Source organism: Ctenopharyngodon idella, chromosome 2 (genome assembly GCF_019924925.1).
Source record: "Ctenopharyngodon idella isolate HZGC_01 chromosome 2, HZGC01, whole genome shotgun sequence".
Lineage (NCBI taxonomy): Eukaryota > Metazoa > Chordata > Actinopteri > Cypriniformes > Xenocyprididae > Ctenopharyngodon > Ctenopharyngodon idella.
Window position 1 is genome coordinate 12,876,241 of NC_067221.1, and position 144,179 is coordinate 13,020,419.

Sequence of the window (144,179 nt, forward strand, 5' to 3'; positions counted from 1 at the left end):
CGGATTTCAACAAAAATATCTCAATTTGTGTTCCGAAGATTAACAAAGGTCTTACAGGTGTGGAACGGCATGAGGGTGAGTAATAAATGACACTATTTTCATTTTTGGGTGAACTAACCCTTTAATTAAAAAAAAAAAAAAGTGCTATTTTAAAGCAAATTAGCTTTTTGTGTAGTAACTAGGGCTGGGTATTGACACAATTTTCACGATTCGATTCGATTTCTATTCACATGCTTGCGATTCAATTACAATTTCGATTCGATTCGATATCGATTATTTTGGATGTAGTATATCAGTTACAGTACATGGCAAATTTTCTATAGGAAAAAAATCTCTCAACTACTGCTGTAAACAACACATGGGAGTCAGTTGGTACTATAATATTGAAGGTTAAAATTAACTTATTTATGTACAAACACTTAAATTACACTCAATTATGTTTTTTTTATATAATAAATAAAGTTTAGAATTACATAATCATATTTCTACTCCAATTCGTCAAAAAAAAAAAAATTTAATATAAACATTTAAATCGTGGCTGTCATAACTGATTTATATAAACATGCATTAAATATTGAAAAACATGATAATGAATATGTAACGTGCATAGCTATATTTATCAGAATGCTGCTCTCTAGAGTTCACTTTTCTAGCTGACTAAGAGTTTATGGTCACTGAATATGGTTTTTCTGAGGTAAATGTGACGTTACGTGACATTGTTTACAAGCTGTTTTACTGACGTCTTTCCGAGGGTGAAACACTGATTGAGCTATTACACAAGACATGATACGGATTTCGGTAAGTTGTACTGTATATTTTGACATACCTTCAGATGTTTAGTCATGTTTATTTCGCGCTGTAACTGGTATTAAAGCGGAGGAGAGGATGTTCACATGCGCTCCGTGCTGCCGCTTCTCTTTAACTGAGGCGCTACAGCGATCTGTCACGACACATATAACGAGCGCCAACACGGTATTTATTTTTTGAATCTCATAATAAGATGGACGTCATTTGAAATCGGAGACAAAAAGTAACAAAGCACAAAGATTATTGCGATTTATTGGATGGGTGGCGCGCTACATGTTCTGTTCATTCATCAACTGAAAACAGACTAGACTAATCGATTCTCGGGATTTAAGAATCGATACTGGTTTGTAAAAATGAGAATCGATTAAAATCGACAAATCGATATTTTTTATCCAGCCCTAGTAGTAACCCTGAGGCAACTTCTTGACTTTATCCTAAATATTTTTTTTTACCTTGGAAAATATGTTACGTTTTTGAAAATAATGACTGCATTGTGTGTACTCACATGTATTCAAGATACAGTTATACCTTGTGAATTAAATTAAATCAAATAAGTTTGTAGAATGGATACAAGAGTAGCCTACATATCTCCTTCATCTTTATCTCCTATACTGTATGTCCTCATATTTCTCCTTTTCATCATGTCACTAACATACTAAGGTTTTTTACTGTAGAATTTTTACATTCATTGTGTGTTAAAAATCCGTACAGACTGATTCATGATGAAATAGTTTGCTGTAACGTGCTCTGTCAGTAAGCAGTCACATGAGAGGGAAAATGGATCTTTGTGTCCTCACTAAACCTAACCCTCTGTCTACTTCACTATTGTCTCCTAAAAGCAAAATATAAAGAAAGTGCATTTTACCCCATCTGTTTCTGACAGCTCATATGTTTGGGCGGATGTGTGAAGAAGGGGCATAGCTAGAGGAAGAGGTTGATTGAGAGGGATTTAGTGCTGCTGATGTTCCATCACTTGCCCACAAACTTCCTGAACCAAACACCCCCCTCGAAAGACACTAAGTTAATCCACTCTAAACAAGGATGAGTGTGCTTGCCAGTAAACTAAGAGAATGCTCTGAGGATATTTCATGTCTTGCTCCATCCAGTGTTTCGTTTGGCACAGGAGGATAAGCAGAAAAGGCTTTTGAAGAAAAGGATGCCTGCTACGGCTCTGCATCGAAGATGAAACACAAAGCACCCGAGAACTTTTGTTGCTAAGTGTCTCAGTGATTTCTGCAGCACAGTCGATATCTTACGAGACTTTTTTAACGAAGACCAACTTGGCGCTGGTTAAACCCTGTTCCGCATGAAAAGAATATGCCTCATATTCCTATTAAATTAAAAGTGACTTCATTTACTTTAATACACATTCGTATTTTAAATGATTCATCTGTGCATGTTATAAATACAAAAATAGTTTTTTTGTAATATTTAATCCAAAAGAAATACCTTGCTTTTCCTCTAAAATGACTTTCACATTACAGGCACATTACGAAAGTAAAATGGTGTGTGGCCAATGAAAATTCACGTTGACTTTAATATCCCAAACATGTCTGCTCAAGAATCTCTCAAATATTTTGTAGACATTCTGTCAGTCCATTAGTTGTGATCCTCCATCAAATTTACAGTACCCTGGAATCTATACATCTAAAATTCATTTTATGAAATATTCCCTCTTTTCTCACATGCCCTTTTCAGTCACAGCAGCTACACAGAAGAAAAATGATTCATGTAACAGCCCTTATGGTAGCATAGTAATAGCAGTCCAAAAAGTGCACAATGGACCATAATTGATTTAACTGCATTAATGCTCATGCTTATCTGTATTGTTCTCATGTAAACCACAGCCAACTGTGGTCAGATCATAATTTTATAGAAAAACAATGTAAGCTGGACTGAAGCCATGCACTAAATAGGAAGATGGGACAACGCTTTCTCACGAATCAATGCTCTCAAACACTGGCATGATCTGATGTGGAGCTCAGATTAGTGAATATTTGTTGCGGAGCTTCATTCTTTGTTTGTGTTGCGAGTCAAACTGTCACAAGCCAACAAACATTCAGAATCTATAGTATGCCGGCATGCTTATGCGAAACAATAGAATATATTCACTCACAAAGGCAAATAAAAGCCTGAATGCCATCACATATTTTACTTCAAAGGATGAAAGGTAACAGTTGAAATTTTCAAGTGTAACTTACAGCAGCAAACTAATTTCAGCATATACAGGGTCTTTTGAATGAGATTGCTGGAAAGAAAGGCATAATAGAGCCCATTCAACCTCTCAACTTTCTTTTTCAAAAGAACCAAAAGGATAAGTCTAATTAATTAAATCATTTACATATCAAAACATTCATTTCTCCATGATAATAGAAGAAAACTTGAGTCGTTTGAAGGGGGGGAGGGGTACCTGGCTGCACATAAAGGCTGGACTGATGACACTTTTGTGCGGATAAAAAAAAAATATAGTAGAAAGATCAGACTAACCTTTCTCTTTATCTGATGAAGCGGGTCTTAAGTATGGCTTTTTTAATGAGCATCATTACTAGGGCATAATACTAGAGTCTATAGGGACCAGGCATGTCAATGACAGGCAAAAGGGAACAATGAGATAAACACACAATGTTTGGACATATTTGGCCTATCTGCTTACCTCACACAAATATTGCTGCATTTAAATGGGAAACAAAGAAGATGAAGTGTGACCTGTGCACAAGATAAAGGACCGTATGGCACTTTTCACTAATTTGGTTATATTGCAGATAACCTTGGCAGCGGTTAATGTCTGTTTAGTTTCTGTATAAAACAGATGTTCAATCATTTACCTTGCCCCTTCTCGGTCACTAAGCAGAATAATGTTACGCTAATGGGCACCTGAATATTGGTTAGTTAATCTGGAAATCGATGCTACACTCAAAAAAAAAAAACAAATGTATGATTTGTGTATTTAATATAAAATTTCCATCATTTTGGATTACGTAGTTTTACCATAAACTAATAAACTTAAAGCTGCAATTTGTAAAACTTTTGCAGTAAAATATCCAAAAACCACTAGGCCGGTGTTATATATTTTGTTCAGTTTGGAGTACAATATTCCAAATGTTTCCAACTATTTGTAAATCATAAGAAACTGTTTTTTTATCCAAGGATCTGGGATGTGTGAGGAGTCGCCTGTTAATTGCGTCATACCCACGTTAACCCTCAGTCTGCCTTGGTTTCTGGTTTTATTTTGTAGAAACCATGGAAACACCAAAGACGCTTTAATATATTACATGTTTTATTATACAATGGACCAACTGTTTGGTTACATTTATAGACAGAAAACTAATTATTGTGATATAGCTCAACACGTTTAGTCTTATTGTTTAAAATAAATCTAATTTTCTTGATTTTTTGCGAGAGAAAAACACTATTTTGTCAAGTAGCTAACATAGCATAATCAGATGCAGCTTTATTTTTAGTAACAGTAATACAGAATTTTCTCTATCATACAATACGTTTTAAAATTAATTGCAGGCCATTTATCAACTCAAGCCATCCAGCATATTAATGTATCTTAAATCGATCTAGCTTACCGCAGTGTGCAACAAGTGTCTCATAGCAGCTGCCGAGCGAACGCACAGAGTAACGTCATAACATAATTTTCAACACACTCAAATGTATCTAATATGATAAACAGAGCTGCGTTACCTCATACGCTTGACTCCGTTACAGTTACAAATTACTTCATAAAAAAAGTATTCAGTAACGTAATCCAAATACCACAATATGAAAGTAATGTAATCTGATTACTTTTGGATTACTTCAAGGTCACATATATGTACATATAAATATAAAGAAAGAAAGAAAGAAAGAAAGAAAGAAAGAGAAATTTGGGGGGGATCAACTTTACTATAAATAAATTGCATTTTTAAATTTAATTTTAATTATTTCTTCTTAATTTCTGCAAATTTTTAAATGTTACACGTTCCATACTTTTGAATGGGTCTCAACAATAAAAATATTTTACAAATCTGATAAATTATCTATTGCAATATTATTATCGTTGTTGTTGTTTAGAGCTTAAAAATATAAAAGTCACATCAGATCCTAAACAAACTGAACAAGCTTGGATCAAACATTTCTGTTTATGTTTGTTCTGCTTTAATTTTAATGTTTAGCATTTTGGTTACTTTAAAACCTAAGCAATCATGTCTCATTTCCACAACTTGGGAATACACAGCCCTGAATATATATATATGTAAAGGTCTATTCAGACATCTAGTGGCTACAGTATGGTATTACAGATTATTTTTTAGTCCTTTGATAAAGAAAGTGTTTTTGTAGCTGGAAGGCAGAGTTTGCCTGTACAACCATGTTGTTTGCATTTTCTTCTTTGAAAACAAAATAGCAGCGGAATTTCCATGAATTGAAAGCGTTGTTCCCAGCGTGAAGCATCCTTTCCACTAGCAGCAGTGATTCAAAATGCGTCTGAGGAGATTGTAGACGGGTGTTATTTGCGCATGCACCAGCGGGTGGCTCACGTGAGTCATCACTGGCAACAGAACCAGGAAATACTGTATAATCAAGCAGCGCTTAATATGTGTTATTATGGCAAATAATGATTTATTTAGTTTTAAATGAAACGATTGTAATCCTGATAGTATCCCCCCTTTTTTCAAAATGTAACTGTAATCTGATTACTACGTTTTTTGACGTCACTGTAACGAATTACAGTTACTGGATTTTTGTATCCTGATTACGTAACGCCATTACATGTATACCGTTACTCCCCAACCCTGTGCTTGACCGGAAAAGTTAATAATCTCATCCATGAACATGAACATGAACATGATTTCTGCCCGAGTCCTATCCAGATTTTTTTCCACCGGCTGTGAGGTGAAGACGACAACTCCCAAGATTCCGCGCTCAAACTTGGCGTCATCAAGCTACGCCTTTGTTTTGAATAGGCGACCTCTAGCGGACGAAAAACTATATACTGTAACTACACCTTTAATGTCGTGCATGTGTATCATATACAAAAATTAAACAGGTAAAGAAAACAGTAGGCTACTAATAAACTGAAATGTATTCAATAACAAGGTTTATAGCCTAAATTTATTATCAATATCCAATTTGTTCCAATATCATACATTTCAACTTATTGAATATTGCTTGTTCTACAGCTAGCCATATTTTAACAGCAAGCCAGTATTCACAATGAACAGATTTATTTAAGCTTAAGCTATTTGAATAAATGCATTTTGAAAATATGATTATTTAAATAAAATCAAATAGATGCAAATCTTACCCATTTCATTTAGCCAATGACTGGCAAATATGCTTCACATTAAGTTTTATATATTTTATATACAATTCAAATGCATTGAACTTAAAATTAGGTCAAAATATTTTTGAGTGTAGATGTTCCGCATCTCTCTCGATCACATTCAATAACCACGATCCTCAAGTATAGTTAACATTACATAATTCAATTGATTTGCTTTCCTTCTAGCAAATGATTTGAAATAATGTATCTACTGTTCTGCACAGCAAAATAAAGAAAGCATGCATTGAAGCAGACCCAGTTATTCATATCATGAAACCGTGTGATATAAAAGTGCACATGGGCTTCTGCATGAATGTGTCAAAAGACTTCACGCGGGCACTGTGCTATAGGTGAGAAATCTACAGTACGCTCTGTTGTGCAAATCAAAGCGATGGCTGATGGTGAAAGATGGAAAGGCCTCTGATGCAGTACCCAAACCTGCTGATATCAAAGCGCGGAGATAATTCAGATTCATGCCCCTGTAGAAGCTCCTCTCTGAATGTTTTCCTGAAGCCCAGCTTGCACGACGAGAGACAGAGCTGGATGTCCAAATGTTACTTTAATCTAAAATAGTTCAAGAAACCTGTCAATATCAGCCCGCAGGTGCTGTTTCATCACCAAAAACAAGAACATAGGGCACATCGTACGCGTAGATTTGAAGCAAGAGAACGCGTCCCCAGACTCCCCACTATTGCGTTTTCGTTTAAAATCAATGTGTAAAAGAGTTTATTAGGAGATGATGGTAAATTACGCAATGACTGATACCTGCAGTGTTTCAATTTGATGAATGAGCGGTGTTCCAAAAGTGCAATATTTCCTACAGCCCAACACTGACTTTGTCAGTGTATCACTCCGCTTGTCTGTGTTTGCACGTAGTCCGCTTGACTTTGGGCTTGTTTATTAAGAAGTCGCTTATAGATTTGGAAGACGGGTTATGACTTTCCAGGATGTTTGCGTATTTGGGCTTGTTATTGGTTGGCACTTTTCAGGATATTATTCTATCATAATACAGGGCTATTGAATACTTGAATCTGATTGGTTGATGAACGTTCAGGGAAACGCAAGCCTAAAGTAGTTCCAGTCTTGACCGCATCATATTTCCATATCACTTTGCTAAACGATTTCAGTTTTTTCAAAGGTCCTTACAGCCTGCAACAGCAAAAGAACCAAAACTCACAACGACACTGACCAAGCAAATAAATATAGTAAACAACAGGATAAAAACGACAAATTATTTCCATTTTTGCTGCAGCAATATTACGTTTTATTATGTACGGAAAGCACATACTCTTTCTCCCGCTCTCTCTCTCACTCAAATGCACACACATTTGGACACACACTTGCACAGAAACGTGTTGTCAGAGCTGCTCTGACAATTTTGTAAGTAAAATTGTTTAACAACTTAAAGGGAACCCCTGGTATTAAGACTTGTATGGCTTGTAAGAGAACAAAGACGCGTACTTTATGAAGTTTTATTCGTCCACATTCATCACAACTTCCCAATCTTTTCTCCTCTTCTTATCACTAGTAAAGCAGTGAAGACTTACATCACTTCTCTTGTGGCCCACTGACTGAAAATTGGCATCGTATATTATATTCCGAGTTAAAATAACAACAGGGCAGTGTCAGTAGCTCACAGTGAGCAACCATTTGACGTCATCGACCTAGAACGCACTGTGCACCTAAACAAAATGGCGCCCCCATTGTCCATATGTCATGGATTTTTTAAATAACGTACATTTTTTATGGGTTTTCTACTATATATTTCAGTATGAGACATCATTTACGTTATATTAAGCCATACAAATTTTAATACCAGGGGCTCCCTTTAAAAGCTGCATTTATCTCTAGCGAGGTAAGTTTATCTGCTCCACTGTTCTTGGGGCAGATAAACTTACAGTTTCGCTATTAGTAGAGACGCTGTTGCCGAAAACTGTTGAGAGCCACACAGACACATACACTTAATCTTTCTCTCTAATAACTGCACTAGTCTGCTGTCAAGGCTCAAGCCTCCATTACTAGCTCTAAAATGACATTTTGGAATTAGCAACAGAGGCCAAAACAACTACAACGAGTCTGTTCAAATATACGCTCTGATTTCATGCTGTTCGCTAGCATAACAAAAATATATGGCATTTTAAAATTTAAGTTTTCCTTACTTCTTTGTTTAACTGTAAAATAATAGTAATAGGGTTATTAATACAAATAAAATAATAATAAAAGCAATAGGCCTATCACACCTACAGTCAGCTCATATGATATTATCTAATAACAGCAGTGAGGGAAGTGATTCTCTAAGCTGCATAGTGGTAACAAATTGAAAATTCCCTTTTATAAATGAGACAGAATTAAATGTTAGATAAGACAAATAACTGTTTGCTACCACTTGACAAAATAACGTGACTTTAATATAGTCCTAATAATATTTGAACTCCTGTGCAGTTCAAACCAATGGGCATAACGTATCATTTATCTATTTTTTTTCCTCTTTATTGCTCTGTGAGTATTTCAACCTCTTGTCCTTGAACAAGAAACTCATCTGCCTCACAGGAACAGAACGGGTATTGTGAATTCTCCCTTCATACTAGCTGTTTAAGGCCACGCATCTTCCTTCACTGTTTCTTTTCTAACCTTGAAGGTCCTTTCTTTGTGATCAAGCTCCAGCATCAACATGTCACTCATCTTTTAGCAACCATTCACTGCTGTACCGCTTAAGGGGAACATGTGCAAATAAAGTCTGGAGAGATGCAAAAAGAAGTTAGCTTTTGAAGTGATAGCAAATATTTGGACTTTAAAGATGTTGCCAACACTTTGTTCTTAAAACGAATACTGCTACTGGTATGAGCTACTTATATTTAAAGTTAATGCAAAGGTTATTGATTTCCAAACAATAGCATTAGCAATTAGAAAAGGTCTTGTTTTAATTAATCATCTCACAAAATGAAACGCTTGTGTCGCTTTATTAAAGTTTGCCAGCTTTTCGCTTTAACCCAGCAATCTCTAAAGAATCATGGCGGATCTCCAAGACAGCATTCCAAAAATATCAAAGTTTTGACAGGAATGTGTGATAGATAACTCAACCAAAGCAAACACTGCTCTATATCAGTCAGTGTAAGCATATGCTGATGCTATGCAGCTAGTGGTGCCTGTCAATCATTTCCTATTCACAGAGCTCAAAAATCCTTCAGATGTCATGGGCTGAGACTTCAGCACAGAATCATGCAAATACAATATGTATAATTTAATGGCAGTGACTTAAATCAGTATAAACAGGCTTCTTGATGTTTGGACCGGGTCAAAGAATCTCTCTGCTCCCAGTCAACCAGTGATGGTGTTCAAGAGAGACACCAAAGGCATTTGATTTTTTTTTGTAGAGAGACTTGTGTGTTCATTTTTGTGTGTAAACAACACTACGGACTTTGATTTCACCTCAAAGCTGCTGTAAACACACACTCCTTTTACCCGCACAAACAGATGAAGACCATAACGTTTCTCTTCTTCAGCTCCGTGATGCTCTCCGGGTGGCATATTGACAGTTCAATTTGACGCTTCTCTGCTATAGTTAGTGCTGACAATCCCCACACCCCTCGGCTCTCCTAAAACTGATGGCAGACCACCTTTGCATGCGGTTTACCGTCAATAGCCTGCCTTAAATAGAATCACCACAACAATGAAGTGTAATAAACTGCATTCTTATTCCTCCTTGTCTTTGTTTTCCATAGTTGCGACTGATGACAGGAAATACAGTCGATATAGGGCAGGAGAGTGAACATAAGTTGTAGTATAGTCTTTTTAATCAATTAGACATACACTATATGTGTGATCAACACCCTTCTGAGGTGACAGCAGAAGTTCTAAAAAAGTATATTAAGGATCTACAGGACAAAAAATATCATGTCTGACTTATATAGCTTTATTGCGTTAATGAATGTTAAATGACAGAACTTGTATGATCTGAATAATCTGATTTATAACACATTATAAAACGGTTAGTTCCTGTCTTTGATTCTGATTGGTCAATAGCTGTGTTTTATTCACGATAAAACATGGCTATGACCGCTTCACCCAACGGTTCTGTGTATCACTACACAACACCCTTAGCAACCACTCTTAGCAACGTAAACTGTTCTCAATTGATATTGTTCATTGAAGCTTACTGTATTATGTAGAAGAGTATTGTGAGAAAGAGATCGAGTGAGCGAGTTTATTACATGCATTCAGATTTAGCATTTTCCTTCAGGTCAGTCCTATGTTCATAATAAAAAATCTGTTTAAATGTTCGCTGCAATATTTTGTCCTTTTAACAGTTAATGGGTTTTCCCGTGACTGACAGCACTAGTCAAAGCATTTGTCAGTTGCGTCTTGTTCCGTGTTCACAACAATTCAGTCTTTTCGATATAAGTCTTCTCTACTGACTGACACACTCACAAAGACAGTCTTTGCCGCCATCTAATGACGTAATAATGTAACTTCTGTTGCTGTTCACGGTCAGGGACTATTTTTTTCCGGCGGAAGGAAGGCTTTTAGTGAGTTTACTTCATGAAAGTTGCATTGATACAAATTTTTTGGCTTTAATATTTGTATTAAATAAGGACTACTCGACTACTGGCGCTTCCCTCAGCACAAGTTTGATATTGTTGGGTTGGTTGTAAAGCGTAGCATTCCAACTTTGTAAATATTCATAGCGAATTCTCGATGGTATGAGTCTGAACCAATGAAATGTGATTTTCACACTCATGCTGATGTAAACAAAACGTTCTTACTCGTGCTGACTGACAGATCCGAAGACAAAGACGCCTCAGACAGCGTACGATCCCGATAGACACATTTACAAAGAATTACTTGGCGAGTATTCGCACAAACATTATCTGTATATGAATGTTTGGTTAACTGTTGGGGAAAAACATCTGATATGTAACATTATATTAGATCCGTTTGGTACAGCAGGTCATAATATAGCTTAAAGGCTGTCTGTTTCATTAATGTTAATCAAACAATTGTGGAATCATGGAAAAAAAGTTGAATATATATATATATATATATATATATATGTATATATTTCCTATAGTTGTGGGTTTTGACTTGGTTTGTGCCAAATTAGGTGTATATTAGGAAAATAACAATAACTCATTTTTGAAAATTTGCTAATTGCGACTCATTTTTCCAGCACAGGTCACATATGTTTAACATTTTGGATTAAAATTTTTAAAATTAAATAGGTATGGGTTGGGGAGTAGTGTTATTTTAATATTATTTATAGACTATTATAGCATTTATTAATATTTTGAATGATCTTTTATTTTTATATTTTCAGTTTTCATTTTTAATTTTAGTTTAAGTTTTAGTAATTTTGTTATGTGCTTTAGTCATTTTTATTAATTTTTAAAAATATTTCTATTTATCTTGATTTTATTTTTTTGTTTACTTAAACTTATTTTATTTCAGTTAGTTGCCAAGGCAACATTTCTAATTATTTTAATTTAATTTTTAAAAAAAAAATCTTTCATCTGACATTTACAGTTGATTTTATTTCAGCTTTATTTCAATTAACAAATACAATTTTTAATAATTTGATAGTTTATTTAAGAATAACAACACTGTTAGGGAGTGGTTTTGGATGGCATAATAATTATTTTGAACAAATAAATCTGATTATCACAGTAAATTCATGAAGAAAAAAAACTAACCTTTCCCTCACCCTTTAGTCTCTCACTGTTTAGCCATACTTACCTCAGCCCACTTAAAGGAAATTTTGTGGTGTGCCCCAGGATGCAGAGATCCAGCCCTAGGCGCCCCAACCCCCTCACCGCCTGCCACAGGGCTAGACGTACCTACATGAATGCTTCCCAGGGTAGAGCGGCTGGCATGGTCCACTGCAGCCCCAGCCTGTCAATCTCAATTGGGACAGGATACTCTGCACAGATCATCTGCATGTTTGCTGGCTCCCGACGGCAAGCCTGGAACACCACAGGATGTGACTCAACTGCCAGGAGGCAGAGAGGAGTAGGTAAACAAGTCAGACACAGAGAGAAGCAGCTAATGAGAGGTGATGTACTGTATGCACTTGCACTGTAGCTGCTATGCATGTGACAGAGAGATTGCACTGAATAATGTGAGGCTTTGGAGTTTGACAAACTGTTAAAAGCTGGTTTGAAAAAAGCATTACAATGGTGGGGGGAAATCTTGCTACTGTTGTTAAAATATCCAAAGCCACAAAGTACATACTTTTTTCCCTCCATTTCCTGATTGAAATTCTTCTGTATTCAAATATCTTAACAATTTAGACAATTTTATACTCTTTAAAGGAATATTCTGGGTTCAGTACAAATTAAGCTCAATCAAAAGCATTAATTGTGGCCTCCTTTTCATTAAAAAAGTAAAAAATCTGGGTTACAGTGAGGCACTTAGAATGGAAGTGAAAGGGGCCAATCACTAATCATAAAAAATTTAATCATTGTAATCATTAAAATACCAACTGTTTTAATAGTAGCCAAAAGATGTGAACATGCATATTAACATTATTTTACTGTGAAACAAATCTTACTAACCTTTTCTGTGTAGTTTAATCTGGATTTTACACCTTTATTGCATGAACAAGTAATGCTGCAAACCCAAACAACTGCAAAAATGATGATTTAAACATATATTGGCAATGTTTGCCCAATTAGATCAAAATATAATCATTTCATGTGTATTTCTTGTATTATAAATCATTTTTATGAACATCATTCAACAAATAGTGTTAATGATCTTAAAGGGTTAGTTCACCCAAAAATGAAAATTCTGTCATTAATTATTCACTCTCATGTCGTTCCACACCCATAAGACCTTTGTTCATCTTCGGAACACAAATTAAGATATTTTTGATAAATGGCTCAGTGAGGCCTCCTTTGCCAGCAAGAAAATTAACCCTTCCAGATGCCCAGAAAGCTACTAAAGACATATTTAAAACAGTTCATGTGACTACAGTGGTTCAACTTTAATGTTATGAAACGACGAGAATACTTTTTGTGTGCCAAAAAACTAAATAACTTTATGCAACAATATCTAGTGATTGACGATTTCAAAACACTGCTTCAAGAAGCTTTACGAATCTTTTGTTTCGAATCAGAGGTTCGGAGCGCCAAAGTCACACGATTTCAGTAAACAAGGCTTCGTTATGTCATAAGTGTTTCGAAATTTCAATGGTTCACCACTGGGGGGCGTGACTTTGGCAGTTTGATAAGCGTTCCAAACCATTGATTCAAAACAAAAGATTCGTTAAGCTTCTAAGCTTCATGAAGCAGTGTTTTGAAATCGGCCATTACTAGATATTGTTGCATTAAGACGTTATTTTGTTTCTTTGGCGAACAAAAAGTATTCTCGTTGCTTCAGAACATTAAGGTTGAACCACTGTAGTCACATGAACTGTTTTAAATATGTCTTTAGTAGCTTTCTGGGCATTTGAAAATGTGTTTATTATCTTGCTATCAACGGAAGAGTCACTGAGCTATCGGATTTTATCAAAAATATCTTAATTTGTGTTCTGAAGATGAACGAAGGTCTTACGGGTGTGGAACGACATGAGGGTGAGTAATTAATGACAGAAATTTCATTTTTGGGTGAACTAACCCTTTAACTTTTACTGGACCCATAATATTCCTTCAATGTGAAGTACATTTAAAAAGTAGCACAATAAAGTACTTGACCAGTCTTTAGTCTTCATAACTCATGTACTGTGAGGCTTTTTTGGTGAAAGCAACATAATTCAAGACTTCTCGAAACAGCTTCCAATTTAGGTAATATATTTAGACTGCTTTTCACATTTTACATTTAAATAACTTCTCGCTGTTGAATATAACCTCAAGCTTTGAGAAACGTGCGTGTGTGACTCAAGAGGGTTGAAGAAGAGATGCAATATCACACCATACAGTGACTGGTCGCTGTATAAATATTAATCCACCTGTTTTCCCCAAGTCCAGCAGGGCCCGAACATGATCCGAATGGTTCCATTCACACCTGCAGAAGGTGAGGGTGATGGGATCAGCTTGTGAGAGCCGGTTAGGTGTGAGATGTGTGAAGCCACAGGTACAGAGGAGGATGGCACTGAGATTGCAGCAGACTTTTCTCCAGAGAGCTTTAGGGCTACGCATCAGTCTGGCCACTAAAGAGATTAAAATGCCAAGAGTCATGTGTTGTGATGGTCAGAGCACCTATATATTTACTGACGTACAAAATGACTAATATCATGACTCAACTCACTGTGTCAGGTGTGACTACCTAGGTTAAAAATCTATAATTCCCTGTCCACACCTTTAAAGCATGAATCTTATGGCCCGCTAGTTTAAGGAAGCGTTCTGCCCCTAAAATTCCTTCTGTCAGCTTGCTTTGGATCCACTTGATAAAAGGAGAGAAGCAACCTCAGTGTGGTTTTGGACTCTGCCCAAGGAAAAATCCACAGAGTACAGTGGAATTCACTTCGAAGATTCACTTTTTATGTTTAGGTGCCCAGCTTTAGTTGATGCTCTCCTCTCACAAGCCCACAAGAGCTATGAAGAATACATTGAAGTTTATTATGTAACAGCTCTGGATTTTCAAAGGCCTTTTTAGCAGAAACTGTAAGTTGACCCAACTCAATCTCTCTAACCGTATGAGCAATTGTATTCATTGATCTGATCATCTTACTGTGTTTCATCTTTCAGACGTTGTGTAAAGTCACACAGAGCAAAAGTCTGTTCGATTCATGTTGAGATCCTTTTTTTTTTTTTTTTTTTTAAGATTTCTCACTCCATCAGTTAATACATGATTTTGTCAGTCACTGAATAAACTTACTTATCTCTACACTCTAAAAAACAATAAGTAAACTGTACTTAATTTTTCTTTTGCAAGTTTTTGCACAAATATTTTTTAAGTAAATTTCAAATATGGAATTATGTAACTTTACTTAATTAAGTTAAGTAAAAATAACAAAGAAAATAAGAAATTTTTACTTGTCCAGTAAAAGGTTGAGTAATTTCTACTTAGTTGAAGTGTCTTTTGCAATACACACTCAAACAATAAAACACTGAATTAAACCATGCTTTTAAAGTGTATGCTTTACTTAGAAACATCTAAGTATAGCTATTATGCAGATACCATATCTACATATTAGAAGTAACATGGCATTTGAATACAGAGACCTCAATACTTGGTACACAATATACAATGACGGTAACATTCGATGGATCGTTTTTGAGTGTGAATGTGCCATTTTGAGTACAAAATGAACTCCAAATGTCACAAAATGGCAAGTTACTAAACATAACCACAAAATCAATGATAAAACAGTGTAAAAACAGCTGGAAAACAGTGAAAAATGTACCTCATTAATTATTCAAGGCCCAGTGCATGATGGGAACACCAGTATCAATAAAGTTGAGTAGTTTTACTTAATTTTATAATGTTGATATTTACACTTTAATTTCTACAAGCTTAAATTGAGCTTTCTGTTTCTTTGGTAAGGTTAACAATTATGCCCTAGTTTGTTTTCATAGTTACTGATTAGTTTTACCTGCATTTCATTTACTTTGCTCAGTGTATTTAAAGGGTTAGTTCACCCAAAAGTGAAATTTCTATTATTAATTACTCACACTCATGTTGTTCCACACCCGTAAGACCTTCGTTCATCTTCAGAACACAAATTAAGATATTTTTGATGAAATCCGAGAGGTTTCTGATCCCCCATATAAGCAACGTAAGTACCACATTCAAGGTCCAGAAAGGTAGTAAAGACATTGTTAAAATAGTCCATATAACTACAGTGATTCAACCATAATGTTATGAAGCTACAAGAATACTTTTTGTGCGCAAAAACAAAACAAAAATAACGACTTTATTCAACAGTTTCTTCTCTTCCCTGTCATTCTCCTATGCTGTTCACGTTGTAGACACAGTGCAGTGCTTCCAGGTTCTACATCAGAATGCAGACTTAGTATTTAATTTAGGCTTTTATTCACATATAAACATTCATAAACGCACACATCAGTTGTGGCAAACAGAAGCTCAAGCATGCTTGCTTGATGTGTGAGAACCAATGAGGTACATTCTCGTGTTACGCAGCATGTTTGAGCTTCTGCAAGAACCAGTGATGTTCAGTCTATTGTGTTACGCAGCATGTTCGAGCTTCTGCATTCTCGTGAGTTATGCAGCATGTTTGAGCTTCCACAAGAGCCAATAAGGTTCATTCATATGTTACGCAGCATGTTCATTTGTAACATCTTTCCCTTTAACTTTTATTTAAGTGCTACATGAAAATAAGGGACCAACCAGACCAATCTTACTCATGAGTCAAGTGTATTAAACATAGTTACATAGAACATTCAAAATTCAACATGACACTAATAACTGACGGTCAAACAGTTGGAACCAGAGGATAAAAATACAGTCCATAACCAACAAAACAAAGTACAGTCTTTGGTTTACCATCAGTTAGGACCATAAGCTTTGCACAGTCTCTGTTGAAAATTAATAGAGAAAACAGTACTTAAATGCCAGATGACTCCACAGCAGAGTTCAACCAGAAGAGAGCTTTTTGAAGTAAAGCATTGTTTAGCAACAGGTAACAGTCAAGTAGTGACTGCACCCCCTAATGCTCAGGTGAGTAATGACAACCGGAGGACGTTTGAGCTTCCACAAAAGCCAGTGAGGTTCATTCATATGTTACGCAGCACGTTTGAGCTTTCGCAAGAACCAATAAGGTTCATTATTGTGTTACACAGCACGTTTGAGCTTCCGCAAGAACCAATGAGGGTTATTTGATTGTTACACAGCATGTATGAGCTTCCGCAAGAACCAATGAGGTTCATTCGCTTGTTATGCTGCATGTTTGAGATTCCTCAAGAACCAATGAGGTTCATTCTCATGTGTTACGCAGCATGTTTGAGCTTTCGCAAGAACCAATGAGGTTCATTCTTGTGTTACGCAGCACGTTTGAGCTTTCACAAGAACCAATGAGGTTCATTCTCGCATTACGCAGCATGTTTGAGCTTCCGAAAGAACCAATGAGGTTCATTCGCTTGTTATGCTGCATGTTTGAGCTTCCGAAAGAACCAGTGAAGTTCTTTCTTGTGTTACGCAGCATGTTTGAAATTCCGCAAGAACCAATGAGATTCATTCTCATGTGTTAAGCAGCTTGTTTGAGCTTTCGCAAGAACCAATGAGGTTCATTCTCATGTGTTACGCAGCATGTTTGAGCTTTCGCAAGAACCACTAAGGTTCATTATTGTGTTACGCAGCACGTTTGAGCTTTCACAAGAACCAATGAAGTTCTTTCTCGCGTTACGCAGCATGTCTGAGCTTCCGCAAGAACCAATGAGGTCCATTCGATTGTTACGCAGCATGTATGAGCTTCCGAAAGAACCAGTGAGGTTCATTCGCTTGTTATGCTGCATGTTTGAGCTTCCGAAAGAACCAATGAAATTCTTTCTTGTGTTACGCAACACGTTTGAGCTTCCACAAAAGCCAGTGAGGTTCATTCATATGTTACGCATCACGTTTGAGCTTTCACAAGAACCAATGAGGTTCATTCTCGCGTTACGCAGCATGTATGAGCTTCCACAAGAACCAATGAGGTTCATTCGCTTGTTATGCTGCATGTTTGAGCTTCCGAAAGAACCAATGAGGTTCTTTCTTGTGTTATGCAGCATGTTTGAGCTTCCACAAGAACCAATAAGGTTCATTCTCGCGTTACGCAGCATGTATGAGCTTCCACAAGAACCAATGAGGTTCATTCGCTTGTTATGCTACATGTTTGAGCTTCCGAAAGAACCAATGAAGTTCTTTCTTGTGTTATGCAGCATGTTTGAGCTTCCACAAGAACCAATAAGGTTCATTCTCACGTGTTAAGCAACACACTTGAGCTTCCGCAAGAACCAATAAGGTTCATTCTCGTGCGTCAAGCCGCATCTGTTTATGTTCACTGATCAATGTTTATATGTGAATAAAAGTCTAAATTTAATCTGTTCATCATATAAAATTATCATGTCTCTTTAGAAAAATTCTCTTTATGAACTTTTTGAAAGTCTAACAGGTTTGGAACGACACAAGGGTGAGTAAATGATCACATAATTTTCATTTTTGGGTGAACTAACCCTTTAAGAAACTCAGAACCTTTAGATCTGGTAAGTTTCAGGACTTACACCACACACAGGATCAATCTCTATACAGGCTTTTCTCACTCTGCACCTTTTGTTCATACCACTGAAACTGATGTGGAATTCATTCACCATGTCAGCAAGAGTTTTTTTGTCCTATATCGAATGCCAACAATGCTCCATATGAATGTTGATTGTGGGGACAATGGCTCATCGAGTACACTGATGTGATGCAATGCTCCATACAGAGGACAACTAATGTGGCAGAACTTATGTGGCTTGTGTCTGAACATGTTACCGCAGCTGTATTTCACCCGGCGCGAGCACAGCCGCACGCCTTAAGACCATCTCCCCATGCGCAGATTAACCTGATTATGGCTATTCTATGTCCGTGATAATCCTGTATGGTGGGTTAGGAGGATATAACCGCTCAGGGATGATAAACAGAGCTGCAGTCGTTCGACAGCAGGAGCCCATTCGTAGACAATAGGGTGGTGATTGGTGCTACTCAGCATTAGCAGTGAGAAAGCCCTTGAGTATGACAGGCACTGAGAAGAACTGAAAAAAACTGACAGTGTATATTAAAGTCAATATTCATTCTCACTGAGGGCTAATGAAGGGCCATTTGCTTTTTTTTTCAATAGCGATCCAATCAAAGTGACTTTGCAGAGGGTCTCTTTCTCTCACAATGTCATTCGCACTGCAGATACAAGGTAAGATTTAGCAGGAGACATAAATGGCATCACAGCTGAGAGGCTTCTCTTTCTCATTCGTCGATTTTATCCAACATATCTAAGAAATAGTAGCATCATGTTGCTTGCCCATTCTTAAATATTGTCATCCACCAGCTTTGAGGGTGATTAAACTCTAAGGGTTTTGAATTCCTGTAGGAGGCTTCAGTCTGGCCAGCTAATCCATCAGACCAGCCTAGATGAGTCGTGTGGATCTGTGCCCTAATCAGAATGAATGATGCCGCAGTGATCAAGGATGCAGGTCAATCTCTTTCCAAACTTCATTTACATGAAATGTTCCAGCCTCCAGTACAGCATTCAAACGCCTGGCTACAAGCACGGTTTACCAAATATCTTGTGCCCTTGAGATGTTGTCCCTGTGGACGAAGATGCAAAAGTCAGCAGAACGCCCCCTGGATCATTACAATTTTGGCATATTCATGGTACTCAAAGGCATCTATAGTGTAGAAACTACTCAGTACAGGCAGATTTTACCACATATATATATATATATATATATATATATATATATATTATATATGTGATATATATTTATATTTTGAATAAATGATGTTCTTTTGAACTTTCTATTCATCAAAGAAGCCTGAAAAAATATGTATTATGGTTTCCATAGAGATATAGCAGCACAACTGTTTGGCAGCACAACTTTTTTCAGCTGTGATAAGAAATGTTTCTTGAGCTGCAAATCAGCATATTAGGATCATGTGACACTGAAGACTGGAGTAATCACTGCTGAAAATTCAGCTTTACATTTTATCGTATATTAAAGGATTAGTTCACTTTCAAATGAAAATTACCCCAAGCTTTACTCACCCTCAAGCCGGTGTATATGACATTCTTGTTTCTGACGAACACAATCGTAGATATATTAATAAATATCCTGAGGCATCCGAGCTTTATAATGGCAGTATGCGTTACCAAACGAGTATGAGCTGAAGAAAGTGCCTCCATCACATCCATCCATCATAAACGTGTACTCCATACGGCTCCGGTGATACATTTGTGTAAAAGAAAAAATCCATATTTAACAAGTTATGAAGTAAAATATGTAGCTTCTGCCAGACCACCTTCTGTATTCTTCAAAAAGCTTACACTGTACGTCCTATTCTTTCCCTATTCAACCTAAGGAACTGACGCAATGCCAGTTCTGCTTTTTCCGTAATTTGAATATGGAAGGCGGTCTGGCGGAAGCTACATATTTTACTTCATAACTTGTTAAATATGGATATTTTTTTTTACACAAACGCATCGCTTCACTTCAGAAGGCCTTTATTAGCCCTCCGGAGGCATGTGGAATATGTTTATGATGGATGGATATGGATGGAGACAGTTTCTTCAGCTCATACTCGTTTGGTAATGCATACTGCCATTATAAAGCTCGGATGCGTCAGGATATTTATTCATATTTCTTCGTCAGAAAGAAGAAAGTCATATACACCTAGGATGGCTTGATGGTGAGTAAAGCTTGGGGTAATTTTCATTTGAAAGTGAACTTATCCTTTAAAATAGAAAACAGTTATTTTAAATTGTAATAATATTTCAAATAAATGCATACTTGATAAGCATAAGATACTTCTTTTTTAATCTTACCAACCCCAAACTTTTTGGTCGTGCATGATTAAAAATGATATATGATTAAAATAGTAAATAACATCATTGTCTCCATCAGCAATACTTTCACACATTAGACCTCATTGATTACATCCAAGTGGGAGCGTTCATCATTGTTTGTGGGCGGGGCCTCAGCTCAGTTCACACTTCACAGGGGCCCCCAAGATTTGCGGTACACCGCAGGTAGCAGTCAATTCAGCAACTGTGAGCTGGTTTTAAACAAAGTAGACGTGGTGCTGACAGGCTATATTTTATTTCCAGGAAAAAGAACCAATTGCACCTCAGCTTCTGCATACGACATGAAGTGGTATATAACAATGTTCACATTTTCCTGTGGCTTGTCGACAATATTCTTCACAAAAAGAATGGTCCACTTTGTGGTACGGCACTTCACTTTTTTAACATCTCTCTTTGAAGTTGCAAGAAGATGTATCGTATAATGACATGCTTTTGATATGAAGTGGCAGCATTTAACAGAAGGAAAGCGAAGAGATCTGGCTGAAGAATGATGACAGAGTATCAAAGCAGATAGAGCACTTAAGACTCGACTCTAACTGAGAGCCTCTTACAGCTCTCATCAGATGAGCCATGATCTAGATATGACATTCCTGCCTGCTGCCCCTCATAAAAGTTTTTCTGCCAGCCAACACAAAACTCTGCAACTGTGACACACAACTTGGCGGCCTATCTCCAAAGATAATTGAAAGAGTTTACGAGGTTCGAAAACTAGTCTTGCTCGGGCGGTTTAGAGAACTCATTTTCAGTGGCAATTTACAGTTGATTTGCAGACACTTAAGAAAGGTATAGAGAGGTCTGTCTTATCCTAAAGTTGTGGAGCCTGAGGCCTGTCTGTCCTAATCTGCAGATTGAGGTTCTGATAGCTCTATGTGTGTCTGATTGCTCTCGGTTTCCCTGAGGGGAACTGCCCTCCCCCAAGCCGTGTCCTCCTACTCTTGATTGGTTAGTTTTTTTCCCCCCACATCATTGTTCAAGCACCCTATTTTGATCATAACAATTGACTGTGATGGAAGAAAAGAAGGTATCCGCTAGGCAAAAACTGGTAGCTGTTCTTTTTTTCTTCTTCAAGTAAACCTGAAACATTGAAGTGTGTGTTAATGATCTGCTATTTTTACAGCAAATGCAAGAATTTGAATTTCTCCCAGCATTCTGCTGTACTTTCTTCTTTTGAGATGTGAAATGTGCAAATGGAGCTGTAGCCTTAATAACAGGCACTGAGAGCAGCTCTGGGACTGTTTTTGGTTTTGATTCACACTATTAAATATATTTAATGTAAAAATAAATAAAACAGTCAATAACTTTAAGATGTTTCCAGAGACGCATGATATCTTATTTATTCATCAAAAGAACGCAAATGTATGCAGTACGATTGCCAGCTGTGCACTGAAAAATAGATAACTCTAGTTATTGTCTCAGCTTTAAAGTGATGAAAAAATGTGACGTATAATGTGTGAAATATAAAATGTGTATACATATATATGCATTCATATACAGTGCAGAATTGGTGTTCAAAAACACACTAGTTTGTAATAAATATACCTCAAAACTTGAATATTCAAAAGAAAACACTGCACTGTAGAAACACTCTATCTATAGATTTTTATGTTATAAAATATTGTGAAAAGCCACAGAGAGGCCAACCACCGTAAATAATCTACAGAGTTCAATAGCTCTGAATTGAGTCTAGGTGCACTAGTCAATCATATAATGAGTTCTGCATGACACTGGACTGTATAGGAACAAGGCACAAAAGGAACCATTACTCAAAAAGCACCATTTCTGGAGATTGTCAAAGAGCATAATAGAGACTCCGTTGCGAAGTGTAAAAAGATTTCATGGTTAGATCACACCAAGATAGAGCTTTCCAGCCAAAATTGTAAGAGATGCATGTGGTGCACTAACACTGCCCACACCTCCAGAAGTGTGCTGGTGGTGGTGCATCATGCTGTGAGACTGATTTTTATCAGCAGGACTGGGCATCTTGCTAAAATAAAGAGAACAATAGATGGTGCAAAATGCAGAAAAACGAAGAGACATATTTCAGCCTGCTAAAAATACATTCGTGAGAGCGTATTTCAGCAGAACAAACAGGCAAAATTAAGATTGGAGATGCTAAAGAACAAAAAAAATTAAATGTTGAAATGGACCAGTCAAAGCCCCGATCTCACTCCAATTGAGAATCTGTCACGCTACTTGAAAATTGTAGAGCACAAGCATCATTCAAACAATTTGAACAAGCAAATCTGGCCATAAGAAAGATTGAAATAGCTCTTGAACTGCGTGCACAGCTGTCAACGGCTGCGAAAGTATCTTTTAAATGTGCATTTTTATAAAATATTAAACAGCAAAGTTCCTTCAAAGTTGTAATGTATACTGTATACTGAAGACTTCTGCAAAGCACTGTATATAGACAGAAAGTGAACGAGAGAGAGAGAGAGAGCATTAGAAAGGTTTTTTATGTGTTTGTGTGTGTGTGTGTATGAGTATTTTGACAGAATCAACACTTCAAAGTGGAGCATCACAGTTATCCCATGGTCAGTTCAAAGCAAATAAAAGGCACACTCAGCAATGTGAAGATATGTGCATGCACATGGCCAAGCCAAAAATGGCAAAATATTTAGTGGTTTTTCAATGGTCTTGTGGTAGATTTTCCCCTATGCACCTGACTTAAGTTAAACTGGGTGACCCAGACACCAATGAATTTATGCTCTACTAAGCGTACTTCAATACCTATTCGAGTCGGTCAACGTCTCGACCCTTTTTGAGCACTATCACTTTGGAATAAGATCTTTAGTGCTCCACTAAATACTATCACTTGAGTATGGAAGTGAGATTCTCTACTGTCTAGTCTGCTGCGCAGCCAAAAAACCAAACAGACTTCAGACTATGCCTCAGAATATGCTTTAATCATGGCCGGAGGACCTCGTATCAATCACAGAGAATCCCACCAGCAAAAAGAATACAACAGTTTATATAGGATAGGAGCATGGCAAATCATTCTACAATATGATTGGTTCTTCATGTGTCAAACCCTTCTGTTGCTAGATAAAGCAAGATCTGCCAAAATCATGTGTTTATTAGTTCATTGGTTACTCAATATCATGAGGCTATTATATTTAGATAGTTGTCTAGCTGTCTCTAAGTTTAATTTCCCCTTTTGTTATATTAAGATTTGATTCAGACACACACTGACTTTGGCCCAAGTTTAGGGGACTTTTAGGTTTCAAAAGCATATAAATGTTATTTCTGAAAGGAAAAAGAAATATTAGTTATGATTAATTAAAAAAATCCATCACAGTCTTAACCATTTTAATCACAAATCACTGGTTAGGAACTTAGCAAGAATTGCACAAATACTGTAGATATGGAATAGTCTTCCCCAACTTGTAGACAGCTTTTTATTGGAAGAAGAGAGTCAGTGTTGTTCCACTCAATGTTAATGGCTTCAAACAGTTAATGAGTAGTTGAAAAATGTCTCCCAGTTCATTTGAGTTTAATGTGAGACCAAATATTTACTAGGTTCAAATCTGGACTCTGACCAGGACAAAACATAAGCCTGATGGACTTGTCTCAAGCCACTTCTTGGTTAAAATAACATCTGATTATTCCTCTTTAGACAACAACTTTTCATTTGTGGTAAGCAAGCCATTCTGCAATACTCTCCTTTACTCCAAAGCATTTAATGACTTTTCACAGCTCACCAATACCAGCAGCTAAAAAGGCTCCCCACACAATGACACCTCTTCCTCCATACTTCACTCTGGTAGAGATGCATTCATTATATTTCTCAGCAGATTTTCAAAGACACCCCTTTGGATCATCATCATGCAACTTGTGTTTCATTTTGATTTATCAATCCACACACAACTTCCCATATTCTGCTAAAAATTTCATTCTGTCTTTGATGCATTTTTAAGACAGTGGCTTTTTCAGTGTCTTTTTAAGTAGTGCATTTGGTTAAATTTTGCTAATTTCCTGACCAATAATTTGTGGGGGCAAGGAGTGTACATTAAACAAAAGTCTCAGAATCAACACTCAAACCAGGGCTCAGCTTAGAGGACAAACCCCCACGAATGTTAACTTCCGATTTGAAAACCTAGTCTTCACCAGACAGCTCTGCATTTGGCCGGCGTTAGATGTGCCTGATTGTGAATACAAATCTAAGACGTGCTCTTTAAAATTATTGATCAGAACACCATTACTAGAGCCCTTAAAGGCTTTGCTCTGCATAACTCTCTTATAATTTTGATATTATAACCACTTCTTGTTAATAATATTATGTGAGTTACAAACTCATCCCAGATCCCAGATGTTTTCATAACATTTCGGAATCCGCCTTTCCCTTAGTTTAAAGTGCCATTGCTTGCATAATTATCCTGGCTCTTTTAATGAGTTTTCCACTGGCTTGAAGCGGTAATTGGATTTTTCTTGGAGCAATCTTGTTAAATGCATAAAATCGTATATTTAATTTAGAGAGGAAATCGATGGCGAAGTGAGTGTCGTTGGCAGCGCTCGTGCAGTTGTGGACATGCAACGAGCGCCGCCGAGGAGAGGGAGGCAATATATTAACACGCACACTAACATCTCGTTACTGTAATGAAAGCTGTAAATCCAAAGCGTGAGCTTTATAAGTGTTTCATGGGAACTGTATAAGCAAGAATCGGGTATTCTGTTGTGTTAGGGAGACTTTATTAATGTTGTTAATTTTCTAAATGGACCGCAATTTTTCACGGAAAGCCCGAAGCCGTCATATTTCAGTCAAACAAGAACAGACAATTCTAATCAATATTGCCGAGCTCTCTCTCTGACATTTGTGTCTGTCAAACTGATTTAAAATCTGAGAGTGCATCGAGTTAGAAAGCTGAGGTAGTTTGACTCGCAGGCTGCAAACACCTCGCAACTGCTGCGTGAAGATGACTTGCTGCTGATAGCTGTGCTCTTTCAGGTCCAAGTTCAGCTGAGTCCACACACCTTAAAACAACCCAAGAGATCAAAACAAATCATTTTTACACCATGTGAGTTTGCTTTGAGGTGGTCTAGCCCAGCAAACATTTGGACGTTTAATGACCGATTTATGCCGTCCTACCGCGACTATTTTTGGCCAGGGACACGTCGTTGCCGTCAGACCAATGTTTGCTGGGAGTATAGACTACTCCTAATTAATGACAAAATTCAGATAGAGTCCATCCAATTTGCATCTTTATAAATTAATTAGGCTCTCATGTAGGCCTATCTCTCATGTAAGACATGTATGTGTAACCTTTGTATCTTCAGTATGTTTTATGGCTTGGCAATTCATTCCCTGATACCTGTAGCCTACATGAAATTCTTCAAACAATTCTAGGTTACATACTGTATTCTTGCTACGCAAATTTGAATGCAGCTATGGCTCATGGCTGACTTAACTTAGAGTGAGTCAGTCTTTTTCCAGAAGTAAAAATCCCATTTATTTTCTCCGTAGGGGAATTGATTTTGATAACTTATAAACCGTTAAAGACAGACCTACTGTGATCTAAAAGGTTGTTAATCAATGGTATATATACTTTAGTTGAAACCATCAGCCCACATTTTTTTTTTTTTTTTTTTTTTTTTTTCGAAATAATCAAGTTCAGTGATTACCCATGATTCTGAAATAATGTCCAATCAGACCATCGCCATCATTCATGTCCATCCATATGCCCCTTCCAAACATCCTGTTTTGTAAGTAAAACATCATCACAGGAAAGAAAACTTCAAGTCAAGACATGTAATGGTAAGTGCCATTTCAGAACTGCTTGTTAAATTACCTTAATCAACTGAGGAGAATGTAAGAACGTTCATGTTGCTCAAATCATTTTATAAGTCATATTAATTCTAAGTAATCAAGCCAGGACAGAAGCTGTCATTATCACACTTTTCAATCACTTAGCAGCTGAGCAATTGAAATGACCTTGCACTGTACTCACATTGAAACAATATTTATTTTATTAAAAATGATGCATATAAATTGAAGTGGTTTCCTTTACAAACATGAACATGTGTCTCTGTACATCAGGTCTTTGAGAAGAAGCTGTTGAACATCAGGTCATTGATTGTCAGCCATACTAAAGATAAGCCTTCATCTCCTTGGTTCAGAAAGGAAAGGCCACTTAGACAACCAGGCATTCGCTCTCAGCCTGACACTGAGTTCACATTACACTTAATGGTAATTAATGTGAAGCCATTAAGAAAAGACATAACTCATTGTGAAGTAAATAAAAAGGAAACAGAGAACAGGATGAGCTTTCTATTCAGAGCTGTTCTTATAAGTATTCTGAATAAATGATGAAGGTCTGCTTGAGATCTTGAAGCAGTGAATGAATGATTTTTTCTATTCAAAAGAGCACCAGTATGTTTCATTAAGCCACTTGTAACAAGCCCAGCATTCCTCTTAAGTTCCTTATGAGATCATTTCCTAATAACATCCGTAATCCCAAATAGTGGCCAGTTTGTAAAAGTAAACAGAATCAAAAGCGACATTGATTTTCAGTCCCTTTGATATATGTGTTATAGAGTCTGATATCTGTAAAGAGAACAATGACGGGGTGACCCTATCCTCCTTTGTTTGCATTATCTGCTCGCTGCAGTGACTTGCTTAATTAAAACTGTATTTATTATTACTTAGTGCCAAGTCAAACGAGATTTCAATTGCCCTTTTAGTTTTCATTTAGTGAGCCAGTTAACAAATAATTACATTTGCTTTCTGATAGCAGCTTCCCTCTAATGATCACAGACAGTATTCTCAGTCTTTATTACCCTTAGTCAGATAAACAAACAAAATGACAAGTAATCACTTGCGTTGAAAGCCAAATCCATTATCGACGGCGTAAAATGATCACTTTATAATCATACAGACTGGGCAAGATACAAAATATCCCATATAATTCAAATCAAACTTATATCTCAGATGTTGACAGGCACAACCACAGCTGATGAGCATGTGAACAAAGTGACAAATTGAAAGCGTGTATTGTTTGGACACTGAGATTCAATCTCCAAACGCTTATGCCATCTGAAAAACAGTTTACAGCATCTATCTGAGTGCCAGAATTTGTTGGGGAAGAAACTAAAATGGAACATGTTTTATGACTCAGAACAGATCACAGCTATCTCACACTGTGATAGCGCAGGCCAGGCTGCAACAGGCGTTCGTGGAAAGACTGCCATCCTAACACGTCAAGCTGTGTACGAGCTCGACAGCGAGACTAGGCTCATTGGAGGGATCTAACTAGCCCAGGCGAGACAATTTATAGGCTAAGCTTCACGTCCGACCATGTCGTCGCACACCCAGTCTGCCCGCGCTTAGACGCGTGATCGTATTTCTGGAAGTATGCTTGCGTTCACTAACTGAATCATCAATCTCCTCTTTCAGAGGCTAATTTCGCTGAGGCCTTTTAAATGCTCTGACAAGCTTGGTGTCATTCATCAAACTCAAAGCCCCGTTGGCTCTCTCTCCGCTAGCCTTGATTACATATCATGTCTGTGTGCAAACCACCCTGTTCCACAAACAAAAGCAGCCAATTTAGCAGTAAGATCCCCACATCAATATATGCACCGTCGGGATGTCCGAATGAATGAAAGCAGTCGTCAGGAAATGGCCACACTGTGTGCTGCAATTTGTGTGCTTTATTACAAAAATCTGTACAAAATGTCCTCCCAGCTTTAGAATGTCATTTTATATCATTACAATTCAAAATCATGATAATAACCTGTCAGACAACAGCTAAACATTGAATATACTGTAGTGTGTTGTCTGCATGTTATACACCGTTTCACACGTCGCCAGATATTATTTAGGATAATGTCTTTACATTCTTTTTTCCCTTACACTTTGCCACTCAGACTCATATAAACAACAGGCCTGCTTTAAAACAAACAGCTCTCACAAGTTATTCAGCAAGAACCACTGCAAAAAGAAAAAAAAAAAAACCTGTACACGTGACAGCATAGAGCACTACAAAAACGTTTTGCCGCTTTAAGTTTCTCCACTGAGACTGAGGTTTTCGAGAAAGGAATAGGCTTAATACAAAAGACTCCCCTTCAAACGCTCGCTGTCATAAGGGTTCTCTCTACAAACTTACAAAATAACATCTCAAAATAACTCAGGTTGACAGCATCAACTGAAAGGCAAGTACTATACATTTTCAATGATTAAATCCACTCTGGCCTGTCCTGCTTGATACATCAAAGTCTATTCACTACGAGTTTGACTTGTATTTTGGTCGGCGCAACTGCAGGATACTTCAGGAGTTGTGATAGCGATGCGCCTCGGCCCAAATTTTTCTTGTGGAACTAAGGCCTGATAACAGATATGAAGCTATGCATAACGGATATTTTACAAAGCAACAGCTGCAGATCCTCACTAGGCAATGCGTTCGGAAAAGATATCGGTGCTCTCGGTTGCTGAATTTGTATTGATTTTTTTTTGAAGAACCTATGAGTCATAGAAACATCTGATAGAACAGAAACATTGATCTTTCGAGCATCACTGCTGTATGGCTAGCTGGATGGCACTGTTCTCATTTATAACCATGGGGAGAGCACTTCAAATGTCACTTAGAAACAATTGGTATTCCTGGACCAGCTCGCATGGTGCTGCGGTCCACCGTCCATTATTCTCTTGGGCCTGAAGATCGCTCTTTGGGCGCTTGCAACCACACCCCAAGTCCAGACTTGGCATCTAACTGCAATTTAAATAGAAGTGCTTCCGACTTGAATCTCCACAGTCTATTCGTTATCAAAACCGCTGCTCTCTGCAGATATATCTCCCCCCTGCGCATTGAATGTTCCCTTTTTTTTGCTCTCCTCTTCTGTCAAGCATCAATGAGTCAGTGGTATACTCTTGATCATTGTTCATTTCCATTATGCCCTTGATTGAGCAGACCTTGGCAGTAATTTTAATCCCGGCTAGGAGGAGAATATATTGCTGCTGTCGCCGTGACCGTACAGGTCGGCTAGCTTCCTGAAGCGAGGTCCCCAGTCGCTCAGATAGTCATAGTTCTGCTCCGAGTCTGTGCTCAGGGAGTCCAGGGAGCTGAGGGACTCGGCCACAGAGCCGCTGCCCTCGAAAGCGTACGTCTGCAGGGAGTCGTAGGGAGGCGCTGAAGGATCGACGTCGGCGTCCTTCAGGCGGTCCCATATAAATTCCCGGAAGATCCCGTTGTCGGGAGTGATTTTGTAAGGGGGAGGCCGGGAGCAGTAAAGGGTGGGCACCTCCGGGGTGACGTCTCGGCGGGATTTGCTGTCCCTCACTACGTTGAGGTTTCGCAATGCCACCATGTCAAAGGCCTCTGTGTCTTCCTCACCGCCGCCTTCATCGTCGTAGCGCACAATGTTCTCCCTCACATCCCGGTCTTCGTCCAGGATCAGAGGTTCCTTCTTCCTCCTCCTCATTGTCACTATCAGCAGCACCAGCACTGGAAACGCAAGACAGAAGAATCACATGGTGTTAGTACAAGCAAACCAGAGCTATCATCAGTAAAATGACACATTGACAATACAGAGGCAAGACAGTGGCTAGGCAGAGGTGATGTATACTAAGTATACATACTGGTAGACATCAAATATGAATAATACCATTCATTACCGTTTAAAAGTTGTTTAAAAAAAAAAGAAAAGAAAAAAAAAGATACTTAATACTTTTATTCAGCAAGGATGCATTCAATTTGTCAAGTGAGAGTAAAGACATTTATAATGTTACAAAAGATTTGCTGTTCTTTTGAACTTCCTATTCATCAAAGAATTGATGAAGATGAAAAAAAAAAAATCTGTCATGGTTTCCCCAAAAATATTAAGCGGAACAACTGTTTTCAACATTGATAATAATAAGAAATGTTTCTTGAGCAGCAAATCAGCATATTAGAATGATTTCTGAAGGATCATGTGACACTAAAGGTTGAAGTAGTGATGCTGAAAATTCAGCCTTGCCATCACAGGAATAAATTACATTTTAAAATATATTGAAATAGAAAACAGTTATTTTAAATTGCAATAATATTTCACAATATTACTCTTTTTTTTTTTTACTGTATTTTCGACCAAATAAATGCAGCCTTGGTGAGCATAAGAGAAAACAAACTTTTGAATGTCAGTGTAGACTATTTGCATACAGTCAAAAAATATAGACCATTATTAAAAGCATATAGTAATAACGAGCATAATAATAATATATAGTGTATATTATCATATTATATACTTTATACTATTTTTACAATAGTATATACTGTGTATATATATATATATATATATACACACACGTGTGTGTGTGATATTAAATGCTCTTTTCCAACATACTATTAGGTACTATAATAACATGCATGTAGTTTACTGACTAGTATAATTACGTATAGTTTAATACCTTAGCCTACATGAATAGTTAGTCTGTTATTATTATTAAAGGGGGTCATATAACGCCACTTTTACAAGATGTAAAATAAGTCTCTGATGTCCCCAGAGTGTGTATGTGAAGTTTTAGCTCAAAATACACCACAGATCATTTTTTATACCATGTTAAATTTGTCACTTTTTGAGGGTGAGCAAAAAATTCTGTTTTTGTGTGTCCCTTTAAATGCAAATGAGCTGCTGCTCTCAAGAAGAGGGCGGAGTTTCAAGAGCTCATGTTAGCAGCGCCGATAACCTCACACAGACTCACTTAAAATGTCAGAAACTGTTCAGCCTTTTATGTTCAGACCGGAGTCGGACAATGATGAAGAGACTCAGGAAGAAGTGACAACATGTAGAATGCAACAGGACGTTTCTGAATGGTTAGTGGATTAATTTATGTAGCTGATGTTCTCGGGGGCGGGGTTTATGGGTAAATTTTAGAGTTAGTGATGTCAGCAACCGGGGAAGAAGCTTGTTGTAGTTCCTACCAGCCATTTGTTGTAGTCCTTAAATCTCCCTTTGCATTGAACTTTGAGCGTCGTAACTTTGCAGATGTTGTTTATGGTCTAACAGCAACATTACACACTAACTAAAGTTAAAAAAGTCAAATCATAATCAACCACCCCTTTGAATTAATTAATATAGTTTAAAACCTTAGATACTATATCAAGAGAGTAACTTATTTGCATTTGTTTTATTTCATTACATTTATTTATTTTCCTTTTTAATAATACAGACATTAAGAGCGGAGTCTGGAGAACTTGAATTTGAACTTGGGTCACCCAAAAAGAAAAAAATCAAGACCGCTTCTCTGACATCTTAAGTGCATTTATTTATAGTTTTGTCTGTTTCCAACAGACTATTGTGCGCAAATAGCTGCACAGTGCTGTTTACACCTTGTGCAAATAGTCATTACGATTAAACTATTTGCTAACAATATGAACAAGAAACCCCTTTTATATGAGAGTAGAGTGTTTAATAAATTGCTTCATTACAGATTCATGCCCTTGCCAGAGTAAACAACAATTCCATGAAAAAAAATCAAGCACCAAGTAAGATTTAAAGGCACCATTTTTTTTTTTTTTTAACATACACATGCATTGTATGCATTGGTTTTTATGTTTTATGGGGACATTCCATAGACATAATGATTTTTATACTGTACAAACTCTATATTCTATCCCCTCACCTACCCATCACAGAAAGCTTTCTGCATTTTCTGCAAAAAAAAAAAAAAAAAAAAAAAAAAAAAAAAAATATATATATATATATATATCTATATCACTTAGTATGATTTATAAGCTGTTTTCCTCATCAGGACCAAAAAATGTCCCCACAAGGACAAGGATTTTGGATATTGCCATCTTTGTTGGGACATTTTATCCCCGTAAAGTAGGGTTTACTAGGACCACACGTACACACACACAATCTCAAGCAGTCCATTTACCTTCCGTGCAAGATAAGCAAAGACAAAAGAGGTGTAGAATCAGATAGAGCTTGACCGTGACCGTATCTCAACAATATTTATGACACCGGACCAAAATATTACTCTCTCATTGTTTTACACCCTATAGAACAATTCTGCCTCTAGACCTGACACTTTAAGGTGCAACATGAAAGATAAGCTGAATTATCTCTGCAGTTCAATTAGGGCAGATCTGGTACATTAGTTTTATCAATAAGTTCATCAGACTTGGCTGTAGTGATTTTAATATCGCTGCTGACAAATCCTGTGCAGGAGGTGTTTCATCATGGGAGGTGCTCCTGGGAGCAGGAGGTGTTAAAAGAGTTACAGTCTGATTTGATCTTATCCTGCATGTTTGTTTACAGTGGTTATTAACTGTACGGACCCTTATCCGCGCACAAAAACACATGCGCGGCTGAGAATTAAGCACATGCCAGCACTTTTGTCTCCTCACTCTCAGCCCTGTCATGTGTAAACATAAGCAAACAGTCAGAGATAAACACACAGATGCATGAAGAGCAAGATTTAGGGCAGGATGTGTGCTGTAAATATGAGGCTTTAATGGCCACTTGCTTCCTTCCCGCTCAAACACAAGCTGCTTATTCGGGAAAGGCCAGCATTAAATCCTTTTAATGAGTGCAGCATTTGCCTACTGTATGTGTAAAATAAGACTGGATTATATGTCAGTCAGAAAATATCACCCTGCCCTGAAAGCACAGACCCTGTATACACAGCACATCAAAACTATCAACGAAAGGCAAGGCTGCACCGTTGCACAAAAGACATATGTCTCGGTGATTCAAACTGGGGATCAAATAATGCACAGAAAAAGATGGTGTGAAAGAGACGGAGAAATTCTGTCAATATAAAAAAGAGAAAAGGGGAAGCACATAGCGAAAAATGACTAACATAAGACACATACACAAAAAAAGTAAAATAAATCCATTTTTGTGATGTGTTGAATGCAAAAACCAATCCTCCGTGTTGCTGCTCTCAGACCCATGAATGCGAGGGGATCTTACAGTATAGCCACAACACAGTCCTCCCACGGGAGTCTATCTCTCTCTCTCTCTCAGTGCAGATAGCACATATGTGTATTTGGCTGCCAATACTAAGCTCGAGGGGGAGGGAAGGGAGCAGATAAAGTAGGGAGAGAAAAAGAGGAGGTGTAAGTGGGAGCAGGCTGAAGTGAGAGAGAAAGATAGAGTGGAGGGAAAAGGGAGGCAAACGTCTAATGATCCATCCTTCAGGCCTGCCACAGCGAGTGTGAAATATGGTGCCAAAGTCTCATACTTCATCCTCAGGCCTAGTGTCGTTTTGCAGGGGCAGACAAGCTGGGCGAGTGGGCTGGCGAGGCAGCGGCTGCACGAGTGCAGTCATAATCACAGTACACGCACACACACTTTGGGAATGATATAAACAAAAGCAAAGCCCATATCGACCTTAAATTCAAGAGCAACAAAGGGAATGCTATGAAACTGGAGATAAAGGAATAGAAAAATGAAAAATCTATCATTATTTACTCAACCTCATTTCTTTTTGAAAACCTGTATGATTTTTTTCTTCTTCTGTGCAACACAAAAGGAGATCTTATGTAAAATGTACACGCTGCCATACAATCAAAAATTAATGGTGACCATGACTTCAAGGCAAGATTTTTAGGAAATAAAAAAATTTTATTTCAGTTTTCAGTCTCACACAAAGCTATCAGAAGAAGGTCATGTATAGAGAAATTTCAGTTATTTGAAATACTTTTTTTTTTGTCCTTTTTGTTCCCCTTTAACTTTTGTGATATGCCAAGTATAGACAATTCAATATAGTATAAAAAAGGAGACAATCTGAAGACCTGGAGTTTGTACCAAAGTTTGAGTTTGGTACATATGGAGAAAATTAGATATGAAATTGTTGGTAAACCAGAGGGATGTTTCCAGATCTGGGAATTTTACAAATGTTAAATGTGACAGTTGGTTTCAGTAAAAAGCTCAGGTTGCATTGGAAATGATTTCTAGGGTGTAATATATATATATATATATATATATATACACATATATGTATATTATTTGTATCAGTATTATTGTTTGTTTGCTTTGTAAATTGTGAAATGCTTTAAATAAGATATTCAACATTCATGGTACGGAAAAGAGCAGCTTGGAAATAATGCATAAATATCTTCTTTTGCATTCCACAAAAGATAATCTACTGAAATTATCCATGACTTGGTTTTGGAACAACATGACGGTGAGTAAATGATGACAATTGTCATTTTTGGGTGAACTATCCATTAATAATGTACATATGCATGTCGTATATTTATGCAGTTGTTTTTTGAATATTTTCTAGGACAAAAACAAAGCATTTTTTCTACATGAAAATGGTTCATTTCTCTTTTAAAATCAAAGCAACTTAGTTTAAAGCGGAAACATTTATTTTGCTGATATCTAATTCTGTGTCAAGTATTGTTTTATTAGAGACAACGTAAAACTTTGTTTAACATTTTGATATTAAAACAGTTCTTTAAAAGACACACAATGTCATAAAAAACTGAAAAAAATGTAGCTTTGGGAGTACAACAGCTTGTCACTGGGTCAGTACAAAAGAGACAACTTTGTACCTTATCTACAGCTATAAAAAATATGACATATTAGTACCTTTTAGTAGTAATATGTACCCTCATGGCACTACTATGAACCTTTTAGGGGTAAATAAGGTACTAAAGTCTCTTTAAGGGTTCTGCACCAATGATAAGCTGTTGTCCTTAAACCCTGTATAAAAAAAACATTCTGAGAGTGTAGGGTTTGATTTTTAAGCCACTGTTATGTAATTATGAAGAGTTATATAGATCTAATGCAGTCTTAAAACTTAACTGTTACAGACTGCGCCCACTTTAAGGCTTGATTTACCCTCTCTGCAGTTTTGACACAAGATGGATGTTCAACGGGAGCAGCAGATCAATTTAACATTATCCTCAATTTGCAGTAATTGGATTGAGAAAACAATCCGTCATCCAGAATCAATTAAACAACAAGTGGGATATTTTGTGGGGGCCTCATTCTCATCGACCTCTTAAAAATGAGGCAGCGACTACTAGATTATGCACTGCCCTTCATTCTCTCTTTTGCTCCCTGCCTCTCTTTCTCTCGCTCTCATGCGTTCCCTTCACATATCTCAACCACTGCCAATAGCCCAGGGCAGTGAAGACTAATCAAGATATACTGGCGATATGCGGATCTATCTGGCTGTTGACATTTATGCTGCTGCCCAACACAAGGTGTTTGTGCTTTATGACACCTGTCTGTCCCTGCGTTTTCACAGTGGTGACATTATCTGCGAAATAAAATATGATTTATTCGGGGTGATGCAAGAGCACACTACATCGCCTTAAGGGCCCTCATAAGTATTACTGACTGCCGTCCACTTGCACCGTTGGAGGCCATAGGGAAGACAAGATGCCCTGCAATCGGTCGAGCAGAAATTGAAAAGGTGATGTCAATGTTGCGAGTGTGACCTGTGGACATGAATGTATCAGAGCGCCTCGGGCTTACCTGACCTCTCTGTATTCCTCCACCTAAGACTGGAATAATGAGCACAAGGTTTCCCTCAGAACAACTAGAACGACGCAGCGGCTGTCATCATGTGATATGTGCTCCTGAAATCCTTTAGATTACTTTATGCAAACACTGATAAACAGCAATGTGTTTACCACAGCGGTTTGGTCAGATCCCTTCTTTTGATATTTTGTGAACTATTATCAATGCTTGGGCTTTATAGTGTGACTGAGATGTTGTAATGACACTAGGCAAGCCTGCAATAGGGAGTTCACCTGAAAATCTGTCATCATTTACTCGCCCCATGTCATTCTAAACCCACATGACATTCCTTCTTCTGTGGAATACTAAATGGATTATTTATAGCACAGCTGCTTCAATAAAAGTGAATGGTGACCAGCTGTCAAGGTATGACTATGTGACGGAATCAAAATTTTCATGTTGCGATAACTGCTTAAGCTTTTATCACGGTATATGGTATTATCACGATATTGAAATAAGAAAAAAAGTGTTGTCATACTATAATAGGTTTAAGAACTCAATACAACAACACAATACACAAAAAATATAAAGTAAAATGTTTCAAACAGATTAAAATGCAAAAGAATTATAAAGAAAAACAGGTAGCACTTTACAACAATGCCTCATTATTTAATGTTAGTTAATGCATTAACTAAGATTAAGATTTGAAAGTAAATAGTATATTAAGTCTTTAAGTATTTGGTGCTGTGATGAACAACATTGTGAATACAAAAAAACTGAATTGCTGTTTGAAGCATTTTAAATACTGTTCAGTCACGTAGCTGCTTTGTTTATGGGATTTCCGGGGTAACCACTGCATTTCTGCTGTTCCATCAGCGCCCTCTGCCGTCAGAGAGTGAACGTGCACTTTCATTCAGCACGTCTCCTTCACTCGTTCCACCATGTACTTCTCATGCACGTTGGGCTTGTTTACATCTGAGTGCGCGTGTCCTTCTGACGCAGCAAACAGCGGTGTTGTGAATTGTATACGCTTGATGGGGAAATTATTCTTAAAATGTAATATAAAAATGTGATAATTTGTAATAAATAATTATTCACGGTATTTTTAAGTGCCCACGATAACAATATTGTGCATATTCATTATCGTGATAGCCTATATAGTATTACCGAATATCGGCACATGTATGAAATTTAATCAATTTTTCACACAAAGCTATTATATGGCTTCATCATCTATTTTTATTAAAAATAAAGGTTCCAAAAATGGGGTTTGGCAGTGATGTGACCCATTTTGGGTTCCCAAAAGAACCTTTCAGTGAACAGTTCTTGAAGGACCCATTTTTTTTCTTAGTGAAAAGTACACTTTAATAACACAGGACCTTAATTCCACTATTAAAAACCTTTTTGTGGGATGGAAAGGTTCTTCTTTTTTTTTTAACTATAGATGCCAATAAAGAATCTTTATTTCTAAGAATGTATATTGAAATAGCAGCATAAAGCTTCTTTAAAACATCTCCTTTTGTGTTCAACGAAAGCACAAAAAAGCCATACAGGGGTGAAATAATATGAGGCTGAGTATAGGCCATAATGACAATATTTTCATTTCGGGGTGAAAAAATCCTTTAATGGAAAACTCTTTTGTATGTTGTTAGATAAAAAAAAGACAAAAGACTCAAAGTTGACATGTCCTTGTGTATCATTCATTGCCTGGCATGGTTTAGCTGTGCGCTGCTTTGATAACTAAAGCAACAGCAGGCAAAAAGCTTGTTGATTCATTACTCTGAAAAAGATAAAAGCAGAAAAGATTCTTTTCCCTCCGCAGCTCTCCTCCTCTGAAGCCATCCTCCTCCATCTCCTCCTCCCCTCAACCATGAGTGAGCAGTCTTGAGCCCCTTGGGGTCGGACTCTCTTTGCCAAAAATAACTGCATTGCTCTGATCAGGCAGCACAGTGGTCTAATCCAACTTGTGTAGTTTGGGAGGAGAAGGGGAGGGGGGGGTAGAGGGGTGGTGTTACTGGAGAACCCTACATTCACACGAGACGGCAAACCACAGGAATGACTATTTAACATCAGTTACAGCTGTTAGTTGAGCTCACATTCAGATGATAAATACTTAAAAACAGCGATCAATCAACACAATGATAGAGTCTGCTACTGCGGGCTACAAGCTGTGCTGTTTGGTGAAGATGGGATTTCTCACAGGTTCCTGTTGAACCTGAAGAAGGACAACAACGAAGCAAAACTGATATTAACACACTTTCTTATATTGAGAGAATATTTCTTGAATTACACTCCCACTTGTAATCAGTGAGATTTTTATTTTTTAATACTTTTATTCAGCAAGGTCACATTAAATTGATTTATTTAAAACATTTATAATGTTACAAAAGATTTCTATTTCAAATAAATGCGTTCTTTTGAACTTTCTATTCAAAGAATCCTTAAAAAACATGTATGACTGTAATATTAAGCACAACCGTTTTCAACTTTGATAATAATATAAAAATTGTTTCTCGAGCAGCAAATCAGCATATTAGAATGATTTCTGAGGGATCATGTGACACTGAAGACTGGAATAATGACTGCTGAAAATTCAGCTTTGCCATCATAGCAATATATTGCATTTTCAAATATATTAATATTACATTTTGTTAAAATACATGCAGCTTTGGTAAGCATAAGAGCCTTCTTTTAAAAACAAAACAAAAAATCTCACAGGCGCCAAACTGTTGAATGGTACTGTTTATTATGTTTATTTTTCTTATCTGTTTATTATGTTGTTTTTCTTGTTTTAAGCACAAACCTCAGTGAATTTAGTTAGATTTATACTGAAAATAAGAGGAGGGAAAAAGCAATTTGCCAATGGGGTAAGAAAAATAAACTCTAAAATCAAGTCTTAAGTCCCCGATATACTCACAGCAGTTTATACAGCACTTTATACAAGAGATTGCTTAAAAGCAAGCAGCTTTACAGTATTAAAGATGAAAAACAGTGTCAGTGTCTCATTTCATCAGAAGAACTTCATTTTCTACTATAAAGCAGCTCTCCAGTGTGTTTATGTTTTTACTCACAGACATCTGACCTCAACGGACTGAACAAAAGAAATGGAGAAGATTTCCACGTGAAAGAAGGCGGAGCCTCCACGCACATCTACCTATTATGTATGTATGTAATGAATGTGTTTACCAGCCAAAGCAACCTTTTCATGAAAGTTCGTTTTGGTAAGCCGTTTCGAACTTCGTTTTGACCCAATTTTGTCCGCAATGACGTCACATCAGTTCGTTCTTCGATTTTTATAGTGTAATGGGGCCTTTAATGTCTTAAGCAATTTTGCTTCACCATGTTTGATATTTTTTACTGGAAAAGAAAATGATTTTTTAAGTGATCTTATGTATGGTTCTCCAAGTCATATGTGATAAAAGCAGAGAGGGGATGTTCTTAAGGAATATGAAATTGAAACATATTGCAGTCAGCTTCACTGTATTATTTCAGATATGTTTATTTCAGATGCTGTTTAGTTGTAATGTCTATGCAGATAGAAATGAACTAGTTCATACTTAGATGTAATAGCACCGAGGAGGCAGAAAGAGCTCCTTTGTTACTTATTCATAATCTGTGCAGTCAGGAAAAAAATAGAGTAATCAAAAAATGGAAATCGCTGGGGTTTGGTTCAAAATGTACACACACAAATTCCTGGCTTGTCACAATACAAGACTCTCTCTTTTAAGACAGAGACAACATCTGTCAGCAAATAGAGTTGTGGCTGTGTCCGTAGACAGATATCCACATCACCATCACAGCCAGAGAGACAACCTATCAATGGTATAATCAAGAAATCAATCAAACCATCAGGACTGCATTCACTCCCACTGCGCAGTCTTCAGGTCAACAAATCAACACAAAGACACGCCAGTCAACCAATCAGACCAAGTGAACGGTACATATTGGCTTGAGGTCACTCATCAAACAATCAGCTAATAAGGCTCCAAATAATAAGTAATCATCCAGACCAGCAGCCTCCCTGTAGAGGGTAAACAAGTCAATTGTGGCCAAGCAGACCTCTCGGCGCATGCCGAGTCCCAACTGTTAGAGCTGTCGTGCCAGCACTTCTAAAGTAACGGCAGCCCAAATGCGTGCTAAATGTCAGTACGGGGGAGGTGGAAATGCAAAGAAGCTCTTAAAAAATGGTTTGAAAAACAATATTAAAAATTGGAAAAATATCCTTTGATTGGAAGCTGCATTCAGAAAGCTCTCCAGCATTTTTAAATGCTGAGACCTTCACATTCATTTTCCCTTAAAGACAACATGAAATCAAAATATTCTGAAATAAAAAAAAATAATAAATAAATAATAAAATGTCCCTGGTCCCTCAGTTATGATTTATCAACAAAACACAAAATACACTACTGTTCAAAAGTTTGGGGTTGGTCAAATTGTTTAAATGTTATTGATAGCGGTCTCTTATGCTCACCAAGGCTTTTGATCAAAAATACAGCCAAAAATGGTAATATTGTCCAATATTATTTAAAATAACTGTTTTATATTTTAATATATTTTAAATATAATTAATTTAATGCATCCTTGCTGAACAATTTCTTAAAAACATTAAATAAATCAATGTAAACCAAACATTTGAACAGTAGTGTATTTTCAAAATGAACTTTCTCAGCCTCAGAAACAATTTCCTTTTCTTTAAATTTGCAGCTGAATATTTTGTTTCACTCTGAAATATTTTACATTACAAAAGCTAAATGCTGTTTCATAATAAGCCATTTGTCTGTTGATTTGATCATCCCAACCAGCCGGACACAGCAACACTGGTTCAACCAATGGCGTGAGTTATACGCTTTTCAGACCTATTGCAGAAAGGGTAATGCTCAGCAAGCAAACAAAGTAAAACAGCACTTTGCCAATGTCAGTTTGTTTCATTAAACAGGCTCAGGAGGGTTAAATGTATTTCCTACCAAGCAGGGTGATGATGCAGGCCAGGATGGCGATGAGAGCTCCGGTGCTGAGTCCAGCTGACAGCATAAAGGCCTCTGTGCCACATGACTGGGGCGTCCCATCAGGGTCACAGTCACACACTCTAATAGACAGCGTGTTAGTGCTGCTGAGGGCAGGGGACCCGCTGTCCACTATCAACACTGGCAGCCGATACATAGCCTGTTCCCTCCTCTGAAAACCACTCCGCTTAGTTAGAACAGAAGCGGTATTGTCTGCAGAGAGAAAGAGAGATAAAGAGACATGATATCATGTGAAAAGTGAAAAAAAAAGACTCCTATTAATAGATAAAATCAAGCGTTTTCTGTCTTAGGAATAAGATCTGAGATTCAAGGATTTGCCATAAACTGTCCTAATGAAATTACATACCTTTATTGTCTCGGAGGGTGAAGTTCATGTTCCCAGCTGTCTCTGCAGTGAGGGAGAAGAAGAAGCGATGCCCACTGGGTGGTTCATCTTTATCCACTGCACTTACGGTTTCAATGACCTAAGACGGTGAGAGGGAGTAAAGAACAGGAAGATGAATACTGCTGTTATTGCCTCACTACAGGCAAAATAATCCACAGCTCTCTCGCTCTAAACACTGCAGTGTCACAATAACAATGAATGTTTCAGATTATACTGTATGTAAACCTGAATTTTTCATGAATGGAATTATTAATTGATAAGTTGATTTAGTAAAAAAAAAAAAAAAAAATGAAATGAAATGAATAGCATATGTCAATATTTGCTCAGAAAAGCAAAGAGAAGGAAGATAATTTCAGACATTACAATATTGTGGCGAGTTGAAGCACTGAATAAGTCAACTAATTATGAATAATGAATTAAGTCAATGTATTATTTCCATATAACAGAACATACACTGTACAGAGGGGATATGAGCAGCTTCTTCGAGTAGTTATATCTAACGTGACCTGGCCATTTTTGGGTATTTGTTGGTGTAACCTAATGTAATCAAACTGAATCCGTCAAAATCTAATATTCTTGAGTTGATTAAAAAGTTTATTCAGTTTCTAGGTTGAATTGTGATAAAAAAAAAAAATATATTAACAGTACAGTCCACAACAACCCATTTCGCAAATTCGTATTTATTGGTCTGTGTACACATGGATTAAGACAGATGTCTTTGCCGATTGTGTAGCATCTCGCTGGCTTTTCAGCATCTGTTGCCATGAGAACCACACTTTAAAGGATTAGTTCACTTCAGAATTAAAATTTCCTGATAATTTACTCACCCCCATGTCATCCAAGATGTTTATCTCTGTCTTTCTTCAGTCGAAAAGAAATTAAGGTTTTTAAGGAAAACATGCCAGGATTTTTCTCCATATAGTGGACTTCAATGGGGACCAACAGGTTGAAGGTCCAAATTGCAGTTTCAATGCAGCTTCAAAGTGCTCTACGCTATCCCAGCCGAAGAATAAGGGTCTTATCTAGTGAAACAATTGGTCATTTTCTAAAAAAATAAAAATTTATATACTTTTTAATCACAAATGCTTGTATTGCACTAGCACCGCGATGCGCCATGCATTACGTAATCACGTTGGAAAGGTCACGCGTGACATGGGCGTTGTTTTACCTTTTTTTTTGTAAAGGCCGTTTGACTTAGTTTTTGCACGTATGCTTTGTAGACACTGGATTGGTACTTTTGCCTACGTCATGCACGCGTGACCTTTCTAACATGATTACGTAATGCGTGGCACATCGCAGAGCAGTGCAAGACGAGTATTTGTGGCTTAAAAGTATATAATTTTTTTATTCTTTTCAGAAAATGACCAATCGTTTCGCTAGATAAGACCCTTATTCCTTGGCTGGGATCATTTAGAGCCCTTTGAAGCTGCACTGGAACCGCAATTTGGACCTTCGACCCGTTGGTCCCCATTAAAGTCCACTATATGGAGAAAAATAGACTGAAGAAAGAAAAACATGAACATCTTGGAAGACATGGGGGTGAGTAAATTATCAGGAAATTTTAATTCTGAAGTGAACTAATCCTTTAAGACAGTTATCAGTTCAACTTCTAAATATTAACCTCAAGACCCTTTACCCTTTTTAACACATTTCTTTACAGAATTAATTTAACATGTTAAATGAGCAGCTCTTTTTCATGTTACACCACACAACAAATTTTAACCATCAGCTGAATTCAAGGTGGTGAACTTGGAGGAAACAAATAGACAATTCACAAGTTTAAATCACACTGAAAACAACATCAGGAGGATAGACGAAGCCAGTAAGCTATCTGTGAGAAATGATGCCCATACGGTATCCAGGGATTTAACAAAGTAGAGGGCCATCCCAGTCTAAATCTGGAGCGAAACCTCCCCAAAGCTGGGCAAAGTGCTGTGTTTTAGAGATGAATATCAGGGTGACCCATCAGGTGGTACGCTAAGAAGATTCTCCTGACACACTGTTGTGGCCTAATCTGTGGGCTTTGGCTGGGTTAAATACTCTGTGCACAGCTCTTCCCTTGTGTCAGGCTGCAGTCAGCACAAACTCAATCTGCTTGAAAAATCTCCTAAAACCTCACACACAGGCCGAATGCAGCAGATCTGCGGGCTAACAGACTCTTCTGTATCTTTCCTTGTTTGTCCGAGGAATATGACCTTGTGCTAACCTAGAGCTTTTCAGCGCTTTAATTCTCCACTCATTTATTTTTATTTAATACCCCCCCTTTTTACGCTAAGTGAGTATTTGGCAATGGGAACTCTGACGGATTTATCATTTATCTGTAAATATTTTTGAAATCGTAAAACGTTGTGCTATTAAAAACCTGCATAAATGACACAAGCAGCACAGGATGTTCCCTCAGCACCAAGCGCTGATTACAGTAAACTGTGACAAATTTAATTACAGATAGTCCATTAAGGCGAATGCAAAGTGTATTGATAAAATCATTGAGGCAATGGGTACATTTAAAATGAATAAGAACATCTTGCCAAAGCAGAGCGGCTTAAACAAAACCTGATTTTGCATTTGTCCAAGAAGAAAAGTCAAAAAGTCAATAATTTTTTAGAATAATACTGTAAAAACACAAATTGTGTAGCCAAGAAGTGCATATATGGAAAAAATATGGGTGATTTAAGCTCCTTTCGCAGTACATGTAAAAATGGCTGGAAGGCAAGGGATCTCTCCTGCACAACCTGATTTTAAAGAGGGGAAATCTTCACCGGAGAGAGATCTCCTGTGAAGAGATAGCAGTCACGAACGCTTTAAAACACCAGTCTGTCAGCCTGCCACTGCTGACCGTGTCTCTGAGGCATAGAAACAAGACAGAATATAGACGACCTTAAAGAGATAAAAACCCCATGGGAAAACACTCACTCCTCATAATCTAATCTGCTAAATCACCTGTAACAAATCATCTGGCTCATTTAGAGACTGAAGCTTCAATTCATATTAAGCTTCTATTAAATTCAAAAAGTCATATTAGGAACAAAAGAGAAACCAAGGGCACAGAGAAAAGAGCTTTGCGCTGGGAAGCGAAGGTGAAGACATACGTTTGGTGCATGTGACCCCATTACAGGCACTTGTTGGATGTGGATCTGGGGACCTTTTTCAACAAGCCATCTGTTTTAGACTCGGATGCAATGATGGGGAATATTCCCTCTAGTATCACGTACATTGTAGATGGGTGATTAAGATCGCCTAATCATCCAACAGCAGACTTTATATAGATTTTTACATGCATTTTTTAAAGTTTTGAATTTTTTAGAGGCCCAGCTTTCATTGTTAATAGAACTGACTGTCAACAATAGCAAAGATGATCAAAAATGAGCAAATTAAACAATACAGCTGATGAAGATAAAGTATGAACAATGTACTAACAATGTTTTCAAAGCAAATCCAGATCACAAATAATTCAAACTAACTTCTGGTTTTAAAAAAGAAAAGACTAGAGCCTGGCTTGCGTTATTTTTTAATGTTTGGCAGTGAGCGTTGGATTTTTTTTAATGACGCTGATGCTGTATCAATTTAAAGGGTTAGTTCACCCAAAAATGAAAATTCTGTTAAAATTAATTACTCACCCTCATGTTGTTCCAAACCAGTAAGACCTTCATTCATCTTCAGAAAACAAATTAAGATATTTTTGATAAAATCCAATGGCTCAGTGAGGCCTGCATTGACAGCAAGATAATTAACAATTCAAAATGCTTAGAAAGGTACTAAAGATATATTTAAAACAGTTCATGTGAATACAGTGGTTCAACCTTAATGTTATGAAACGAAGATAATACTTTTTGTGCCCCAAAAAAACAAAATAACGACTTTATTCAACAATATCTAGTGATGGGTGATTTCAAAACACTGCTTCATGAAGCTTCGAAGCTTTACGAATCTTTTGTTTGGTTCGGAGCGTGTATCAAACTGCCAAAGTCACGCCCCCCAGTGGCGAACCATTGAAATTTCAAAACGTTTCGAAACACTTATGATGTAACGAAGCTTTGTTTACTGAAATCATGTGACTTTGGCAGTTTGATACACGCTCCGAACCACTGATTCGAAACAAAAGATTCGTAAAGCTTTGAAGCTTCATGAAGCAGTGTTTTGAAATCGTCCATCACTAGATATTGTTGAATAAAGTCGTTATTTTGTTTTTTTGGCGCACAAAAAGTATTCTCATCGCTTCATAACATTAAGGTTGAACCACTGTAGTCACATGAACTGTTTTAAATATGTCTAGCTTTCTGGGTGTTTGAAAATGTAAATTATCTTGCTGTCAATGGAGGCCTCACTGAGCCATCGGATTTTATCAAAAATATTTTAATTTGTTCCGAAGATGAACGAAGGTCTTACGGGTGTGGAATGACATGAGGGTGAGTAATAAATGACAGAATTTTCATTTTTGGGTGAACTAACCCTTTAAAAACAGCGCAAATGAATCTGCATTCTAGTTCGTTACGTTGTACTACTGTTTCTTTTTAACACAAGAACACGTCTTATGTCTCATCGGGATCAAACAAACACAAAACCAGCCTAATTATACAGGACTTCATTAGAATGATTTTTTGAGTGGTCATTCAGTCAACCCTCATTTTGAAATAATGTACTTTTTCCACATAGCTCTCTGAGTACATAGGAAAAAAGAGAACAAATTGAATTTGCACTCACAACCTGGTTTCATTTGCTCACGAAACCTGGGAACAGCTTTACTGCACAACTATATGCAACAATTCATTCGTGCTCCAGGCAATTCTGAATTTAAATTCAAGAGCTCCATACAGTCTCTTTTAGAGGGGGTAGCTTCTTGATGAAGCTGTGTGATGAAGTTGCAGGTGTGAAGCTCTAAATATACAAATGTGCAGATGAGGTGTATGAAAACAACGAAGTGGAGATACACAATGTAACAACATGCACAAAAGCTGGCTGAAAAAGATCCTATTTCGCCTCAGACGCAAACAGACAAACAGCATTTGCGACTATTTTGCAAGGCACTGAAGTGACAAAGAACGTAAAAGTGCCATCACTGTTTGTTGATGATATTGTGCCTCACGGCAAACACTCTGTCTGATCAAAATTCTTCGTCTAACAGCTCCGGAATGCCTCATTCAAAGGCTTTGACTTTCAGATTTGGTCTCCAAAAGCACTTCAGGATGTCTGAGAGCCTCTGTTCTGCAGGTACAGCGTTTTAAGGGCCACGATAAGGACAGAATGATCGTGCTAAGAATCACAGGAGAGATCCATGCAATCGAGACAGCATTTGACTCACTGCTGCATCGCTCAAGTGCTCCCATGGCTGAAGATATGGAAGTGAACATGAATCACAGGGGAAACGAAATCATTATGAAAACATACAGATGCTTTCATCTCTATTCAGAGAAAGAGAGACCGTTCTACTGTTCCTCGGAGAGGCGGGAAAGTAATTTAGCCTCTAATATGAGAGAGAGCTCTGAAAGTTAGAAGCGATGGAAGTCTGGGGTGTCCAAAACACATGGAGAGTGTTCTTGGGGGACTTTGGTAATGCGTTTCAAGGCTGCGATAGCATTTGTGAAAAGAGCCCACCAGCACCTTTTCATTTAGGCAAAACAAACACTGTTCCCTGTGACTCTGGGACACAGGCAGGCCAGGACTAATTGTTATGGCCCAGACAATCATGCCACTACAGGGGATTGTATCTCATGCTCACTAAACCCTGTAGCCTTGTTCTGTTCTCTTTTTGTTTTGAGAGCTCTTGTGGGAGGGATTATTTTTTCTTAAGAAAAAAGAAAAACATCCTTCAGTATTCTTTCACTGCTCCCAAAAGAACTGATCAGATCAAGTCAATTTCTGATACACTATTAAAAACAACACTATAATTGAATGAGTAAGAATTTCAAAGACCTCTACAAATGCTTGACTATTAACTCTCCTCTAAATATACACCATCTGTCAAAGATGTAAATGAAACAATTACAATTACTAAGTGGGGTTTCTAAGAAAGCTTGCGTACTCTTAAAATATAAAAAAATAACTGTGAGATGATGAATGTGATTTCACCAAGTGCAACATGTTTCTGGATCAACATCTTTGTTGATACTGCAACAAAATTCTGATAAACCAATCAGATTTGAGGGACAACTTCACAGTTTAGGTTTACAACCAGGGTTAGGCATTAGGTATTCGCATTTATAAGAAAAAGCCACAACTAAGTAACAAATTATGAGAAATAAATTTGCAATTGTGAGATATGAAGTCGCAATTGTGAGACATGAAGTCGCAATTCTGAGATAAATTCACAATTATGAGAAAGACAACTGTAAGATATGAAGTTACTAGAAATTACAAGAAATAAATTTGCAATTGTGAGATATGAAGTCACAATTGTGAGATATGAAGTCGCAATTCTGAGATATGAAGTCGCAATTCTGAGATATGAAGTTGCAATTCTGAGATAAATTTGCAATTATGAGAAAGACAACTGTAAGATATAAAGTTACAAGAAATTACAAGAAATAAATTTGCAATTGTGAGATATGAAGTCACAATTGTGAGATATGAAGTCGCAATTCTGAGATATGAAGTTGCAATTCTGAGATAAATTTGCAATTATGAGAAAGACAACTGTAAGATATGAAGTTACAAGAAATTATAAGAAATAAATTTGCAATTGTGAGATATGAAGTCACAATCGTGAGGTATGAAGTTGCAATTCTGAGATAAATTCGCAATTATGAGAAAGACAACTGTAAGATATGAAGTTACAAGAAATTACAAGAAATAAATTTGCAGTTGTGAGATATGAAGTCGCAATTCTGAGATAAATTCGCACTTATGAGAAAGACAACTGTAAGATATGAAGTTACAAGAAATTACAAGAAATAAATTTGCAATTGTGAGATATAGTCACAATTGTGAGATATGAAGTCGCAATTCTGAGATAAATTTGCAATTATGAGAAAGACAACTGTAAGATATGAAGTTACAAGAAATTACAAGAAATAAATTTGCAGTTGTGAGATATAGTCACAATTGTGAGATATGAAGTCGCAATTCTGAGATAAATTTGCAATTATGAGAAAGACAACTGTAAGATATGAAGTTACAAGAAATTACAAGAAATAAATTTGCAGTTGTGAGATATGAAGTCGCAATTCTGAGATAAATTCGCACTTATGAGAAAGACAACTGTAAGACATGAAGTTACAAGAAATTACAAGAAATAAATTTGCAATTGTGAGATATAGTCACAATTGTGAGATATGAAGTCGCAATTCTGAGATAAATTTGCAATTATGAGAAAGACAACTGTAAGATATGAAGTTACAAGAAATTACAAGAAATAAAGTTGCAACTGAGATATGAAGTTGCAATTAATTGCAATTATGAGAAATAGTCACAACTGTAAGATATGAAGTCGCAAATTACGCAGTATAAAAAAAAATATTACATATTACAAACATTTAAAAAAATATTCACAATTACTAGAAATAAACAGATGTTTTTTTCCTCATTACTCTGAGGTGGGAACAGACTTCCATACAGTAGGTTTCAGCTACTGCATACCATAATGACATCTTTTTTTTAATCATATAATTATCAAATCATGTGTTCTTATTTGTATTATTTTAGTTTTAGAAAATAAAAAAGGACTTCTTTCCATGTTGCATTTATAGAGGGATAATGGTAATGTGGTTTTCTAAAGGGATAATGGTAAGCGCTCTCAGAAGGAAAGGCACCTCAAGTTGAGTAGAATCTTGTTTTCACCACTGGTGTTGGCCCTCTGACATTACCCCGTGCTTTCTATATCAATGGTTCATCAAGTCACAAAATTTGTCAGTGGCTTTTATCATTCCCATTAGGACAGAACAAAGGTCCAGAATGTTTTCTCTAGGCACTCATAGCGAGTGTTTAGTATGTGGCATTCGTAATGCCCTTTATACCACATTCATCTTAGTAATGACGTTCTGACAAACATTCGAATATGAATGTGACAGAGAATGTGTTTGAATCTGGGCATGTTGCTGACTCGAAAATGAGGAATCCGTTGGTTCGCTTGTGTTTGTGTTCTGCAATTGCCTGCTGCAGGACCTCACATTTGGCTACTTGACACAATGCCACGCTCCCCAACAAACCAATTTCATGCCACAGTCACCTCTGTCTCATTTGCATCAGTGTAAAGCTTTTTCTGCATGAGCGCACAATGTTTTGATCCCCTGATTAGAGTGATCTGCAGCAGAAAGTCACCAGAATCCTGTTGTTATCATTTTGTCCATCTGTGGCTCTCGCTGTTCTTTACTGGCAATGGATCAGCACTAAGGTCCAGATTCTTTCTGGTTGAGTTCTATCACAACATATAAAATAATGAAAAAATAAAAGACCCAATATTATAACCTTGGTTCAAACCATTTTAAGCTCCACAATGCAGCACATACTATCTATTCTCATTTATTAGTTGCTTCCAACAGTTATCAGAGAAGATTGTTTTTTTGTTTAATTGCACTAAAATCACATTTGATATGAAAGCCTTTCTGTTAAAGAATCAAGAGCCACAATACCTGTCCTGGCCCAACGTTTTCACACAGGAAGGTCTCATACTCAATGGCAAAAACTGGCGCATTGTCATTAATGTCCATCACTGTGATCAGAGCCACTCCTTTCCCCACCTGCGACGGATCCACTGAAATCATAGAGAAAAATATGCATGCATGAACAGGCTAACACAAGGACAAGAAAACATTTATTTCAATATGTTTCATTTATTTAAATGTGCTACATTATGTAATAGGTCGCATTTATTTAAATATGTTCTTTGCCATCTTTCTGGCCATAGTCACTGTTTGTTTGCTCACTGGGGGTTTTAAATCATCATTTTCTGTAATTGTGCATTCAAATCATTTGTATTATGAAAAGACTTCACAAAAAAGTGTGTTATAAAAAACATAATAAAAAAACGTATATAAAAACAAATAATAAGAATAAAACAAAGTTAAAATTAATAGTATAAAAAACATTTTGGCCCGGTTCCACAGACAGGGTTTAGATTAAGCCAGGATTAGGCCTTAGTTAATCTATTTTATGTAGCTTTTATAAATGTGCCTTAGAAAAAGAAGTACTGGTGTGCATCTTGAGACAAAACAATGGCACTGACATATTTTAAGTTACATCAAGTTGCTTTCAGTTAAAAGTTTCAGCAAGTTGCTTTCCATTTAGCTACACTTGCGTTGAGATTGACAGGATTAGATGAACATGCTCCTCCTGAACTTTCTTTTAGAACTCCACTTAAATATTCCCATTGATGTTCTTACAAGTGATTGCAAATGTACTTTTCCTACTGCGGCTGCCTAAACTTTGTTCACTTGGCCCATTTTCTCCAGAGAAACAAAAAAATATATATTTAAAGCTGCAGTCCGTAAGTTTTGCCTCTTTGTCGCCATCTCTGTTTGAAACCTTCAATTGCAGTTGTTTGCAGAATTATCATCTTTACGTGCATAACGTTAATTTGTCATACCATACAATCCGCCATCAAAATGATGTTTAATTATTGCAGCTGCTGTTAGAAAAAGCTGTAAATTGATCCATCTGACATGCGATATAGCCTACTAGCTGGGACCCGTTCTTTATGTAAACAGACATGGCGGAAAGACAATCGGCGGCATGCTCAAATTTCCCACAAAAACCCACCAGTACCACCCGAATTATAAAATATTATTACAAGCTTAACCTTGTGAATCGGGCTAAGGTAAGGAGATAGTTTTGAACACTGGCTGGTTATGTACTCGCTCAAAAATTGATTTTAGATAATTTTTAACCAAAAAAAGTTAAGGATAGTAGCTTTAAAGCTGGAGTTACATTAACAATTTGACCCTTAGTATACAGAGGGACAAAAGAGACAAAGCTGCAGTCTGGAGTAAATATTAAAACATGAAAGTCACTGCGATTGATGCAATACAGAAAACTGAAATAGGAATTAGCTGCTGGGTTTTTTTTTTTTTTTGCTCACTGCACCCATGAGTGCTATAAAAAAGACTCCAGGAAATTTACTGCTGCAATACACGCAATACAATTTTATGTGACTTCGAATCAAATTTGAGCTGTCAAAATATATAGGCCAATTGCAACATCATCCAATTTATCAGGAATCTGATCCTAAACAGCAGATGTAAAGGGCCTTTTCTGGTACGACTCGAGTACATACATGAACGGTTTGAACGCCAAGCTGATTCGCGTTTTCGTTCTACTTTTAGCAAATAAAGGTGATATTTTCAACCATCAGGCATGCTGCACTTGGCAATCAACAAATTACCAGACTGCACAGGGGCGTGGGGTTATTTTTGTTGTGTAACTATGCAATGTAGATATCTCAAATGGCATTGGCGCTTAAGCACAAGCCAACAGCAAACACCTGTTGAGGGCATACTGCCTCTAGTCAACCAGAACAGACACAGCTGCTAATATTCTTTGAGTGGGCTGACTGCTGTTTGCTAGTACATCCTCACATTCGGTGCATGCTCACAATGCACTACAAAACCAATTAAGAGCATTTCAGTTGTGTGCTAATCGACAAAATCTCCATGCACTTTTTGCAAACTGTCCTGTCATTATGAGATTTCCATAATTTTGGCACCGTCGATGATATTGGGGGCATCGATGAGGACAAAACGCGGTCATGGTCTTCAGCCAAATGAGTTGATGGAGAGCAAAAATAAATCTATTCTGCAGGTGTGAACACACAGCGGCAGTGGGCTGGAAATATGCTGGCTCATTCGGAGTTGATTTCCATTGAAAACACAGTGATTTATTGTACGCACCACACTAGCTTGACTCTTTACGTGGCTAGCAGAATTCAGCCTAACTGTCTAATCCAAACTCTGTTCTGGTTTAGATAAAACGCATATCCCAACAAAACCGCGCTAGTAAATATATGACTCACGCCTCCCACTATCTTCAGCCCAAGATATATAGAGCCCATCTGCCTCCGTCCCGTACACACCTGCAGGAAACATGCTGAGTTGCAGGCGGGAAGAGAGAAACGGTGTGCGGTTTGAGCTAATTCATCTATTAATTTGACTTTTTAGAGGATGAGGGATCTACTGTGAATTAAATCCAGGCAGACTGCCATCGCAGGATGCGTATCGTAGCTGGCTTTACAATGCTCTAAACAATAAAATGGGTGATAAGTTACCTCAGCGTCGATGGCACGGACAGTGGCTGTTAAGCACATTGTCGCAGCGGTGACTATAATGTCACAACTGACGCCCCTGGGCACAGGCTCATAATTCGCCATGTTAAGTGCAGTCACAAATGTAATAGCGCCGCACTTTTTTGACCAATGAATTTCCATGACTTTTTCAAGACCTTTCCAGTCGTTTGTGATTACTAGGTAAGGACTGTTTTGAGAAATAAATTTAGAATGATTACTGGGCTTATTTCAGGTACTTGGATTTGTCAGGTAACAATGTTGTAAACTAATAGCAAGGAGGTACTGATATTAAAAGTCTGGTCAATACTGATAAGCCCATAAAAATCTAAACTAAAATCAATCGTTATTCATTAAAGTCGTTACAGTGATATTTCATTAGTGTTTTTAAAGATTAACATTGCCATCTTCTAAAGTGAAAAATGGAAAACCTGCACTGTAAAAAGTCATTTTTTCAGCTTAAATTATTTTTATTTTCTATGTAGATGCTCCCCTCCCAAAAAAATCATCCAAATCATTTAAAAAAAAAAAAAAAATTCCCATATCGCAATCTATATTGCAGAAAAACTAAATATCACAATGTCCCTAGTAATAATTATCAGAATAAACAGTTCTTCTGTAATATAGTCAATTCTCCTAAATGAAGGCTGTTTACAGTAACTAATGTAGCATGTTTCACATGTTTATAGATTGTGTGGTCACATATATAGTAATTTTACAAGAGCTTTAAAGAGATTCTGGCAAACTTTATCCTGAATGTCATTTTTAAATATGGCTGCTCTTAGAATCTAAAATATCCATTTCCAAAATTGAGATTTCTTCTTTTATGATTTTAAATACCCTTAAAGGGATAGTTCACCCAAAAATGAAAATTACCCCATAATTTACTCAGCCTCAAGCCATCCTAGGTGTTTATGGCTTTCTTTCAGCCAAACACAATCAGAGTTATATTAAAAATATCCTGGCTCTTCCAAGCTTTATAATGGGAGAGATTAGAGGACGAGATTTTGAAGCCCAAAAAAGTGCATCCATCGATCATAAAACATACTCCATGCGGCTTTTACGTCTAAAAAGCGTTACCTTCTGCAATGTAGTACACAATGACATCATGTTCTATGTTATGCCATGATATACTACGCTATGTCCTATGTTATAACGTGTAGTACATCATATCATTGTGTACTGCGTCGCTTTTTAGATGCAAGTCGAATGTGTATTTCTGTCGCACCGGAAGCTTGTTATTTTACTTTATAAAGTCTTAAATAAGAATATTTGTCCTACACAAACGCATCGATTCACTTCAGAAGGCCTTTATTAACCCCCCAGAGCCACGTGGAGTACATTTTATGACCCATGGATGCACTTTTTTGGGCTTCAAAATCTCATCCTCCAATCACTCCTATTATAAAGCTTGGAAGAGCCAGAATATTTTTTAATATAACTCTGATTGTATTTTGCTGAAAGAAGATAGTCATATACACCTATGATGGCTAGAGGGTGAGTAAATCATGGGATAATTTTCATTTTTGGGTAAAATATCCCTTTAACACCTTACCAAACATCGCCTAAAGACAAATGACTTTGAGGCTACCTTTTGGTAGCTAGCAAGCCTCTGTCTCATTCTTATAGACAAATAGAAGAGGACATTTCAATCTTCTCTGCCAAAACCCATTTCAGAGACTGTGGATGCCTCTGACAATGACTGATTGTCTATGAGGGCAAACCTGCAAACTTTGGTTAAGTGTGTCCACATTTATGGATATAGGTTAAAAATGTAACCACATGATGGATATTATTCCCCTCCATCACTCAAGACAATATGGTTATGGCTGTCTGTGTGAAGACAGAAGGGGATCTGTGAAAACAGATGCACTTGAGTGAAGGTCACGGTAAAAATCAGCATCAAAAGTTAGGTGGGAGAGGAAACTGCAGTTCTGCCCATCGGCTACAATCAGGACAAGGCTCGATCAAGCTACATGGATCCTGGAGGTGCCAATGGACAGCGGTCAACTCAGGGGCGCAGCATCTGTTCCCATCCTGGCCAGTGCACACTCGCATAGATTGAACGCTTATGCTATATCTGCTGTGCAGCAAGACAGGAATGCGCGACATGCGCATAGGACCTGGTTTAAAATATTGATCACTCCAGAGCAGTGCTAACTGTTAGCTGAGGCAGCCTTAGCATAATGATATTCATTGTGAAATTCAAGGCTTGAATTTTATGAAGGATTTCATCCTAATAGAATTTAAGACTGCAAAAAAAAAAAAAAAAAATGAAATGCAGCTGCTCAACACTTCACCATACAAACTGAAAGTGAAGCGTGTAGGGTATCTTTCAATAAAACGTTCAGAAGAGCTCAGTTATGAAGGACAAATCAAGCAGTAGCAGTTTCTGTAATTGACAGACCTTGTTCAAAAATATAAATCAGGTCTCTTTCATAAATCATATTTTGGGTTTCATTCTTTGTTTCAGCCAAGAAAGATAATTACTGCCAATGTAACCTTCACAAATTTCCAGAAGACCTTTAAACCATAACAGTAACCTTATAAATTAGCTCAATAATTGCACAAACTAATTTGAGGTCACTCACAGCTTTCAGTAGCCAGGATGGTGATGTTGTGTACAGCATTGGCTTCTCTGTCTAATGGCTTAGCTGTGCTGATGACTCCTGTTGTTGACTCAATGTTGAAAAATCGCTCCAAGTCTGTGTTTCTGTCTATTGAATATCTGTGGGAAAAAAAAAAAAGTTTTAATGAATTTCAAGTTTTGACTTTTAAATGAATTCTATAGATATGACCGTAGGCCATAGCTACAAGCCCCAACAGCAATCATTATTTTCAGAGGCTCTTAGGCACAGAACTACTTAATTATGAGCATTTGTCTTTTAGCACAAAACAACTGAGCCCCACAACTCATTTACAGTCAACATTTGCATCTACTCCCACATAAGCAAAATAATTTAATGCAATAATAATGCCACTAATGACTTGCATATGTGTATCTTGGCCTCCTTTACATTACATTAATGTTTATGTGATTGGCTATCAACTGACCCTATTTAAGGTCACATCGAGATGAACTCGAGACAAACTATGACACGTTCAATGCATTTTCGTTATTCACATGCAACTATGTGAATAGTATTATGTACCTTACCATTCAAAGGTATGGGGTCAGTAAGATTTCATTAAAAAAAAAAAAAAAAAAAAAAAGAAGAAGTTCATACATTTATTCAGCAAGGATGCACTAAACTGATCAAAAGTGACAGCAAAAATATTTTACAAAATATTTCTATTTCACGTAAATGCCTTTATGAGCATAAAAGGCTTTTTCAAAAACAAAATCCAAATTTTACCAACCTCAAACTTTTGAACGGTAGTGAATGTATTTTTTTCATAAGCCATTATGCACAGGTTTGTGTGATCAGATCTCTATCCAGAGATATCTCTATCCAGCTAAAGACTATCTAGATATTATCACAATATGACAATCAGCTTTTTATTAAGGTTTTAAGCTTTAATTAAAATGCTGTAGTCTTTCACAAAATTTAATCTTGCCTTCATAAAAGCAGTACCACTAGGATGTGAAGTCATTCCATAAGGCCATGCCTTACCTGATGGGACTATTGGTGGAGTCTGGGTCCAGAGCAGAGACGGTCCCTATGATGGTTCCCACTTTAGCCGCTTCAGAGACAACCATTTTACTGAGCGGAGAGGAGAAGATAGGAGGCTCATCTACATTCTCCACAGTCAGTCTAACCATCGCCGTATCACTGAACGGTCCTTGAGACAAGAACCGTGGGTCTATGTTCCTGTTGGATGCCTCAATTTTCAGAGTGTAGCTTGACTTTGTTTCAAAGTCGAGATTCTGAGGTAAAGAGCACAAGGGGAGGGAGGGAGAGAGGGGGAAGTGTTGAAGAGATAGTTTTGAAATTATAAACAAGGACAGAGAATATGTGGTAAGCATCCAGGCAAGTCAAAAACAGAGTTCAGATTTGAAATCTAGCCATGTGATGTGTGTACGCATATAATGCATCCAAGAGCCCTTGATCTTCTCCTTTTAACTCTCATATTTCATTTAAGTATTGCTATCGATTGACAGGACAGAAAAGAACAGTGTCATAGCAGTACATTGATTTTAAGACAGAGATACATGATGCCGAAAATGTCTTGTGGAATACTTTCTCATATAGTCATTTATCACTCCTGTCTGCTGTAATATGCAACGCATTGAAAACTACCTTCCGTGCCTCCTTCATATCACTGGCAATACATAACTTCCCTGAGGGTGCAACAAAGCCAAATCCAGCACTTGTGAACATTTAACTGTAGCTTTAAAATGAGAAGTCAGAGTCAGTTTATTGTCAATTCTATCCTACATAGTTTCCCTGGAAACCACAGTGCAAATATACAGTAAAACACTGTATATACAACATACAGAGAGAAACGTAAGTTTTCAGACAGTTTACCTTCGTATTCATGTTGGTTGCATGCTTTTTTTGAAAAACGTTTTCTGCAAACATTTCAATCTAATTTCTCTGTGTAAATGTCAAGTGGTGTAACCAAGTAAAAAGTAATAAAATATTATCCATACAGCTTGAATACACTTAGAGCATATCACAAACAACAATAAATTTTTATGCCAAACTCCAAAGTTTTCTCCATACCCCAAGCAATCTCTAGACAGTTATACCACCTAGACATTTTTTCTTTAAGCCCCACAAAAAAATTGCAAAATGTATTATAATTCAGAAATTGAAAACATATTTATAATACAGATATTTGTGAATAATCTAAAATAGAGTTGGACACAAAAATTAGTATCACGTCATTGACCCATGTAAAAATATATACAATATACGCTTGAATCGAAACACATTATACTATGACAGCAAAAACTAGAGTTTCTGAAGAAAATGTGAGTGATGCTCGCCGTGCGCAACTACACTGCCCCTACACAACCTTGAGTCAAAAAAGCTCACCCCCATGTCTCTACGATATTCTGAGGGGTACGGGTGTGGTTTTAATAAGATGTTAACACAATTAGCATATTCCTATCAAGATGCTAACACGATTAACATGTTTTTCCATTATGCTAACAAGATTAAGATGTTGCTAGCATGATGCTAACATGATTAGCATGTTGCTAACATGTTTTAACAAGATGTTAAGATGATTTGCATGCTGCTATCATGATGCTAACATGATCAGTGTGTTGACAAGCATGTTTTAGCAAGAAGCTAAACATAATTAGCATGTTGCTAGCATGATTAACATTTTTACATGTTTTAGCACTTATCTAATCGCTATTAGAATGTAGTTATTCACTGCTAGCATGTCTAGCAAGTCCTGTTTGCTAGCATGAGTCAAAAGAGCCATCCCCCATGTCTATATGATTTTCTAATGCAGAGATATAGGTCTTTGCTAAACGTTTGCTATGGCACTCTGTTTGGTTGCTAGTAAGTGGCTTGGCGGCTGCCAATGATGATACTCCAAAGGCTGCTTGCCAGTATGAATAATATAAACAAACCCCCATGCCTCTATGACATTCGGATTTGAAGATATCCCTGTTTGGGTTTGGGGTGCTCAACAATGGTCGCTAGGGCATGGCTAGGAAGTGGTGAAGGTGATTTGTAATGTATGTTTGCTGCCCCGAGCAAACAAACCCACTCTATTGTTTCTATGACACTTCTATCCAAAGATAACTCTTTGAATGAAAGTCTATGGAAATGTTGCTAGAGAGCTCTAAATGTTGCTAGGGTGTGGCCTGATAGCTTCATAAAAATCCTGAGAGACTGACTGGTTGCCTGAGTAAAATGAGCCCGCCTTTATGTCTCCATGACACTGTGCTGCAAAGATATCCATCTGGGCCTTTTATAACAGCAGTGTACGGGATCAGTTGCTATGGTGCTCTAAATGGTTGCTAGGGCATGGCTTGATAGCTTCATGATGATCCTGAGCGACTGATTGGTTGCCTGAAAATCCCTATGCAATTTACAATAGTAGGAAAAACATATATGCGCAATCCCTGTTTCATGGGCAGTCCCTTCATCATAGTATGTCAATTGGCCAATTTCATGCACCTCTTATGCCCCAGGGCTACAACTTATACCCCATTGCAAGGTATGTTACAGAGCCTGCCAGCTTCTTCAAATGTGGTAACCCACATGTTTCTACAAAATCCTCGCTTGGAGCTATGACCCGTCAAAATTTGTCGCAATGTTAAGTCTATGGGAACATCATACGGCCGATCCCTTATAAAAGTCATAGCACACCTCTTCTCAATATGCCACACAATTTGACACCTCATTAATGGGTCTATGGCAAACGCTGCAGAACAAGTTACACGCTGAAGTTTTGTCCAGAAGAAGAAGAATAAGTACGACTAATAACAATAGTGATGCTATGCTTCGTAAGCACCACTAATTAAACATTGTGCAGGTACAGTCGGAAAATGATGGCGGTTTAAGTAAAAAATGAAAGCAAAATAAATATAAATGCCCCCAAAATTCAAGATATGAGAGCAAAAAATGCCCCTGTATGAGTTTTTATTTCTGTAACATATGTTACACAAGCTAGAGGGATGGGTGGGCGTAAGGTGGGTCAAAGCAGTTGAGGAGCATGATCGCCTATGGGAAGAAACTGTTCTCAGGTCCAGTGGTTCAGGAGTGTATGCTCCTGAGGCTTCTCCCGGAATGAAGAAGGGCAAAAAAGCTGAAGGCCAAAGTATTGTCCTTCATGCTGTTTTTCTGTTGACTTTCTTTAGACACTGCTTTGGGGAAGTAACATGCTGAGCAGTTTGCACTGTAGGGGCTTCCAGCGAGAGGAAGAGCAGTTTCCAAACACTGTTGATTTCCTGAAGTCAACAATTATCTCTTTTGTCTTGTTGACATTAAGAGATGGTTGTTGACTTCTCAACATTTTTCTAGGTCTCTCATCTCCTCTCTGCATGATATCTCATCATTGTTATTGATGAGCCCTAGCACTGCAATGTCATCTCTAAAGTTGATGATATGGTTGCTGGGGTGCCTGGCAACCAGGCTAAGAGTCAACAGCGAGAACAATAGAGGGCTGAGGACATAGCCCTGGGGGACACCAGTAGTCAGGATGACAATTTCTGTGGTCTGGTCATGGATCTGCCTGAGGTCTGTTTTTCAGGAAATCTAGGATCCAGCAAATTGCGATGCTTAGCTTTAAAGCAAAATGCCTGCTATGCAATATCTTTTAACCAAAAATGTTGGATTCCGAATTCAAGTCAATAAACAACGAATGCTATCATAAGTGTTATTCAAAATGGATTGTTTTGGCCATAAGCAAAATGTCAAAAGTCAAGTGTAGGTGGGCTGATAAGGGTCATGACCAGCTGCTAACAGCACTTCATTATTATGGATGTGAAAGCAACAGGAAGCTAACCATTAAGGCATGTTACCATAGAGTTCTTCAGCGCTTTTACTCTTCAGACATGCACTGAGTAAATGACTTTGTCAGAAACTCAAAGGGGTCTTACATATGGATATTGTCTGTATGCGTAGCGTCAGATTAACCTCTGACATCATCTGAAGATACACACTTTTTACATCTAGCGCATTTTCTCATCACGCTCCCTTCACGGCATAAAAAATTTATCATCACATCATTGCATCACTGTCATAGCAATGGGGCCGAAAGTACATATAAGGTTTGGGCTGTCTATGGCCTACCTTCTGCAGAGTTATGACTCCTTCTTGGGTATCTTTGTCTGGTGCGACCCTGAACACCCCAAGGCCGTCGCCCTCTATAATTCTGTAGTCCATCTCAGCGTTTGGTCCGATGTCAGAATCCAAGGCTTTTATCTTGGCCACCACTGACGCCACAGGCAGGGATTCAGGCACAGCAAACTGATAGGATTCTGCAAAAGAGACCCGACAAACACACACACCCACACGCAGAGGTTATTGATGATGCTATTTCTCTTTTTTCCTTCCTTATCACCCAGCTGTTAGGGCCGAGTCTGAGCTAATAATGTATCTCTCTGCTCCGTAGCAGGTAAGCCACTCTATAGATATAGCAAGCACGAGGACAGTCTGAGCTCTACACTTTCCCGGACCCATACTGATGGTGATGATGGTATCATGCAGCTAAAAATGGGGCCAGAAATGACTATGACAATGATCTAAAAAAAAAAATCCTCTATTATAAAAGAAGATTGTTCAGTTCTATTCAGAAGATCATCTACCTGATAATTACACAGCAACTACAGCGAGCGCTTGATCTCGATAATACAAGATCAGCCTAAGTCATTAAACATCTCAGATTACTCTCATGCAATTTAAATGGAGAAACAGCATGCGTTAATGATGGATCAGGTCCACGTTTGCTTTATAGTCAGTAGTAGAATCATACTCCGTGAAAAGCGGGGTGGGTTGTCGTTAACGTCCGTCAGCGTGACCGTCACCGACGTGGTGCCTGAGAGTCCTCCCATTTGGCCAACCATGTCTTTGGCTTGAATTACCAGAAGATACTGGTCCCGTGCTTCTCGATCCATGTTTGGCAGAGCTGTCCTCACAATGCCTGCACAGAAAAGTTTGAACTGTTTTACTGAACGTCCTGTTGTCTATTGTTGATTAGAAATATGGGGGTATTGATGCATGAGATGTACTGTGTAATGATAACATCCTCCAGGCCTGTAAGAGCTGTGAAAAAGCATCTAGATTATAATATGGATCACTTCCCTTCTGTATTATAGGGAAATGGAGTGTGCATCAATTAAAATAGGATTACCATTTAGTAATCTAAACAGCAAGGACCTTTTCGAGATTTGTTAAGCCATATCATAATGGATCTCTCATCGATAAGTCAAATTCACTGAAGCCAGTGCAGGACGGTAAATCAATTTCCTCTCCAAGTCATTGTTAGTTTTGGAATTATTTCTTGGCACACCGAGAGTGATTAAATAGTACCTACTTCCTTTTTGCACACAGAAAGCTACGATAAATCCTAATCAATAACCACTGCTATTTGCTATATCTGGCTTCATTTTCCTTCACATGTTGTGGTGGCGTCTCTAAAATTAGCTGTACACTTTAAAAGAAAAGGGAGAAAAAGTTTAATCAAGGTTTGTAATTTACCCCGTTGATTGAGTCCATATGTGGAAATGACCTCAGTTACAGCTAGAGTGCTGATTACATTAAGGATTTCATTCCCTGTAATCAGTCGTTAATGTGCGGCAGTAACTTCATCACAAGTCCCATCAACTTTTTCTGTCTTTAAGTGAGTCAATCAAAATAGCGGTCTCTTGACGTTTCCATGTTTCCATTACAAGAATCTGTGGTTACCACGTCATTGGCTTGAGAAGACGTATCACTCGAGTTACAATTGAAAGCATGTTCTTTTTTTTCTTTTTTTTAAATTAATCTAAATTAAAATGAACACTGTACACTGTTTAGCTAAAGAGATTGACGGGTGAGAATGACTTAAAAAAAATGTCTTGATAAGCTTTAAATCTCAACATTTTAGTGTCTAAATATTTTACTGACAATATTGCAAAGAAATAAACATTTGTAACTTCTGCGTACCTGTCTTTGGTTCCACTGAGAAATAGGGTTGTCCCTCAAGGATGCTGTACACAACTCTGGCACTGTTTCCATATGTGGGATCATCTGCGTCAGTTGCCTTAACCTCAACCACAGATGTGCCTGGAACAGATTATCCACCCAATTTGGTCAAAATGTTACCAGACATACACTGGAATCATAAGCACTGAGCTTCACTTGATTACAGAACTGAAATCTTATGCAGCCTATCACAAAAACATGAACAAGCTCAAGTAAACCAATAACGAAACATTACGATGCATATAAGTAGATGGCTGCATTTATTTGTAAAAAAAAAACAAAAAACAAAAAAAAAACAGTAATATTGTGAAATATTATTACAATTTCAAATAACTGTTTTCTATTTGAATATATTTTAAAATGTGATTTATTCCTGTGATGGCAAAGCTGAATTTTCAGCATCATTCCTCCAGTCTTCAGTGTCACATGATCCTTTAGAAATCATTCTAATATGTCGATTTGGTGCTTAAGAAACATTTCTTATTATTATCAGTGTTAAACACAATTGTGCTGCCTAATATTTTTGTGAAAACCATGATAATTTTTTTCAGGATTCCTTGATGAATAGAAAGTTCAAAAGAACAACATTTATCTGAAAGATAAATCTTTTGATCAATATAATATAAAAAATAAATAAATAAATAACAAAAAAATCTTACTGCTCCCAAAGTTTTGTCTGGCTTTGTATTTTTCTGAGGATTTTGAGATGATAAAAATCCTCAAAAATGCTGAGTGTATTTTCAAAATGTGCATTTAAAAAGTCTGCTCTTGCATCCCTGAACCACCTGACACACTGTCAATTCCAGAAACGAGGCATCTGCCACTGATTGCTAGCATATATGAAGTTCATTAGAGCATTTTGTAATCACATTTAATAAGAGTCACAGTGGCTTCCCCAGTGACAAAAACTTTCATTTCCAAATTACCCCGATTACGTTTTCTTAAACACATGGGATAGAAACACTGCTTTATCTGTAAATTATTTTCATGATTGTTTTTCATATTTTTTTGCAGAAATTAACAACGTAACACAGATAGAAACATATCTTGTGTGACTTTGGCTGTATTTTTTATTCTTGTGCCTTTCTTGATTACAGAGTACTGAGCTAGTGTTGCCTCAGTTCTCATTAAGCCATGCATCCTTGCAAAAAGCCCAGAAGGACAAAACAAATCTAATCTAAAGCCAAACACGAACTTTAAACAAAATTCTGTATGTGGCTTGCATTTGCTTTCCCTTATCTTATGACTTTCTGTTGTTTTATGGTGTTGTTGTTGTTTTTTTTTCACAATGACAGAAACTGGACATCCGCAGCACATACAAGTTTGGGGTTGTAATTTTTTTAATGTTTTTTTTTTTTTTTTTTTTAAGTCCCTTACGCTCACCAAGACTGCAATTATTTGATCATAACGCAGTAAAAACAGTAACATTGTGAAATATTATTACAATTTAAAATAACTGTTTTATGTTTTAATATATTTTAAAATGTAATTTATTCATGTAATGGCAAAGCTCAATTTTCAGCGTCATTATTTATCACAACATCATTACTACAGTCTTCAGTGTCACTAATATAACATAACATTTCATATTAATGTTGAAAACAGTTGGGCTGCTTAAGAGTTTTGTGGAAACTGATACATTTTAAGGATTAGAAAGTTTATTTAAAAAAGTTCAAAAGAACACCATTTTATTTGAATAGAGTTTTTGGTAACAAATGTTGAAGTCTTTACTGTTATTTTTGATCAATCTAATATATCAGTGCTGAATAGAAGTAGTTATTTCTTTCAAAATATTTAAAGGTAGTGTAGATTCTATACTTCATATACTATAATTATATCCTGTAGAACTGGAGCACAAAGGGAAGTATAGTGCCGCTTTACTGGCTTACTGATATTTCCCAGATTTTATTTAAACTGTAAAATGGCTAATGGAAAGTGCCAAGCCTTCATTTGAGCACAATTTACGGTCCCACTCCAGACTGCGGTGTTCCTCAGAAAATGCAGATTATCCTTAAATGCGTTTGCTTGTAAAAAACTAAAGCAGACATTTGGGGACAGGCCCAGATGTTGTCATATCAGTAACCTAAGCATCTGGAGGCACAGCCGAGTGTACAAAAGCGCAGCACCATGGCAACACCTCACCGCAGGGACCAAGGCCAAATGAGTGTTACTCTTTATAAGATGGTGCAATGTGATTTCATCTCTTATAGGTAACCTTGTACTTCTGCAGAATCATTTTAGGCTCTTTAGATTCAACAGGCTGATACATTTATAGCCAGTTAAGGACACGGCATATGGTCAGCCCTTAAACACACATCATACCGAATCCGTTATGTGTGAAAGTGATTGGATGGGAGTATAAAGGCATATGTTGTGAATTTCCATTTGGCCTCATGCTGATGTCTGGCTTGAGGGAGAGGTGTCTGGGTTAGGTTGTGATCCTCAGACTTGCACACAAAAAAAAATCTCCTGTTTCTTAATTACCAAATTAAATTAATCATTTTCTCGTTAATCAAATCCATTCATCACCGGTTGACTGCTAATGAATTTAAATGGATCTATAAAGCAGTCATTGAGGACAAGGGTCGCTTGCATTCACAGAGGCTAATGGCTTTGTTCACGCCGTTGGACAGACAGTGGCAGCCAGCATGTTAATTGCTCTTCTAAAAAAACATGTCAATGTTTGCGTGATTGTCAGCTACAACGCTTTGCGTGGTCGAACTTACAAACAAGTGCCCTGTATGGGGGCATTCTTTATGTATATCACTGTTCTTAGGTGATCCTCAGCTAACCCTCAATACCTAAACAAATACGTGACACAATTACCAATAATCATCATTAAATTAGATTTGTATGAACAAATCCAAGGCACTTACCAACAGGAGACATTTCGGGTACTTGAGCATTGTAAGGGCCATCCAGGAACTTGGGTTCATTGTCATTAATATCCTGCACTTTGATAACGAACTCTGACTCTGGTTCGACTGGCAGGTTGGTGGCGCGGTCTCGGGCCTGAGCTCGCAGCGTGTAGTAGGCCTGTTCCTCCCGGTCCAGACGCTTTGTGGCGTGTATGTCGCCTGTGTTCTCATCGATGGTGAAAATGGAGGTTGCACCTTCACCTGTGAGCACGTATTTCACTTTGCCCTCACCTTTGTCCACATCAGAATGAAGCTACAGGGAAAAATGAAAGGAGAAAACAGTTGTTTATTTCTACTATCATTGTAACAGTTGTCTAGTTAGTATAGTAATGAATAAAGCCAGTAATTCTGTTTACTCATGTGAAAGTGCTTCTGCAGTGGCTTAAATAATAAATGGAGATAAACCATCTCCAGCAGAAAAGAGAACGGACTGAACAAATGCCATGTTATTCTTCCTCACACATCTCAAAAGATAAATCTAGCTTTCCTTGTTATACAGAAGAATATGGCTTGAGGTGCTGTTGCTGTGAGTTACTTTTCCAACAAAGAAAGAAACATGAACAGCGGTGAAGAAATCTCACAGTGTTTTGAGGTCAGTCATTCTGTCCTGAATGTTTAGTCAGATTTACAAGTGTACAGTTGTTTTGCGAGAAGTGTGACAATTATACATGGTTTGTTTTTTTATATTTGCCATTGTGTTTAAATAGTGCCAACAATGCACATCCGTAATAAACCATTATCCAATTTAATTCACAGTCCAGAAATCCTCATTATGAGCCTTTTTCTCATGCCGTTACCATTTTATGGAAAATGACTTGGTATTTCCGTCACCACCAGTGAATGATTTTATTTACTTGTTTATTTCTTGAAAGACTTTATTTCAGCTCTCTGGGGGATTATAAGCCAAGTCCTTAGCTTTTCCCCCCTTTGCTTTTCTTTCCGTTATATAAATCTAACATTTTTGGTCTTCAAATACACATTTCTCAATAGACTTTCTTTCACTGTTGAACAATACTTTCATGTACAGGATCTTGCCGGTATGAAAACACAACTTGTTTGCTTCATTTAAGCATACCTGTCATATTATAAGTCTTTATAATGCTGTTTTTCTCAGACACACTCTGAATGATTGGCTGGTGTGTCATAGCTGCATTACTTTCATGGGACAAAGTGAATGAACGACTGAATTTGGTTAGCTGGTATGCAGTGTCCTGTGGTGTGACATGCTATAATTCATCTAAAACCATTATTCTAATGATTTTATATTACGCATGCAGTTTATGACCACATTTGAACTGAGTCTCTATATGGAATTGTACTTTTAATTCATTTTTCACACCACAGGAAAAAAGCTCCCATCTAGTCACATCTGGTTTAGGTTGCAGTTTACTTGCCAATAAAACAGCGCTGCTCCACATATGATGTGAGTTAATCAAAAATTACAATGGTTTCAGTGCAGGAACCAAGAGTGCTAATGACATTTGAGGCTAATTAATCAAAGTAAATGTGTGTTTGGATGTCAGTGCTGGCAATTCTCCAAGGCCAACTCCAGTCTGATGACTGTTGTGTGGCTCGGCTCTGCATTTCTTTTTTCAAATGTTTATTCTGACCATAATTCACCGTGATGATGACTGCAGATCATTAGATTGTGTGTGCTCAGCTATATCGCTCCAGCTCACAAACTCATCTAAAACGATTACAATAAATGTATATATCTTTTCATCTGAATAAAGCTGACAAACGTATTACCAATTCCAAGAAGTTCAAAAAAAGTTTGTTCGCTGACTTTTCATTAGTTAAGTGGTTGTTAAGATTGTTTACTGCCTTTTAAATTTATGCAAAATCATGTGGAAAAATATTAAAAAGTAAACACATTTTTGGTTGTTTTTTCAAAAGTACAGCTGATAAAGAACGAATATTGGCTTCGAGGTCATCTACGCTACCGTTCAAAACTTTGGAGTCAGTAAGATTTGATTTTTTTATTAAAAATTAATGCTTTTATTTAGCAAGGCTGCAACATTTATAATGTTTCTTGAGCAGCAAATCAGCATATCAGAATGATTTCTGAAGGATCATGTGACTGAATTTCAGCTTTGTCATATCAGGAATAAATTTCATCTTAAAATATATTAATAGGGTGGTTGATTATGATTTGACTTTTTTAACTTTAGTTAGTGTGTAATGTTGCTGTTAGAGCATAAACAACATCTGCAAAGTTAGGACGCTCAAAGTTCAATGCAAAGGGAGATATTTTCTTTTAAAGAATTCTCTGTTTAAGGACTACAACAAGTGGCTGGTAGGGACTACAACAAGCTTCTTCCCGGGTTAGTGACATCACTAACCCTAAAATTTACATAAACCCTGCACCCGAGAACACGCAACAAAGTGGTGAGGCCATGTTATTGCAATACAGTACGTAACACAAATGCAATAGCATGTAACATAAAAGCAAGATGACAACACAAGTTATAACCATAATTAAACTTAACTATACCTGTTCTATCTTCATGCAGCATATATTCTCTGGCTTTCCCACACAAACAATTTGACAGAATATACTAATCAATGCTTTTAAGATATCCCACATCAGCTACATAAATTAACCAACTAACCATTCAGGAACATCCTGTTGCATTCTACATGTTGCCACTTCTTCTTAAGTCTCTCCATCATTGTCCGACTCCGGTCTGAACATAAAAGGCTGAACAGTTTCTGACATTTTAAGTGAGTCTGTGTGAGGTTATCGGCGCTGTTAACATGAGCTCTTGAAACTCCGCCCTCTTCTTGAGAGCAGCAGCTCATTTGCATTTAAAGGGACACACACAAAAATGGAGCGTTTTGCTCACCCTCAAAAAGTGACAAATTTAACATGCTATAAAAAATGATCTGTGGTGTATTTTGAGATAAAACTTCACATACACACTCTGGGGACATCAGAGACTTATTTTACATTTTGTGGCATTATATGACCCCTTTAAAATAGTAAATAGTTATTGTTGTTATACTTCACAATATTACTGTATTTTTGTATCTCATTAAACGCTTAAATTTTTTTTTTTTTTTTGAATGGTAGTGTATATGCCACTGACTCCTAAAAGTTTCAGGCACATACTCATTTAAAATTAAAATAAATAAAATAATTCATGACTCATTCAACACTATACACAGATTTTTGTCCAATCAAATGTAATTGTCCTTGACTGACGTATTGGTTTGACTTACCAAATACCAAATACAACCTACTACCAAGTAGCAAATCACGGTTCATGGCTATGACGGAACTAAAATCAATAAGCTATGTAAGAAAAAAAGAAGAAGAAAACAAATCCCTTCAGTATGACCTGCCCAATCCTCCTGTTTCAATATAGGAAATATGGCAACACAGGGAAAAAACAAAGACAAAATAAAGACTTAAAACAACATTAGAATATCTCTGCCAAGTATTTCAATCAATATTATCTGTGTTCTCAGACAGCTCTCTGAGCACAGCTTATTGTATATGTTTGTGTGTGTGTGAATAAGAGGAAAACATGTAAATCACTCTCCTCTGCAGGAATGCAATGATGAGGTTGCTTCTTGACTTAGTCCTCTATCTCTCAGCCCTTGGCTTTTTCAGCTCAGAGGAAGAGATAAAGAACTAAGGAGCGACCAAAGGTGCACATTAATGGGCTGTTGAAAACAAGAACAAGAGGCTAAAACAGGAAGAACCGAGCCTGAGGAAGAAATCTACTGGAAGAAGCCAGTTAGGACCGTGAAGTCTTGGGATGAGTGCTCACCTTTTCTCTCTCAGCCTTTAGTAAGACCTGCCAGCAATCTCACCACCCCTAACGAACTATCCGGCTGAGTCATGCCATGTCTAACTCTGTAAATCAGCAATGTGGGTTGTTGTTGACATGGATGATAGCACAACGTAACGTTTCCTTCATCTGGACCGGGACCAGTCTCACGCTGCCAACGCATTCAACCACAATAAAGAAGATAAATGAAGAGTGTCATTACATCCCTGTCATCTGTCTCTGCAAACCAGCGAGCCCAATTACGTTGTGAGATTACAAACGCTGCCTGTTTTACACACAGCTAATTTATGTTCATCTGTCTCCTTCTTGGATCCTGCAGGGGTACCCTTAATATGATGCTCCCTCTCTTACCCGCTCTCACTCCCTCCAAATACGGAAAGATTATGGATGTGGCAAACATGGAAGTGTCTTGCTTGCCAGTGCACATCAGTTACTTTCCTCACAATCCCACATAATGAGTGACTTTCAAACCGAAACGAACTTCATAATAAATAACACAATTGATATGGGTGTTGTTGCTGGAATGATCGGCACTGGCGAGGCGTTCACTCTGATTTAGTGTAATTTCTTCATAGCGATTCAGAAGCTGTGACTAAAATTGCACAGCAAGATATATTACAGATGGTGCCTCCCTTAATTAACTACATCTACTCAATCAAAGCAATGAACATGCCTCTTGTCTGCAAATTAAGCACTGCAAAATAAGTTGCATTATATAGATGTGTAGAAATTACTAGTTTTACACTTACACAGGACCATTAAGGTGACACAGGGCCTCATTTATAAAATGTTGCATAGAAACTGTCCTACATTTGATCTTATGATCATTCCTCAAATGTTCGTACAGTGTACGCGTGATTCAGAGAATGAACGTACACACAAAACACATGTGTATGCCTCTCTTCCAGATGTGAAATTAACAAATCACAAATGTTCTTGAAATTGCGCACAACTGAATGGTTTCAGATCTCCGCCTTGTAAACGCCGCCTAATTAACGTCATTAACATATAAAAGAGCATTAGTCAACGTCCAAATGTTTTACTTAAAGGGTTAGTTCACCCAAAAGTGAAAATTCTGTCATTTATTACTCACCCTCATGTCGTTCCACACCCGTAAGACCTTCGTCCATCTTCAGAACACAAATTAAGATATTTTTGATAAAATCCCATGGCTCAGTGAGGCCTCCATTGCCAGCAAGATAATAAACGCTTTCAGATGCCAGAAAGCTTCTGAAGACATATTTAAAACAGTTCACATGACTACAGTGGTTCGACCTTAATGTTTTGAAGCGATGAGGATACTTTTTGTGAGCCAAAAATACAAAATAACGATTTCAAAACACTGCTTCATGAAGCTTCGAAGCTTTACAAATCTTTTGTTTCGAATCAGTGGTTCGGAGCGTGTATCAAACTGCCAAAGTCACGCCCCCCAGTGGTGAACCATTGAAATTTCGAAACACTTATGACGTAACGAAACCTCACTTACTGAAATCATGTGAATTTGGCAGTTTGATACACGCTCGAACCACTGATTCGAAACAAAAGATTCGTAAAGCTTCGAAGCTTCATGAAGCACTGTTTTGAAATTGCCCATCACTAGATATAGATTTTGCCGCACAAAAAGTATTCTCGTCTCTTCATAACATTAAGGTTGAACCACTGTAGTCACATGAACTGTTTTAAATATGTGGTTTTCAAGGTTTCCACAAAAACAATAAGCAGAACAACTGTTTTCAATATATATATATATATATATATATATATATATATATATATATAAACTTACTGACCCCAAACTTTTTAATGGTATAAAAAGTTGGTATTTTTAATGGTATACAGTATAAGCAGTATGAACTATATGGAGACAAGTGCATATTTATTATGATTATCATCTTTTGCCAAAAAATATTGTAGACTCATACTAAATAATTTATTAAGAGAATGAATGAATATACATTTATCACCACAATACAGCAGTTATAGTTTTTAAACAGTATTTAGGCTACCCACAGTCACAAAATAACAACGCTTACTATTTATCATAAGAAATATTACAGTATCATAGAGCATAATTTACCTACCAATGGTATTATGCAAGACCTGTGATAAATTATCATAAAATAACTCCGAATGGCAACAGTAGGCCTATTTCATGTTCATGTTTCTAGTTGTATTAGCTTCAAGTACTGGATCAAACAACCTTCATTCTTTCTGTCATTTCCTAGAGGAGAGGGTAACCTATTTTTGCAGTGATAGCATGATTAGCATTGCTCTTTGAGGATGACTGCGCTCTGTTTCAGGCTGATGAACAGGGGAAACTCCCACCACATCGAGGTTAGCATAGTGACTCAGCATCTAGTTTGTTTAAAAATCATCTACAAGTTTTCCACATGGCTGCTGGTTAGCATTATTGCAATTAGCTTTTGTGCTTCATTAGCACCACCATTCTAAAGCTAAGGGATTTAAGCCTAACTGATTAGACACATTAAAATGTCATTATCTATTTTGTTTCATAACATTTTGTTGGGGGATGCTTCATTTTTAGTTTCTTTATTTAATATCTAATCCCATTCTGGCTTTATTTTTATATACTCTATGAATGAAAAAATCATATTGAGATAATTTTGTCTCTTTGAAAAGTGTCATCAACTTGAGTACCACTGTGAGTATAGGTGAAGCTGTAGCTAAGTAATGGCTCAGGACAGGAAGATGCCACATCCTTGTTTTATTCATATCTTTGTCACCTTGGATTTACCACCAAAACTTTAAGCACAAAAAACAGCACTTGCGTTTGTCTGCCAAGAATGCATTGCAAGACATGCAAAGGACGCGAGCTGTTATTCTGAGAAAAGAAGTGATGAGAAATGCTTTATACTATAATAAAGGTGAACAGGCTCATGCAAAGCATACATAAACAGGGCTCCATGCAGACTGCGACTAAATGGTTGCATTTTTTAAACTTTTTTTTCTGCAATTGAGTTTTGTTAGCGGTCCCACTGGTTCCACTGCAAAGTTTCCCAGCTCTCTTAGATTATGCACTGACATTTGTATGGCAAATGAGAAACATCAAACGGCAAATGCTCCAAAAGCGGAAAGAAACAGCGCGACTTGTTTGAACTGTGCGGCACAGACCATTTATCAGCTCAGCCTAACAGACAGCGCAGCGCAAGCTTAGAGCAGATGCATTTACTTGCAGATCGATCACATGACAGTTATTAAACTGTGCTGTGACATCCAGTGAGAAGCATTTGAATCTGGCACAAAATTTATTTTACAAACCTTTAAATGTCTTGGTGATTTAAACTTGTTTAAGTCCAAATGAAACAACACTGATATTCTCAGCAGCATTAAAGGGGTCATGAACTGCGTTTTTTTAATTGTTTTATGTTTCCTGAGATGCACTTATAATGTTAGTATGATTTTTACATCGAAAATGAAACGAAATAAAAGGCTATTTTCAACCCTGATTTTAGCCTTCTGATTTGAACACTCTGTTGGAAGGGGCGTGTCTACTGTGAGACTTCAATGTAAATGCCTACTGCTGTGATTGGCTAACATTTTTGCATATGAAATAAATATTACATGTGGAACTTTCTTGAAATATTATACTACATTTGAACTATTACAGCTGTCAAGATTAACTAATCGTGAAGAGTGTTCATTGTAACATATTTAGATCTACTCCCGTCACATTAAAGGTTGCAGTGATGAGTATTGTAGCAGACATGTCTGTCAGTGCGATTTCTGCACTTTCACAAATGCTTTCATCATAACTAACAGTGCAAACAGGATGTAAATAAGATATTCATTGTGAGATGTAGACAGCGTCATTGATTATAACGTGAGTTTTTGCAAAGCCTGTGAGGAAATTGCAACTGATTTACCAAAGAATCCACAGTGAAATGTACTGAACAAACAAATAATGCTCTACTGAGACATTCACACACATAGTTAAAAATAAATAATCACTTTAGCCTTAGAATCCTTTGGAATGTGATATTATTTTTAGCCCAGTGATCCTGTATCTCTCTTCTCTCCTTCTCATCTCACTAACGCGCCAGTGGGCAGGGCCAAATATGTGATGATGTAGAAGTAGGCGTTAATCTGATTCTGCAGAGGTGGACTTTCGGTGCACTATTACGTCATAATATGACAAAATCTGAAATGAGTCATTTTCAGACCTTGGTTTCAATAAAAGTTGTTTTTGGCTAACAAGGAAGTTTTGAGTTCTGAAACTTTATGTTTAAATAGTACAATGACATGTCAAAAGATCAAGGAAATTTTGATTTCTTAATTTATGACCCCTTTAAAGTGTAAAATAGGAGAAAAATTGTATTGACCAAAGGTAGAAGGCTGTTCAATCCACAGATCACCAATGTTTACCATGGATTTACTGTATTAACAGTAACTGTAACCATGGTATTTTGCCAAAAATGTGGTCATATAGAATGTTATTATATTATTAAGACAGTCATGTATATTAAACGTATAACAGAGGTAAGGGAATATATTTACAGTATTGTAGTTAGAAACCAAATAGTTACTTTTTACCATGGTAGTGAGGAGCTATACATGATTTTACCCATGGTTACCATGAACTACAAATGTATGATACTATTGTAAAACAAGTACAAAGTAGAATTAAGGACTGTAGACTCATTCGCACCATCAGAATATTGAATTATTTATCACACTTCTAACAGATGTTACTGTAGCTAATATTTATTAAAAGGGAAATGTGTGTTTATGACAATTTATGTCATATTATTAGTAACTGCACTTATTTGTGAAATTAAATAGTAATATTTGAATTGGGATGATTCATTTTTGTCTCCTCCCATAGCACTATCAAATCTGGTGCCGCTGCTCTCAAATGTTAGTCTGGATCATCAATAATCAATAAATCACTGGTACACATTTAGATAAAAAAAAAATTGCATTCACACCAACTAAAGAAATCCAAACTCTGATTTTTAGCATAAAGAACTGAACTGAGGCATGTTACAAGTTTGTCAGCTATCATTAATCGCTGCGTAAGCACATAAGCATAGACCCGCACAGTCTCATTAAAGTGACAATTGCCTCCGAGATACCCTTGGCTCACCATTTAAAGGTGAAAGAAACCTAGCTTGGCATTCCGGAGCTGTTCATACGTCAATGCTTGCTGTTTGCGACTTCTTACAGCTAACGACAGAACAGGGACATGCATTGTCTTCCCTGTTCCAAGCTGTGGTGATGTAGCGCTTTCCAATGTCATTTCCTTTGCTTTTAAAACCATCTTACCGCCCCGGGTAATCAAGAGCCAGGCTAAAATCCGGTCTAATAAAAGGCAAACGACTGAATTTGTGAGGAAAGGCAGTCATTTGTACTTGATAGCTTTTTACATACTGGATCTATTTGCCTGTGCCTTTCAATACGCTCTCATGGTGTGGGATTCTTTCCCCGTTGTAATATTTCACCTGAATCAACACCTGCAGAGTGCTATATAAATGCAAATGGTATTTTATTGTGTTGCGGAGCTTTCCTTCGCCGAGGAGGTGCAAGCCACATCTCGCCGTTATTGTGGAGGATTCCTTATTCCCTGTCATTAGATTCAGTGGTGTCAGCTCATATCACTCTCCATTTGAGAAAGACTCTGCCGGATTCTATTAAAAAAAAGCACCTCTGTGACTAGACACCCTCAATGCCCTCAGCCTTAATTATCTGAAAAGACACAATTCACTTTCTTCACCATCTCCATTTGTAGGCGTTTGGGTGCGAACCCATACTTGCTGAGTGTATATGTGTGCGCACACATGCTCGCAGGTTTGGCACCAGAGCCCAGGCCGTGACTGCCAACCCAATGACTTTCATCTGCACTGATGACAAATGGCCGTGGCATGGACCAGTACGGACTGGAAGCAGATGAAAAGAGGCCCATCTTCTCCCGCACTGCATTTAATTACCCAGCATATGTTAGAAATCACTCCAAAGAGGATTTGGGGAACGCTTGTTGATCTGCAACATGAAAAGAGCTCTTTCTCTTCTGTTTCATTTTGTTTAATTCAGTTTGCGCAAATCATTGATGTGGTGGGAGGGCGGTATGCGACGGAGGGCGCGTTTAATCTGCTCGGCCTAGCTGACGAAAGGCTTCCCGGTGGCCATAAGGGGAGAAAAGTGTGGATCTCTCATCCTCGCCGCAGGGTTACAGCGGCACTCCTGGTCTGCTTCTAATTAAGCGTGCATTTAGAAGGTGAGCTACGAGTTGATTTTGGCAGGCAAGGAAAAAGGAAATGCAAATGGGTCACGACGGAAGTCGGCCTGGGAACGCGTCCCCCCCCCCATTGCTATTGCACAGACTGCACCATCAAAGGATCCCCCCCAATTAGGGCTGGATTCAAAGCTTTTTTCTCTGCTGCACTCAACGAATATAGGCAGAATATGATCGGACATTCAACGCCCAGCTAAGGGATTCAAACTGACGGGCCCTGCACATCTTATGAAGCTCAAAAATGAGAATGAGAGGGCAACAAGCAGCCGAGAGTCATCAAATCAGCGTGATTCCAAACCAGAGGCAAGAATTTTAATTACGTTGCGGGATAAAAGTCCAGGAAACTTAGTGCGACGGAACTATTAACAACATCGGACACTTGTTTATGCTTATTCCGAAGTGAACTCGCCTGGAAGTACTGTAATGAATGTGTACTTTCAGTGGAGACACCGGGGTCATTTCTAATAATTGTTGATATTACTGAACTCACCCCGGAGACACGGATATGCATTATTCATCGGGCTCTCTTTGACATCCCTCTCGTTTGAGCATTTTATTCAAGCTGGACCTATCATATCCATATTCATCAGGCTGCAAAGAGGTCACCATGGGCAATAATCCCAGTCGCTGATGGTACGATATCAAGATGGCAAAGACATTTTCATTAAATTCATTCTGGTATAATTTCACAGATAATAACGGCTGAGCAGATTGGACTGCTGTATGTCAGGCTCCTTGTTTGGTTACGAATAAGCCGCTCTGTACGCTTCTCTGCTCATTGTTCAAAGTAACAGAAAAATTGTTTTCCAGCATGAATCGTGAGTGAGAGACAATCGATAAAGCATAAAACCAAGAGAAGAAAATGTTATTACAAGTGTTGATTAGAGACGGAAATTAAAGTTTTTTTATGTTTCTTGCAAAGAGAGTTTGAAGCCAAAAAACAAAGATATAAATGGAAAGATAATGTATGATGGAGATAGGTGATGTGAAAATTGCTTCAAAAGGTTCTTCTCTTTTAGAAGCATCAAAGTCCTTCTTCAATCTGCCTGGAGTCTCAACATCAAATCTCTGCCTGGGAAATGTGTTTGTCTCTTTATATGAGCACAACATATCTGTCAACTTTCTGAATGAACATAAAAATCAGGTTGTTAGAAGTTATGAGAATCATCATGCCAAAACTCTGCTGACAGGGTTTAGTCTCTGCTCTGTTAATCAGGGTCAAAAGGTCAAAAGCCAGAACTTATGCCTACCTTGCAACAGTGTGCATGTCTACCTTTTATGTAAAGTTGTCAGGATATATTTTTGTATTGAAAGTGTATTGAAAATCAATAAAAGCCGAAACTTCATGTCCTGCTCTTCTATTTGCCTCAAACTTGACGTCAGCTACCAAAAACCTCAAGAATACAACAGCTATCCAATCATAAAACATTTTTTATTATTATCAATGTTGAAACACAATGTTGTTGTGCTGCTTAATATTTTTGTGATACATTTCTTCTAGGATGTCTGATGAATAGAGGACAAAGTTCAAAAGAAAAGTATTTATTTTAAATAAAAATCTTTTGTAATATTATAAATGTCTTCACTGTCATTTTTGATCAATTTAATGCGTCCTGAATAAAAGTATTATTTTCTTTCAATTCTTTTTTTTTTTTCAATTTGAAGTTAAATTTAAATATAGTGTAAAATTAAATTATGTAAAATAGGGGCTCATTCAGCATTTTTTTCTCATAATTTAATTACAATTAATAATATATTAACAAAATATATCAGCATTTCAGCCTCCCTGCCCAGCAGATATCAGTATCAGCCATAAAAAAAGATATCTCAGTCAACCAATGCTCATATCTTTCTTATTTTGCTGTTGATACCATAAGCAGGGACATAAAGGCATGAAAATAAAGGAAATATGAAAACAGTCCATAAGATCTAATGGTTAGTTGTTTTTGAGGACCCTGTCTTTTATGTCTATATTATGCCACCCTTATCTCGATGAATAAGACCATCTTTCATGCTCACTAGTGATCAAAGGATTGATGTCTACATAAAAGCCAAGAAATGAGAACAAGAAGCCAGCCAATGACCATACAGAATACATTCAGCACTTGAGACGTGAAAGATGGAGAAATTTTAAAGAGGAACCAGGAGAAAAATATAGCCAGCAGCTATCACCCTGTAGCCCAAGACTGGTTGCCCACTGAAACAAAGCAGGGTAGAGACTGGTCAGTACATGGATGGGAGACCTTCTGGGAAAACTAGGTTGCTGCTGGAAGAAGAAGTGTTAGTGAGGCCAGCAGAGGTGCTCATCCTGTGGTCTGTGTGGGTCATAACGCCCCAGTATAGTGATGAGGACACTACACTGTGAAAAAGCACCGTCCTTCGGATGAGACGTTAAACTGAGGTCCTGACTCTCTGTGGTCATTAAAAATCCCAAGATGTCCTTTGAAAAAGAGTAGGAGTGTAACCCCCCCAGCATCCTGGCCAAATAGCAAGAGTATAGAGGTATAAAATTAGGGCCTTTTTCTAATGAGAACAATTTGAGAAGCAGAAAACCAAAGCATAATCTCTTCATGGTCCAGGAGAAACATCTGAGAGCTTCATTAGATTTCACATGTGACTTCTCTTTCCTATGGGGAGATAGAGAGATAGGCCAGATAGAGTACTGTGCATTACTCCGCTGATCATCATTCAGTACGGGGGAAACATTTGTGTTCAGTCACTTCTCTTTTGCCCGGATCCCTCCGGCTAGAGTGAATTGGAAATGAGCCAAAATCTAATAAGGTTCAACCTGGCTGTCAGGGTTTTGAGTGTGTGACGGTAGAGAGGTGTGTGATGTAGTGGCTGAGAGATAATGTATTGTAAAAGCCAAGGATAGTAGAGCAGGTGGCACGTTGGAGTATGTGACTCATTATCTTTAAAACGGGAAAGTGTTTGGCTGTCTTTGCGTTTAGCATGGAGCTAACTACTTACAAGCCTGTGCGCATAAAGCAAACACATTGCTAGCGGACTGGAGCCAATGCATAAAAGAAAATACGCTTCCTTTTGTGATGCTTTTTTCTCTTTGTGTGGCTCATTTACTGCAGATTAGAGTGTGACTATGAAATCCACATTGTATCAAAGAGGTTTGATCAAACACTACATGTGATATTCATTAAAAACATGACCATCCACATGCCAAAGAGTTTTGATCAAACAATGCATCAGATATTCATAAGCTACACGTTCATCTACAGACTGTCATTAATATGAGGGAAACTGACTAAAAACGCTTTAAAAGCTCAAGCCTGGGCTTTGATGGGACAGCATAAATCAACCCCAGTCTTCTCTGAAAATGAATATTAGCAAAGCTTTTAAAAGAGCCTGAGAATAATGTTATATTACTGGTTTAAATGTTCACATATAGGAAATATGCAGGCAGAGCATCTGTTATTCATTAAGGAGCTTGACTGACACATCTTCACAACTTACTATTAAACCTCATCATGATAGAAGCATGAGACATGTGTATGTGAAGTTATCCATTTCACTAGGCAATAATGAGAAATGCTTTCTAATTGGCAAATATAATTCTGCTATTTCAAAACATCAGTTCAGCAAGCGTGACAATAAAAGTCTTTAAACTTTCAAGCACATCATATTTCTGTTTTTAATTGCATTTTTTCTCACTCTCTCTGATGTTTTGATGCATTCAACAAGCCGCTTTTGCAGCTTTTCTACTGTTCCAGTTTCAGTAAATGCTTTTTTTTAACTAAATAGTAATATTTGAGTTCTGTTAGAGTTTCGTAGCACTCCTTTAAAAATGAAACTTACTCACAAAACTCTTCTACTTGTGTTCATTTTAAGCAAGAGTCTGTCTTAAGAGGCCTGTGTATGCCAAGTCTATGCACAATAGCTAGCTAGTCATGTTTAATTAGCATCACATGTTTAGCAGAAATAGCGATCATGTGCGGCTGAGGCACAAGACTTTGCCAGACACTCCAGAGAAATAAGTCTGTGACTGGACAGCTCTACTGGCTTCTGGGCACCCCAAGCACATTATCTAAATAAACATGTCAGCTCAGTTAACGGGAGCCACTGGATGAGATCCCTTTTAAACCTGGTATTAACATCCATTTTAGATGATTTGTTTGAAACAGATCAATGCTAAATAAGAGTGAAAATCAAAATTGTGCCACTTCAACTACATTCAGAGGTGAACATAGTCACACACTGACCGAAAAGTGACCACACTGTATCTGACCAAAGTAGTCAAAGGGATGTACACTACCATTCAAAAGTTTGGGGTCCATAAGATGTTTTTTATGTTAATACTTTTATTAAAGCTGCAGTCCGTAAGTTTTGCCTCTTTGTCGCCATCTCTGTTTGAAACCTGCAGTTGCAGTTATTTGCGGAATCATCATCTTTACGTGGGTTGTGCATCGGCACGGCTCCTCAGCGTGGATGAATCTAATGTTTGCTGTCAGTCACCACATCGGTGTGGATACTGTACTTCAGAATCACAGATTCTGCGTCTTGGAAGTATGACCAAAATAAGAATTTTTAAAGGAAAATGTTACCTGAACAAGTAAGTAACATGTCTGCAACTTTTGTTCTGACCAACTGTAGCTTCCTCATATATAGCCTGCTAGTTGGGACTCCTTTCTGTTTACAGACGTGATGTAATGACGCAAAGACGAACGGCTACATGCTCGAATTTCCCGCAGAAACACACAGGTACCGATTTTATTATAAAACATTATTAAAAGCTTACCGTTGTGAATCGGGCTAAGGTAAGGAGATAGTTTTGAACACTGGCTGGTTATGTACTTGCTCAAAAATTGATTTTTGGATAATTATTAACCAAAAAAAGTTACGGACAGCAGCTTTTACCAAGGATACATTCAACTGATCAAAAGTTACAGTAAAAACATTTATAATGTTACAAAAGATTTCTATTTCAAATAAATGCTGTTTCTTTGTTTCTAAATGCATCACGGTTTCCACAAAAATATTAAATATAACTGTTTTCAACAACATCAAACATAATAAATGTTTCTTGAGTACCAAATCAGCATATCAGAATGATTTTGGTAGGATCATGTGAAACTGAAGACTGGAGTAATGACTACTGAAAATTCAGCTTTGCCATCTTAAGAACAAATTACATTTTAATATATATTAAAATAGAAAATAATATTCCACAATATTACTGTTTTTACTGTATTTTCGATCCAATAAACACAGCACTGGTGAGCATAGACTTCTTTCAAAAACATCTTATGACCCCAAACTTTTGAATAATCCTTTAGCCTTCTCAATATTTTTAAAACGTTTTGGCTTTTCTGATGATATTTGCTAAATGTATGCATTTCACTTAATGAATACAACAAAGAATGACAAATAATAATTAAACAATAGTGCTCAGCCCTAGTTGTCATAAGGAATGATCTTAGTGCACTTGAATCAGTACATAATAATATAATATCAGAGCCAGATTTTGCTTTACCTTGCCAACATAGAGAGGGTCATCTCCTGTGTATTCCTCCAGGACGAAGAATTGGTTCCACACCCAGTTGCGCTTGTGTCTTTGAAGGGATGCACCCAGACTAGCGCTGATGGGCTTCAGGGAAGCCGGGCGGAGCGGGACAGAGTTCAGAGTCATACCCCAGCAGCCCACATCCCACTGGGCCAACAGCAGCATAGTCATTAAAGTCAGTCCAGTCCACACTGCAGAGCCTATCTGCATCATTTGGATGAAAGGATGAACGTAAAAAAAGGAAACAAAAAAGTACACTCCTCCGTATTGAACGGGCACCAGAGATCTTGAGGCTAAGATGTTGCTCCTGGGAAACTGTGCGCCACCCTCAGCACTGGCACGGGTAGGGGGATAGAGACCGTCTGACCGGTGATTGATGGGAGAGACCACAGGAATGAACGATGATTGTAGTTGAAGCTCTCAAACCTGTGGTGAGAACAGACATCAGGGGGAGAGGTTGAAGAAAATCAGAGTGAGAGAAAAGAGTCAAAGAAATTGAGAGTCTGTCAGCACAAATACAGACTTGATTTACCATCATTTTTACAATACCACTTCACATTTGAACCCCAGATTAAGACAACATGACTTTTGGCATTTCAGAGCTTGCCGTCTGTGATGCAGGTGCAGGCAGACCACTACAGGTGAGCAAAACGGACATTCAGCTCTTTCCTCTGGATGAGTATTTGACAGCACTGCTGAAAGTGGAGCACATTAATCTTTAGGGCTGAAGGGAACCGGGGAGGGAGGGGGAAACAGACAGAGGGAGAGGGATAGAGCTCCAATGCAAAGGTTTGGAGAAATCAAGCAAATATGTACCATCTCAAGTCCTAACAAAGGAGTGAGTTGCTCCATTAGCATACTTGTCTTATGCAAGACAGCAAATGGGTCAATGTCAAACAAGTTGAAAACACATGTACTCTATATTCAGAATGGTTTCATATAGTTTTGAAACCATTTTATATGGCTTTTTTAACCATTTTCAAGAAAAAAGTTTTAATTTAATACTGAATTAATAAATTAAACATTTTAATTTTAATGCTCAATTAATATTAATAATGTCATGCGGTCAATCAAGCAAAAAATGTAATAATATTTTCCTAAAATAAGTCATTTTTAAAAAAGGTTTTAAAATATATTTTATGGCAAAAGGGTTTTTTTTTTTTTTAACAAAAACAATGAATTATTAACACCACATGACATTTTACAATCTTAACTAACATTGCCTTGTCATAAAAAGGTCAAATTATCTTACTAATAAATATTAATAAGCAGAGAAGCATTTTTGCTCATTTTTAAAGAAATGCTAAAAAAAGATTATGTATGCCAAACTAGAAGTTTAAAGTTTAATGTTTTCTTTTCAAGAATTTAATTATTTTAATGACGCTTTATATATATGTGTGTGTGTGTTGTGTGTGTGTGTGTGTGTGTATGTATATATATATAGTAATCAACATTTGAAGTGGATCAAAAAATTCATCAAAGTTGTCCTAAGAACTAAATTGTCCTAAGAAGAAGGTTTTAGGACAACTTTGGTGAAAGGTTTTGATCCACTTCAAATGTTGACTACTGTATATATATATATATATATATATATATATATATAAGATATAGTTGTACAATTTTTTACTTAAAAAAATCATTGAAATTCGTAGAATTCATAGAAGTGATGAAACAGGAATTGCATATGAATTGCATTTTAATGTTTTTAAATAAATTAATAGTTCCTGACAAAAAATAATGAGCATCATGCCATTGACCCACAGTTTATCATCATCATATATCACAGGTATGTTACATTATTATATTATTCTTCATTTACCAGTCACATTCTAATCCACTGTGACTTATGGAACTTTTGTACTGTGTGAAACTCACCCTGGGGTTGGTTAAGCGCTTTGCTCAAGAGCACAATGGCAGTGGCTCATGAATGGCCCCATCTGGGGTTTGAACCTACAACCTCCAGCTTAAGAGCTGCTACCAAGAACTACAAAGCTGCACTGCACCGTAAAAGTGTGTTATATAAGTGACACTGAATTTTTATATTGTATAAAAACCCTCATGCTCCAAATTGCAAAGGAGAACTACAATTTAAAAGTGTGCGCTCTAAGTTGAAGTGACAAAATTCCAGGCACAAATTTCTCCTAAGGGGTCCCTGGAGCTTCTCGGTCCGAGAGAGCCTTTTAGGTGTTTCTAACATCCTTTTAAAGTCAAACACTTACAAGTCTGGAAAAAACGGTTCAAAAGGGATTTGGGTAGAGCACATATACGTTCTCTAGAGAAATCTGTCCTTCCAGCAGTTCAAACCAACAGCAGCAGGATTCACGCCCCAACAGCTTATTTTGATGTTGAAGAGGATGTCAAAATCTCCACGGAAATCCCTCGTTGTCCGAGAAAAGATGAGATCTGACCTACACTTTACAGATAGAACAACTTCCATTTTGGGTTTAGAGTGCGTGGCAATTCAAAACCACGTAATTATCGCAGCATAATGTGCATAAGACTCATTATATTTCTTGCAGGTTCAGATGGGCTTCAAACAATATCACTATATCACAAAGTGTTAAAGCATTAGCGTCGTTAAAAAGTGTTGATGGTAATATAGGGTTTAAATAAAGGGTGTTAAACACATCTGTGACATTAAAGCTTTGACAGATACTGTAACTGTGCAAAATAATAGCATAATTGAAGCTCGAGCTCTGAAGGTGAACAGAAGAGTAAATCACAAAGAATACCTCAGGGAATCCATTCCCTCCTTGTATTCCCTCCAAGCTCAAAAGCACCAGCGCTGCTGGAGGAGAACAGAGCGTCTTGCACTTTGCTTCAGAAGACCACAGTGCCAGGACCCTTCAGTGGGGAAAAGTCTCATCTAAAGCCTGTAATCTCTATCGTAAGCTTCACTTTATAGGGGAATTACAAGTGCTTAGCGGCTGATTAGATCTCTACGCGTTTGACTGAGTAGATTCAACAAAAAGTTTTCAAAAATGGTTGACGATGGGTATCAAGAAAACACAGTTATGGCAAAATAATCCTCTACACGTCCCAATTATCTCCAACCTCCAGTAGTTTCACTGAAGTTCTACATGATGCCACTGCAAAATAAAAAAAGCTTTCAGTCTGGAATGCTTGTAGCGTAGCGCAGGCTAATAGAGAGCTGGAAGGTGATATGGATCATTTATCAAGCTTGCATTAAAACACAGCAAACAAGGACACAGGAAACAAACCCTGGGATTTTTTTAATGCTGTGCATCTGATGCAATATCTTAGGACAAGTTTGTATGACAGGAAATTTCTCAAATGTGCCCAGATTGCTTAGGACCCAGACTAGAACTGAAACTATAATGAAAAAAAGAAAATTACAACATAATATACTGTAAACCCTAACGCTCAAAATAATTAATTGGTTTGAGTAGAACAAACTTAAATTTAACAAATTAGTTCAGTCAAATGAACTTTTATGAGTATTTAGCACTTTCTTTCTCTTTCACAGAACTGATATATTTTAAACTGAACTGTTTCATTGTAAACTTATTTCTTTTAATTTAGACTTTTAGAGGTTTGAGTAAGTATGTTAAATGCTATTTATTGCTGTACTCATTCAGCAAGTGCTATACCATGCTATTGTTAACATGTTAGCATTTTCTGAATTGGCTAGCTAAGTTTACACTAACAAAAATGTTTACGTTGAGGTTACATGAAAATGTTAAGTTAATGTATGTATGAATATAGTGTACTCAATTAAAATGTACAAAATAAAAATCTGCCACTTACTTAAACTGAGTTTCTTAACTTATGAAGTTAACTTTCTTAACTTTTCTCAACTGATTGCCTCAATTTTTTTGAGTTCTGCCAACTTATTCGCATTTACAGTGTATGCAAAGAAATAGAATCTGATTTTTCGGAAATTAATGTGAGGGCAACATGTCACAATCTTGGTAATACCAATGCAACATCGACACCATTATTGAACTGAACTGAATCCACATTAAACTTATTTTAGCTGTATAATTCCTTCTGCGGAGCACCTTATATCTGAATTGAACTTGCAACATTGATCATTATTGAACTGAATGAACTGAAAGTTCAAATAATAGAAACATAAAACTTCAACAAAAGCATATACCATCAAATAACAACCTCTGAGCTCACAACAGGTCTGTCGTTAAAGTTTTATAAGTTATCGTTATCATTCCCCTATGAAGAAAATGAATAGCGCTTTTACTTCTGGAACCCAACTCTTGCACTCTATTATCTCTTGTATAGCTGCCTTACAGCTGAAATTGTTTCAATTGTTGATGAATTTTACAACATTAACAATGTTATTTTCTAGTTTATTAAGGTGAAGCTTCTTTGAAACAATCTGTATTGTATAACGCACTATATAAATAAATGTGCCTTGTGCGTTTTGCATTAGGATCCATCACAAACCCTTTTTGGTTTTATTTTATTTTTCTTTAATTATTTTAAATGGATCAAATAATGGATTATGTTTAAAAACCTACAATGAACTACTGTACATTATAAGGCGACTATATGCCACACCATGAGTGTACTATATTTGTACCTCTTCTCCTTCCAGCCTCCCACTAACATTTTTCCCCGCCCGAATCTGCTCGCTGTCGGGCTTGGCTGAGGCCCCGGACTTTGTGTTCAGCACAGATCGCCCAAATGGTCTGGGACAGGATGATGAAGTCTCATTAGCCCCCCATGCCATCTGACGAGAGGAGCTTAGGCTTCAGCGCAGACCGCCCTGTGAGAGAGCGCCCACAGCCACAGCCAGAGACTCAGCTCCAAAAACCCATCTCAACACACTATCTAGTCAAAGCCCCCCTGTGGTGCAAGAGCGATTGTGGCATGCACCAGGGACAGTATGCTCGAACACAGAGCAAAGCAAGACTCCTGGCATCTGGACATCAAACACAGCACATTGCGGACTGGTAGCATATGGCCTTCTTATTATGGCTGCCCTTCGCTGTGCACACTCTTGAGGGTGACTACGACAAGATTACGCAAGGATCTGGGCTGGATATGGCTGCTTATGAGACTGCGAGATGAAAAATTCTAATAAAGAATACATTTATAATATATTAAAAGACTATTTTCTTGCACCGTTTCATTACATGCTTCACCAAAAAAGCCTGTTCATATAATATTTTCGTAAAACTACAATCAGTGCATCCTGTTAATGCAAAACGCTGTCACTTAAATTTAAAAGCCCTGGGACAAAATTTTTATGGGTGGACCAGCCCAATGAGGTGTCCCTGAAAAAAAAAAAAAATGCAGATTATGAAATTCCAACACAGGCATACTTCTTTTCCAATCTACACTGTATATATATATATATATATATATATATATATACAGTGAAACCAAAAATTATCCAGACATTTTTGATATATTTTTACTAGTGGGTGCAGGACACTATAGTTCATTTATGTAAGTGAGGATAGCAAAATAAAGTAAACTGTGACATATTATACCCAAAAATTCTTCATACAGTGGACTACAAGTAAAATTTATATAAATTTGGAACCAAAAATTGTTCAGACACTTTGACCTGACCATGTTTTGCTTAAGTGTTATCTGACATAATTAAGATTATTTTTTTCTGACACAGTTTAACTCTGAGATCTTGTCATATTTTATTACCATTTTTTTAAACTATAGTGAATAAACTGTATTAATAAATTTTGGTTTGACCGTATATATATATATATATATATATAGGGTATTGTAAAAAAAAAAAAGTATTATTGGACTACACTTTATTTGTAATTAATTGTGAAATTTATTAGCTATTAATTTTGCTCAGTGTAGCCTACAGCATGACTTAGCAAAACTACATCAGTCCCATATCACAAACAAGCCAAAGCCCCTAAAACTACCATTTCACAACAGTGGTTCCCTTTTTCATAATCTTTCATGGGGCCAAAAAACAACAAGATAGCCAAGGGCTATGGCATATAAAATCTTAATGGGACCCCCAGATTACAGAGCAACATTCTTGGTCATTTCTCTCTGACGACAGCCCCATTTATGCTTGGGCACTATAGTGCAAATAGGCTACAACCAGATGTTAAGTCAGGAAATATGCTATAGTAACAATTAAGTAACAGCACAAGAGCAACTAAACATATTCTGCAAATAATACTGAAAATTACTTCATACTGAACAACACCCAAATCCACAATTAATTTTTGGAATTGAGCTAAATCAAGTTGGCCTTACAGTTCACTCAACGCGCCACCTAGCGGCCGCCCGCTTCACATTACAAGCGAAGTTTCCACTACGAGCCTCCGTGCTGTTGCTGGCATTGCAGTGGCATCCTGACAGGGAGGTATTTGATATCGATAAGGAAAATCTGCACCTCTGTACCTGTGATATCTGCTTTTGTTTTGGTATAATACTACACAGAAAATTAAAAACAACAACCTCCATAACTAGCATTGGGTTATTTTCCCATAAAAACTAAATCTCTCACAGTCACACTACAGACGACAGTATTTGCATCACAAATGCGACTCTCTGGCAAGGTACCAACTATTGCTCTTAGGACTGAGAAATTGTACTTTGTAGCGAGTCGATTAATATGCTGACTGCCAGACCTTAACTTTTGAACATCACAGATGCTCCTGAGGGAAAAGTGCTGAATATTAAAACATCACAGGCAGTGAGAGAAACTTTGAGATGCGGCTCTTAAAATCTTGATGCTGACCACACTGTTCTACAATATTTGAAACTGCATAGTGTGTGAATATATTTAATATTGTATTGAATAAAAAAAAAGGCTTTGTTCATTTTTATTTTATTCTTTTTCTGTCCCTTAGCATGTGCAATATTTTCTTTGCAGTCCGTTAAATAAAACGATCATTTTCTGAAAAACAAATAAATACATAAAAATAACAACAAACAATGCCACAATAGTACTGCCCTTTCTCAACTTTTAGATAGCTATAATGTTTTTTTAGCCGTGTGTTCACGGGCACCGCAAATACACTCAGTCTGCACAATATTGCACCTCAGTAAACACTGCAAAAATCAGACTCACCTTTTCCTCTTGGTCCTTCGCGTGCGTATAAATTGTCAATGTTCTTGTGAATACGCAGAAGGATTCCGTCACGTCGCAGCCTCTCTAGACGCGCTCTCCCCGAATGAGTGAAGGAAACATATTCAGGAGCATCCCTGCACTACAGGCGTCTTTCCCTCCGTTCCGCTCAATCACTGCGCTGCTCGCTCACACTCCGCGCGTCTACAATAAGCCCTATTGAGAAGCCACAGCTGCAGCGAACCTCAGCCAGGGGAGAGCACTGTGGAAAGACTCACAAAGGGACCACAACACTGTCGGCCATCCGTGAAGCATGCCTCGGGAGTCACAGACCCACAAACTCTGGGAAAACAGTGGTAACGCTCAACTTATTGTCTCTAGTGAAAGTGGCTGACAAACTGGACAAGTCTCTGTTAGTGCGCTACAGGAGCATCGCTCACCGGGGAAACGTTGCACTGAGGGGAGGTGCCGATGTCAGTCAGCGTATCCAAGGTGCCGTGGCGACTGTAGGATTCTAGGGGGGGCACAGAGGGGCCAAAGTGTGCAGAGAGGGACTGAATTAAATCCTCGTCAGTATGATTCTGTTTTCCCAGAAATGTGGGTTCAAGCACTTACAATTATTCATTTTCAAGCTAGTTAAGAATCATATATCTCAACTAATGTTAGGGAACCCGTCTGTGGGTGTGCTACATTACAAGTTACAACTGATTTACAAACAATTAAATTGCACATAAAGTAGTTTTTATAATAATGTTATAACAATAACTTTTTAATTACATAATTAGCCTAGGCTATGTGTTTCTACTCCAGCTTATTTAAACATACATTAAATACTGAAGAACAATTTAAGTAAAATATATTCACTATGTAATATAGTGCTAAATAACGAGTTATGGTGATTGAATGGCTTTTCTGAGGTAAATATCATATGGTAAATAACGTAAGGTAATGTGACATTGTTCACAAGTTTTTTATTGACATCTTTCTGTGGGTGAAACACTGCTTGAGTCATTAAATGAGGAGGTATGGTGCATTTTGTTAAGTTGCACTGTATCTTTCAACATACCTTCTTATGTTCATTTAAGTCTTATTTCATGCTATAACTATCAGTAAAGAGGAAGAGATGATCGGTTCACGTGCGCTTCGCTTGAACTGAGGCGGCTATGGCTATCTGTCATACCACATTAAAGAGTGACAAAACGGTATTTATTGTCTGTATTTTGTAATAAAATTGTCAGAATTTGAAAGCGTAGACTTTGTTTTATATAAAAAAGTCACAAATTTAATGCGAGCTATTGGATGGGAGGAACGCTACAAATGTTAAGTGAAGTTTTGTTCACGCATCAACTGAAAACAGCATAGACTAAAATTCTTCTGGATTTAAGAACTGTGGTGCCTTCATAAACAAAACCCTGCCTGAGAAGTGAGTGACTGGACAGCCAAGCAACTGCCTTCAGTTTCGGATGCAGCTGGGATCTTTTGCTGTTTGCATCAGTCTGCTTGTCTGTCTTCTTAGCATTTAATAGCTGTATCCCAATTCAGAGGCTGCATCCTTCAAAGGTCGATTGCATTACAGCAGAGCGATGAATGCTGTCCTTAATCGAAAGCTCCTTTAAATGTGGCCTTGAAATGCATGCTTTGTTTTCTAGGCAATGAAGGATACAACAGATGCACTAGTGTCCGAAATCGCATAGGTAGGCCTACTACATTTTTCGAGTAGGTACAACATTTGAATTTGAATTTACTTTGCGATATAGTAGTGGGTAGTATAATTAAAATTCAGACATACTACATCCATGTTGTTACTGTCACATGACCTACCAGCATCAGTTGCGTCACTTAACTTCCATTCATAAATCTCCTCCCATGGCCTTAAGGGATAGTAAGTGTTCATCGAATGCACATTTCAGAATCACGGGGGAAGCAGTAGGTCATCTGGGGACTTTTCTCCTACTGTTTTTTGAATACTATGTATTTGGACATATACTCTTTTGCCACACTGTTTTTGGCATACTAGGGAAGCATTCGATTTCAGATGCAGTGATAGATCCTTCGTGGCCTAGCCTACCGCAGAATTTTTTGTGCCGGTGAAAAGTTTTTGTTTTTTTTTTTTTTTTTTCTGAGAGAGAAATTGCCAGATTACACTTTTAAATGTAAGTATTGGGTTTCAACTTACTCAAATATCTATTGATACAAAAACCTTAAAGTGGTTCAAATGTTGACATATATCTTACTGAGATGCAATTCTAGTTCATACTCTTTATAAAGTACATAAATTGACCAAGGTGAACATATTTAGACAGGTTGTGAACCCTGTTTTATTTTCAGACAGTCAAAGTACAGTAAAAATTCTCAGTATGCTAGACCGTCTCATTTAACAACGTTCGGTCTGACCTTTACGGCCTTCGAAGCTGGGGCCTTTGAAGGCCCACATCCTTCGAAGGATGCAGCCTCTGATTTGGGACACAGCTAATGTGTGCAGTCCTGCGAGGAAGTGGATTTACCTGGAGTCAGGAGTTGGTTTTTTTAAAGTCGGAGTGTCAGCATTTTCTCTCTCACAACAGAGGCGGAGCTGTGGAATTTTCCCTGTAGCAAGGAGGAGCGAGTGTGTTGTTGAAAGGCAAACTGTTTGCGTTTTTCTATGGTCTCATGATCGCTCGGAACAGGGTTACTCTTAAGAGTAAACAGGGAGCATAAAATGGAAAACATGGAGTGGAGCTGCGGCAAGGGATGCTTTGAGCAGGGAGGGGTAATCTTTGCTTTGGTCTATTTTGAAACTACTCTTGTTGGTCTAGATTATAAGAAATATACAAAGTAACCAGTTTTTGTCAGAAAGTTATTATTAATTTCTTTCTTTTTAGAACGTTTTTTTAGAAAGCGTGGTTCTTAATTATATAAACCCTGTATACTTTAGTTTGAATACTGCAAGATACAACAGCTGTTTTCTTTATTTATTTTAATGTAAAACATAGATACTGCACAAGAATTACAGAATAGTTTCATAAGAACAACTACAGTATAGCCTGGATCCATATGAATTACAGATTAAGCTTTGTAAATTTGGTGTTAATTAGCTGCGTATATAATCTACTCTGTAAAACGAACATGACATGAGCTGTATTGTATATCATAAGAAATGTATGCAAATCTTTTGTGGTCAGTGCTTCTCTGACCTTACCCCGAGCCAGGGTGTATTTGCATGCATGCTCTGACTCCTCATGAATGTACAAGCTTCAAGCATGATTTTTGATCTTGATGTATTTTATATTGCAGAGATTATTACTTGGCATTCAATGTTACAGTATAGATATGGCTTATTGGCATGGTTGAATGAAATCTTACAAAAATGCTGAAGTCTGCTGCGTCTCGTCCTTTCCACCCTCTCTTCGAAAAGAAAGATTTACTGTACTTATTATAATAATTGAAATTTCGATCTTCTTTCATTTGAAATAATAGCATGACTGTTTTTTCTGACATTGAGAAAGAAAAGAGTCAAGTTTTTTAATGGAATTACGATGTGTCCAAATAAGCTTCCAATGATAAAGTGCGCTTGTGTCTATCATCCACTCCAGTATGATTTAAGTCACATAGCTGCAAGGCTCCTTTGGCTCAATCCCTCTGTGACCTAAAACAAACAAGAGAAACTTTATATTGAAGAGAGTCCTCTAATCCAGCTGTGAGCATTACTTTATGAAAAAGTTAATTAACTGTTGCTGGCTTATGTCACCGCCAATAGACCTATGCTTTCAAAAGCAGTGCTGAGCCAGTCAAAACTACACAAATGCAACAACTCCTCAATTACAGTGGGACACTCTACAGTGTCACATTGCCCTGGATTAACCAACATTGGCGACAGCTAGAGCCCTGAGCTTCACTGAGCTACTCTGAGTCCAATGTTCTTGCATTTAATCCCACAGTTGAGAAGCGCTGAGGCAGGAGAAGAGTATTTGTTTGAAGTAGTGTATGGTAGACCAGATCTCTAGTTCATAAGTGAGGGTGCAGCTGAGCTAGTTTAAAACCAAGGGAGGCAGAATCTTTCAACAAGGTTTCATTTTTGCTTCTGTACAGTTGTGCCAATGTGTGGCATTCACATATAGAACCACAGTTTGCTCTTGATACTAAAGGACACTGTCAATGTGTGGGTGAGTTTGCGATCCAAGTAAGTGTCGGTCTTGTGATATTGCATTTGCTTTAAGTGCACAATTTAACAAGTAGAGCCAGAAAGTGCACTGAGCACTGTGAGGTTGCATAGAAGCTAAGAAAACATTTTTTAAGGGTTGCCTCAAAGGTGAAGTGGTGTTCTGGAGAACACGATTCATACTCCAAAGGCACGCACTCGCCTTTCTATCTCTTGAGCAACCTATAAAAGATCCAAATAAAGCATCCACAAAAACTGACATACATTTTTTAGAATAATACATTTTTTAGAATAAGAGAAACATTTGTAGTGATAAAGTTTAATTTATCAAGGCCAGTGTTAACAAAAGTGAAACAGACTGATGGGGTCTATTCACTTCTTAGTGAAGCAAAAAGGCATGCTCATACACACACTTTAATCCAAGAAACAACATACAAACAGAATTTATATGAAGTATAATTGAATGTCAGGTACTAATGATATTACTAATTGTACTAATTGTTCTTTAAAAAGAATGGTGCTAGGTAGGAACAGTATAGTATAAATGTTTCCATTTTGTAATTTCTTTTCATATCAGATTCAGATTCAAGTGGCTTTATTGGCATGGTAAAAAAGTCTTTACATTGCCAAAGCATTGGTAACATTAAACTACAGACATACAGGTGCTGGTCATATAATTAGAATATCATCAAAAAGTTGATTTATTTCACTAATTCCATTCAAAAAGTGAAACTTGTATATTATATTCATTCATTACACACAGACTGATATATTTCAAATGTTGATTTCTTTTAATTTTGATGATTATAACTGACAACTAAGGAAAATCCCAAATTCAGTATCTCAGAAAATTAGAATATTGTGAAAAGGTTCAATATTGAAGACACCTGGTGCCACACTCTAATCAGCTAATTAACTCAAAACACCTGCAAAGGCCTTTAAATGGTCTCTCAGTCTAGTTCTGTAGGCTACACAATCATGGGGAAGACTGCTGACTTGACAGTTGTCCAAAAGACGACCATTGACACCTTGCACAAGGAAGGCAAGACACAAAAGGTCATTGCAAAAGAGGCTGGCTGTTCACAGAGCTCTGTGTCCAAGCACATTAATAGAGAGGCTAAGTGAAGGAAAAGATGTGGTAGAAAAAAGTGTACAAGCAATATGGGTTACCGCACCCTGGAGAGGATTGTGAAACAACCCATTCAAAAATGTGGGGGAGATTCACAAAGAGTGGACTGCAGCTGGAGTCAGTGCTTCAAGAACCACTACGCACAGACGTATGCAAGACATGGGTTTCAGCTGTCGCATTCCTTGTGTCAAGCCACTCTTGAACAACAGACAGCGTCAGAAGCGTCTCGCCTGGGCTAAAGACAAAAAGGACTGGACTGCTGCTGAGTGGTCCAAAGTTATGTTCTCTGATGAAAGTAAATTTTGCATTTCCTTTGGAAATCAGGGTCCCAGAGTCTGGAGGAAGAGAGGAGAGGCACACAATACACGTTGATTGAGGTCCAGTGTAAAGTTTCCACAGTCAGTGATGGTTTGGGGTGCCATGCCATCTGCTGGTGTTGGTCCACTGTGTTTTCTGAGGTCCAAGGTCAACGCAGCCATATACCAGGAAGTTTTAGAGCACTTCATGCTTCCTGCTGCTGACCAACTTAATGGAGATGCAGATTTCATTTTCCAACAGGACTTCGCACCTGCACACAGTGCCAAAGCTACCAGTACCTGGTTTAAGGACCATGGTATCCCTGTTCTTAATTGGCCAGCAAACTTGCCTGACCTTAACCCCATAGAAAATCTATGGGGTATTGTGAAGAGGAAGATGCGATATGCCAGACCCAACAATGCAGAAGAGCTGAAGGCCACTATTAGAGCAACCTGGGCTCTTATAACACCTGAGCAGTGCCACAGACTGATTGACTCCATGCCACGCCGCATTGCTGCAGTAATTCAGGCAAAAGGAGACCCAACTAAGTATTGAGTGCTGTACATGCTCATACTTTTCATGTTCATACTTTTCAGTTGGCCAAGATTTCTAAAAATCCTTTCTTTGTATTGGTCTTAAGTAATATTCTAATTTTCTGAGATACTGAATTTGGGATTTTCCTTAGTTGTCAGTTATAATCATCAAAATTAAAAGAAATAAACATTTGAAATATTTCAGTCTGTGTGTAATGAATGAATATAATATACAAGTTTCACTTTTTGAATGGAATTAGTGAAATAAATCAACTTTTTGATGATATTCTAATTATATGACCAGCACCTGTACACATTTACACACCATTTAAAATGATAAAATAATAACAAAGGGGAGGAAAATGCAAAGAAGTGCACAATGTTCTGTTTTGTTGTCTAAATGATATTCAGTGTTGATGTTATTGCGCAATTGTTACTCTTTTGTCATGACAGGACTTCACACACTTAGCATATCACTTTATGGCTTGTACATGTTCCTTGTGCTTGTCGACCAATAATATCAACAGCTGGAATATCTGGAATACTAGCTCTGGAGAATCCGGATATGATGACCCAAAAGCACCATTCTAGCAATGCCAAAGTCGACCACAACATCACTGTACAGCTGGGTTTTACAACACTAAAGCCAACCCAGGACAGCCAGGTATATGGGGGTATTGTTTAATGACCAAATGAATTTTACTGCCCACATCTCAGTGGTCATCTGGTCTCGCTTTACAGCATCAGTACTGGTGCTTCAAGATTGGCACTGAAACAGCCTTTTACCTGAACACACTCTTACAAATGTTCTCTCCCATCCTCTATAGTCTGTGAGTGAGTGAAAGCTTTCCAGAACCTTCACTCTGTGGTAGAATGAGTTTCCAACATCCTCCTAATCGAATGAGACAATCATAACAGCACTTAAACCGCAACCATAATCAAAGATACTTCATATAAATTAACTCTATTAAAATCTCTTTTTATTCTTTTTCTACTCTCCTTTATTTTAATGAAGCTCCAACTTCTGTATTACTTTAGCTTGCACTTGAAACTTGCCACTTGTGGTACTGAGTGAATTATTGGCTGTTTTATCATAAATTTATTGTGATGTTTCTCAATGTTACGATAAAAATATCTGCTATATGAGTAAATGTACACTACCTTTTAAAAGTTTGGGGGGTGGGGAAGAGATTTTTTTTTTTTTTTAATGTTTTTAAATGTCTGTTATGCTCAGCCAGGCTGCATTTATTTAATCACAAATACTGTAAATAAGCTATATTGTAAATATTATTGCAATTCAGAATAACTGTTTTCAATTTTAATATATTTTAAAAAATTTAATTTATTCCTGTGATGTTGAAGCTGAATTTTCAGCATCATTACTTTAGTCTTTAGTGTCACATGATCCTTCAGAAATCTTTCTAATATTCTGATTTGCTGCACAAGAAATATTTCTTATTATCAATGTTGAAAAATGTTGTGCTGCTGAAACTAATACAGATAATCTGTTCTGTCAAATTTCATCCCTAGTGTAAATGAATCAATTGAAATCAATTTAGAGTCTTGTTCACACCGAATATTCACTCTAGATGTGAATAAACCTTTAGCTTGGATCCTTTGCATGTAGCGAGAAATATTGCTTAACCCAGGTCAGACTGTTTGATAAAACTGATGGACGGACAGACGGACGGATATATTTGTCTCCTGTAATGGTCAAATGGGGCCTACCACCTTGGTCATCTTGGCATCTGTCTGATGATTGATTAGTAGATCTTTACCATTATAGCTATCCATGTCCTTATACAATTCAATTACTGGATTGTTCATCCAAAAATGAAAATTCTGTCATTTATTCACCCTTACGTCATTCCAGAACTGTATGACCCTGTGTTTTTTCTGTGGAACACAAAAGAAGATATTTTGAAAGTCACTAAGGTTCAAATGAAAATAGATAAACAACACTGAAGCATTTCCCCAGAAATCTTCTTTTATGTTCCACAGAAGAAAAAAAGTCATACATGTTTGGAACAACATGAGAGTAAGAAAATGGTTTCATGTTGGTGTATATTGTGCCTTTAAAGGATTAGTTCACCCAAAAATGAAAATTCTATCATTTATTACTCACCCTCATGTCGTTCCACATCCGTAAGACCTTCGTTCATCTCTGGAACACAAATTAAGATTTGATGAAGTCTGAGAGGTTTCTGTTTCTCCATAGAGATCCAACACAACTACCACTCCAAGGTCCAGAAAGGTAAGAAAAAGACATCATTAAAGTACTCCATGTGACTCCAGTGGCTTAAACTCAATTTTATGAAGCAATGTGAGTGCTTTGTTTGCTCAAAAATAATTTACCACTTTATTTACAAAAATATTGATCTTCAACACGCATTCACAAGAGCTTTGTGACGCACGCGTGTTGTGTTCAGAATCGCGCGTCAACACGAGTGTTCACGAGACCATCACGATGCATGTGTTTTGTGTTCACGTGAGAGCTGGCATTGTTGTGTGAACATGCTTTGGATAATATTATTTTGTAAATAAAGTGGTAATTTATGTGTTTTCTGCACAAGCAAAGCACTCATGTCCTTTCATAAAACTGAGTTTAAGCCACTGGAGTCACATGGAGTACTTTAATGATGTTTTTTTCCTACCTTTCTGGACCTTGGAGTGGTAGTTGTGTTGGATCTCTATGGAGAAACAGAAACCTGTCAGACTTCATCAGATTTTAATTTGTGTTCCGGAGATGAACGAAGGTCTTACGGATGTGAGAATTTTCATTTTTGGGTGAACTAACTCTTTAAAGCATGTAAAGCCTGGCATTGAAAATAATTGATATATCAACAACTAAAGCTTTTTCCTTGATGTATAATATATGTTGAAAATGTAGGATGGAAAGCATCTCTATTATAATATATCAAGGATTGAAACTATTACAAATAGCATAATTTAATTTAAACCAGTTTAACACAGCATCTCATACCACAACGTCAAGTGTTTTTGTTCCAGCTTCACTCCATCTGTGTTTAAGTCTACTTATGTTTGGCTTGTGCCCCCCACCAGAGCACCGCACCAGAAGCATACGGCACCATGGAAACCCTGTGTCTCCGAGGTTAAGCAACAGAGTGAAAATAATGCTTCTTTTGTATCAGTGTGGTTACCGCAGTCCTCTTGCTGGGCTACTTTGGGCTTCCTGATGTGAGGCTCGTATTAGTCCATGGAGGGTGCTTGGACCGGGACAATGAGACTCCATTGAGAGGCAGCCCAGTATTTCAGAACAGGTAATGGGTGTAACGATGTCTGCCATGTCAATCAATTATCTCTTTTCTTCAAGTCCTGCTCACAGGCAGCATAAATTACCCCACATTCTTGACTGATAATAGGGAGACAGCACTTATGTATTCCTAGAAGAACACATTTCGACCACACGTATGCTCTATTGTGCTCGGCTTTGGCGCTCGCTACGCTACCTGGTTCATGATAATTTGCTGTTTTCTGAAAATTATATGGTTCACATTGGCAAAAACTATTAACCTTGGTACAGATATGTTTTCACATATGGCTTGTCACCCCATATGGTTATTATTACGGACTGTAGTCGCACAACAACACATTTAAAAAAAAAAAAAACTGAATAAGCACCACAATGTTGTGTTGCAGGTCAATCAAAACAACATTTGAATGAGACCGAGGCTAAAAACAGTTTTTTCACTAGCATTCCACTACAATAGCACCAAACACCAAAGGTGACATAAAGTAATAAGTGTGAAAATATTTTAAAGATGTGTTTATTTGTGTCAAGCAAAATAAGTATTCCCTTCAGATCAAGTTTATTAAACTTCATAATTAAACGATGATTCGCTTCTCCTCCATTTCCCTCAGTGGATGGGGGAGGGGGGCATTCACACGACTCTCGTCAGTGTCTGAGGAGAAAATGGAGTGACAGACAGAACACAATAAACCCCCGACCCAACTCTACTCTGGCTCTCAAAAGCCAGAAAATTGCATCAATCTCCTCCCATAGTTTAAAAGGAGGAGAACAAAACTGTCACTGCTCTTTTGGGTTATCTCAATGCTTTTTCTTGAGCTTCAAACAAATACTCCCTTCTTTGGTAGACTGACCGTGTCTTCAATCAATCAGGCTCTTACTGAAGGGTAGCAGATGTCACCAACACTGGGGCACCAACTCGGTGACCCGCCCCCCGAACCGCACACATCTCTCTCCTCTATTGATCACGAGACGCACAGAGGGAGAGGGCGGATTTTAAGATGGGCGGCTTTGTGCGTCTAAGGTTTTATCTCCTGCGGGGCGTGTGCTTGTGCACATGCTTCAACGCTCGTGCTGAAAGGCTTGGGGTCCCGTCTTGCTCTTATTCACACGGTTGGGCCCGTCATCATGCTTGCGCAGATCCGAACAAATCCTCATTTTTAACCACTCTCTCTGTTTCTGCACCCTTTAAACAGATGCACTGTGACCAATCAGAGCAGCACAGGCCACAACTGAGGGTGTGAACATATTTAGCTTCTGTTTCAAAGGAGCTGCAGCCATTCAAGTCACTTTTACACGCACATTGGATCACTTCAACAAAGCACCATGGGATTGGATTTGATACAGTCAATATGGAGCCATGTTGTACACATAGTTTGAACCAGGGCTGTCAGAGATACAATGAAGTGAGCATCTCTAAATGACACGAAGATGACGATGGAGGAGGCTACAGAGATTATGCTGATACACCTAATTAGAGCATGAAAATCCATTTCAAGGGGAGAGTCAGAGGAAGGCCGAGATGAAAAGGAACAAGGATAGATTAGTGTAAGGCCAGAAACATGGCTAATATGTGCGAAAGCCCCAAAGAATCCAGTTTGACTGATCTCTCTAATTTTTATCAGTTGTAATCCAACCCCGAATCCCCACCCAAAAGGAAAGCACCCAGATAAATGGGTGTTTATCTATGTCAGGCAACCCTGCATGTCTGCTTTGTTGCTAAAGTGTCTCTCCAGAAGCCTGTCTTCCTACATCAGTAACAAGATTGTTTTGAGTAAACACTCAACACATCTAAAAACACATCTGAAAAGCACTCCCAGATGTTGCCGCTGCTGTCATTGCCTTTGGGCACTCCGGAATAAGGCGAGCCATTGTATCTCAGGTGTGCCACTTTTTCAAGCGTGTGAGTTAAACACTAGGGATTAATATCTTGTGAAATCTATGAGTGCATTTCCATGAAGGGTGAGGAGGACTTTTCCCGCCTCGTTTGTAATAAGGAAAAATTGAGTCCAAAAAGACAGTGGGGTTCAAAAGATTTTGCACATTGAAAATTTGCTATTTAAAAGCAAATTTAAACCTGTAAAACATACACTGTACACTATAAATGACATTGTGAATTAAATAGTAGAAAAAAATTATTTTTACATTTAATTCAGTGTGTTACTTGCTGAACTTGGTTACACTATTCTAAACAATTTGAGTCACTAATCAAACAACAATATTTGTTCAAATTTGTACAAAAGTTTCTGAGATTTTATTGAAAAAAATAAAGACATTTCTAAATATCACTAGAAACATACAAAATAGATATGTGAATAGATATATATTCACACATACACACATAACAGAACTGTAGTTTTAAGAGTTTTTAGGTGAGAATGTAGTTGTTTAGACCTGAAATATATGACTCATATTTAATCATAGCGCCTATTTTCCAATTTGTTTAGACGTTTTCGGAGATGTGAGCTCCAGGCCGCCAGCGGCCATTCAGTGCTTGTGCACCCGCCGAGAACATCTTCATCTCGGCCATTGCCGCTGTCTCTTATAGTGGTTGCATGAGATATAATTCATTTTGGGTACATAAAACGGGCAGTCTTTGGTCTTATTAATCTATTACTTGTTCCTGAGCAAATCGAATTGGGCTATGTTAAATGTAATAATTTAATATTAAGGCTATATTTAACTTACATCCTGTACAGCACAGCTTTTGTATCTTTGACTGAATTGTACAGTTGTGTTTATTTCCTATTGTCATTTATAATGGCTATTGTTGTTAATTTAAATAGTTGTTTATCAATAAATATTATTTTATATATATAATATGTTGTATTTGATATTGAGAAAGGGTCCATTTTATAAATACATATACATGCACTCATCCACAACTTTATTAGGTACACCTTGCTACTGCGTTGGACCCCCCTTGTGTGTGTATGTGTATGTGTAAAAGCTTATATCTACTGTATACATAAAAGCTTGAGTACATGGTCACAAATTCACCCTCCTTGTCACTGATAAATGGCACGGTGGAGTAATCTTCTACCTCTACGAGTGGAATAGCATACCTATGACTGTTTATGCAAACACACGAGCACGCTAGGAAATAATGAGGCATGCCGCAAAGCGGGCATTGTTCATGTGACAGAAACACTCTTGAAGGGCCTGGCCATCCATCTCTTAATGTTATGCATAAAGCCTCATTTGTCCCTCGGCCTAACTACTTTACAGTGCCTGCCACCCATTTGCTTGGCTGTGAGCTTGATTCCTGCTTAGAACAAACCAAAAGAAGGAGAGAGAGGTACCACAACCACTGATACAGAAAACAAAGATGTATAATCTTTCACAGGTCTAAAAATAATTAGCAATTATCAAGTAAAAATGCATTCTCTAGTGGGAAGAGAAATGCAGATTGCTCCACTCACCATGCATCAGCCCTCTTTTCTAATGAGTGTTTATTATAAGTGAGCAGCAGTGTGTGGAGGAGCAAAATTTGGAATTTATAATGTTTATAATGTTTAATTCACAAATTGAAATTTTAGGGTATGTTTACACAACAATGATGAACAAAAAAGGGAAAGTTTTTTCTTTGTACAAATGACAACGTTATCAAAATGATCACTGTTGACACGGATCTGCAAAAATGACTAAAAACGCTGTATTCTGCATGCCAGCCAATAGTTATCGATATCACTTTGTAAAGAAAGACTATGCGCCTGCGCACATACACATTCTTTTACAGAGCACTCGAGCGTTAACACGTAATATGCATATGCACGCCGTTACCGTTTTCACAGATTCGCGTTTTTGTAGTTTACATAGAGACGACAATGTTTTCAAAAACTTGCATTTAGAAACCTGTTTTCAAAAGTTTACTTTTTCAGGCCCCCAAAATGTCATTGTCCTGTAGATAAACAGCCAAAACGCATTAAAAGTTGCACCAGCTGCCTTTGATAGCCACTAGAGGGCACTCCGACCCAGACTATTGTCACTCCTTCAAGGACTACTTTTCCCATAATCCATTGCCTGGACTCATCATGCCTGATTGCTTACAGCTGTGTCTCATTAGTTTGTTTAAATCTGCCTATATAAACGCTTTTAACTCAGTCACTCATTGCTAAGTCTTGTATGTGTCTAACTGCATTTCTGAGCCATCCTGTTTCTCCAATGTCCTGGTTCTTTAGATTCTCTGTTTGCCTCAGCCCTGAACTCAGTTATGTTTGGATTGTTTGTTTGTGTATGATCTTTGCCTAGATTTGGATTACGATTGTAGATTACTCTTTTAATAAATACTGCATTTGGATTCTCAACACGTGTCTCGGAGCAGTATATGACATCATGTAAATTGCAGTGACATTCAATTGTAAAAAGAAATTGTACATAATCATTCAAAAGTGGAACTTAATTAGTCCAAAACCTTTTGTGATAAAACTTAAATAGTTAGCTACATTATTAATTGCTACTTATTTCCTAATACTGTATGTAGAGCAGTTGACTTTCAGGGCCCACGATATCCGAAGGCCCCCATATTGGCTATGATATTTCCTCTAATATTTCTGTTGTAATTATGACAAATCATTCATTTTGTGATTCCAGATTATGTTTGTGTGTTTAGAATTTGAAATAACTTAACAAGCCCCCTGGTAGAGGACCATTGATTAAACATTTATCCACAACACAACTTTTCATTTTAATCAACATACAGTAGATGTAAATTTAGCCATATAACACTACAAACTGTCCACCACATTTTTCTGTTGACTTCATAAACTAAATATTTACAAATTAAAACAATATATATATATTAGGGCTGGGTAAAAAAATATCAATTTGTCGATTTTAATCAATTCTCATTTTTACGAACCGATATCGATTCTTAAATCCCAAGAATCGATTAGTCTAGTCTGTTTTCAGTTGCTGAATGAACAGAACGTAGCGCGCCTCCCATCCAATAAATCGCAATAATAATATATATATATATATATAGTTTAATACTGATGTTTGACACCATTTGAAGACTTTAGTCCATTAAACTAATTTAATAAACAAAATAAACTAGAATTTCAGTACACACATTTCAGTATGTGGCATTATTGAAAACTACACTCACTAGAGTTCAAGTCATTAAGTTTATTCCTTTTTTATTTTCATGGAAGCTCATTCCATTTTAATTCTGCTTCAAATGTTGTTTTGGATCCTATTGACTTATTGATGTTATAGAATAATGAAAGCTGGTAGAAGGCCGGGTAACCGAGGGGGTGATAATGCACAAAGCCTTCTCTTCAGCTACTGATCTTATTGAACAAGCCTAGATCAACAAGGTATTAGTCTCTAAAGAGCATGCTGTGGGAAGTGTATTAATGCCACTGCACTCTGTAAAGGAATCACTGAATGAAGTGACTTTTCATGTAATAGAGTTTGGTTTTCATGAGACTAATCATAAGTTGAAGAGGCACCTCAATATGCAAAGCCTTTCTAGTTGAGTTTTCTCGGTTTTTGAGAGGGATTGGAGGGATTGAGTCAAGTTACATCTGTCAAAAGCAACAGAAGCTCACATAAACAGCTCTAAACAGTTTTGCTCATCAGTCAACAGCTGAGACGCCTCGCCTTGATTCATTTTCCCAGCTGTGAAGATTTGTCCCCTCATAATTCAATTATTTCTCATTCAATCACGCTCCATTAGATCACGATCACTCCCAGCTCGCCTCGTTACCGCAGGAAACACAATCAGGACGATTCGGTGGTGACAGTCTCAAGGCTGTACTTTGAAATGACTTCGTATGTGTTTGGATACATTTCATTATGTGACATGGCACATCATAATACTCTCTCTGCAGGCTGCACTGACTGATAGAATACTTTATTCACAGGGTAGAATGAGCTTTGAAGGCACTAATGAGAATCTGATGCCTGGTATATGCAGCAATGTAGATTACATATAAAAGACAGCAATAATTCACGTTTATTTGTGAAACCATCTCAAATTAGTTCAAATAAGCATAAATGAGATGATTATGAACAATACTCGATCTTGAATTGGCTATCAGTGCATTTTCGTTCTCAGAAATCACCCAGAGGCACTTGGATTTTACGGCTTGTGAAAAAGCTAACATCTTTTTCGTCAAAAGCAACATTACAACCCCTAGTTGACCAAAAACTATGCAGAGCAGCTGTGATTGGCTGAGCTTAATCATTCCCCTGCCCCTCCTGAACCTGATGCCTGATAAAACAGGTACAAATAATTGCACACTAGTCCTCACTTTGAGTTTGGAACACGTTTTCCATAATTGCCTCATCCCTTATAATCCCTGTGTTGTGTTTAATCCCTTCGTTTTTACAGACATTATAATAATTATCATTTAGGAGCAGATAATTACAGTAACCTTCAGAGCTCAAGAAAAGCAAAATATTCCAAAGACGATTCACAACCACACAGGTTTATACTAAGTCAGTATTGGTTTTCCAAAGAGGAACGGCAACATAGTTATCCCATTGTAGAAAAGTTTCATGTAAGTTCAAAGAAAAAACGGCTCTACACAATATAATGATCAAGAGCTGCAGGTCACTCTTTGAATGTTAGCTTCGACAAATTCAGTGAGGAAGAAAATAGTTCTGAAGAAACGCTGAGCCTTTGTGAGAGCAGGTCAGGTGTCTGTGAAGTAGGAGTTTAACTGTAGGTACTGCAGTCTAAGAAGTCTAATCTTTTTGAATCAAGCAGGTGTGTCAGGAACATTAGCAGATTTTTTTGTCAGGCCAATGCGAGCCAGGGCTAAAAACATGCTGGGTGGGGCCAATAGCCCCAGACCTCAAGCTCCAAGGCCAAAATGAAGCTGTGTTTCCACTATTGGGCCAGTAGCCCCGCAGTACCCTAAAACACGCCTCTGTAGAACAACATCACTCAACCCCACCAATTCACCAGCACAGGGAAGCTATAGCTGAATGAAAACTAGATAACAAAATGAACATGACAGAAGTGGACGTAATTTATTAATTTGTGACAGGAGTGTTAGTCCAGGACTAGGGAGTAGAGAGAATGAATGAAAGGGTTAATAAAAAGATAATTTTCCAAAAAAAAAAAAAAAAGCATATGTGTCATTAGGGGCCAAGCACCGAAGGTGCGTAGTAATTGTAAGTGTTCCTATTGTTATTATTATTCATCTGCCCTGGAAGTCTATGGCAGACAGTCTGAACATTAACCACAGCAATTTTGGAGTCTCTAACTCAATCGCTCTAGTGCCACCAACTGTCCGAAGTTGCACTCATGTTTATGCTAATAACTTTTGAACCATAAAGGCTAGAAAAATTCCTTTGCTCCAGATGATTTGATTGCACCCTATGATGTAATTTTCAGTCCTTAAAATTTTTCCGCCATTTTGAATTTTCTGAATACATTTTCTAACTCCTCTTGGACCGTTTGTCCGTTTTTCACCTAGCCACCTAGTGGTCAGGAGATATGGAAAATGGCTCTTTTAGCTTATAACTTCTGAAAGGTTTGGTCAAAAATCACAACTGGTCTCTTTAGATTCAGTGCAGCATGCAGAGTCGAATGATATCTAATTTTCTCATATCTGCCATTTTGGGCATCATCTATTTAGAATTTTGTCATAAAATTATATTTTTCAAATGCATTGGCATATTGTTACAAAACTCGGTAAGTGTCATTGGCACTATGCCCTGGAGGTGCTAAAAAAGCCTTGTGGTCTTGACCTTGTGGTCAAATGTTATAATAAAATTAACAAAATAACTAATAACTTATGATTAATTTTGCCTAATGTAATGAAACTGGTCTTAATAGATTCCTTGCGTCACAATGAGAACATAGATACCAATTTTGCCATAGTCGGCTGAACTTCCTGTCCACCATTTTGACTTTCCTTAAAAACCTACTTTTTCTAATGCCTCCTTGACTGTTTGTCCGATATTCACCAAATTCGAGTCAGACCATCTTCATAACTTATCGTGCCTTCTTTGTGCTGGACCTTTTAATTGCTGCTTGCAGCTATATTTCCTACTGTGTCTGTATGTCTCCATCATATATATTAATATATTAAGTAAAATATTGAACTAAAATTTTTAAGATGTAAATCACATTTCCTTTTATCACGGTTAAGTGAATAGCTGTAAATTTGAAATAAATTTACTTTGGTTTGAGACACTAACAACTTGGAAAAACTTATATTAAGAAATACTCCAGGTTTATTTTATTTTTCTAATCAACGTGTTTTAAACAAAACATGTTTCTTGGTAATTAATTTGTCATTCAATTCATGGGTTTTTCTTTTGTATCCCATATTATTTTCCATTAGGTTTTAACTAGCAAATGCCATATCCTTGACATTATCCCCTAGAAATTGACATGATTTCTGACATTATTGATTTTAAAGACCCCCGTGGTGAAAATCAAGTTTTTAATGTTGTTCATATGTCTTTGTGGTGTTTTTAATATGCTTTAAGACAAACCATGTGCAAATGTATCAGTCAAAACCATTGCTTGAGTATTTTCTCCTAAAAACTGCAGTTTTCCAAAGATAGTCTCAAAAACACAATTTGAAATCGCCCTTGTTCTCTACTTCACAAATATGTTGTAATCAATCCCATCAACGTGTGGGTGGGCTTTAGCATATTATTAACTATGCTGCGAAGCAGGGGGATCTCAAGAGAAGCCAGGTTATCCCGGTATCCGGTATGTGTCTGACATAGAAAGCGATACATAAAACGCATTACCATTCTTATACATGGACTTGTAGACAAGCCTGTATAATTCGCTCTTCCATTTCTTCTTCTGAATTAGTTTCTGGTTCAAACATATATGGCTGAATTAAAACAGTATTTCTTGCCATCGTGTAGCATTTACTACAGTAAAGTTGACCGAGTGTATGAGGTAGACCGAGCTAATGTGATTGAGTGGAGGCTGGGACTAATATGCATATTCATGAATCCGCATATACTAAATGAAGCAAGGGTGTATAGTTACATTCAAGTTATTTTTAGGCATGAAAAACACAGGAAAAAACGGATGATCAAATGAGTTTTAAGGGATGACTATAGGGGGACTTCTTATCATCAATAAGATCCTATATACTACAGTACTAGACTTGATAGATTTTTCACTTTAAAAACTTCACTGTTTAGTAAATATCACAGAAATGGATGTGATAATTTCAGAATGTGATAAAATTTAAAAATATCACACGGAAATTCAAGTCGACACCCTCGTTTAAGCAAACTGTCAATCACTCACTGAGCAATGGTTAACTTTAGCTCTTTATTTTCATCTTGTTGATTTTCTTGACATTGTGTAAATAACCCAGTGATCATTTTTGTTTTTTGACTTTTTGCATTTATCAGATGTGACAGTGGAAAACTAAATGGAAAGTAAAAGGAGAGAGTGGCAGAAGAGGAATAGGACATGACCAAGACTGGACCCAGGTCCCCACAATCACAACATCTCCTTTCATGTTGGAAGCATTACCCTCATGTTTCTGAAATTCTTGCATACCTAGTTTCTTAAATAACAACTCAAGCATATTCATTCAAGTTACAGAGCTCAGAAGGCATTGCATAACAGGAATGACCCACACATTCCCCATGTCATCTCCACACCCAGATGACAATGTTCCACCATTTTCACTCTGATCATGAAGTACAGTCATCATAACTTGCTTGTTGTCCACTTTGAACATCCTGATCCAAAGCTTTTCTTTTGATAAATATAGTACTTTGTCACATCACATATAAAGCCTCAGTATGTAATTTCACTACAAGGCCTTTTATGCAGTCCAAATCTCATGTCCATCCGGACAGAGGCACCAACTATAAAGTGACAATTACCAGTCCACATATACCTCTCTATATATCAGAACATCAAGAAAATCTGCAGTTCATATCATATCTCACCCAGGGGGTTCCTTTGACTCATCATTGAGATGATGAACAGGGTTCAAAGAGACAGCAACAAAGCCTCTATCTTGAGGACATCTCAATGAATGCCCAGGTAACAAGACACTCCAGCTATTGATAGTGTGCAGCCCAGATAGAAAGTAGCACTATCATGCAAATGGAACACAGTAGCAGAGGTTAGCGAGGTGGGAGACGGGCGGCTGGGAGGCAAATAAAACTCTATTTAATGAGGACTTTTACAGTGACCTTCCACATCAAAGGATCCCCAAGTTAGTCTTCATCAACTGGCAGACACGCAGAGGCTATTGCACCAGCAGCTAGAGAATTACGACCCCCTCCGTCCGAGTCAATGGACCTCTGACTCCACACAGAGTTTATCACCTAAATCTGCTCACCCACAGTCACTCTCCCAGCTGCTTGTTTTAGTTATCGACATCTGGACAAGTAAAATCCTCTTAACCTTTTATTCAGTGGAGGTCAGCGTTGATTTACAGTCTATAGTTAATGCTACATAACAATGCACTCAGGGATATCAATTTACTACGTGCACAAACGCGGTCGCTGTATGGATTAGAAACCAAGTCATACACTGTCAGGGGTCCAAACCAAAGCAATTTGCTCCTAAAGTAAAAAAAATAAATAAATAAAAAAAAAAAATAGGACACTAAATATCTTTTTAGTTCAATAATAATGGTTGTTTCTAAAAATGTTGTTTGTAATAAAAATGGTTGTTTCTAATAATTAATGTTTATTATTTTATTATTGTTTTATTTTTTTAGTTCATTACAGTATTTTAAATCTTTTTTGTAAAATATTTGAATAATTTTTAGAATAACATTTTTAATTAATTACAACAAATTGCATGCTGTCATGTGAACAACTAGTCCATAAATAGACTGACATTGCCTACTGAACATCTCACAAACCTAAAATATACATCATGGCAACGATTCCTAAATTTTGAATCTGACATATTCAAAAAACTTGCTTATGTTTCAGTGAGGGAGTCAGTTGTGAACTCAGTAACAGCACTGAACGATTCACTGACCAAGTCTGATTCAAATTGCTTAAAGGGTTAGTTCACCCAAAAATGACAATTCTGTCATTTATTACTTACCCTCATGTCGTTCCACACCCGTAAGACCTTCGTTCATTCGGAACACAAATTAAGATATTTTTGATAAAATCCAGTAAGATAATTAACACTTTCAGATGCCCAGAAGGCTACTAAAGACATATTTAAAACAGTTCATGTGACTACAGTGGTTCAACTTTAATGTTATGAAGAGAGGAGAATACTTTTTGTGCACCAAAAAAAAACGACTTTATTCAACAATATCTAGTGATGGGCAATTTCAAAACACTGCTTCATGGAGCTTCGAAGCTTTACGGATTTTTTGTTTAGAATCAGTGGTTCAGAGCATGTATCAAACTGCCAAAGTCACATGATTTCAGTAAACGAGGCTTTGTTACATCGTAAGTGTTTCGAAATTTCAACGGTTCACCACTGGGGGGGCATGACTTTGTCAGTTTGATACGCGCTCTGAACCACCGATTCAAAACAAAAGATTTGTAAAGCTTCGAAGCTTCATGAAGCAGTGTTTTGAAATCGCCCATCACTAGATACTGTTGAATAAAGTCATTATTTTGTTTTTTTGGGGCACAAAAAGTATTCTCGTCTCTTCATAACATTAAAGTTGAACCACTGTAGTCACACAAACTGTTTTAAATATGTCTTTAGTATCTTTCTGAGCATCTGAAATTGTTAATTATCTTGCTGGCAATGGAGGCCTCACTGAGCCATCGGATTTCATCAAAAATATCTTAATTTGTGTTCCGAAGATGAACAAAGGTCTTACGGGTGTGGAACGACATGAGGCTGAGTAATTAATGACATAATTTTCATTTTTGGGTGAACTAACTCTTGAACCCCACGAGCAAGTTTGAGGCTGCTTAATTAAAAAAATGAAAAAGAATCGTTTCAAAAGAGTCAATTTTGTTGATGCATGCACAAAACGCTATTTGAATCATATCTGAAACCGCCAATGGACAAACAAAATTTTCCCAAATGATTAGATTTTGGATGCAAATTTGTATTTTTGTTTAATTTGCGATCATATTGATAGTCCTAAGAACTACACAATGCAAGACAAATCTTTAATATATGTAGGAATGTATTGTTAAATGAATTGCTTTTGGCTTGTTAAATAAAGTAATGATAAAGCATGGTGACTGTGAGGCAGTGTCCCGTAAGAGTGATGTTTAATGGGGACGCTGAAATGAATTGGATATACAGTCTAGAGCTCAAGGTCGCATAAAACAAGACCCAAGATGTCTATACCCTCACACAAGGTCATAAAAGTTCATAACAGCCACAGCGCTTTTGACATCATAGCACTGCTTGAAATATCAAGCTCCTTGCCTCAATAGAAGTCTTTATTAAATCACATTAGGTCCCTATAGCCGTAGACAGGGCACTGCTGTGCTGTACATGAGTGACCGGCCTCTTGCCACCAGCTCCCCGATCTAATTTATAACTGTGTCTGCAAAGTCTGAGAATGCAGATGACACATTGAATAATGCTAAAATTAAGAAGGGACTAAAACCTAGAGATATTCATTGCCTTGATCTCCATGGGATACAGTGTAAGACAGTCACAGCCATTATTAAAGGATTGCGTTATTGAGGCACCTTCTTATAAAAAAAAGAATCGGTGTTCTTCAAATAATAGGTAATTAAATGACTAAAAAAGGTCACATAACACTCTCGGTCCATAATGCAAGTGACACGGGTCAAAACACTTATGTGTGACAACAGCCCAGCATTTAAAGACAACCCCCCATTACGACAAACATCTTCCATACTGAGCACATCCTTTCTCTCCGCTGAGGCCTTTGCTTGGTCTTGCCTCAGGAAATGTCTTGGCACACATAAAGGTCACTGATATCATGTTTAATAAGACCTACACATCAGCAACTCTCAAAACATTGTCAAGTATTACCCAAATCTCCTCCTGTATTTAAAAAAAAAAGAGTTCTTGATGAAAGCTTATAGAAGAGCTGTTGCTTTAAGGCAACATGAAATCAAAACTGACCTTATTTATGTACGTTCATACTGCAGTTTTCTGCACTTATTCAGAATGATTCATCAATGCAGGTTTTTCCTATGAAAAATATTATTTATATGGTTTTAGTAATCTTGAATCAAAATGTACAGTAATAACTTTCTCTGACAGTAATAACTTCCTTCTTTTCCCACCAACATAATTTAATAATAATACTAATAGCTACATTTTATTTCTAGGCACATTTCATGACACTCAAAGACAAGCATACTAAAGCACATGGCAAAATACAGAGGCCCTCTGTATGGCCTAAAAAAATCACAACATTCAGTAAGCTACATTCACATAAAAGCCTGTCTAAAAAGGTGAGTTTTAGGACAAGATTTAAAAACAAGAAAACTATCACTATTTTTTGAATATCCTGTAGATGTGCGTTCCTTAAATGGGGAGCTACATAACTAAAAGCCCAAGAACCCATGGATATTATAGTTTAGTTAGCAGGTAGTTCACGTTTCATTGGCTAAATAGCGTTACAAGAGTGCTGATAAACTTCTCACTCTTTAGGTCTTTTCACACTGCACTTAACCCCGTGTTATTGTCGTTCTAAACACCGCTTTAACCCCGGGTAAAAGAGCGCTTCACGCTTGTAATTTTGATGCGGGGTTAGCACCGCTTTTTAAAGGGTTATGATGCTTAGCAACCGACAACCAATCGCGTGCCTTATATTCACGCGCTTTGGGCAATCAAGGAAACGCCGTGCGATGTATAAACAGTCGTTTCTGCGAATGATAGGAAAAATGTCAAACGGCGATGGAAAACGCGACAATTGGAGTGAAGAAGAGACCATCATTCTTACCTTTATAGTTCCAAAAGTTCACTCAGAAAAACTTGATATTTCAGTCAGCAATGTGTAATATGAAGGTCTGCGATGCTAAAGCTTATATGAACAGGTCACGTGCTGCGTTTGTCCAGTCAGTGACACTGACACCGCAAATATGCCGATAAGGACTTTAACCCGGGGTTTAGGAATGTGCAGTGTGAAACGGCAGCTTATGAATGCCCAGGTTTAACTGTTAACCCCGGGTATAGGCTAGTATAAGCAGTGTGAAACGTGAATAAAGATAACCCAGGATTCGTTTACCAGGGGTTTAGAATGACCCAGGGTTAAGTGTGAAAAGCCCTTTTGCGTGTTCCAGACTTACTGATCTGTGTATCAGCATGGAGACTTTTCAACGATTCTTTTGGCAGATACATATAGAAATGCCAGTAAGTGGTGACAAGGGACTGTCTTTATCAGTGAATCATAGAATCATGCACCCAAATGATTTGTTCAAAACACCGATTCATTCAGAAATGAAACGCCAGCCAAATATCTATTGTTTTAGCTAAATCGCATTCAATCTGGATCTATTCTTGTATCCTGTATGTAATGCCCACAATGATCTTAAGTATAGGCCTACAGAAGTGTTGCTATTCTTGCAGTCAGAGATGGTTATGTATTTTTTTTTTCTGTGTTCTTTAATGTAAAAGTTTGTTTATGTAATATTAGCACCCAAGTTGCCCTGCAGGGGAATTCTGGCATAAAGTAGATAAGTAGATATGTCCTATATTTAATAGGTAGGTCTCAACTTCTTTCCAGCTGAGCTCTGAAAGGCTATTAAACTAGGGAAAGATAAACCAAACCGACTACAGTGACCTTAATGTTCCACAAAACTTTTCTTACGCATTATTTTCTATTTCTTGCTACAGTAAACGACCCAAATGATTTAAATATACAGGAGGAAGAAAGGGGGACAGCTCGAGGTGCTCAGACAAAATCAATTCCCTGCAGATTCTTGGTCAGTCTGATGGGAACGCCATCCTCTTCTTTTAGAGTCGTTGGATATCGGAAGCCTCATTGTGGGAATGTCACTTAAAAAGAGTCCCATGGGGTGATGGGAAAATAGGAGAGGCTGGCCAGGGACAACATCACTGAGATACACTCTGTCATTGGAGCCAAAACTCAGAGCGGTCTTGCCGCCAAGCCCTCATTGTGATTTGCTGTTAAGAGCTATCGATCAACTGGAGCTCACCAAAATGTGTCAATCACCCAGAGGAGTGGCCGAGAAGGACAAGCTTTCACCTCAGCCAGTGAGAACAGATGTGACACTAATGAGTTAGAGCACTTCATCTCACCCTACATAGGTGGGAGCATGCCAGACAGAAAGACAGAGAAATTATACTGAAGAGAAGCATGCTTCAAAATTTTGGGCCTGTGTTGGAGGCATTCAATCATCTGATGTTGATTGAAAAAACATTGAGCTTTTTTTTTTTAAAAACTTCCTGTTTTTTTCACATAGTAGTGGAGAATGATTTTGTCTTCTATGTTTTGCTCAAGTTATGGTGCAATATGTTTATGCAACCACACTCTTAAAGGATTATTTCACTTCTGAATGAAAATTTCCTGATAATTTACTCACCCCCATGTCATCCAAGATGTTCATGTCTTTCTTTCTTCAGTTGAAAAGAAATTTAGGTTTTTGAGGAAAACATTACAGGATTTTTCTCCATATAGTGGACTTCAGTGGGGTTCACCGGGTTGAAGGTCCAAATTGCAGTTACAGTGCAGCTTCAAAGGTCTCTACGCAATCCCACACGAGGAATAAGGATCTTATCTAGCGAAACAATGTCATTTAAAAAAAAAAAAAAAAAAAAACTTTTTAACCACAAATGCTTGTCTTGCACTGCTCTGCGATATGCCACGCATTACATTGAAAGGTCATGCGTAACATAGGCGGAAGTACCGCGGTAGTGCAAAAAACTTAATCTAATTTTCTCCTCCAACTTAAAAAAAAATGTCCGATATCATTGTTTTACCTTTTTTTGTAAGAGGGCGTTTGGCTTAATCTTTGCACGTTCGCTTTGCAGACACTGGATCGATACTTCCACCTATGTCACGCACGACCTTTGTAACGTGATTACGTCATGCATGCGGATCGCAGAGCTAGTGCAAGACAAGCATTTGTGGTTAAAAAGTATATAATTTTTTTTTTTTAATTTAGAAAATGACCAAACGTTTCGCTATATATGACTCTTATTCCTCGTCTGGGATCCTGTAGAGCCCTTTGAAGCTGCAGTGAAACTGCAATTTGGACCTTCAACCCGGTGAACCCCACTGAAGTCCACTATATGGAGAAAAATCCTGGAATGTTTTCCTCAAAAACCTTAATTTCTTTTCAACTGAAGAAAGAAAAACATGAACATCTTGGATGACATGGGGTTGAGTAAATTATCAGGAAGTTTTCATTCAGAAGTGAACTAATCCTTTAAAAATTCCTTTATTGGCATTGTTCAGAAAGGTTTTTTGGGGAACCCAAAAAGCATCTTTGATTGCATCGCTACAAAAAAAACCTTTTAGGACCTTTATTTTTAAGAGTGCATTTACACTGATGTTCAAATAGACCAGCACTAAGGCCTTCTTTCTGCGTTTATTGATTACACTATGAGGTACAAAAAATACTACTTGACCCAATCTGCACTTGGCCTATGGAGGAAAATTTTGCTGATGGTTGTATTTGCGTCATTGCTCAATTTAGTCTTTCTTTTCTTGTGTTGTGAGGAATTCGGTGAGTCCAACATATCAATATCAGACAAAGCATTACCTTGCTTACACTGCACTATTTTGATTATTTTTCAAAGTGTATTGCTTTTGCTTTGCTTCATGTACATCATTCTCCCCGTCGCAGAGCTACCGGGCCTTGGCTGCTAATCCTCCAGGGCCGTGCATCATTTTAATTTCTTAATTCTTACTCTTCTTTCGACCCAGGCCTCCTGGGAGTGCGGAAACAGCCCCGGAGCATGGTTTGAGGGTAGTCCCAGAAGACACAGCCATAATGTGTGCCAGGACTGCATGAGGAACATGACATATGTAACAAATTAATTCTCCACACACACACGCTGCCGCGCAGAATACCAATGAGAATCGTCGGCAGGCTGCTATCAGGCTGTTCGAATGCAGCAAGGTTGTCCGGCTACAGTGGGCTGTTGTACTCCTGCTCTGCTTGACATGACCCCTGGGTGGATTAATTGAGAGTTCAGTGGAAGGTTAATAATCAGCAACAACAGGACTATGAAAGGATTCGCTCATTCAGACAAGTCTTTTGTTATATTGAAAAAACAAAATGAACTGAGAAGCAGGTGAAGTTTGTTTAGAGCTTAGAGAGCTCGTTTCTGTGACAAAAGGGGTGGAATTAACTATCTGGTTTAATTCCCTCACACAAATGCACAGTCACTGCTTGGCCACACCACAAAAGTTTAGAACCCCCCTTTAGAGTCTTTAGATTTTTTTTTTTTTAAGTTTACGGATCGATTTTGTGAATTTTTGTAGTACATTCCTTTACTTTGCTCTCTTAAAAATGAAGGTTCCAAAATGGCGGTTTTCGCAGTGATGCCATATAAGAACAATTTTGGGTTCCCAAAAAGCAACTTAACACCTCTGCATTAAATTGTGATAGATTCATAAAAAGAGAATGCTAGATACTATATACAGCCAGGTTTAACAGGCGTTCTCACAATCTTTTTTCTGGTATTTAGCAATGATACTACTGCATCTATCCTGAATATATTATGTCACCATGACTGGGTGGGCCTAGATTCCGGACATCAAATTAGCACCGGCAAATTAAATGTGGGTGGTCATATGTTGATACCTTCATCTGTCATCTGAGATCATTAAGTTACAGATGTTTGGAAACTGGAATATATTATTTTATGGAAGTTATACATTTTCATAGTGCAATCAGAAATAGTGAACTGTTTTAGTTTCAGAAGATAAAGGAATTTTGACTCCTCATGATACAATGTCTTTAAGGTAACGAATTTATCTAGAAACATTTAGAATATGTATTGGACAAAGAGGTCTGTGTAATAAGATGAATTTCAATGGCATGATAGTAGTGTACAGTAGTGCACAGAAGTGTGCAAATTAGGATTTAGCTCTTCTTTAAATAAACTTCACACAGAATCTAATACAACTCCAGCTTTATGACATTTCAAGTCAAGTCAAGTCACCTTTATTTATATAGCGCTTTTTACAATGTAGATTGTGTCAAAGCAGCTTTACATTGATAACTGGTACATTGTTTGGCTGCACAGCAGCTCTTAAAGAATAGTGTCAATGCAGGCAGATCAAAAGCACTGTTGAATATCAAATGTCAAGTCAAGTGTCCCCAACTAAGCAAGCCAGAGGCGACAGCGGCAAGGAACCCAAACTCCATCAGGTGACATCAGGTGGCAGACAAGTGGCAAATTGGTGTTAAAATGGAGAAAAAAACCTTGGGAGAAACCAGGCTTAGTCGGGGTGCCAGTTCTCCTCTGGCCAACAGTGCTTTGTTACAATTCAGGTTGCTATCATAAGTCCAATAGGATCGCAACATTAAAAGTATTTATTTCAGTTCCATCAACATTTCCCTCATTCCCTATGATTACTTATAATTTTCACACTTTGTTTACTTAGGATATATTTCACACACAGGAAAACATTGATAGAGAATAAACAAAGTACATACAAAATATACATAATGTTAGATGTATCAGTTGAGGGATTGCAGGATTTTTCTGGATTGTAGACCTTTACCTGGTTAATAATAAATGCAGTGGGTGAATACCTGGGGTTTTGCATAATTTTTGGGAATGGATCCCGTTTTCTTTCTGTAATGGACAAATATAATCAAGCATGAAATCTTCAGCTATGATCTGCCTCTGATTGAGAACATCATAACCTTATTCAGAATGATTCATCCCTTCTCAAGCTGTGAGTCCTGTTAAGAAAATAATTGAAGCGGGGAATCAGGGCAAATATACCCCTTTATGAGGAAATGCTGATGCTCCGTCAAAGCCGTATTCTCCATATTGGTTTGTTATGTGAATTCTGACATGCACGACAATATAAGTACAAAAATGCAAAATGAGATGCTAATAAGGTCTTTGAAGCATTTCATCTACATCAGTCTATTTTCAAAATGCAAAATGAGTGCGCTTTCTTAGAGCAGTATATGAGACCTGTTCTGATGAATCACCATGGTTATGTGTAGTGATGTGTTTTACTGATGTATCTTATCTTGAATGTGTGACTAAAACAAAGTTCTGGGCATTTCAATAACCTAAGAAGAAAATCACAGTATCAGAAGCTGTATTGCATTTACATGTTATATAATATGATACATTGTATGACAAGGGATCTGAGATTTTTATTTTTTTAATGTACAATCACTTTGCCTATTATTTCAACATATCTCTAAAAAGTACCTCTTTCTACAAGCTTGGAAAAAATAATAATTTATCATATATATTGCAGGTCCTTAATTCTAATTTTAGTCTGAGTGTTGAATAACATCACACCTCTTTGGATGGAGTTGCTAAGATGAAAATAACAGCCTAAAATTCTAATAAGCCTAATTATCTTTTAATGAGTGGAGGTTACGGCACTGAATATGCTGTTACTTCTGTGTGTGTGTGTGTGTGTGTGTGTGGTATCTGGAGGCAGAAAGCCTCAAAGAAAAACAACTAGACTTAGATCTCACATGGAGAGAGAACTCTGGAAGTGACACCTTGCAATCACACCAAGCTTCTCCCTATTAACTAGTGAGGGAAGTAATTAAGACCTGTTCCTCAAAGGACAAACTGAGGTGATGGAGAAGGATGGAAAAGTACACAGTAGCTCTGTTCCAAGAGTTACCTCACTGTCTACTGCCTACAAAAACAGCTAAAGCAGCATCCAACGGACATTGAGCCTAATAAAGGACTGGGTTGGAATGCCCTACAAGAAACTCCATGTGTCACATAAATAGTGGACCACATGTGAAACACATGGGAGATGCAACTCACAACCGAATATGTATTTTGAGAGCATGGGGAGATTACTTCATTCACAGTGCTTCGAAGTGGGTGTTTGCCGCAGAGCTCTTTTGCAGTGATTTGGTCGCTACAATTTTCTGATTGGTAGAGCTTTCTTTGCAGAAGCGATGTATTTTTTCACCATAATTTAGCTGTTAAACACAAAAATTTAAAAACGATATTGAAATAATGTGAACTGATGGCTTCAACAAAAGCACAAATCATATAGCTCATAATAGCTCTATCTTCAAAGGTTAAAGCTATCATTGAAAATCAATTTCCTTATGGAGAAAATGAATGGGATTTACTTCCGGAAGCCAACTGTTGCAGACGACATGGGAAGAATGGCAATAATCTAATAAGCATAAATATACATGACACACTCATTTTGAGCAAAATAGTTTTTAAAGGTGAAACGTGTCCTCTCTGCACCACAAACGACAGAGAAATGTAATGTGTTTGTTTGAGCGGCTAGTCTGGTCTGGACGTAATAACATTGGCTCAACCAATGGCATGAGTTTGGGGCGGGACTACCTGTCTGCCTGACCAATCGCAGAAGGGGGAGTGTCTGAAAGTCTTTGATGATGGTAGTGGCACAAAAATTACAATTTTTTATGTTTTATTATGTAACATGGCAACAGTATACTTTTTTTAAAAATGCACATTGATTTCACTTCAAATAACTATAGTAAAAAAATAACTAAAAGCTAAAGTTTGTAAACAAACTTTGATGTTGGCTTGAGAAAGCCTGAATGGGCACCCCGAGTCAAAAGAGCCAAAGCACATGTCTGTTCGGTGTTCTGGAGCTGAACCAGCTCCAGAAAATTTTCATTGGGTTCAAAATGAAAGTAAGTGAGAGGATTTCTTATCCTGGGTCTACCTCTAGTGGACAGTACTGCTCCTCTACAGGGGGCATTTTTGCTCTTCCAATGTAAGACTATGGGACATTTCTGATTTCTAAATATTATTTATACATAAACTCTAAGTCTGATCAGTTAGAAAAGATATAGCAACAGACTTCAGAACAGGCCCAAGGTCTGTGGCGAGTTTGGCACTTATAGCATTAAAACTGTAGGAAGAGATGCAGTTAGAATATTTAGTCTCAGAAGAAATATCAATATGTTGGCTTTCCGAAGCCAACATAGTAATAATTAACAGCAGGTCAAATGTGAGACATATATTGTGACTTGGTAAGAGCATTTAGTTCAGCTGTGAGAAGACTTCTATGACTAAATGAGGATTTGCACTCCACAAGGATTCAATACAAGATAATTACTGATTTATGGAGCAACAGGACTGGAATTAACAGGGATTGTGAACATGGGGTGCATCAATCTTGCTTCAAAAGTTTCTCCCATAGGCCCACTGCTGTTGATTTTTCTCCATCTCCCTGGCTTCAACGAGAGAGGAGGTATATCGATACCAAGTCAATTCCCCTACTGCAAGGGTGTGGGACACATAGTGTTGAAAGTCCTAAATTGTTTCCAACTTGAACAAGGACGTCCGCAAGAGCTCCTGTTTGTCTCTAAGCGTCAGCATTAACAAGTGAATCAATTACAGGGAGCTATATGTTCCCCCAGGACACCAGCAGGACAACGTACAGCTAAGAGTGCACCTAACCAGAGAAAAGTGAAAACACAGCCAGGCTTCAAAGAGTACTTTTGATGTTCTAGTGATTAAACAGCAATAAGCTTCATGAAATCAGTATAAAATTTTGAATGTTATATTCTCTTTGTTGTTTTATAAGTAAAAAAGCCCTTTGTTTATAATAAGTAAAAAAAAATTATAAGAAGTGAAAAAGCCATTTTTTTTTTACTTATTATAAATGAATAAATAAAAATAAAAACATTCCAAAACCACAGCAGAAATGCCAAAACATTCATTTGTATTTTTTTTTTTTTTTTTTTTTTTTTTTTGGCATTAATTTATCTATTCATTTTTAACAAGACAAGAAATAAATTGAAGTCTCTTTCAGATTTCATGTTTAAATTATTTTCCCCATGGCTAAACACAACCTGCATGTGGAGCTATGAAGTATTCATTCATTTTAATATTTGGCAACACATAACACTTGCTGTCAAAAGCATTTGACACTACTTTGCTGGGAATTTCAAATGCCTGAGAGATGTATCCATATTTATGCTGGATATTCTTGTTGTGTTTATTCCAGAAAACAAACATAATGTAGCAGTCATTTCAATATTTACTAGTAAGCCTGCCATGTGACAGAACATATTCTCATTGATATTTCTGAGTTGTAAATATGACTTGAAGTAGCACGCAGGCCTGTAATAAAATAATATGCAATGTATTCCCTCAGGTTCTCTGACATGTACTGTAATTGCAGATGGATTCAATAACTGCATGTTTTACTTTAAAGGGTTAGTTCACCCAAAAATGAAAATTCTGTCATTAATTACTCACCCTCATATCGTTCCACACCTGTAAGACCTTTGTTCATCTTCGTGACACAAATTAAGATATTTTGATGAAATCTGAGAGCTTTCTGACCCCTCCATAGACAGCAATTTAATTACCACTTTCAAGACCCAGAAAGGTAGTAAAGACTTTGTTGAAATAGTCCATGTGACTACAGTGGTTCAACCTTTATCTTATGAAGCAACAAGAATACTTTTTGTGCACAAAAACAAAACAAAAATAACGATTTTATTCAACAATTTTTTCTTTTCTCACTATTTTAATGAAGTCTTTACTACCTTCCTGGGCCTTGAAAGGATTAAATTGCTGTCTATGGAGGGGTCATAGATCTCTCGGATTTAATCAAAAATATCTTAATTTAAGTTCTGAAGATGAACAAAGGTCTTACGGTTGTGGAACGACAAGAGGGTAATTAATGACAGAATTTTAATTTTTGGGTGAACTAACCCTTTAAAATATAGGTCAGTGTAAACACACCCCCATTGCAAGTACAATTAGAGATGTTTTATGTTCCTTATGTCTTAAGCGCAAGATAAATGGGGCTTTTAAGGTTTCCTCTATCCATACAAGAATACATGTAAAAGGGGGTCTTCAACGGCAAGGTTGATGTGCCCAGTACTTGACCTGAGGATGTCAATGACAGGTGTTTCATCTCTCAGCACAAGTGCTGAGTTAGACTGTCTGTGTGTGTGTGTGTGTGTGTGTGTGTGTGTGTGTGTGTGTGTGTGTGTGTGTGTGTGTGTGTGTGTGTGTGTGTGTGTGTGTGTGTGTGTGTGCGCACGCATGGGATGCTGTAACCCTTTAATGGGCACATCCATTAAAAAAAGAATTTCTTTGAATTTTGTGGTTCCTTGAGGCAGTTTTACTTACTCAAGAGTCTTTTTTTTATTATCAGCAGTTGAGATGTCCATTAATAGTTAAATGCATTTATTTAATTCATTTTCAGTGAAAAAAGGCTTGTCTTATAATGAAAATAGGCCATTTGCTAATCTTTATAAATGTTTATGTAGAGAAATCAGACTTGCTCAAGTGTATGATTGTGTAGTAAAAAAAAAAAAAAAAGCACTAAAAACCCATTCATATACAAAACAGCAAAAAAAAAAAAAAAAAGGCAATTTCTTTAGAACACAATCAAACCATTTAATCAGTGTCTTCCTTTACAAAAATGTACTATGGTAGGCTAACTACAGTATTTTACAGTATTTTTTCTGTTTCTGGCCATGTGTAGCTCCTCCATAAAATTAAAAAACAACCAAGAAGGTCCCTGATCATTTCAGTCTGACTACAGTATAGTTTGTTCAGCAGTATGGAGTGTTTTGTGAGTGTGACCTGTCACAATGCAAAGAGCTTGTAAGTGTAACAAAGTGTTGTTCTGCATGTAAAGAGAGCATTTATATGGGTGTCTTAAAGACACAACAACAAAAAGCTCCCCATTTTTCTAAGGGGCAGAGAATATTGATTGTACACAAGAGCTCCACAATGTTATGCACTATTCAAGTATGGCATACAGCTTTAAAACTACACTATGGGTTTCTGACACTATGAGAATAAAAAGAATCCAAATTTATCATCATAACAGCACTCAACAATATATCAATATGTTTTATGTTAGCTGTGTTTGGTAATGAGTGATAAGTTTACCAGAGCTCATTTTACCTAAAGCTATTTCAGTTTATATACCCAACATTTGCATCCAAACTCACTGCTGGAAATGCAGAACTTGTCAGCTGGATACACTGTGTAACCCACTCAGAATGTTTCTTTTTTTTTTTAAGCTTTGGAGAGGTCTTTTTCTTCAGGCAATCAATTTTAATAAATGGGTTCTTATAATCAGAACTGAAAGTGGATTCTCAGAATACTTACAAGAAATGAAGTTCATTTTGTGTGCCACAGCAACCAAAATATTAACTTGATCAGTTATTCCAATTATGAGGATATTCGATTCTTATACAGCTTCACATTTCAGACACAAATATTGCTAAGGTTACAGCACGTTGATGAGCCATCAAAATGCAGCCATCTGTTATTAAATGAGTAAATTAGATTTTACTCCAGCTAATGTACAGTAACACATTTTCCTGTCCCTAACCTCAGAAAGTAAACAGGGAAGAAAGTTCAGTATGCCCTTGGCCTTGGCTTAAGTCAAGATCAATGTCTGGTTCTCACAAAATTTACATTTGCTTATGGAAAACCTTGTTTGCATATATAAAAGAAAAAGCACCCACTTTTGAATTTTAGTTTTATATAAATGAGAAAAATGTTATTTACCCAAAATTTGTGTTCATAAAAATCAACCCTAGCATTAGTTTGAATTCAACCCATCAAATGGATTTTACCAGACTCAGTTTTACAAATACATGACTTACAGCAAGACCTTGTGCATGTCCTCTGCCTCATTAGCAAACTACATCATTGAATTCTAATTCATGTTTATTTCACATCTTAGCTCACAAGACTTAACCCAATAACTTGAGCCCTGAAAAAAATGACAAATTGGTCTGCATTTCTGATTGAGGCAGAACTGTTGAAGCAGATATATCCTTCTGTTATTAAAGTCTACTGCGGGGCCTCTTTCATCCCTGAAATGTCACACAGATAACTGGGATAATACGGACTCTATGACACATCTACAACACTATCCTTCCATCACAGGAGAGATCTGTATGAATGCAAAAATTAAAAGGGGCAAAAGCCAGCATTTTATTACAATGATTGAATGTCACTTAGAAATAGTTCAGAAAATGGATCATAAAATCGTATTTTTAGAGTCAATCTGTGTGCACAGGCAAATGTAAAATATTTACATCTGATTTAGTAACAAGCACATATTGCATATCTGTATCCAAATTATAAAATGCTGCATGAAAAAATGAATTGAAGTATGAAAGCATGATTTTGACAGGCTATTTTAACAAGATGCTATTGTTTTGACAGGCTATTCTGCGTATATGCACATTTAGCATAGCATGTGCAGTATGTAAAGAAATGCACTGAATTTTGAATAGTCGACAATTAGCAATCAGTTTCTTGTGTCAATCAGGCAAAATCATGTGGTACTAGAGAACAAAATATAAATAGTCTTATAATTGGTTTATAACAATTTTTTTTCACATACTCATCAATATGAAATATATGAAAAGTAACAAAGAAAAAAACAAATGACATCATAAAACTGTGTTAGTTGCTGGACCTCATGGCCTTCATAGGTCATTTCTCCAAAGCAATAAAAATAGTTTGACATTGCTTCAAGACAGTAAATGACAGTAAATGGATTAGTTTACCGCAATTTGTAGAAAGACAATGATTGCCCATATATACAGTGGACTAGAAATGTCTTTTTCAGAAATCAACAAAAGGCTGTCATTTCAAGCCATAGCTATTTGGGGTAAAGAATAGCTATTATTCCTCTTTTTCAGTGATTGCGAGTATATTCTGCAGAATTTCCATGTCAACGTAATGGGTACATGGGTACAAGTCCACTGAAGTATGTGTTTTAAACCAAATACTGGAATGGAGAGTGAGAGAGGCTTTTGGGTGCTTTTCACAAAAGAAAAGAGACTAAGCTCATTTGAGATGTCAAGCTCCTCACCTTGAAGACGAGAGTAGGCGGTTGCAGGCAGAGAAGGGATCAAAAAAAGAGCTGGTAAGACGGACAATCCCCTCTTCTGGTTGTGGACCAGCAATCTATGCAAGCAATAAGAAAGATATCGCATTTGTGTTCTTCTTAATAACTTGCATTTTTTTTTATAATATTGCAACTTTGTGTATTCCTCGGAGGAAACGGAGGCAGTGCCTCCTCAAAAATAAATAGGATGAGAAAATAATCCATATTACATATAATCAGCACAAAAAAATTATGACATTAAAAAGACCGCAAGTCACTCATATTTCTTAAGGAACATTGCCCAACAGCGACACCCGCAGGTAAAGTTACAGCAGGAGTCATGCCTCCCTTTGCTCTCATAGAAAACCATAGAAAACCATCAGACCCCCGGCGTGCGGTGGGTTTTGTGGGGGGTAATTGAGAATGAATAGGGGAAAGTCACGTGAGAGGAGGCAATGTCTCCATCGCGCTATGATTGGATGTAATTGGTTATGATTGGATATGATTGGTTTGTGCGATAAATCCCGCCTCTTGTTGACCTGCACGTTCCGCGCGTCAGTTTGAAAGAACAAATGATGGCGTCAATGGGAAGACAAATTGAAAAGTAAGTAAACAGATCACCCAGTTAGATATCACTGCTTTATGTCACGTCAAAATCAAACTTGAAATGGACTGAAAACACGATGACTGCGGGGGTTTTTAGTGCAATCAGCTTGGTGAAATTAAAAATACAATTCGTGTCTGTGACAGACGGTGTTTACGGAGCATGTTGACTATTAAAAAGAAAAACATCAATACACAAATAAAATATATTGTTTAAATTATTATTGCCTTTAGTTATTATTTTGGAATGAATGTAGAAATGCTTAAAACACTAACTTTATGAGATTGACTTGGTTTTGATAAATAGAACATTTATTACAATACATTGTTAATGTAAAATTACAAAATAGAATTGTATTTGGTTTCTTTTTTTCTTTTTTGATGTAAAGTAATGTTCATTTAACAAGGAAGATGTGTCAACGTTAAGAGTAATGCACATGAATTGACATTGATTCATAAATAAATAAAAAATTTGCCTCCTCATTTCAGAACACCACTGCACGCCACTGATACAAGTTATATCTCAAAAAACAGGTATGTTGAAATATATTGTACAACTTACCAGAATGTGTCATGTCTCATGTAATCACTTTATTTGTGTTTCAACCGCGGAAAGACGTCAATAAAACAGCTTGTGAACAATATGTCATATCATGTTACATTTACCTCAGAAATGTTTTCCAATGTTCACAACACTAGAGAGGAGCTTATTTACTGTTAATTATATGTTTGTGCAAATTTGCCGTGAAGACAAGTGCTTATAAAAACTACCTTATGTACCTTATAAAAACTACCATACTAAGTTTTATACATTTCAGTTTTTATTTGAGTTTAATTATTATATCTGAAAATAAACAGCAGCTGAATATAATACCTCTGCTGTTAATTGTAACCTCTAATATTGTAGTGTACCAAATGAGAGGGTTCCCTGTATAGTTTGCAACATTATTTGGGAGAGATTTTTTCCGTAAGAAAAACCAAACTATCGGTATCGGTATTGGCCGATATCATTCTGAATAATCGGCTATCGGTATTGGTAGAGAAATTTAGTATCGGTGCATCTCTAGAAATATAATATATAAAATTGACATTGGTATATTTGACTTAACAGTGACAAAATGTTTACTACACACGTAGGCTTACTGAGGCATACTGAGTGTCAGGATCCCAAAATTTACCCATTCTTCCTGCTGATGCTTCACGTCTTATTGCCTGTATCCACTTTTGTCTCCTTAAAGGCTGGCTTTTACGGTTCGGTAGCTTATAAAAACTTAGTTCTGGGTTTTTTAGCTTGTTTGCTGTACACCTTGTCACACAGCAGCTTTAAGGCATTGTTCTGTTTTTTGTTAAAAGTCAGAAATGACAAGGAAGCAGCCTCACGCAATACAAAGTCAATGGAGACGGTTGGATTGTTTTCTCCCCCTCGGTGTGGGAATGGCCTAAATGCGCTCTGTCTCTATGCCACTCCCACATGCGTCAAAGTAGCCGGAGCAACTTTACTCTTTTTACAGTAATGACCAGACACGCACTGACGAGTGACGCATGTACGCAGTTTCGCTCGAAAAGCATCCTGCTCGGTCTAAAATATAAATTCTATATAATGGGCTTATAGTGAACCAGAGTAAGACAAAACTCGCTTTGGAAGAAGAAATGGTGGTGTATTGACTCATTATGATGTTGATTTTGAAGAAAAAAGGTTACATAGTCACTTGTCGCCACCCACTGGAATTACACCAGGCTACTGATGTAAAGTCAAATATATATCAATACATTTTGAGTGACTTGTGGTTGTAGTCTATAACATTAGCTATTTTCTGTTGGATGCAAAATAATAATTTCGCCAGAATACAAATTTTAAATAGCCGTCAATAGATAAATATGCTCCCAGTTTTAAGAATGACGTCACATCAGATGGGATATGCATCCATCCTGTGCAGAACTTTCTTTTCTCAAATGATCCTGCTGAAAACTTTTGAAAGAACTATGAACTTTAAGAGCTGATGGCAACATTAGTATTCATCTTGCGATGTAAATGCGTTCCCTCAGGTGTTTCTGAAGATGTATAATGAGCATCAAGACAAATAATATTCATGGGAGTCTCTGGATGTTATTACACGCTAAAGGAAAGCAAACAAACCTCTCCAAAGTGAGGACAATGACTGCTGAAGGATTGTAGAAGTCTTGTGTCAGGGGCCTCTGTGGAGTCTACAACGCCATCTCTTGTGGTCTGCCTCAGATCTCTGAGTTGATTCACATCATACATTAGGAGCATTAAAGGCCTTCTCCACCTGTTTTCCTCAACATGACTTGCAGAACACATCTTCAGGTAAGAGCCTTCTTTACATCTGAATTTGCACACAGTCTCAGATGACTCCAATCATGTCCTTCAACCTTAACCCTATGTATCATATTTGACAGGCTTATATAAACTTCTAAGGCCACTATATTATCAACATGTTCAAAACTTTGCTGAAAATCCCGTGGCACACAATCTACTACATGCCTTCTGCGCTCTGATTAATAGTTCATACATTAGCAAATAAAAGGCCTTTTGGTGTACAGTAAATCTTAAAATGTCCACCTTTAGGTCATCATGGTGTTTCTTTTTGTGGTGAAATATTTAATGATTTTTATAAAAGTAAACGTGAGAATGACTTTCATATTGTTAGTAATATTGTAAGATTACGATTTACTGGACTAAAGCAACTTAGCTTTACTTGATTATCCATACATCATTTTTTTTTTTTTAAATGTCCAGGCTTTTAAGCATTTTATTCCCTCTCTCAATCATCATTGAATTGCTTATCATTGTGTTGCCCTCCACAATGAAAACTACTTAGCTTTGATTATAAAATTAAGCATTTAAATATAATCTTACCAAGGCTTATTATTGGGAGATATACTGTCAACTGATATTTATGTAATTTATTACAAACTATCAGAGTTTCATCTTACTTTTCGGCAAAATAAATAACATCAAATGCACCAAACTGCATATTTCTGCCATTTGCTTACTATATTGACCATAAAATTCTTTATATGATACAAGCTGTTAATGTAACTCAAATGCATTTTTTTTTGTTTTTTTAGATTTTTAAATATTTTGTCTAAAAAATAAGCAAACTGTTTTTCAAATCTAGCTTTGAAAGAAAATAGAAGGCATTTTGTTTGATTTTGGAAACTAGATACTTTTCAAATAGCATAAATGCACATATTTTAATGATTTCATGGAATGTTTAGATGTTTTTATTAAGAAACATATTCACTGTAAACAAGCATGCAAAACAAGTATAAGTATTTGTAAGTAAAGCAGGGCAATAAGTGTGTTTTTTTTTACCTGCATTTTGGACCAAATGCTCCCACAAGGATAGTGAAACCTAAAATCACCTACACTGAGGGGACCATAACGGCTCCTATGAGGAAAACAGCTGTCAAAGCAAGCTTGATATTGCTAGCCTCTCCAAAATTGCCTACTCTACCTTAAATAAACATACTAAATAATGTCTTAATGAATATGTAAGCATGCAGAAAGGCTTCTGTGAGGGTAGAAAATATCATTAGCTCAGTATAAAAACAATGGAAATCAGGAGATAAAGTCCTCACTAGGACAGACAAGCAGACTTGTGTGTGTGCGTGTGCTCTTTTCTTCCTTTTGTCAAAATGATGTGGTGGCCCTTCAGAGTGGTTTGATAGATATGTAGGTAATATCGGTCAGCAGGTGTGAATGTGTCTTGCCGCGGAGGACTCCCAGGATGCATGTAAAGTAAAGCAATATGCTTGACTGACCAGATGAAACGATATCAGCCCCTGAAGAGCATATACACAGCAGCTAGTGTCACAGCGCTCCTCAGCTTATTCTTGTGTTTTCTTTGTCCAGTCACAGAGAGAGGGCTATTCTCGAACATTTGTTCAGCCCACTGAGTGATCAGGAACACCCAGACTATGTGAAATTCAATCAAAAATGAAATCAAACTCCCAGGATGTCACAGGTTGCTTTTTACAACAGAAGTTCATTTCAGAATGTCATAGATACAGGCTTGTAAAGGTGTACTTTCCCTCATATAAAAATTTAAAGTTCACCTAAAAATGAAAATTCTGTCATTAATTACTCACCCTCATGTCGTTCCAAATCCGTAAGACTTTTGTTCATCTTCGGAACACAAATGAAAGGTCTTTTTGATTAAATCTGAGAGCTTTCTGTCCCTCCATAGACAGCTACACAACTGACACTTTGACGCTTCAAAAAGTTCATAAAGAGATCGTAAAACTAATCCATCATCATATAAAGCGATTGTCTCTCTTCAGAAAATTTTGACTAAATCGCTCAATTCATATGGATTAGTTTTACGATCTCTTTATGAACTTTTTGAAGCGTCAAAGTGTTGCGTAGCTGTCTATGGAGGGACAGAAATCGCTCAGATTTCATCAAAAAGATCTTCATTTGCACTCTGAAGATGAACAAAAGTTTTACGGGTTTGGAACGACATGAGGGTGAGTAATTAATGACATAATTTTCATTTTTGGGTGAACTAACCCTTTAACATGTAAAGAGTTTTTTTTATGTCACATTCCATATACCCTGAGCATTTGTTCCATGTTGTTTCCTTACTCTCTTTTCACGTTTCCTTCACTGTCAAATAACAGCATAAAACAGCCAAAATTAAAAAGGAATGATACTTTTGATAAATATGATTAAAATGAGATAAGACCCACATAAGCTGAAGACTCCAGCCATTTTAGTGGACTGGTTATGACCTAAAAATAAGTCGCAGGGGATCTCAGACACAGTAGCAGAGGAAAATAATGCTAAATGCAAATAATAAATGGCTCCCAATCATATAATTGTCACATCCACGCCTGCCCGGACTCCGTTTCCCAGAATCCTCCTGTTCCGCACTCCTGTTTGCACTTCCCTCATCAGTCTTCCCGCCATCTCCCCGGATTCCCAGCACCTGTCGTCCTCGTCAGCACTCCCTTTAAGTTGGACTCACTCCCTGCACTCCGGGTCCGTTATATTGTTAGCCTTCTGTGTGTTTGTGTTGTTTCCTGCTCCTACGTTAATTAAAGACCCTTATTTTGTGGATTTCCGTGTATTGCCTGATCCCTGCAGCACCACACATAACAGAAATCTTGTATACTTAGAATAGAAAAATAAATGGGCTTTTCAGCTTTTAAAAGGAAGGAGAAAATGCATCCCATATCCCAGAGTAAACTGTTTTATTTTGGCAAAATTTCATTTGTTACTTGGTAAGAGTTGCCAAAACAGACAGATGCCAACATGGACAGGTTGGATGACATGCCCTCAACCTTGAAAACCATAAACAAAACTTCGCAAGGTTAAAATAACTCAGACTAAATTATGTAAAGGTTCACTTACACTGAAGATAAACACGGTTTGTGCCAACCACAGTTTTTTTTTTTTTTTCTGGAGTGAATTATTGGCTACTGAATACACTGAAATGTACAAACTTTGGGGATGAGTGAGCCAGCGAAACAAGTCCTTACTTTAGTTTAGTTAGTAGTGAACATATTGCAATTTTTCAGAGCATTATAGGGAGATCTGCTTAACTTGCAGAAGCATTATTTATTAAATTACTCTTCATAAATTGACAAGTCAGTAATCTGAGAAAAAGGGATCTTCCATGAGGCTATCAATAACACCACTGGTATGCTTACTAATGAGGTTTATCAACATGCTTAACGAGTTTCTCAGTGAGCTCACCAATTAGCTATAGTAAATGTGTATAGAACAGAGGCGTATCTTCGTGATCTTCTGAAGTGAGGCAGCAAAGCATTTCGTTTTTTTTATAGTTCGTTGTAAATGAAGGTTCAATTTGATATGTACACCGTTTCCACAGGCTTAAACACAATTTACCCATAACATTTAACATTTGTTTATTAACATTATGTATATATTAGCATGTTAGTTATTATAACCAACCAACAGTGCCACTGTATGTGTGAACATTTTTCTTATAATGCACTTTGCTTATTATTTGCTCTCAAATTAAAAAAAAAAAAAATATATATATATATATATATATATTTTAGTACGATCAATAATTTTCTCATTCCAGCTTTTTAGATGAGGCCTCCCCAGACAAAACGCCCATGCTTTTTAGACCTTATGTAGCCCCACCCTTTATCAGCTCTGCGTTCGTAGTGTCTTCTGATTTGTATTTCCACAGCATGAAGGTAAGATCTTACGGATTTAAGAATGAACTGCCTGTTTTAAAATCTACTGACATTTGTTATCACATGTGTATAACTCTACAATAAGTAAATCCACTTCACCAGCTAATTACTCTTCAACAGCAATGTCATAAACATACAGAGCTACCACAAAAACGGAAGTTCAAAGACAAAATTCTAAAGTTGTGTGCATGTTTCTCTGGTGCAAAAGATCCTATAGAAGTTTTGTCAGATCTTTGGGGATTGTGCGCTTGCCTTCCTCAAACTACAAGCAACCTGTGGGGTGAGAAACCACAGCCAAGCTGACAAATATCATCCCCCTCTGTTTCCTCAACAGAAGCCTTTCCACAAGTCTGAGGCCTGCTGATGCTAAATGCTGGCCTCCTCTGACATTCATCGGCCCCTCACTGGGATCAGGATACTGCTCCAGAGTCCTCACTGTGCTCCATTACCTCACATATCTCTCTCCAGTGGAGAGGATCAGACTGGAATGACTCCTGTAACTCTGTGTGTGTGAAAACTGTGTGAGCGCTGATCATCATCTCCTACCTTCTCCCTCCTGTTTCTTTTGTCCACAGTTAGTCGGGCTCTAGACAGCAGTGGTATATTTAGCTTTGGCATGATATTTTTAATATGTGTTAATTCTATCACTGGTTTTGTCATAAAAGTTCTAAAGAACTATCTGGGATGTTGCTATGACATCCCACAAGGGATATTACTCCCTCAGTGTGATGTCCTTATTTCTTATTTTATTTTATTTCTCATTCTTTAGACCAGGCACTGTAGAATGAACTTCTGGTTTTTGCTTGTCCTTTGATTTCTGCTCATTTCAAGTAACCAGAACTGTTTGGACAAAAAAAGTAGAATAGCTAAAGATGCACTGAATATTTTTTTCCCTTTAGTAAAAAAGCTTGACATACAAAGAAATTAACAGTGCTTTTGCACTCACATGAGATCAATCCAACATAGCAGGTACCTAACAAAAGCTGATTTATTTTACATTGAGCAGGTTGCCTCATGTTAAACGGTTAGTTCACCCAAAAATGAAAATTCTGTCATTAATTACTCACCCTTATGTCCTTCCAAACCCGTAAGACCTTCGTTCATCTTCAGAACACAAATTAAAATATTTTTGATGAAATCTGTGAGCTATCTGGCCTCTGATAGGCTGCAACACAATTACCACTTTCAAGGCCCAGAAAGGTAGTAAAGACATCGTTAAAATAGTCTGTGACTACAGTGGTTTGGAGCAACAGGAGGGTGAGTAATTCATTTTTGGGTGAACTAATCCTTTAAGATCATGTGACCAGTCGAAGACTACTTGCTTTATTTGGGTAAACCTCCATTTTAACCCAAAACTGGGAGAACGTACCTGTACTGTTCATACATTTTACTATAGTTTACAACTGCAAATGAACACTAGAGGCAGTAAAACACCAACTTTTATTCCTTTTTTACACAAATTATGCTTAACAGGGACAAAACATTTCCAATCTGCCATAATACGTACAACAAACAATGTAACGAAGTGTTTCCACAGTCACGTTTAAAGGCACAATGGATTTTCGGATTATCCAAAAACCACTAGAACAGTATTATATATTTTGTTGACTTGTGTACGTACATTATCCCAAATGTTCCCAAGAATGTTTAAATCCAGAGAAATAAGCAATTTTTAACCAGGACATGGACGTGTCCGACTGTCTGTGCTTTGCCTATCAGTGACATCATTCCCGCATTACCCTCGATTTCCGGTTTTATTTTGTAGAAACAATGGAAACACCAAAGACGCTTTAATATATTATATGTTTTATTAGACAAGGGAACAACTGTTTGGATACATTTATAGACAGAAAACTAATTATTGTTATATAGCTCAACACATTTAGTCTTGTTTAAATCTAGTTTTTTTGATTTTCAGCAATTACCATGCTTTTACCATGAAAAACACTATTTTGTCAAGTAGCTAACATAGCATAAGATGCAGCTTTATTTTTAGTAACAGTAATACAGCATTTTCAATATGTTTGTATTTAATTGCATTGCCATTTATCAGCATAAGCCACCCAGCATTTATTAATATGATATTCTAAAATCAATATAGCTTACTGCAGTGTGCAACAAGTGTCTCACAGCAGCCGCCGAACGAACTCACGGAGTAACGTTATAACATCATTTTCAACACACATAAATGTATCTAATATGATAAACAGCACTGTGTTACCTCATACGCTTGACCGGAAGAAGCAGAAGCGGCGACTGCGGCATAATAAGAGCTCCACTGCTCGCGAGGCGGGTGTCGTGATCATCTCTCGTTAGCAATCGCTCCAGCAGTCTTGTTCAGCTCCAACAGCACTTGCCCTGCTCTGCTTCATACTACAGTAACGTTAATAATCTCATCCATGAACATGATTTCTGCCCGAGTCCCATCCCGATTCTTTTCCACCGGCTGTGAGGTGAAGACGACATCTCCCAAGATTCCGCGCTCAAACTTGGCGTCATCAAGCTACGCCTTTGTTTTGAATAGGTGACCTCTAGTGGCGAAAAATCTACATATTGTGCCTTTAACTGTTTCTGAGAAAAGTGAGTACACTATTTGGCGCTTCTTGTGGACTTGTAGTGAAATGTACTCAGAGCACCGCTTTTCCATTTTTCCTAAAGTATTTCTATTGAGCCTGGGTAGCTCCATTTTTTTTTTTTTTTTGGACACTTTTCCATGCAATGCTTCAGAATAAATGAAATTATAGCTGACTGAACAGCACACTGATGAAGATCGAGCCATGGATTGACAGTTTTTGAGAATATTTTTATTACCAGGTTCATCCAAAATGTAATTAATTTACACCCATTATTCATTATTTTGATGTCTTCCTATTTGACTGGCATAACTCATCAGAGGTCAAGATGTAACTTTGACTCGTGATTTTATTTGTGTCTTCATAATTTATTTTGTGCAATCTCTTAATTAAAATTATGTTCATACATCTGAGTGGGGGAATCTACAAGGCTTTGTCACCTGACTGGTAATTAATTTGATATTTCCCCTTAGTTAAAAATGACCTTTGGGACTATTATTTAACCCCTTAACATTCCTGCAAAATTTGCCTTAAACACCTGAAAAGGCATACCCAAACTATAACGTTAAGATTTTGAAGTTTAAAAAAAAAATGAATCATTGCTTGTTTATAATAATTTATCTGTTAGGAAGTCTGCAACTTGTATAAGGCATTACATGTTGAGTGATGTTCATTAAACGCTCTTTGTGTGAGACCCAGGTCAATCTCCCACATATATGAAAGAGTGTTCTAACACTTCCTCTCTTTTCTGATTAATCCCAGCACAGCACGACTCCTGTCACACCAAACCTCTCAAACACTCAAATTCACCAGCCCAGAATAGATGCATACAAACTCTCTCTCTCTCTCTCAGCCCTGGCTTTTCTCCTGAGCTTTGGCAAATATCTACAAGACAAAAAGAGGCCAGCAGTCACCGTTTCCTTGTCAGATTGTATGAGGCTGTGACACAGAAAACAATGAATCGGTGACAGCTGTTTCTGTGCTCTCTATGACATAGCTGTTTACTGCGTGGAAGTGCTGTCACCTTTAATTGAGCTAATGATATTGTGCAAAGAGAAATCAGTTTAAAAATAACATTTGCCTATTGCGTCCCTTAAGTTTTCTTGTTCACACATGCCAGGTTGCGAGAAGATTGTTATAACCGCTTTAACAGACTTCAGTGAAGTTTAAACTTTAACAATTAGGTAGTGAAGCCCATTACTAGAGTGACAGGTCTAAATTGTTAGCATCTACTGCTGTATAACTGATCCATCAACCTTCATTTACCACTGTTTGAATGCTTGCTACTCGCTAGCATGGTATAGTGTAATGCTGCCAGTTACCCAGCATGTTTTGTGGCTGGGTGAGTTCAGACCAGATTTGAGATTAATTAATTAAATGAAGAGACTGTGGAGTTGTGTAAAATGTGTTTGCAAGTATGCTCTTTGTTGGTGAAACTTGTGATATTGTGTGATATTGCATGTAATTTATATGAGTTAGCACTGTTAAGCTGTCGAGGAAGAAGTGTTATTACAGCTTGCTGGCCCCATTCGGTGATTTGATATTTGCCCTATGTTGGTTGTTGTCAGTGTTGGGGAAAGTTACTTTTAAAAGTAATGCATTACAATATTGCGTTACTCCCTAAAAAAGTAACTAATTACTTTGCATTACTTTTTCTCCTGGGCTGGGCTTGCTCGTTTGCTTTTTAATAACAAAAAAAAAGTTCTAGTTTTGGCAAATGTGAAGGCCCTTTCACACTATGGGCCCTATTTTAACGATCTAAGCGCATAGTCTAAAGCGCACACCGCAAGTGCACTTAGGGCATGTCAGAATCCACTTTTGCTAGTTTAAGGATGGGAAAAATGGTCGGCGCGCACAGTGCATGATCTAAGGCTACATCCACACGAAGCCAGAGCTTTCCCTATCTGATCCTTTTTTCCCCTCGTCTCAAGAAATATCTGCGTACACACGAAACCACTGAAACCTCGGTAGCCTCGGTAGCTTCTGCAGCATGAACACAAGCATGTAGTCCACTATTGTTGTTGTTGTTGCTGTTTTGTGCTGTTAGCGGTGTCTGACTAGGGTCGACACGTGGGGTGATGACATCATCGTTTCACAAAATATACGGATTGGTTGTACACACGAAAACGCAAGGGCGTCGTTTTCAGATTTATCCACTCTGGGACCTGGTTTCAAAAAATAGCGGTTTCACCTTCTGAAAACACTGGATCCGTCTGGATGAAACGCCTATACAATACAAAATTTTTGCGTATACAGCTAAACTCGTCTCCGTGTGGACGGGGCCTAAAAATGTCCCTATTCTCTTAATGAGTAATGGGCATGTTTTGGGCGTAACGTGCAGTAAACCAATCAGAGTCTCATCTCCCATTCCCTTTAAAAGCCAGTTGCGCTCATGCCATGGCGGATTCGCTATTTACATGGTGGAATTTGCAAGCGGAAAAACTGAACGCTTCTCTAGCAAGGAAATGAATGGAAAATCTACGTAAAAAAAGCCGGATTCCACAAAAACATTTTTATCTTTATGCACACAATAATAATCTTTTACACTGTAATCCTTTTATTTTTAATATTTGGCATGTTTGTGTGCTGCTGCGCGTCCCTGCGTGTGTGTGTAATAAGCAGTGTACGTGCGTTGTGCACCCGCATATAGGCGCATATTACTAACGCGCTCTTTAAATAACAAATAAATACTGCGCCATTGGCTTTAGACCAGGTTTCAGCTGGTCAATGGCGCAGTCTATTTCAGTTGCCTCAAAATAGTAACACGCCAACAATGCACCTGAACGCAACTCGTTTTCAGACCAGCATGCCCATGGGCGCAGAAATGGTCGCAAATGCATTTGCTATTTAAACAATGTGGCGCAGAACGTGAAAACTGCGTCAGGCTGAAACTAGCAAAAGTCACTTGCGTCGCGCCTGACGCCGCATTGCGCCAGGTGTATGATAGGGCCCCAAAAGTGAAATGAATAAGCCTCAGGCTGAAGGAAATGCGATTTCATGCCTATACAGTAGAGAGCGCAGCTCAAACTAACCTTTCAGCTGTGCTGCCATTCTGGATTGCAGAAAAATAGGACGCAGGGGAAGAAAGTTCGACACTCTTACTTAAGCAATAAAAACAAAAAAATGAAACACAAATGTGGTGTTATTTTTCCTTATTAGTATGGTTGAATTGGATAATCAAAGGTCAGCACCAAAGACTCCAGTTAATAAAGTGAGATTAAATACATAAAGTATACTTGTGTAATTTAACATATTTAATTATTGCAGGTTTGCATAATATTCTGAGTTTGCATTTCATTGTTTTTATTCATTGTGAGGAATACTGAATCTGTTTTTGTGCAAGTGAGATGAATAAATTCATGCTCACATTTAGTCTAGAACTACAATAACCATCATGTTCATACAGCACACACAACACCTGCACTTACTCTCGATTCCTCTCAACATGGGGACAGGAGAGCTGTCAGTCAATAAATGGGACAACTTGAGTTACTTATTTGAAAAAGTAACTCAGATATTTTGTTGTAAATTGAAAAGCAATGCGTTACTTTACTAGTTACTTGAAAAAGTAATCTGATTACATAACTTGTGTTACTTGTAATGCACTACCCCAACAATACGTATTGCGGCAGTTCTGAATTGAAATGTCTGGTGAGTGGCACAATTCTCTATCATGTTTGAAAACAAACGTACCACCTACACTAAACCCTAAACATACATTGTCAACAAACGCAAACATGACATAAAAACGCATTTGCTAAAGCAACCATGCCATTTTAGCTTGTTTCTACAAGCTTTTTCATTGTGACTCTTGTTTACAGGACTCATACCCGAGTGCTCCACATCACAAGTGCAGTGTTATACCGGGTGAGCTACCGAGTAAGCGTAAACTTATCTTTTTTACAGATTCTTTTTTTTTTTTACTTTTCACAGTCTTCTTTATAGTTCTGTATTCCAAAACATCCATGCACAACAACCATTTAAGTGCAGATGCATTTTCATGTCTATGCTCAAAAAGGAGGGTGACAGTTTAAGAGACAAGGAGGATGGGATGTTAAGACAATGTGTTAATATATCACAATATATTAGAATATTAATACAAATATATTACAATATATATACAATATATTCATTATATATAATACAATGAATATACAGTATATCATGTGTACTTCTGTTTAATAAAAGGGAAATGGCCTCTCAAACTCAAAGACTGTTAAAAACAGCATAAACGTATATCATAAAAGCAGTCAAATATGAATTGTGTGTCATATTTCTAGCCATACGATAAATTTGTCTTTATTTACTGAAAATCTTTCTCTCTGCTGTAGCTCTCAAATTAAATGCAGCAGCAATAATGTTAATCACACAAAAACCAAAATCTTTTAGCATCAGATGATGTTGATGTGCTATTTTTGTAGTCCATTTCAGAGCAGAAGAAAACATTTTGTGTATAACTTACATTTTAGTCAGTTGCTCATATAAAAGTGCACGAAACATAATGTATTAATCAAATTCTTATGATAGGTTTATGGTGCTTTTTTGGACATTTTGTAGCTTAGCAGTCCTTATTCATTTTCTTTAATGGCCAGTACATTCTTCAACATTTCTCTTTTGTGTTCCACAGAAGAGAAGTCATTTTTGAACAAAGTATTCCTTTAAAAATGTGGGGCAAGAATTTGCAAAGCAACAAAGCACGATTCATCATTCCACCTCCAGCTCACCCAGTGCTGACCTTTGGCTTTTAGAATCTACATATGCTGCTCATCAGCTTGGTAAATTAATGCATAATTAATTCTGGATACTAGGAAATGTGACTGCAATGCAATCCAGTGTCGGTCATAGAGCAAGTCTCTTCTGAGAGGAGCAGAGATTGACCGTCTGAGCTGGGCTGGGCTTGGGTCAGTGTGGAATGACGAAGAGGGAGGGAGCGAGTGAGCCCACCGCTCTCATTACTCATCACACTGAATTTACGAGCATGGCAGTGTGCTGGGGTGATGCTGTGTATTTTACCCTGAGCAGTGCTGCCTTGGCAGAAGGGTAGGAAATGTGATTTATGACTGTATACTTGAGACTGTGTACTGTATATTAAAGTGAATGTGTATGTAACCTGAGCGTGTATAAGGCGACATATCAACTGCACATCATATTCTGATTCTAATAAATTGTTAACCTTTACATTACAATTCGCATCTGTTCTGTTAAAGGAAGTATACAAAACGGTGAAACGTTTAATTTCTGCCTTAGGTCATTCGCATGTTTTTTTAAAACTGATTTAAATACACTGAGAGAATTAATAAAAAAAGTATTGAAAGATTTACATGCATAACCTTTGGTTTTTGCCTGCGGCAGATCTGCAGTAATGACTGAACTTTTTGGCCTAATCGAACTCCCAACTTGGAAATTAATTATGTATAAATTTTACCCAGATTCAATCTTTTCCGTCTTAAAATATCAATAATAATACTAATTAAAAAAAAACGTGTCATGCTTTACGGTGCGTTTACACTGGTGCAGGGTATACAGAGCATACTGGGCATTTTCAATTAATTCCTATGGGAGCCAAGCAACACTCGTTCAGTGAATTGTGGGATTGACAGCAGATTGGAGAAAGCGTTGAACATGTCCTAGAGCATCGAAAGCTCAACTTTATGCAAATATAAAGCTAAAAACATTAGATGGCAACCTAATCATTGTGAGGTGCAGGTCGTAACATTGTGATTGTGCTGGATTTAGTGCAAAAATCATAATGTTTACATATTGGACTCTTTGCAGTTGTTACATATATATAAAATATTGCAGTTCATAGAATTATATCTTTTAATTTGGCAATTCGTAAATAAAGCTTGCATCTTTCTGACTGTAAAGGCCAGTTCACACTAAGAATGATAACTATAAAGATAACTATAGCTGTATTAGCATGCACACCAGCAGACGATAACATCTTGTTTATTATAACCACAAGCTGCAGTTATTATGTTCTGCCACTTTAAATGCGTGAGCTCTTTAAACTCGCTGGATTCTGATTGGTTGTCAATATTTTTATCGTTGATCAGCTGGGGAAAAAAAAAAAAGTGATTCTAATGGTATTGTTCTTCTCTGTCTTTTAGCTGTTGTGTAGACTTACCTATTGTCATAAAATTGGTGTGAACAAGCCTTAATCTTGTTCTGTATATATGATGATTGAGTGTACTGAAATTAAAGGGATAGTTCACCAAAAAATGAAAATTACCCCTCAAGCCAGGTGTATATGACTATCTTCTTTCAGACGAACGACATTTCTCTTTAAAAAAATCGATGCGTACAGCCGTCTGCCGGAAGCTAGTTATTTTACTTTATTTTATTTTAAGTTTTAAATATAGATATTTTTCTTACAAAAACCCATCGCCTCATTTCAGAAGGTCTTTATTAACCCCCTGGAGCCATATGGATGCATTTATTTTGGGCTTCAAAACAGGTGAGTAAATCATGGGCTAATTTTCATTTATTTATTCAATTATCCCTTTAATGTAGATTAAAAACACTTGCTACAAACATACCTAAAAACTGGAGGCGTTGTAGTGTTTTGAGTGGCACTGAGTTTTGCCGCTGCAGTTTAAACTCATCATAACTGTGTGTGTGTGATGTCCCCCCGCCCCAATGTTTAAATGAAGCCAGCACCACTGGGCTCATCGAACAGTTGCTCTTCCATTCACACTCTTCCCTGAGAGTAGATGAGATGAGGGAGAGATTGCTACCGTAGGTGGAGAGATTCAGCAGGGGGGAGTTAATGTCTTGGGTGTCCTCTGGTCTCCCAGCCCCATCTTGACCTCCTCCAGAGCAATCACATTCCACCTTGGGTCACCAGCATGGGTCAATGTTTCAATAACGTTATTTCAGCAGTATTATGCTGGTGGCCATACTTAAATTGATAAACATTACCGAGGTTAATAGGATATGGTGTCGAGGGCAAAAAGAGCCTGGGCCAAGGTGCATTATTCTCCCATAAATCTGCAGAGCGCACTGCCACATCGGCCCTGGATCCTCTATCCTTAGCGGGGCTAATAAGGCCCATAAAAAGCTGGTCTGTCGGTCTAATCAATCTAAACTATTATCCTCTGCCAGATCGTTAATGTGAGACTCTTTTTACGACTTTATTTCCTAATAGATGAATTACTCGAAGAGATCAATGCATCTGATGTTTTACTCAAACATAATTAAAGGGGCATAAGCTTTCGGTCGAACTTTCCATTTCAAAGACGAGATTATGGCTGTGATGATGTACAGACTGATGCCCTCCGCTGATGTCTCTGTTTATGAGGATATTCATTTATGCGATGGGATGAATTTGATGTGGTGCAAAAACCAAACTGATTGCCATAATAGTGTAGACACTTTGTAACTTGGAAATATGTGGCTGTTAATTCCTTTCCCGCTGTGCTGAATAAAAATCGAAGAGAGGTTGCTGGTGTTACATTACACTGTGTACATTGCAAGCAATTTGTTTGTACACCCTGAATGCAAAAGTGCAATGCGGCGTGACAAGCCAATCGAAAGATATTTGATGCTTAAAGCACAGTTGTGAGGAGCAGGATTATGGACCAATGAGATTTCACAGTGGGCGGGGCTACCTATTGCAATATATGCTGAGTTCATGCCATGTCATAATATTAGTGAGCTTTCTGGCCTCCAATAGACTACAAAGTTATTACCACTTTCAAGGCCCAGAAAAGTATTAAATACATTGTTAAAATAGTCCATGTGACTACAGTGGTTCAACCTTAATCTTATTCTGACACAGAACCTGGAAGCGCTGCACTGTGTTTACAATGTGAACAGCATAAGAGAATGACAGGGAAGATAAGAAATTGTTGAAAAAGTCATTATTTTTGTTTGTTTTTTGCGCACAAAAAGTATTCTCTTCGCTTAATAACATTAAGGTTGAACCACTGTAATCACATGAACTATTTAAAAAAATATCTTTACTACCTTTCTAGGCCTTAAAAGTGGTAATATTGTTGCAGTCTATCGGAGGTCAGAAAGCTTAATTTGTGTTCCAAAGATTTACAAAGGCCTTTTGTTAATCTTTGAGTCCTTTACACCCTTACTAAGTTGCCTAGATGAGGTTAAATCTTGGCTAGCTCAAAATTTTCTGTCTTTAAATGAAAATAAAACTGAGGTTATCGTTTTTGGGCCCACTGATAATTCTCAGGCTACCAGCCTAGATGTGGGTACACTATCTGTGTTTAGATCTTCACGTGTACGGAAACCGGGGCGTTCTGCTAAACTTTGACAAACACATCTCTTCTGTAATCAGCTCTAGTTTTTATCAAGTTCGTCTGTTGTCTAAAATCAAACCTTTCCTAAATCATAAAACTCTAGAGATGGCTGTTCATGCTTTTATTACCTCAAGTTTAGACTACTGCAATTCACTTTACTGCAGTATTTCAAAGTCTCAAATTGCTTGTGTTCAATTAGTTCAAAACGCTGCTGCAAGATTCCTTAATAATAGTTGTAAAAGCACTCATATCACTCATATTTTGAGAAGTTTGAGATCCAGTGACCAGAACCTTCTTTTAGTCCCACATTCCAGACATTCCAGAGGGGATCGAGCGTTTTCTGTGGTTGGGCCGCGGTTGTGGAATAATCTGCCTCTAGAAATTAGGTTTGCCCCTTTTCTGACCACTTTTAAGTCTCTACTAGAAACGCACTTGTTTTCCATGGCTTATAATTAATTTTCTTTTATGGTTCTTGTTGTGGTTTTATGTTTTTATTGTTTTTACCTTGTTTTCTTTGGTCTTATTCTACATATTTATTTAGTTTTGTATAAACTGGGGTCTGACTTTGTTTTATTGTGTTTTAGTTGTGTTTATCGTATTTTTTTTTTTTTTCCTTTATATCTTTTGTCTGATCCTTTGTACAGCACTTTGGTCAGTCATGTGGCTGTTTTATAAGTGCTATATAAATAAACAGAATTTGAATTTGAAAGGTCTAACGGGTGTGGAACGATATGAGGGTGAGTAATTAATAACAGAATTTTCATTTTTGGGTTAACTAACCCTTTAAGACATTAACAATAATCATTTATTGGAACTGACCCTTCACAGGAGTTTGATTGACAGGCGATCTAACCAATCATTACGCTGAATCCACAGTCAGGGGATTTAGTAGATTAAACTTAAAAAATGGTGTGTACTGACGCCTTTCTGCAGTTGAAACAGCATTCCTTCTGATGTTCATTCATGTTTATTTGATGCTATAAATTAACTAGTAGGAAGAGATGGTCGTTTCACAAGCCACTTGAACTGAAGTGCTACAGCAGTACAGCGATCTGTCACAACACATTAAAGAGCCACAAAACTGTTTAAATTTCTTTGAAAATTACAAAATCTGACCTTTCAGACTTTGTTACATATCAAGAGTAACCTGCTCTGTCTTGTCTGTCGACGCGTTGTCAATGTCCTCTTTGCTCCGTGATGTATTTTACACTGTGTGAAAACATGATGTGTGGCGTGAGAACGGCATGGCTTGTCGTCCATAGCAAGAGTAACTAAACATGGCGGGTATTTGCGAACAGTCAATTAATTAATGTTTTACTGCCATTTTGAGTCTTTCCACATGACCGTAATTGGCATTAATTTTGACATGGCGTGAACACGCCAATAGAAACCAAGCTCCAAGTTGTACCATGTGACCGCTGTACCACCTGACCACTGCAGATTCATTCTGACAAGTCTGAGAACGTGAACAGCTCTGAGTAGAACATCACAGGCTGTCATCTTGTAATTTAGGCTAACATTTAATTTAAAATATTGATATCATAATAAGCTAGCATGACATATAAAACATATACTGTATATAAAGTGATTTTGTAGGTTTTCTAATCACGCTCTGAATAAAGTACGAGCGGAAATATGGGAAAAAGATTCATTTCTTAAATACATTTTTGGTTGTCCATGACCATTTTGCCTTCAGCGGAATTAAGATTGCTACTACAATTTGGGATGTAAATGGCCATGGTGATAATATGACTGTGTTTATATGCATGTGTGCAAGAAGCGAGACGGAGTGTGAGTGTGTGGATGTGTCCGTGTGTGAAAGTGTTTGTGCTGCGCGGGCTTGTCTTTACACTGGGGGTTTGGGATCTGTCTGCTCTGATGAAGACTGATAAATGTGACATCACTCTGTCTAAAGATCATTAAATGTCAAGTCCTGCAGTGGCAGCAAAATGTGCTGGCAGAAAGTCAATGGCGTGAAGTGGTGCGTGTGTGTGTGGGAAGTGTGTAGTGCATGGGAGACCACACAAATGTTGCATCATTTGCTGTCCATTCAGTCTTTCATTTGCATGTGTATCTATAGAATTACACATAATATCCCCATCGCACTCTATCAGTGTGTCTTTGTAAGATAGAGCCATAAACAAAAAGGCTTTGGCATAAAAACCTCCGAGCTAGCTTCAGGCAGGAGGCGACAGGAAGACAAATACTCAACCCAAGACATGTTTGCTCGGCTCAGACCTTGAATTGTAAAAAAAAAAAAAAAATGCAGGTAAAATATAAAATTTGTTCCTTTCCACTTTACTCCAACAGCATTCCTCAGTATGAGACCTGCCGTTTGAAGGATCTGTTTCTGAATTAATTGAGCATTGAAGACTTACAATATGAACTAATGGGCAATCCCAGTGCTAGATAGCTAATAACATTCCAGAGCCTTTCATTTCAATATTTCACACCATCAGTAGAGAAATAGTCTTTTCTGAAGCATACCTTCTAGAACAGCTAAACAAAACCTGATTAAACAGGCTCACACATGCTTTTATTGCATGCATAATGCACTATTAATATTCAAATAATGAGGTGCTTGAGACTTTCTTTAACGTCTGGTAAAGGCTGGAAAATTGAAAGCGGGTAACTGTTTATAGCATTAGAAAGCGCCAAGGTCGAGTTAAGTAAATTGGATCTTAATTGTGGTGTTTAGTCAAGCATTGAATGCCAGCCCTTTGTCATGAATATCTTGTATGGCCTTCCCGGGTGGTAAGGAGTGTGAATGAGAAGACAAAAACTAGGGCGCAAACAGTGTTTTTGACCTTCACCTGAAGAAAACATAATGACAAGAATCTGTTTTGCCTTCCTTAAATCACTTTGTCGATGTGTTGTCTACCCCCATTCCTCTGGGACAGGCCGGCCTGTCAATCAAACGGAGACAGGGATCACATTAACGGGAGATTTGATGTAGCAGTGCTAGAGAAAGACACACACATGTCCAGATTCGGGAAGAACAGCCAGCTCCGCATTAGGAAAGACACACAACTGCTCTCAAGTGCGAGACAACAAATGTGAGACATGCACCAATGATGCTTGCCAAGCCATAACAGATGTCTGAATCACAAAACACGGAGAAAGACAATCATTTCCTTGGTAATCATAATCTGTGGCGTTATCTTATAATCAGTCGTAGCGTGCCTCAAATAAACAGGAGAAGCAATTATTCAGACTGCTTATTACCCAAGGGGCAAATGAATAAGAATATCAAATTACTCATTTATTGATATGTCAACAACCAACAAATCATAATTAATATCACACAATCTGAATTAAACATTTTTGGACTGGCCTTAATTAGAAAATCAGCTTCCTGTACCGATCAGCCAGTTTCCCCCTTCGATTGCGAGAAAGCAGCGGGAGGTTTGGTTGCCACGGCAGCACACTGATTATGGCGGTGTGGTGAGTGGGCACTGGCTGGGAGAACATTTGTACAGTCCGCTAAGTCAAGGCTGAACACATACAATAAGATTCCCACAGGGGACAGTGGTGAAAAACTACCGTGGTACCTTTGTTACAGTACATGCACTGAGTGGC

At 37.4% G+C, this 144,179-nt stretch overlaps 1 protein-coding gene across 2 annotated transcripts; it reads right to left on the minus strand.

Annotated features, from left to right (window-relative positions):
* Positions 1 to 26,547: 26,547 nt before the first annotated feature.
* On the minus strand, positions 26,548 to 88,225 carry cdh7a (cadherin 7a). 2 transcript variants are annotated; one of them, XM_051874619.1, is made up of 12 exons: positions 87,733 to 88,225; positions 80,658 to 81,113; positions 65,084 to 65,378; positions 62,169 to 62,288; positions 60,997 to 61,164; positions 60,315 to 60,502; positions 56,229 to 56,482; positions 55,206 to 55,342; positions 49,973 to 50,094; positions 41,370 to 41,487; positions 40,964 to 41,215; positions 26,548 to 30,040 (listed from the first exon to the last, which is right to left on the minus strand). In XM_051874619.1, exons 2-12 carry the CDS (start codon positions 80,898 to 80,900, stop codon positions 29,532 to 29,534), a joined length of 2,406 nt encoding a protein of 801 aa, XP_051730579.1. In that variant the 5' UTR covers positions 80,901 to 81,113; positions 87,733 to 88,225; the 3' UTR covers positions 26,548 to 29,531. The 2 variants fall into 2 exon arrangements, with proteins under 2 accessions (XP_051730579.1, XP_051730591.1); XM_051874631.1 differs by lacking the exon at positions 87,733 to 88,225 and adding an exon at positions 81,220 to 81,624.
* Positions 88,226 to 144,179: the final 55,954 nt, after the last annotated feature.

Bases quoted from the DNA above. Each gene is read 5' to 3' on its own strand.
- cdh7a (XM_051874619.1), bottom strand. From the start codon at position 80,900: ATGATGCAGATAGGCTCTGCAGTGTGGACTGGACTGACTTTAATGACT. The intron at 61,165-62,168 runs GTACGCAGAAGT...TTTTCTGTGCAG, and splicing joins CTCAGTGGAACCAAAGACAG to GCATTGTGAGGACAGCTCTG. The intron at 41,488-49,972 runs GTATTGTGGCTC...TCACCGTCTTAG, and splicing joins AAAACGTTGGGCCAGGACAG to GTCATTGAAACCGTAAGTGC.